The sequence below is a fragment of the Typha latifolia genome, chromosome 9 (assembly GCF_019914945.1).
Source record: "Typha latifolia isolate L0001 chromosome 9, TyphaL0001v2, whole genome shotgun sequence".
Lineage (NCBI taxonomy): Eukaryota > Viridiplantae > Streptophyta > Magnoliopsida > Poales > Typhaceae > Typha > Typha latifolia.
This window is the reverse complement of record NC_133094.1, coordinates 7,801,097-7,945,275: the sequence shown is the minus strand read 5'-3', so window position 1 is coordinate 7,945,275 and position 144,179 is coordinate 7,801,097. Positions and strand designations below refer to the sequence as shown.

The 144,179-nt window shown below is 37.3% G+C and overlaps 2 protein-coding genes and 1 long non-coding RNA gene across 4 annotated transcripts; 2 read left to right on the top strand and 1 right to left on the bottom strand.

Moving 5' to 3' along the window:
- Positions 1-1,455: 1,455 nt before the first annotated feature.
- Positions 1,456-3,001, top strand: LOC140795305 (uncharacterized). The gene is made up of 2 exons (XR_012110283.1): positions 1,456-2,314; positions 2,441-3,001. It is a non-coding gene; the product is annotated as an uncharacterized lncRNA (long non-coding RNA).
- Positions 3,002-52,891: 49,890 nt separating this feature from the next.
- On the top strand, positions 52,892-114,447 carry LOC140795623 (coilin-like). Of its 2 annotated transcripts, none has more exons than XM_073148306.1 (13): positions 52,892-53,237; positions 55,876-55,940; positions 69,320-69,583; positions 70,462-70,545; positions 78,074-78,143; positions 97,105-97,182; positions 98,450-98,585; positions 101,516-101,547; positions 112,242-112,433; positions 112,736-112,804; positions 113,285-113,437; positions 113,540-113,750; positions 113,875-114,447. In XM_073148306.1, the coding sequence occupies exons 1-13, from the start codon at positions 52,935-52,937 to the stop codon at positions 114,102-114,104; spliced, it is 1,887 nt and encodes a 628-aa protein (XP_073004407.1). In that variant the 5' UTR covers positions 52,892-52,934; the 3' UTR covers positions 114,105-114,447. The 2 variants fall into 2 exon arrangements, with proteins under 2 accessions (XP_073004407.1, XP_073004409.1); XM_073148308.1 differs by having other exon boundaries at positions 52,919-53,237; positions 98,459-98,585.
- A 3,677-nt stretch (positions 114,448-118,124) lies between these two features.
- LOC140795332 (uncharacterized) lies at positions 118,125-119,808 on the bottom strand. The gene is made up of 2 exons (XM_073147832.1): positions 119,237-119,808; positions 118,125-118,768 (listed from the first exon to the last, which is right to left on the bottom strand). Exons 1-2 carry the CDS (start codon positions 119,747-119,749, stop codon positions 118,451-118,453), a joined length of 831 nt encoding a protein of 276 aa, XP_073003933.1. The 5' UTR covers positions 119,750-119,808; the 3' UTR covers positions 118,125-118,450.
- Between the last annotated feature and the right edge of the window lie 24,371 nt (positions 119,809-144,179).

Genomic DNA, 144,179 nt, shown 5'->3' with positions numbered 1-144,179 from the left:
AAATCCAGTAAAGCTAGAACGGGCACCGTTGTCATTGCTGTTTTCAATTTTTCAAAGGCTGTAGTGGCTTAATCCGTCCATCTAAAAGAGTCCTTTAATAAAGAAGTGAGAGGAGTAGCGATCTTGCCATACCCGGCAATGAAGCGGCGATAATATCCTATCAGCCCAAAGAATCCTCGCAATCCTGTGGTAGTAGTAGGTATCGGCCAAGCGGTCATGCATGCTACCTTTTGAGGATCCGCCGCTACACCTTCCGCTGAGATGATGTCGCCTAAATACTCCACTTGTGTTACTCCCCATAGGCACTTAGACTTCTTAATCTTCAACTGATTTTGCTTCAATAAATTCAGCACATCCTCCAAATACCACCAATGCTCCAATTCAGTCTTGCTATATACCAAAATGTTGTCAAAAATACTAAAACATACATTCGTAATAGAGGCCGAAATGTATCATTCATGAGGCCTTGAAAAGTAGCTGGAGCATTGGTGATACCAAATGGCATCAACATGATAAGATATTCAAGAATTCAACATACTACAATATTCAACATGGCAAGGACATATACATGTAAAATCGCATATAAAAAGGGAAGATTCACTTTTCAATCCTGAATTATCACTCATTTTCACAATGACTCCTCAAACTTTTTTTTGGGTACACACTGATCCCATAAACTATTAGAAATACCACATCCCCTTCACGTCATTGACAGAATTGGTGAATTAACCAAATTGCCCCTCCACTTATAATGGGGGGATAGTTAAGTAGCATAGCTAATATTAAATTTTTTAATTTTTTTTGAAATTCTTTCATTGCCCTTTGTCCTAATCCCCCTTTCTCGCAACATTTCTTTCATCACCAAGCTCCTTGCCTTGTTAATGGCCATGAAGAAGAGGTACAAGTGCTCTTCTAGCTCATCTAATTGCTGGCTAAAACTGTTACAAACTAAATCTGAACCGATCCGGGCATATACAAATTATGAAAATTTAGTTAGCAGTAGCCTCATGAGTTAGAGTTCTAATCTCTAGTTTTACCTAAATCGGAGATTGAGGTGAAAAGTTAAAAATAAAAAACTATGGATAGGTCAGAACGGGGCAGAATAGTAAATATCCAACATTGCGGCGGTCGTCAAAGGGTGGCGAACGGCCAAGGGTGGTGGTGGACGGCCGTAGGTAGGGTGGCTCGTGAAAGAAGGTAGTGACTAGGGTTTGGAAGTTTTGGAGGCTCTACGACTATGATCTACTCCTAGAAAAGTAAAAACGATCTAACAACTACGATAAAATGGTAAATATAGTAATAAAAAAATAACTAAACTCAATTAATTCTCAAAGCTTGGATATACTTGGATTATTGGATGAATAACAAAGAAGCGCTGCCCGTTTATATAAAGAGGTCGGGTACAACGAGTCCTACTCGAACTTAGCTATAAAGGCTTATATGACTCGAATTAGAACTTGCCTTAGAGGCTTACATAACTTAATTGAACTTGTCTTAGTGGCTTACATAACTTAATTGAACTTATCTTAGTGCCTTACATGATAAGTTAACTAGACTTGCCTTAAGGGCTTACATAAGCATAAATTAATTAAAAGATAAATAGGCTCGATCTATCGAGCCCAATACCCTCATGATGCGATTCGATTTGACTTGGTTCTCATCAAAAACTAATATCGTTCTTTCAAACCTGCCATATCACCTCCTCCACTAGCCGACTTGGCCCGCCATCCTACCTCTCCAAGCATAGCCGCAGCAGCTCGCCCATGTGCTCCACCTCGCCACTAGCTAACTTATCGTGTCTAGATCCTAATTCAGTATGTTATGTTCCCTTAGTCATCGCGTCGAGCTGAGAGATTCCTTCCTTGCCCTCCATCTTTTTCTCTTATCTCCCAAATGTTGTTGCATCCCACCACTACAGTTGAAGTCCTTATCGACTCCATCTCCCTAATCTGGGATCCCTCCTCTTTTGTCGCCGGTGACTACCTCTCTGCCTCGATGATCTCTTTTCCTTCGCCACCTTTTTCTCTACTCTCATTGGCTGCGCCAAGACAACTCTCTAGATCTTCATGACTTGCCTTGGGGATAAGTTCCACCACCTCTTCCTCTATTGTGTTGTTCCTCTCGCTTTTGACGACCTCCATTGCTTCCTCAGCTGCCTTGCCCTCTCCTCATTTCCCTCAGACAATGACAATTCTAGCACCTCCATTAAAGTGGAGCACCATGATCACTTGTGAAGACCAGAGCTCAAAGCGATCCAATTTCGTTGGAAAGCTCCACCTTTTTCTCTTCTTCCCCAATCTAGGGTCGTAAGAAGGTAGGTCATGGGTTGAAATTGGAAGAAAATCTTGAGATTTTTCTAGGGGAAAAATTCTACCTTTCTCTCTCCTATGGTTGTTTTAATTGCATGTATCCGTTTTGGTTTTTATTGTCGGATCTACAGCAGGAATGAGGGAATTGGTAGTAATGGCAGTGGATTTATGGATTCTGACAAGAAATTGAAGAAATTGATAGCAATGGCAGGAGGAGAGGCGAGGGAAGAATGCAGAGGAAGAGTAGGGACAAGAGAAAGGGGAGCAACGAGACCATATGAGGTCGCTGCCGGTGTCGGCAACGAGGCAGAGGAGTTGAAAGGGGTGTCAAGGTTGAGGCAAACGACATAGTGACTGGCATCAGAGGAGGTGATAGGAGTGGTGAGGGAGTCAGAAATAAGTGTATTCTCTAAGAGGAGGAGGAGGAGGAAGATGAAGAAGCGATCAGTGGGAGCCATCAGTAGGACAGTGAGAGTGAGAGTTGAGGTTGTGAGGGTATTCTCTATGACCATGTTCACATTGAAAATAGAGTGGACTAAGAATAACAAAATCTAATTTGTTATTACTAAAATAAGGGTGTTATTCTAAGAATAATTATTCTTATGTTTACTTATATTTTGAAATATTTGATGTGATATAAAGTGAAGGTAAAGAAAGAAAAAGTATTAAAATACCCTTCGATTTGATTTAAAGTAGTTTGATGGAATGGATGGTAAATAAATTAATATATTTTATATAATGCTTAGAGTTTCGTATGCAATGCTAGGCTAGGATGTTACATATGTAATACTAAGCTAAGTCATTACATATGCAATCAAAAGAGATAGATATGCAATGCTTGGATGCAATGCTAGGGAGATAAATATGCAATGTAATACAATTTAAATATATTTATAATTTATAAAATATTAGTTTATTAATTTTTATATTTTTTTACATTTAATTCTACATATTTTATAGTCAAAATAATATTTTAAATATTATTATATTTTATAGTCAAAAATAATAAAATTTTATTTTACTTAGAACATATATTTTTTAATAATGTTTGCTAAATGAGATTATTAATAATATTAAAATATTTACACTTTCATATGTTGTATTTTAACTAAAACATGAGATATTAATAACATTAGCTAAAACGGAAGCGTGGTGGAGTGATACGATTCGATCCATATTGGCTCCACATGTGACATTGGGTTCATGGGAATGAGCCTATTTATCTAGTTGAGTATGTAGAAGTTGTTTAACTTAGTGAACACAAAGACCACGTTTGAACATGGTGGTTTGAACGCCTACATCTAGTTCGCATCGACAGAGAACAAAAATTCTGCATTCGAACCCAATCGGGCGCATTCGAACGCACCGCGACGAAAGTGTGGGTTTTGTTAGGAGTTGTTAGGGTTATTTGGAGTTGTTTAACTTAGTGAGGAATTCTTAGGGTGAGCATTTATATATATGTGGAGGAAACCCTAATTGAGGTCTTATCATCTTGATTGGAATTAGCTTTAGCCTCATCTCTTTCTCTCTTGACTCTAGCCATTGACGCCCTCTCCCACCTTCCTTCTTTCACTACATAAGTCTTTGGTCGGCCTCTTCCAGCCTCTAACCACCCTCTTCCACAACAATTTCTCCCCCTTTACACTGAGAACTAAATCTCGCATCCATCTAGCCATTGGGGTCCTATCAAGACAGGATCCCATTGACCTTCGACCACTATTTGGTCGATATCTTGAGATCTAACCATCCGAATCTAGTGATCTTGGATTCGTTGGAAAGTTCCTTTCAAGAGGACAACATATCCAAAATATAGGACGATCCGTTGGTTACATTTTTTGCAACGTCCCTTGGAATTTACGTACTTTATCAACTCCAGAACCGTTGCGGATCGGAATAAGCCGGATCCTAACAACTGGTATCAGAGCCAACTTTCCTCGGACCATTATGGCTACCACAAGATCAAAGGCGGCTAAGTAAGTAAGTGATCAAGGAGTGGAGACGGACCACATGGCTATGTCAAGATCTCCATCCCCTCAGAGTTCACGAGGACGGACTGAAGGCCCGCCTGATCTCGCGCAAACCCTATCACTTATGGCGCAAACATTGTTAGATATCAAGGCCACCCTTGCTGATAGGAATGAATACCCTCCAAGGCGTACCCCTGAGTGTCGTCGAAGGCATGAAGAACCCACCTTACCTAGAGTGGAACCGACGAGGACCGATCCTTGAGGCACCTTGGCAACATCGCGACGAACAGCACGGGTGCCGCATCGACTTACCTCCCTTGCACCTAAGGGAACCTATGGCTCCATATCCAGAGGAGGAGCCTTAGGATGAGTGGGAGGAGCCCCCACATTAGCCAAGGGTCCAACAACAAGAGCCGCTTCACCGAGGACGTGAGAACGGGCGCGACCAAATGCTACAACCCCGCACCGTTCGAATTGATTTTCCTAAGTTAAGTGGTGGTGACCCATTGGATTGGATTTATAGGGTGGAACAATTCTTAATATATCAAGGAACACCTAATCATCAAAAGGTGTTATTGGCCTTATTCCACCTTGAAGACGTAGCGGTGAGATGGTATCAAGCAACGCATCGCTCACGCCCTTTCGCCACTTGGGAGGAGTTCGCCGATGCGCTTTGTGTGCATTTCGGACCTTCCGACTATGAAGACTTCCAAGCCACCTTGACGAAACTAACCCAGAAGACTTCTATAAGAGCCTATCAAGAGGAGTTCGAAAGAATCAGAAATAGAGTCCACGGTTGGTCGGACTCAGCCCTCAAAAATACTTTCATCTCTGGGCTTTGTCGTGATATCCAAGCGGAAGTCAAAGCTACTCGTCCTACCATCTTGCTAGAGGCATTCTCAGTGGCACAAATAATGGAGGAAAAGATATGAGAATTAAAGGCAAAGCGAAAGTCAAAGTGGACCACATTGGAGTCAACAACCATGGAGCAAACGCCATTGAGCAACACAAGACTGCTAGCCTCGGGTGTGCCATATTTGAAGACAGACTCGGCCAAATCCAAGCGGGTCAGCCCCACCTCAAATCGGGCCAAATCCTAAGGATCAGCCGAGGTTGAGAGGTCGACACCTCCTACCAGCGGACATTGAAGATCGGCGTTCCAAGGGCCTATGTTTCTATTGCGACGAGCGCTTCGTACCGAGCCATAAATGCGCCAAACAACCTGCTGCCATTATGGTCATGGAGAAGATGATCAAAGGTTATTCAGAGGGCGACATGGAGGACCAATTGTCGGAAGAGCATGGATGAACCGAAAAAGGATGCACACTCGACAAATCAACTACATAAGGATTAGGAACCACCATGGACACCTTGAGGACAAGGTGAACGGAAGCGTAGTAGAGTGATACGATTCGATCCATATTGGCTCCACGTGTGACATTAGGTTCATGGGAATGAGCCTAATTATCTAGTTGAGTATGTAGAAGTAATAAAATAAATTTTTGCCAGGTGCGTTTGAACGCAAGGACCGCGTTCGAACGGGGTGGTTCAAACGCCTGCATCACGTTCGCATCGACAAAGAACGGAAATTTTGTGTTCGAATGCAATCGGTTCAAACGCACCGCGACAAAAGTGTGGATTTTGTTAGGAGTTGTTAGGGTTATTTGGAGTTGTTTAACTTAGTGAGGAGTTATTAGGGTGAGCCTCTATATATATGTGGAGGAAAACCTAATTTAGGTCTTATCATCTTGATTGGAATTGACTTTAGTCTCATCTCTTTCTCTCTTGAGTCTAGCCATTGGCGCTCTCTCCCACCTTCCTTCTTTCACTGCCCAAGACTTTAGTCGGCCTCTTCCAGCCTCTAACCTCCCTCTTCCACAACAACTTCCTCTCCCTTCACACCAAGAACTAAACCTAACATCTATCTAGCCATTGGAGGGCTATCAAGCGATGATCCCATTGACCTTCGACCACTATTTGGTCAATATCTTGAGATCTAATCGTCCGAATCCAATGATCTTAGATTCGTTGGAAAGCTCTCTTCAAGAGCGATAATATTCTAAAATACAGGACAATCCGTTGGTTAGATTGTTCACAAAGTCCCTTGTAAGTTACGTGCTTTATCGACTCTAGAACCATTGCGGATCGGAATAAGCCAGTTTGTAACAGATTGATATGCCATGCTTGAGTGTAGTGGTATGGAGATAAATATGCAATGCAATGTAATTTGAATAATTTTAATTTTATAAAATATTGCTTTATTAATATTTATCCTTTTTACATTTAATCCTACATATTTTATAGTCAAAAATTATATTTTATTATTATAAATATTTATAAAATTTTATAATATTTCTTATTATATTTTATGTTATTTTACATGGAACATATATTTTTAATAATCTTTCCAAAATAAGATTATTATATTTACACTTTCATATGTTTTATTTTAGCTTAAATTACGAGATTACCAATAATATTATATTATTTTTTTCCAAAATTTCTTGTTTTATGATTTTAAAAAAAGAAATATTTAATTAAGATAGTACATAGTATAAATAGTAAATGTATTATTTTATCTATGAGTTAATATTTAATTCAATACAATATTAGTTTATTAATATTATATTTTTGATGTTATTAGGACATATAAAAATTATTTGAACAATAATATAATAGATATACATTATTATATATATATATTTTTATTTTTAAGTATATTAAATTAATATAATATCTAATAACTATATTAATATGCAATGCAATACTAGAGAGATAAATGTACAATGCAACACAATGTTAAAAAATAACAATTTTAATATATTTTAATTTTGTAAAATATTGGTATATTAATTTTTTTTAAATATTTTAAATATTATTATATTTTATAATTTTTAAATATTATAATTTTTACTTATATTTTATAATATTTTAAATATTACTTATTTTGTAGTTAAAAATAATAAAATTTTATTTTACATCGAAGATATATTTTTAATAATCTTTCCAAAATGAGATTATTAATAATATTAAAATATTTATACTTTCATATGTTTTATTTTAGCTTAAAACATGATATTACTAATAATATTATCTTATTATTTTTTTAATTTCTTATTTATTATTTTAAAGAAAGAAAGATTTAATTAGGTTAATATATAGTTTAAATAGTAAATATATTATTTTATCTATGAAATTATATTTAATTGGATAAAATATTAGTTTATTAATATTATATTTTTGATGTTATTAGTACATATAAAAATTATTTTAATAGTAATAATTTATAAATAAATTATTATATCAATTAAATACTATATTATTAAGAATTTGTAATATTTATATTTAAGTATGTAAAATTAAAATAATATTTAATAATAATACCTTTTAAAATGTGCTTAGTTTTATGAAATGTTAAATTATTGACATTTATGCTGTTTAAATTAAATTTTATTTATTTAGTATAAATAAAAAAAAATATGGTAAGAGAGAAGAGAGTAGAGAGAAATGATAAATTATAATAAGATGTTTAAGAGAAAGAAGAGAGAAGTAATAAATTATGATAAGATGTTTTAGAGAGATAAGAGATGAGTAATAAATTATAATAAAATATTTAAGAGAGGTAGTCAAATTAAGGATAAATTGGTAATTGGGTTAGTGTGTGATATAAGACGTAATTTTGATAAATAGTATTTATATTCTAAAATATATATATTATGGTGCTTAGCTATTATTCTGGAATAAGAGGTTGTATTCTGGAATAAGAATTTTGGTTATTTCTGAAGTTAATGGAGGCTAAGGGTATTTTGGTCATCATAAAAGCATATTTTTTAAGTTGTCATGTGCATATAAAAGTATTCTGGACATATTATTATCATGTGACCCTCAAATAACAACTTATATAGATAGAAATAAATAACAAAACCCTAATATAAGGGATAAAATGAGATATTTCTAATAGTTTAGGGAGTCGGGGTGTACAAAAAAAAATTCAGGAGGTCATTATAAAAATAGGTGATAGTTCACGGTGATGGAAAATGAATTATCCCTCTAAGAAAAGTCAAACATACTAAAAACAACAATTCACATCCAAGAATATATATGTAAGCTAAATATCCAAAGTTAACCGTCATCATATTTATGTTTATACAATCACCAATAAAGCTCGAAAGATGTTTATATACTATAGTGCAACATTTTTTGAGAGATTAATTATACTTAGCCCTCCTAAACTATCATAGTTTTTCACATACACCTTATGATCTTTTTTATTATCTAAATAAGACCATTGAACTAAGAAAAATAGTTATATAGACCCATCAACTAAAGAAAAAAAATTAACTATATTGACTCTTTGAACTAAGAATTTTCTGAGGTAAAGAGGCTTATGTGGTAAAAAAAAAAGTTCAAGGAATATATGTAAAAAAACGGTAATTGTTCATGGGAATTTAAGTGTAGTTAACCCCCTTTTTTAGAAAGAGAATAGTACTATGTAGTTTTTAAGAAGCTTAACAACCAAACTACTCCCCCAGCAAATACAAAATAGTTTCACACTAACCTATGATCCATCCAAACTACCAGCTAAACAATTAGCCCACAAGAAAACTAAGCAACAACTAGCAACCTGCTCTATGTACATATAGTAGCAGAACCAAGTATCCACAAATAAACACCAACACATCACACAAAAACAATAATCACAATGAAGCCACCACTTCCACGACAACAAAGTCCTGTAGCAAACAAACAAACAAACAGGGAACCAGAAAGCAAAATAGTCCTCCAGCCCAAAACTTTAGTTGTTTCCTATCTCCTAGGTACCAACTTGAATAGTTTGAAAAATAGCACTACTAAAGAGAACCCCCCTCCAAAAAGGGGAATTTTGTTTGATGTTTGGAGTCTGAAATCCTCTTGTCTCAATCTTCTAAAATATCTCCTACAAATGATCTGAATCATAATTAGTTCTCAAAGGAAAGTAACTTGGACTATCACTTCGCCACCAAATTCAAGTTTATTGCAAACAAATTTAAAACACCTCAAACTAGTGGTGAAAATGGGTCAGATTAACTCTGACCCGACCTGCTATCTGATCCGATTCGGACCGAATTTAGATAAAAAATTCCTATCAAATCTAGATATGGATAGGATTTTTTTTAAAAACTTGGATACGGATTCGGATACGGGTTAGATATAATTTTCGAATTCGGATATGAGTCGGATATAATTTTCGAATTCAGATACGAATATCGGATATTTGTTTACTCGCATATATTTTGAATGATTACAATTCTTGGTTTACTTATTAAATAGTGAATATTGATATTGTTACTAATGATGTGTTACATATTATTTGTAGAGATTAATTTCGCTAATTTTATATGTATTTGACATGTAACAATTTTTTTAAACAGGTAGTATTTTTGTGTTAATTGTCTTTAAATAAAATATCATAATTTATTTAAAATTCGATCAGTGTCCGTTTAAGATCCGATCCTCTATTCGAAATTTATTCATATCCATTTAGTTAGGATATGATTTTAATTTTGCTATCCGTCCAATATCTGTATCTGACTGTATTCATCCCTACCCCAAACCCATGATCTTTCTATTTTACAAACCCTACCTAATTGGCTAGATTGTACAAAACCTTTCTTCTCACTAGTTCCTTTCCAAAGAAGTATGTGTCTGAGCTGATCCAATATCTTGCACACCCGCTTTAACATCACAAAAACAGGTAGTATAAAGGAATAGAGCTCAAAACAGAATTAATGAGTGTGATCTTGCCACCCAGGGGTACTAGCATACATTTCCACCCATCTAGTCTTTTCTAAACCTTCTTAATATCAAGAAGCCAATCCTATCCATACATCTTTATTATGCAAGGGAAGCCCAAGATATTTTACTGGCAATACCTCAAGCTTACAATTCATTAACTCTACAAAATTTTGCCTCTATCCATCACCACTTCCTAATACACCAATGAGCATTTATGAAAATTAATTTTGAGCCCAGAAATGCTCTCAAAATAATAGAGCACCAACTTCAACACCGCAACCTCCCAAACATCAGCCTTGAAGAAAATTAGTGTATCATCAACATATTGTAAATTAATTACTCCTCCACTAATCAAATTACCACGTAGACTAGAGAGTAGGCCCTACTACTTAGCCATGTCCAGTAGTTTTTATTTAAGCCATTAGCTAGGAACCCAAATATGAAAGATGCCAAAGGGACCCTCTACCAGAGTCTTTTCTTACACCTGAAATTACTACTCAATTCCCCGTTATAGTTGGCAGTAATGAAATTGGAAGAAACCAACTTCACAATCCAATTAACTCACTTAGCTTTAAGTCTTCTTAAAATCAAACTTGAGCATAAAACTCATCTCCTTTTTCTATCTCACATTACAAACCTTCATGTGCAGTGGCCACGCTGTCCAGGATGAATAGACTTTTAATAAAAAGTACTCTGAGCACCTCCCATCAACTTATTGATCGTAGTACTCAACCTATTAGTTAGCACTTCCATGAAGATTTTTTTGAAACTATAATTAATTAGACTAATCAATCTGTAATCACTCATTCTCAGCCCCCTACTTTTTAGGAATTAGACAAATCATAGTGTAGTTGAGACTACGTCCCTCTTCTCATCAAAAACCTTTCCTCCTCAAGTCTAACCTTCTCCACATCCTTTTTTTCATCTTCTCTCAAATCTTTATGCTAAACTAGGATAGATTTTCTCTTTCAAATCCTCTAAACAACCACAAACTACTCTAAACACTCTTCCTTGGTTGCATCCTCTGTCGCTCCATGGTTTCCACCAAAGTCCACATTTTTCCCTTTCTCCCTAGAAGGTGTATTGCCTTTATCATAAGTTGGGTGAGAACAAGGCTTCAAATGGTCCTCTTTTAAGAATGTCTCCTTTGCCTTAGAATAAACATAAGGAGGCCTTCTCGACTTCATAGTGAACCTCATACACATGGCATATAATTGTCAATCAAGAAATCTTCATATTTAACTACGATGATCTACTACTTCAATGGTACCATAGAATGAAACAAATTAAAAAAACTCCACACACCAGCTTTGAAGAGAAAAGCTAGAAACCCTAAATCTAGACTATCTCCTTCTGCCCCACAGCACTCAATTCCTTAGACCACATATAAAACTTCATAGTCATTACCAAAATTTAATTCTCCTAATCTTGACACCTCCTCCATCCTTTGAGGACTGGGAAACTGAACTAGAAAAGCCTTGAGACTAATACTTCACACCACCGGTCTCCCACTTCCACATGGCTTTCAAAGCCATCTCTAGGCTTTTGACTGTAATCCATACCCTTGTCATTGTTGCAACCATACAGTGACCTAGATTAGCTTCGTTGATCTTTGCTTCATCCGAGGTTTTGAGTGAAATACAAGAAGAAACATTCATTTTCAGATTCATACCTCCACTCCAAAGGGTGCAAAAGAAAGAATGGTGCCCTAACTTGCAACACCTAAAACACACTACTGAGTTGCAACACGATGATGCCCAATGCCCTTTTCACTGCATACGCCACTTCTAGATCTCCAATCAGTTAAAGAAAGGTTAGGAGAAGGAGGTTTAGGGTTAACAGACTCACTAAAGAAAGCATCACGATAAGATATCTCATAAGAACCCATTTTATTCACTCCAACAGCATTCGTCACATCTCCACAAAGTTGAGACACTTTGAATCTCATACCCAAACCTAATTGATCATCATCTCTCTCAACAAATGTACAAGATTGGTGAGATGGTTTCCTAGAACCAAATAAACTTTTACCTGATGCTAGCTTAGATGCCACCAAAGAATCATTGACTCCCATGCCTTGCAAGATCTGCCCTACAAGATCTGCTCCCTAGGAGATTTGCTAGGTCACTCGATCTCCATCATGATTTGCCACAAATGATGTACTAGAGAAGGAAACTAATCTTGAATCTAATCTTGATATCAGAGAAGAAGAGATTGAAGAATTAGATTGGAACGAACCCTAGGAGAACATTAATTATCTTAATGTATTACAAGATATGATATCATTCTAGATATGAGATAGTTGACTGATGATTAAGTGTTGCATAAAGACAGAGCCTATATTATAGTCGATAAGACTTGCAACAAATATGAAATTAAGTGGAGATATAAATCAAGAGTACAAAGCTTTAAAGAATGTTATCTAAATAAAACATTCTTTTACTAAACTGCTAATGCAGAGCATGGTTTGAAATTTTATCTAAAATTGACATATTTTCTCGAAATGTTTTGCTTTTCAATCCTATCCAATACAAAATTGCCCTCTGATCACAGATCTCCATCATGGTTTGAAGTTTCCCCTAAGTAAAGTAAGATAAAACTTCAAACCATGATGGAGATCGAGTGAACCGGCAATTTTGTATTGGATTGTATGACTAGTGCTTTCGTCTATAAAGTTTACAAGTTTATCACTATGAAATTTACCCAAGATAACTATTACCTTGGAAGGCACAAATCACATCTTATACGATCAAACAACTAGCATGCAGCTTAACATGCAACCATAACAAAATCCAAAATAGAGTTTTTCTCTTCATGATTTATACGATCATGTTCCTCACTGTTTTTCACCATCATCACTACCACCACAACCATCACCATCAAAAGTTCCCATCTTTTATACTCTCAAAAAAAATCCTAAAAGTTAAATACATGAAATTATTGTAACAACTAGAAAAAAAAATTTGGCGCGCACATGCGCTAACTTAAGGGCGCACACGTGCGGGGCACGTGCAACCCTTTCCCCTCTCTATTTTCTTCTTCTCCTTCTTTCTGTCTATTCTTTTTCTTTTTTGTTCCTTCTTCTCCCCGCTAGCTCACTCCCCCATCTCCTTCCTACCGCGCCGGAGCGCCGTCGGCACCGCTGACCCCGTGGATCGAAGCGCCGGAGTTGCCTCCCCCTCCTTGTAAGTTAGATCTGTAATTAAATAACTATTTTGAGTTTTCGCTCTGAAAGTTTCCCCTCTCAGCCTCGCCATGATCCAGCCGGTCGGCGGCTTTGTGCCCTGCCGCGCCTATCCAGTTAGCTCCTATTCGCGAGGATGCCCTCGATGGCTCCCTATGGCGCCATCGTGGCTTGTGCCGTCGGGTAGTCCCTCGCATTGGTTGACGGCCAACGCGAGGTGGGTGCTCGTCGCCGACCGCTTCCGGCGGCTCTGCTTCCCCTCGGCTGAACTTCGCTAGCTGAGGGGAGCATGTCGATGCGTCCCACTAGGTTGCCGGCGGCCGAGTTAGTCAGCAACCTGCCTTCCTCCCTTCTTACGATCAAGGTGAGGAAAGAGGGGGCGGTCGGGCTGGGTGCAGCCAGCCCAAGCGCTGAGTCGGGCTGGGTGCGGCCAAGCCCGAGCGCTAGGTTAGGCTAGGCTGGGCTAGGTGCGGCCTAGCCTTGGTGCTTGCATTCTGGGCCAAGCCGAGTGCAGCCCAGCTAAGAGTCTACGTGTCGGGCCGGACCAGGCATGGCCAAGGCCGAGCTAGGTGCGGCCCAGCCCGAGGCCCATGTGCCCCAACCCGTGTGTCGGGCCGGGTTGGGCGCAACCCAGCCCATGTGCCGGGCTGGGCTAGGCGCGCCCCAGCCTGTGTGTTGGTTTGGGCGCTGCCCTTGGGGTGGGTTGGGCTGCTTGTAGCCTAGCCCAAGTGTGTGGTGGGTTTGGGGCTGCAAGCAGCCCAGCCCAAGCACATGTTGCAGGCCGCCTAGCCCTAAATTATGGGTGTAGCTTGGCCCATATGGCTTGGTGGATAGTGTGTGCTTCGGATCCATATCTTAGTGGATCAAGTTGGTGGTCTTTGGGTTGATTACAGGCCCAACCCCTTTTCTTTAGGCCTGATCTAAATATGTCAATTGCTTTTCATCTATTTTAATATAATCTCAAATCCTTGGTCCAATTATCGATGTCAACAGAAAATGTATTTAATTATTTTATAGGGTCGCTTGCTAGACATATCATGGATATAAGTCAATATTATTGAATTAGACCATGAGCCTTAATTAATCAATATTTTTAGCTAATAGTAGTGTTAGCTACATTAATTATTCTATAAAATAATCTTAATGAGCTAGACCATGGCCTGAGAGTGCCGTTACAAATAACACATATCAGGAACTAGCTCCAATTTGATATAAACCTTTGCTGATTATAATTTTGGGCTAATACAAATTTATCAAAATAGTTGGTGGTCCAAGTGTATCTATATTAATTGCTCCTATCGGAGAATTAATATAGGTAAATGTAGGAAAATGATATTAAGCAAGTTGCATTTTCTTTTGACAAAGATTTATTAATTAAATATTATCTATGCTATCTCCCGTAATTTTGATAATAGTTATTTGGGTGATAGTTTGAGGAGAATATTTTTATTATGCTTAATAACGCGTTAAACATTGGTACAGCTGTGTCGGCTCTACCTGATTAATAGGGGTCGGAATTCGAGATGGACCTACCTAAGCCGGTAGTAAGATTATTTAACTAATTAATCGTAGGATTATTGTGCTCATGCTTTTTATTTACTTTTCTTATCGAGATGGACTTTGTACCCTATGAGGATGATCTCGTGGCGTAGTTGCAGCTAGTGAGGAAAGCGGTTCAGGCAAGTGAAACTTCTATAATCTAGAGTAGTGTAAAGAATGAAATATCGTACTTTATGAAATCATCACATCCATATCATGCATGTGTATATGTTTTCTTATTATTAGTATTGCACGTCATGCATGGTAATTATATTTTGTGGTTCGGTAAGATTTCATATATTATGATGTCTTTGCATACTTATTGGGCATGATCGTGTTTAGCATGCAAAACATGATAATGATAGGTGTTACATTATGCTTGTTGCGTTGGATAGTATCATGCCACTTGCACATGTGCACGACCATAAAAGAGGGTGACTACTGCATCCCAACAGTACCCGACACCTCCCCAGCCAAGGTTAGGGGTGGGGGATATTCTTATACTTATATATATTAGGACCCACGCCTAAGGTCTTAGTCTATTGATCCTAGACAATCAGACAGTCGTTCGCCAGACGATGGGCAATTTACTGTCGATCGATGAGAGTCATATCCTTTTAGGGTATTTAAGATAGAGAGAGAAGAGTAGGATGACGTAGACCTAACGGTACCTGATGATGTAGGGTGAGGGCAGCCGTGAGCGACGGCTCATGATTTCCACAGGGTGGTGCGATGATGTGAAGTCGAGGGCTCAGTTGATAGTATCGATGTGCGATACTGACCTTTGTGATAGGCTTACGATTGAGATCCTTAGTCTGCAGTAGTGGACAATCGATCATGTTGTTCGCCGGGTAATGGGCTGGCGATTCTACCGCTAGGGTCTACCCTCCCTTGGGGTATGTGTGTGATTGGGTATGAGGATTAATGTTGCCTTCGGATATAGCTCTGCATGAGCCTATGTTGCAAACTTGTTAGTCTGAGATGATGTATATTATGTGGTGTGGTTTTGACATTGACCTATGGGCGGAGCTCAGTGTGAGCTCGAGTTTGAGGACTTGATAGTCTGGATTGATTGCATGGTAGGTTATTGATTGCTAATGCATTGATTTGATCATGATGCATATATTCATATTTACTTATTGTTGCATAATTCATCGCACTACTTTTAGACTGTAGAAGTAGAAACTTGCTAGGCTTTATGCTCACCACCTTCTAGTGGAAACATTTTTAGATTAGTGGATGAGCTGGAGTTTGTGACAGACCTGGCGAAGATTGGTTTGAGTCTTCTCTTTCTAATTCGTACTCTTATTCTCAGTTTATTCATGTCAATTCAGCTAAATGGTTTGTAGCTCCTACATGGGCTTTATAATTTGTGGTTATGGATATGTATTTTGGGCTTATTGTGGCCTTGGTGTTATGAGCTTCTTGTCTATATTATTTGTGGAAATGTAAGTTTTTTGCTTGTATATTATGTTGAGATATTGACCAGCAGGTCACATGGTAATTATGTGGGTTCTACCCACGTGAGCGCTACGTGTTTGTTGGCAAGTGTTACATTTATGCTCCCAAAGGCCATTTTTTGGATGAAATTTATTGTCCAATATTGATATATGCTACTCTTTTGGCAAGATTAGAAAGAAAGAAGGTTAACACCCCACCATCTCAGCTTATCTTCAAAAGAATATTCTCATCTCGTATCCATCTTAGTGGACTATCTTGGCCTCGAAGAAGAAGCGATACTCTATCCAGTGAAATCTAGGAGATTGTAAGCATTGCTAGGGGAATCAATTTGTTTCAAATTCAGGATGGTGCACTTTGGTGGTTTCCCCTAGACTTTTTTTTAAGGAATAACCCATGGGTAGATAATTTTATTTAATCTAATCATGTTTTACAAGCTTGATACAAATAGAAAATGGGATATATTTTCAAGGTTCCCTCTATAAATACTATAAAAAAAACAATCATCAAGCACAAATAGCATACAAGATATGAATGAGGAATATCCAAAACATTCAAACATAACAGGCTATCTAGTTTTAACTTCCCCTCAATCTCAAGTGGATCTTGAAGCGGTGTGGCTACTACGTGCAAAATATTAAAACAAACCGTCAAGTAAGGAACACCCAACTAACCACCACCTAAGCGATCTCGATATGTATGAGGAACACCCAACATACCACTAACTAAAATAAACTAACTAGCTTTTCCCCAAAATGTTGTTTCACAACAAAATCTATTTATTTAGCCTTATCCCAGGGTTGACTTGAATCAAAATTCAATCCTATCAGTAGGAAGCTATCAATCTCTTAGATTAAAATTTTTACTTTGGCTCGCAAGCGATAGAAGGACTCACATAAGAGATTCTTTGCTTCATATAGAAGCTATCAAATTAGAGTACAAGCATATGTCTAATCAATTATATTGTAATACCCACCACCAAACACGTGCCCCTCACACGAGTAGAACTCACGTGATCTACTGGTCAATGTTTCAACATAATATATAAGCGAAAAACTCATATTTTCATAAATAATACAAACAAAAGAAGCCCATAACATCAATGCCACAAGAAGCCCAAAATACATATCCATAAAAATATAAATCAATACCCATGTAGGAGCCACAAGCCATCTAACTTAATTTACATGAATAGAATAAGATAAGAAGTAGAAGACTAAACACCAGTCTTCGCCAAATAATCCACGGGCCCGGGGTCATCTGCTAATTTGAAAATCATTCCACCAGACAGTAGTGAGCATAAAACCTAGGAAGTATCCATTACTATAGTCTAAAAATAGTGCAATAAAAGATACAATAATAAGTAAATATAAATATGCGCATCATGATCAAGTAGAATGTATTAGTACCACATACTCGTCATGCTCATTTAATGTGCACATGCATTATTAATCGATAACCTACTATGCATCAATTTTGCAACATCCCTGCCCGGAACGGGCACATACACACCCACGCGCCCATACGGCACGCGCGGCGCACGCGACAGTCGGGCGAGGCCTATCACGCACAAATACTCCTGTGCACATATAATCATAGCATCATCAAATAAAACCAGCTAACCTATCCATGATCACATAATCCAGCACCAAATAAATCATATTATTAATCAAATAAACATGTTAACATATGAATATCCAAGTCCACAATATACACTAGACCACTACATAATCTGGCAAGACCCACACAGGCCAAAATAAACCATCAAGATACAACTAAAATAACTAATACAAGAGTACACTATGATTCGACATATATTATACAAATTATCGTCTAATATAAAAGAGTACAAATATTAAATACTAGTACAACTCAATTTTTGGTTATACTATCTTCTACACCATCTCACGTCTATAGCTCACCTCATCATCGCTCTAAAATATCTCCTCAAGATATCTCAAGTCGCTATCACGTATCACATATCTGAGTGAGGTTAGAAAAGAAATAGAGTCATGAGCAAAAGGCTCAGTAAATAGACGTTACCCCGAATCAGTGATGCCAAACAGAGAGTAAATCATGTACTGGATAATATGAAATCAGAAAGAGCATTATGTCATGAATAAATATATGAATGTATCCTCAATAATACATAACTGATAAATTATATAATCCTCGACAATGAATAAATAAATCTCCATGTCATACTATCATTATAATTTCCTCTCAGATATGACACATGATGCATGCCAACCATGACGATGCTGTGATATCAAATGCAACTATATATGATGTATATTAACCTCTCGATAATCAGGTAATCAGGTGATAATGAAATCATATGTGTTAAGTTTTTATTGTTGGCAATTGTATACAAAATATTCTAAGTATATTTATACATATATATGAGCTTTTATACAAGTCTAGAAAGTATCTATTTTAAAAAATTGTAAGATTATTGGAGAAGAGTTTATGAGTTCACAGCGCGTTCACAGAGCATTCACATAGACAAAGAGCAGTGTTCACAAGCGCGTTCGAATGCGGGTACATGCATTCACACAAATAGTGAGCAGCGTTCACAAGCGCGTTCGAACGCGGGCTCACGCGTTCAAACAAATCGAGAGCTGCATTCACAAGCACGTTCGAACGCGGGTACATGCATTCACACAGACCAAGACCTGCGTTCACAAGCGCGCTCAAATGCGGGTACATGCGTTCACACAAACAGAGAGCAGCATTCACAAATGCGTTCAAATGCAACCTGTCAAAATCGAACTGTTGCGTTCGAACGCACTTGGGCCCGTTCGAACGCACCTGAGATCAAGTTAGGTCGTTCGAATGCACTCAGGCCGCGTTCGAACGCACCTACGAAGTTAATAATTTTAGAACTTTCGTGAGTTCGGATAAGACTTGAATTTGGCTCTATCTTTGAGATCTTATATAAGTATAGTGATGCCCTAATTCTAGGGGGGTTGAAGAAGCAATTTTGAAGGAGACTTCTTAAGGCTACATCGGTTCTTCAACTAACAAGGTCCTACTCATCTACAAAGCTTAATCTTTCATCTTAAGGGCTATCTAGACGAAAAAACTATCTCGAGGGCTACTGAGGTTGGACATCAATCACGAGAAGTAGTGAATCGTGGGTTCTAGCGAGCAAGACTGAGAGGAACAAAGTAGTTAAGATCGACGAGTTGTTTTGTGAGTCAGTTTTGTAACTGCTACTATTCTAGTGATTGGTTTTGATCAGAGTTTGGATCCGTGGTTTTTTCCTGTTTGAGTTTTTCCACGTTAAAATCTTGGCATTCATCTCTGCTTTCATTTTTAATATTTTTTCAGACTTTTACTTAAGCGAACGAGTGATATCATTGCCTAGGATTTAGATACATACATGTGTCTAGGGGTTTTTTCAATTGGTATTAGAGTAGGTTCTCTCACCCTTAGAGAGAGATTAGATAGGCATGGATTTTTATAGAGATGGACCATCATCTATTAGACATCCTATTCTAGATGGATCAAATTATGGATATTGGAAAGCTAGGATGAGAGCTTACTTGAAGTCTATAAATGAGCGAGTATGGTTTGCCGTTGTGAACAGTATGAGTCCACCAATGTACATGGTGAATGATAAGCTTATTGAGAAACTGATTGAGTCATGGGATAGGACAGACTATGAAAAAGTTGGATGGAATAGCAAGGCAATAAATGCAATTTTTAGTTATGTTTCCTAAGATGAATTAGAAGAATTTTAACTTGTGAGATAGCAAGCCTGGACGATCTAACTACTCACGAAGGAACTATGGCTATAAAACTTTTGAAACTTTAGAGGTTGACTACTAGTTTTGAAACTCTACGTATGGAGGAGAATAAGGCATTTGATGAATTCTATGCAAAGCTGAGTGATAAAGTTAACTCCAGTTTCAACCTAAGAGAGAAAATTCCTGAAAATAGAATTGTTTGTAAGATCCTTAGGTCTCTCCTAGAAAGGTTTCAGGCAAAAGTTACAGCTATTGAAGAAAGTAAGGACATCGATTCTATGAAAGTTGAACAAGTGATAGGAAATCTATAAATATTTGAGTCCAGCCTTTTAAAACTGAGGGATGACTCAGATGAATCTGATGATCATTCTGAAAAAGATGAAGAAAACTTTGTAGCTTTTGCCTCCTCTCTACTTAATACTGACTCTGTTGTTGATACTGATAGTACAGATGATCAAGATATGTTACCAGCTGAGGAAGATGAATCTGAAATACAAAAAGCATATAATGACTTGTACTTAGAGTCGGTTAAACTCAATAAAAAGCAATCTTAGACTACTTCAATGACTCAAGGCAATCGAACTAGAAAGAAAAATCAATTTGATGAGAAGTACAAATTGGAACTTGAACGTGTCAAAGACCTTTTTGAACAACTTGACAATGCAAAAAATAAGATGAAGGCTGATGAAATTGAACTAGAGTAATTACAGAAGGAAGTGACATTTCTTAAAGGGAAGAACAAACTAGACGAGATTTTAAAAGCTCAGATTTCTAAAAAAGACAAGTATGGTATTGGATACACTGGTAATTCAAATAATAATAAAACTGTCTTTGTTTCTGCAGGTATACAAAAAAAAGAAAACCTGAGGTCATCAACTGCATTTTTAAAGCAATCCTAGATAAATGTCTCTAAACTAAAGTGCAATCAACAAACTGGTAACTCTTCAGTTGTGTCAAAGGTAAATTTTAGTCACACTACTCAACAAAAGGTGAGTACAAAAGGGTTTGTTCCAACATGCTATCATTGCGGTATTCTAGGGCATATTTGACCTCATTGCAAATTTTTACAAAAACCTAGAAGTGCTTTCATTTATGGGATGAAAACAAAGGTCATCTGGGTCAAGAAAAGTGATTTGAAATGTTATGTTGTGCATACAGCCTTGGAGGCTTTAAATTCTGATTTGTGGTATTTAGACAGTGGCTGTTCAAGACATATGTCGGGTGACAAGTCCTTATTTTCTAATCTCGAAGAACATGAAGGGTGAGTTGTGACATTCGGAGATGGTAATTCATTCAAGGTAATAGGTAAAGGAAAGGTAAGTACTTCAGGGGTTCCTATTCTTAAAAATGTTCTTTTTGTTAAGGGCTTGAAAGCAAATCTACTAAGCATTAGTCAATTTTGTGATGAAGATTATGAGGTAAATTCTCCAAAAATGATTGTACTATTCTAAATCATGATGGTAATGTTATATGTTATGGATCTAGAACATTTGATAATTGCTATGTTGTTGGAACTTCACATAAACTGAAATGTAACAGTGCCCTCTTTTGATATTACGATCGTTGGCATCAACATCTTGGACATGTGAATCACAACGAATTGTTTAATTTGTCCAAACAAGAAGTGGTAAAAGGAATACCTAAGATGAAGGAAATGTCAAAAAGAGTGTGCGGTTCGTGTCAAATTGGAAAACAAATTAGAATCTCACATAATAAGGTAAATGCAACTACCATTGACCGTGTGCTACAATTAGTCCACATGGACTTAATGGGTCCAACAAAAATGGAAAGTCTTGGAGGTAAACGCTATATATTCTTAATGATTGATGATTACTCCAGATATACTTGGGTTGCCTTTTTACGTGAGAAGTCTGAAACCTTTGATGTCTTTAAATCACTATGCTTAAAATTGCAGAATGAAAAATTTATTGCCCTAGTTAGGATTCGTTCTGATCATGGTAGAGAATTTGAAAATGAAATTTTGTCCATATTTTGTGATTCTCTTGATATTCAGTATGAATTTTCAGCTCCTATAACTCCACAACAGTACGGGATTGTGGAAAGAAAGAACCGAGTTATGCAGGAAATAGCTAGGGTTATGCTTCACACTAAAACGGTTACTCAAAGATTTTGGGCAGAGGCGGTCAATACAGCGGTACATGTGATAAATCATGTTTATCTAAGACAAGGTACAAAAATGATTGCTTATGAAATCTGAAAAGGTAAGAAACCTAGTGTTAAATATTTTCGAGTATTTGGTAACAAATGTTATATCTTGCATGATCGAGAACATTTGATTAAATTTGACACTAGGAGTAGTGAGGGTACACATGACGAAGAAATTGTAAAGGAGCTTGATTTGGAAATTAAGAAATAGGACGAGGACAAGGTTGAAATGAACAAAGATGACTGCAACGTACTAGAACCATCTGCTATAGTGAAATTAAATCATCCACTGTTACAAGTGATCGGAGACGTGAATGAACCAATGAAGACAAAATAACAAATCCAAAGTGAGGTATCATTTACTTGTTATACATCTTCTTTTGAACCTAAAAATGTGAAGGAAGCATTGTTAGATGATTCTTAGGTTAATACTATGCATGAGGAATTAGAGTAATTTTCTAGGAATGACGTTTGGTATTTAGATCCTAGACCTAAGAATGTGAACGTAATTAGAACAAAATGGATATATAAGAATAAAAGTGATGAACATGGCAATATAGTTCGAAACAAAGCCAGACTAGCAGCGCAGGGATACACTCAGGTTGAGGGTATATATTTTGATGAGACATTTGCTCTTATTGCTATGTTAGAGTCTATTCGTATACTGCTTGCTATTGCTTCTCATTTAAAATTTAAATTGTTCATGTTTTTAAATTGAAAAAGGCTCTTTACAGGCTAAAATAAGCTCCAAGAGCTTGGTATGAGAAATTGAACACTTTTTTAGTGGATCTCACTCGAGGGGGAGTGGACAAGACATTGTTCATTAGACGTGAGAACAAGAGTTTAGTTATGACACAAATATATGTAGATGACATTGTATTCGGGGCAACGAGTCAATTTTTAGCTAAGGAGTTTGTAGATCTCATGCACAATCATTTTGAGATGAGCATGATGGGTGAGTTGAAGTTTTTTTTGGGACTTCAAATTACTCAATTAGAAAGAGGGATATTTATCGCTCAAACCAAGTATGCTAAGGATCTTGTGACTAAATTCGATTTAGAAAATGCAAAACATGCTAGAACTTCTATGAGTACAACTACCAAACTAGGTAAGGACATTTCAGGAAAAAGTGTTTATCAGACACTATATAGGAGCATGATTGGTAGTATTTTGTAATTAACTGCTAGTAAACCAGACATTGCATTTAGCGTCGGTGTGTGCTAAGTTTCAGTCTGAACCTAAGGAGACACATTTATTTACTGTGTAACGTATCATAAAATATGTCAGTGGCACAATTGATTTAGGTATCTTGTTTACTTATGACTCAGGTGCTATCATATCGGGATACACGGATTCGATTGGGCAGGGTTCATGTGATAATAGAAAAAGTACCTCATATGGATGTTTTTATATTGAAAACAATCTGGTTGCTTGGCACAGTAGGAAACAAAATTCGATATATTTATCTACTACGGAGGCCGAGTACATTGCAGCGGGGAGTTGTTGTTCTTAGTTATTATGGATGAAACAGATGATCAAAGATTACGGCATTGAACAAGATATGGTGTTTTATTGTGACAACATGAGTGCTATTAATATATCGAAATATCTTGTTCAACACTCGCGTACAAAACATATTGATATCCGACATCATTTTATACGCGAGTTAGTTGAAGACAAAATAATGGCACTAGAACATGTTGAGACGGAGAAACAGTTGAGAGATTTGTTTACAAAACCTTTGGATATACAGAGATTTGAGTATCTTCGTACTTCTTTAGGGATTTGTGCTTTAGACTGATTTTTTTCTGTGTTTTTGGTTTTGCGAGTTTTTTCCTTTTTTTGTTCATTTTGTTTTTTGTTTTCTTTTACTATGAAATTTTCTCTTTGGTTTTAGTTTCATATTTGTCGAGAGTTTTATTTTTTTTATAAAAAAACTTGATGCACTCCTAGATTCAATAATATATTCTTGACATATAAATATGATTTTTTTCTTGATTATGAGTTATTATAGTCAATTTTGTCATCTTTTAGTATATTATATCATTTCTGATTTATTCACTCTCTCGACTTCTATTATAATTAAACTAAATTTAATGCTCTCATAACGTGTGTATATTCTTGATGAGCATGACATCATGGAATATTTTTTAAATAGCTCACTATTAACTTTGATTTGCACAATTTGACATCATGCTTAGTCATCAAAAATGTGTTTATAAAAGATCAATGAAAAGGGCTACAATGAGTTAGTGTAAAAACCATCTTGTTTAGAGTCCAGTTTGACTCAGTACATTGCTTGCAAATTCAACCAAAATTTTTTTTGATATATGTGAATATCTTCTTGCACATTGTTTAATATGTACTATAAGAAAATGGCTATCTACTCATGTGTGAAAGCTATTCATGTTATGGTATGGAGAATAAGTCAAAAAGTGCAAATTTAAATACTAAGTCGGTTTGACTACTTGTTGCATCATTGTTTAAATAGGAAAGTTTGTTTAAGAATATTGTTTCATATTATCTATGCTCAACTTGCATATGCATATTGTTATGATCAATCAAGATTAATTTAAATTTGAGTGATGTATTAGAATTGATTATAATATGCTCTTGATGATTTGATTAATCTGTGTATGACTTATTTCATTTGATTGTCATATTCTATGTCTTGAATATATTTTCATTTTTTTAGAAGTGCATCTCCAAAAAGATATTTTATTTTTTTAGATTTTTTTTACTGATCTAAAAAAAAAATTGGCATTCGAACGCAGGCTTCTTGAGTTCGAATGCGGTGACTGGCGCATTCGAACGCGCAAACTGGTGCATTCGAACGCACTCGGGGGTTCTTTAAATATTGCATCCGAACTCAAGGGTTTTCATCTTCCATCTTCCAAACCATAGAAACCCTTTATTTCCTCTCTCCCAAATCTTCAAGATCTACATCTTTTTCATCAAATTTTTCACTTCAAACTCTTTAAAAGGGTAGTTCTCCTCCGGATCTAGAGTCTTTCGGTTGAAACTTCAATTTAGTCTCTTGATCTTGATTGATTTCGTGCGTTTTCGAGTTTTGATCACGTTAGAGTTAATATCTTGATGTTTCTTGAGTGATTGAACTTGTTAACTAAGCTTTTTCAAGTGGAAGATGAATTTCACTTAGGGTCTTCATGGTTTCTAGAATTTTTTGGATTTCTTATTACTTTTTGTATGCTTTGGGCATGTGTTGAATCTTGCGACTTGTTTCTTTCTCTAGAATGCCTAAAAACGATGCAGTTTCCAAGAAGCCAAGGTAGCCTTCCTCACCATCTTCGGCTCCCAAGTTTTCTTCATCTACTGCTACATGGAGATACATATATTTACTGAGCAAGGATGGTTGTCCGTGTGTCGGATGAACGGGACAGCATATGTGGAGGTTGTTAGGGAATTTTTTAGCAATGCCACTATTTTGGAACGTTGTATACGGTCTATCGTCTGTGGGGTTTCAGTATACTTGGACTCTGAGGTCATTCGTGCTGAACTCCAACTTCTTGATGGCGAGTTCCAATATCCCTCTTCTGATCCTCTTCCTGATGTTCAAGAATATGCAAGTAATGTGTTAATACAAGGGAAACGTTGGAAAGGTAACATGATGCCACATGCGAAATTGACTTTTGTGGCTCGCATGCTACACCTCTTTTGTCTTTACAACGTCACCCCCAAGACTCGACATTCAAGTATTAGTTCGGATCGGGCCTTCCTCCTTCATGCGATGCTGTTAGGGATTTCTATTGATTTGGCTGATGTAATATACAATTTTATTTTGATAGCTGCACAGAAAGAAGCGCCTCGTGAAGGGTTGCCGTTTGGTATTTTTATTACCAAATTGTGCACTCATAGTGGGGTGCGAATGGATGCCTCAGAAGCATCGCTTACTACACAAAAACCATTGGATCGGATAACACTTAAGCGGAGTCAAGCTCATGATCAGCCGTCTCCCTTCAAGCCGTCCTCCTCTTCCGCCTGTGGACGTCCATCACACCTCGACAGTTCTACTGACAGTTCTGACGATGATTCATATCATCTTGAGGGGAAGTTACCACAGTTCTCTGACCAGTTTGATCAGCTTAGCACTCAAGTGTAGGACTTACATTCGACCGTGAATGATTTACGGGCTGAGCAAGTTCGTCAGGGGACCGTGCTCAACTCCGTGTTGTCTATTCTTCATCGTTAGTTTCCTCCTAGTTCTTAGTCTTTGGAATTTGTGTCAAAAAGGGGGAGAGTTAGATGTTCGGAGTGAGTTTAGGAGTTTACTAGTGTAGGGGGAGTTTACTAGTTTAGGAGTTTACTAGCTAATAACTTTTGTTTGCTTGAAGAACTTCTGAACTTGTGTTTACTTGTGAACTTGTGTTTGTTTGAGAACTTGTGAACTTTTGTTTGAATTGTTTGTCACTTCTAGTTATTTTCACTTGATCTTGGATTGGTATATTTTTTATTTGTACGGATTGAAATGCTAAATCTTCTAGACTTGTTGAATGCTCATTTAGGATTCTTTGTAATATCTTGTAATCTAGATGTTTTGTCACAAATTGCCAAAGGTGGAGATTGTTAGGTTTTTATTATTGGCAATTGTGTACAAAATATTCTAAGTGTATTTATACATGTATATGTGCTTTTATACAAGTCTAGAAAAAATCTATTTTGAAGAATTGCAAAATTATTGGAGAAGAGTTTATGAGTTCACATCGCATTCACACCGCGTTCACAATGCGTTCACAAGGCGTTCACACAAACAGAGAGCAGCGTTCACAAGCGCATTCGAACACGAGTACATGTGTTCACACTGACAAAGAGCAGCGTTCACAAGCAAGCCCGCGTTACACAGACCGAGAGCTGCGTTGATAAGCGTGTTCAAATGCGGGTACATGCATTCACACAGACCGAGAGCTACGTTCACAAGAGCATTCAAATGCGAGTACATGCATTCACATAGACAGAGAGCAGCGTTCACAAACGCATTCGAACGCAACCTATGAAAATTAGGTTGTTGCGTTCGAATGCACTTGGGCCTGTTCGAACACACCTGAGATCAAGTTAGGTCGTTCGAACGCACCCGGGCCGCGTTCGAATGCATCTACGAAGTTTGTAATTTTTGGACTTTCGTGAGTTCAGATAAGACTTGAATTTGGCTCTATCTTTGAGATCTTATATAAGTATAGTGATGCCCTAACTCTAGGGGGGTTGAAGAAGCAATTTTGAAGGAGACTTCTTGAGGCTACATCGGTTCTTCAATTAACAAGGGTATCTAGATGGAAGAACAATCTCGAGGGCTACTGAGGTTGGACATCAATCACGAGAAGTAGTGAATCGTGGGTTCTAGCGAGTAAGATTGAGAGGAACAGAGTCGTTGAATTGATAGGTTATTTTGTGATTCAGTCTTGTGACTGCTACTATTCTAGAGATTGGTTTTGATCCGAGTTTAGATCCATAGTTTTTTCTCGTTTGAATTTTTCCACGTTAAAATCTTGGCGTTCATCTCTGCTTTCATTTTTAATATTTCTTCAGACTTTTACTTAAGCGAACGAGTGATATCATTGCCTAGGATTTAGATACATACATGTGTCTGGGGTTTTTGCAATATGCATTTTTCAATATCTCAGTCATCAATGTCATCTCTGTATGCCATCATCATACTAGACCACTATGCATAGTCAACACTTGGTACCCAGTCTCAACATCATGCTCGGAGGCTCAGAGCATACTGTGTCATCCGCAAGGAGTATCTAAAATATAATCATTTCCTACCATCCGTTAAGGGTATCAATAACCATCTAGACTAGGCACCCTTCTAGCTGATAAAAACCTCATGAGGATAACTCGCCACATATGCTCTAGCGAACGGCATGTCTCCGAGTGTCTGTTGCGCACACAAACTAACGACCTCGGATGTAAGACCAATAGGATCGCGACTATGTCAAGCGATCAATCATCCACCAAGAGCATCCTAACCCTCGCGCCCACTCGGGTATCCTCACGCTTTCTATCAACTATCCTATCAATCACATTTAATGCTTTTCTTCTAAATGATAGATCATATGCATATATCCAATACAATAACAAGTCAATGCATAACAGAAATTTAGGTGGAATAGGAATCAAAAGAAAAACAATGCAATATAGTCTCCGATCATTTAGTCAACGCATGCATACCCATGCTAATCTATCACAACATGCATACTCATGCTACAGATCAATTGGACATAAAATTATAACAGTATAGTCATCTTTAATCATCTCTATATATCATCATCATACTCATATCTAAGATCAGCCTAATTACATGCATGATAAAATATGCTCGACTATAATTATCTCTAGATAAAGTCATATAATCATGTTGGAGGCCAAAACATGCACGTAAATAATATATTATATAACGTTATTTGAGAAAGGCATCTAGGGGATAAGATTACTCACCGTCTGATTAGAAGACCCAATACACATATCCCTCACGTCCATCGATCAATCATCACAAATCACTAGCAAAGTCCACAGGGTCTCAAATAATGAGGGTTAGGATCTGAAAATGTTAGTAATATAATGTTAGTTATTTATCCAATTGGGATCCGTTTGTGTAACATATGATGATTTATTAGGTTTAAAATTTCTTCTTTTGTTTTTATTAAATAATTTGATCTATATCATATATTTAATTATAATAATATCAGTATGTTATTATTCTAATTATAGATTTATTTATAAAACCATAATTCACTAATTATATATTAAGTATATAATAGTAAGCCTACTATTATATTACATGCATAATAATGTAATATAAACATATAAAATAATCTTTACTTAATCATGTAATATAAACATTAAGTAAGCCTACTATTATATTACATGCATAATAATGTATAATAAGTTGTACATATATATATATACCTAATTATAAAGACATGTATTAATCTAATAAAATATTTGAAGTTAAAAATATATTTATGTACAAATATTTATAATTATAATTAACTGAAATTATACTATTACACTTACCATTTTACTAAATATATCTATTCTTGACAAATTAAACTAAAAATCTAATTTAGATTAACTAAATAACATAAGTACTTTACACGTGTTTTATTACTAGAGAAGGTAAAACGAACAGGAGGAAAAGAAGTAGAGGAAAGGAAGAACAAGAAGAAGAAGAAGAAGAAGAAGAATAAGAAGAAGAGAAGGGAAGGGAGGGAGGCTCACCTCGGCCGTAGCGGCGGCGGCGGCAATGGCAACGATGGCGACAGCGGCAGGCCGGCGTCGATAAGAGAAGGAGAGAAAGATAGAGCTCGAGAGAGAGAGAGGTGATTGGGAGAGAGAGGAGGGTAAGAGAGAGAGAAGAAGTCTTTAGAGAGAGAGCTATAGAGAGAGACGGTGAGGGTGGTGTTGCGGCAGCGACGGCGGCGGTAGGCCAGCGTAGGCAAGAGAATATGTGAGAGAGAGAGAGAATATTTGAAAAAAAGAAAGAGAGAGATATAAAGTGAAAAACCCCTAGACACAAGCATGTATCTAAACACTAGGCAATGATATCACTCGTTCGCTTAAGTAAAAGTCCGTAGAAATATTAAGAACGAAAGCAGAGATGAACGCCAAGATTTTAACGTGGAAAAACCCAAACGGGAAAAAACCACGGATCCAAACTCGGATCAAAACCAATCACTAGAATAGTAGCAGTTACAAGACTAACTCACAAAACAACCCGTCGATCCAAATGACTTTGTTCCTCTAAGTCTTGCTCTCATCTCGATAGCCCTTAAGACAAAAGATTAAGTTTTTTAGATGAGTAGAACCTTGATAGTTGAAGAACCAATGTAGCCTCAAGAAGTCTCCTTCAATAATGCTTCTTCAACCTCCCTAGAGATAGGGCATCACAATCCTTATATATGATCTCGAAGATAGAGCCAAATCCAAGTCTTATCCGAAGTCATGAAAGTCCAATTTTTTCAAACATCGTTGGTGCGTTCGAACGCGACACGGGTGCGTTCGAACGGCATGACTTGATCTCAGGTGCGTTCGAACGCGACAACTTGAATTCTTCAGGTTGCGTCGCGTTCGAACGCGTTTGTGAACACAGCTCTCGGTCTGTGTGAATGCAGTACCCGCATACGAACGCATTTGTGAACGCAGCTCTCGGTCTGTGTGAATGCAAGTACCCGCATTCGAACGCGTTTGTGAACGCAGCGCTCGGTCTGTGTGAACGCAAGTACCCGCGTTCGAACGTGTTTGTGAACGCGGTGTGAACTCAACAGCTTTTCTCCAATAATTTTGCAATTCTTCAAACCAGAGATATTCTAAACTTGTATAAAACTCATATACATGTAAAAATACACTTAGAATATTTTGTACATCATTGCCAATAATTAAAAACCTAACAATCTCCCCCTTTGGCAATTTGTGACAAAACATCTAGTTTACAAGATATTAAAAAAAATTTAAAATGAGCATTCAACAAGTCTAGTACTTTTAGCACATCAATCCCTGCAAATAAAAATATACCAAACCAAGATCAAGTGAAAATAACTTGAAATGAATAACAATCCAAACACAAATTATCAAGTAAGCAGTTCACAAGTACTCAAGTAAGCAAAGTTCACAGGTATTCACGCAAAGGTATTTAAGTAGTAAACAGAACTAGTAAACTCCCCCTATGCCATTACTCCCCCTACACCAGTAAACTCCTAAACTCCAAACACACGTCTAAACTCACACTCACTCTCCACTTTTTTGACACAAATGCCAAAGACTAGGAATTCGAAGGGAACTGACAATGAAGAATCGACAAGACAGAGTCGAGAACGGTTCCCTGACATGCTTGCTCAGCTCGTAAATCATTCACTACTGAATGGAGGTCCTGCACCTGAGTGCTAAGCTGATCGAAACGGTTAGAGAACGGTGGTAACTCCCCCTTAGTATGAGATGAGTCATCATCCGAACTGTCATCAGAAATATCGAGGTGTGAGGAATGTCCAGCGGCGGAAGATGATGGCATGAGAGGAGACGACTGATCATGAGCTTGACTCCGCTTAAGAGTAATCCGATCCAACGGTTTTTGCGAAGTAAGAGAAGGTTCTGAGGCATCCACGCGCACCCCACTCTAAGTGCACAAATTGGTAATAAATATGCCAAACGGCAACCCTTCACGGGGCGCTTCTTTCTGTGCAGCTGTTAGAACGGAATCGTAGATCATCGTAGCCAAATCAACAGAAACTCCCGGCAACATCACATGAAGGAGGAAGGCACGATCAGGACTAATACTGGAATGGCGAGTCTTAGGGGTGACGTTGTACAGACAAAACAGGTGAAGCATGCGAGCCACTGATGTTAGTTTCGCATGAGGCATCATATTGCCCTTCCAACGTTCCCCTTTGATTAACACAATACCAGCAAATTCATTGACATCAGAGAGTGGAGCAGACGATGGATACTAGAACTCACCATTAGGAAGTTGGAGTTCTGCATGAATAACATCGGAGTCCAAGTAGATTAAAACCCCATGGACAATAGAACGTATACAATGTTCGAAAACCGTGGCATTACTGAAAAATTCCCTAACCACTTCCACATATGCAGTCCCGCTCATTCGACACACGGATAACCATCCTCGCTCAGTAAAGATCTGTTCGATCCCCAAGGCAGAAAAATCAGAAATGATCACGGGCTGTTCATAAATAACAGGTCTAGTGCCAAAATTGTGTTTGTAACGCCCCGCAGTCGTAGATGTAGAAAACTTGGGAGCCGAAGTAGGTGAGGAAGGTGACCTAGGTTTCTTGGAAACTACAGCTTTTCTAGGCATTCTTGAGAAAGAAACAAGATGCAAGATTCAATACATGCCCAAAGCAAACAAAAAGATAGCAAGAAAACAAAAAAAAATTCAAGAAACTATGAAGACCCTAAATGAAATCCATCATCCACGTGAAAACGCTAAGATATCATGTTCAATCACATAAGAAACATCAAGATAGTAACTTTAACGTGATCAAAACTCGAAAACGCACGAAATCAATCAAGATCAAAAGACTTAATTGAATAAAAAATAGGAAAATTGATGGATGATCATACCTCGCAAAAGTGAAGAAAAACTAGGAAATTCAGCCGAAAGATGCTAGATCCAGAGGAGAACTACCCTTTAAAAGGGTTTGTAGTGAGAAATTTGATGAAAAAGACCAAGATCTTGAAGATTTGAGAGGGAGAAAATGAAGGGTTTCTAGGGTTTGGAAGATGGAAAATAAAAATCCTTGGGTTCGGACACAATATATAAATGAAAAGAGAGTGCATTAAATTTCATGATGTCATGCTCACTCAAGAATATACACACGTTATGAGTGCATTAAATTTAGTTTAGTTATCATAGAAGTTGAGAGAGTGAATAAATTAGAAATGATACAATATACTGCAAGATGACAAAATTGACTATAATAACTCATAATCAAGATAAAAATCATATTTATATGTCAAAAGTATATTATTGAATCTAGGAGTGCATCAATTATTTTTTTATGACAAAAGCTCTTGGCAAATCTGAAACTAAAACCAAAGAAAAGTTCAAAGTAAAGAAAACAAAAAAAAATGAAAAGAGATAATAAAGAAAACACGCAAACCAAAACACGCAAACAAAAAAATCAATCCAAAGCACAAATCCCTAAAGAAGTACGAAGATACTCAAATCTCTGTAAATCCAAAGGTTTTGTAAATAGATCACCCAACTGCTTCTCCGTCTCAACATGTTCTAGTTCTAATGTTTTGTCTTCAACTAACTCGCTTATAAAATGATGTCGGATATCAATATGTTTTGTACGCGAGTGTTGAATAGGATTTTTCGATATATTAATTGCACTCATGTTGTCATAATAAAGCACCATAGTATCTTGTTCAATGCCGTAATCTTTGACCATCTGTTTCATCCATAGTAACTGAGAACAACAACTTTCCGCTGCAATGTACTCAGCCTCCGTAGTAGATAATGATATCAAGTTTTGTTTCTTACTGTGCCAAGGAACCAGATTGTTTCCAATATAAAAACATCCACTTGAGGTACTTTTTCTATCATCAAATGAACATGCCCAATCAGAATCCGTGTATCCAGATATGATAGCTCCCGAGTCATACGTAAACCAGATACCTAAGCTAACTGTGCCACCGACATATTTTATGATACGTTTCACAACAAATAAATGTGTCTCCTTAGGTTCAGACTGAAACCTAGCACATACACCGACACTAAATACAATGTCTGGTCTACTAGCAGTTAAGTACGAAAGACTACCAATCATGCTCCTATATAGTGTCTGATTAACACTTTTTCCTGAAATATCCTTACCTAGTTTGGTAGTTGTACTTATAAGAGTTCTAGCATGTTTTGTATTTTCTAAACCGAATTTAGTCACAAGATCCTTAGCATACTTGGTCTGAGCGATAAATATCCCTCTTTCCAACTGAGTAATTTGAAGTCCCAAAAAGAACTTCAACTCACCCATCATGCTCATCTCAAAATGACTATGCATAAGATCTACAAACTCCTTAGCTAATGATTGACTCGTTGCCCCGAAGACAATGTCATCCACATATATTTGTGCCACAACTAAACTCTTGTTCGACCGTCTAATGAACAATGTCTTGTCCACTCCCCCTCGAGTGAACCCCGCATGCACTAAAAAAGTGGTCAACTTCTCATACCAAGCTCTTGGAGCTTGTTTTAGCCCATAGAGGTCCTTTTTCAGTTTAAACACATGAGAAGGAAATTTTTAATCTTCGAACCCTTTCGGTTGTTCCACATAAACATCTTCATTCAGAGTACCATTCAAGAAAGCACTTTTAACATCTATTTGAAACAATTTAAATTTTAAATGATAAGCAATAGCAAGCAGTATACGAATAGACTCTAATCTAGCAACAGGAGCAAATGTCTCATTAAAATCTATACCCTCAACCTGAGTATATCCCTGTGCTACTAGTCTAGCTTTATTTCGAACTATATTGCCATGTTCATCACTTTTATTCTTGTAATTCATTTTGTTCCAATGACGTTCACATTCTTAGATCTAGGAACTAAATACCAAACACCATTTCTAGAAAATTGCTCTAATTCCTCATTCATAGCATTAACCCAACAATCGTCTAACAATGCTTCCTTCACATATTTATGTTCAAAAGAAGATTTATAACAAGTAATGATACCTCACTTTGGATTTGTCGTATTGTCTTAATTGGTTCATTCACGTCTCCGATCACTTATGACAGTGGATGATTTGATTTCACTCTGGCAGATGGTTTCGGTACGTTGCAATCATCTTTGTTCATTTCAACTTTGTCCTCGTCCTAATTCTCATTTTCCAGATCAAGCTCATTTCCTGTTTCTTCGTCATATGTATCTGCAGAAACAGAAATAGGAGTAGCTTCAGCTAAATCAGTCGTGGATTCATCTATCATAACACTAGCAGATTCCATAACAGTAGAAGTGTCAAGATTAAATACTCTGTAAGCTCTGCTATTATTTGAATACCCTAAGAAGATGCCTTCGCTACTTTTAGTGTCAAATTTAGTCAAATATTCTCGATCACGCAAGATATAACATTTACTACCAAAAACTTAAAAATATTTAACACTAGGTTTCTTACCTTTCTAGATTTCATAAGCAGTCATTTTTGTACCTGGTCTTAGATAAACACGATTTATCACATGTACCGTTGTATTGACCGCCTCTGCCCAAAACCTTTGAGTAACATTTTTAGCGTGAAGCATAACCCTAGCCATTTCCTGCATAACTCGCTTCTTTCTTTCAACAATCCCGTTCTATTGTGGAGTTATAGGAGCTGAAAACTCATGTTGAATACTAAGAGAATCGCAAAATATAGAAAAATTTTCATTTTCAAATTCTCTACCATGATCAGAACGAATCCTAATTAGGGTTGTAGATTATTCATTCTTCAATTTTAAACATAGTGATTTAAAAACTTCAAAGGTTTCAGACTTCTCACGTAGAAAGGCAACCCAGGTATATCTCGAGTAATCATCGACTATTAAGAATATATAGCGTTTACCTCCAAGACTTTCCATTTTTGTTGGACCCATCAAGTCCATGTGAACTAATTGAAGCACACGGTCGGTGGTAGGTGCATTTACGGTCGGAAAGAGAGAGACGGTGGGGATGTCGGCGCTGCTGCTGCGGCATCGGTGGGCCTACTAGAGCTAGCTCGCCCGGCCTGGTTGGCCAGGCCAGTGGCTGGGAGTGCGTGGCACCCCTAGCCTGCGCCAGCAACATGGCACGAGGCCGGCCACATTGTGGCCAGCCATGTCGTGCCATGCATAATTTTTTTTTAAGGTTGGGCTGTTATAATTTTGGACTATCCAATCCTCAAACTCAAGCTCACACTGAGCTTCGTCTAGAGACCATATCAATGCTACACCACATAATATGCATCCTCTAAGACTACCAAGTTAGTAACTTAGGATCTTGTAGAGCTACACCCGTAAGCCATATCATCACTCACACCCGACCACACACATACCCCCAAGAGAGGGTAGATCCTAGCAATAAAATCGCCAGCCCATCACCCAATGAATAGCATGACCAATTGTGCGCCACTGCAGGCTAAAGATCTTAGTCATAAGCTCATCACATAGACTAGTATTGCCCATCGATACTACCATCCGAGCCTTTAGCTCCACATCATCGCACCACTATATGAAAACCATGAGCTGCCGCTCATAATCACCCTCACCTTGTGTCATCGGATACATCTAGGTCTACGTCATCCTACCGTTCTCTCTCTCTCTACTTTAAACACCCTAAAGAGTATGACTCTTGTTGAACGATAGTAAATTGTCTATCACCCGATGAAGCGACTACTTAATTGTCTATGATCAATAGACTAAGACCTCAGGTGTAGGCCCTAACATATATATAAGTATAATAGTATCCCTCGCCCCTAACCCTAGCTAGGGAGGTGTCGGGTATTGTCGAGACACAGCAGTAACCCCCTTTATGGTCGTGCACGTGTGTAAATGGCATAATATTATACAGCATAACAAACATAATGTAACACATTATTATCATATTTTGCGTGCTAACCCACATATTCATGCCTAATAAATATGCATAGCAACCATGATATATGAAATCCTACCGAACAGCAAAATAAAATTATTATGTACGACGTGCAATAATAACAGTAAGCAAAACGTATGCATATGCATGCTATGAATATAGTGATGTCATAAGGTAAGTTATTTCATTCTCTACACTACTTCTAGATTATAGAAGATTCACTTGCCTGAACTGCTTTCCTGATACTAGCTACAATTACGCCACATGATCATCCTCATAGGGTACGGAGTCCACCATGATAAGGAAAGTAAAAAAAGTAAATAAAAAGCATGTGCACAATATTCTTGTCACTAATTAGTTAAATAAACTTACTGACATTCACTAGGCTTAGGTAAATCCATCTCATAATTCCTACCTTTATTAATCAGGTAGAGCTAACACATCTGTACTAAGGCCTGACATGTTATTAAACATAATAAAAAATATTCTCTTCAAATTATTGCCCAAATCAATATTATCAAAATTACAAAAGATCGCACAGACAATATTTAATTAATAAGCTTCGTTAAATAATGCAACTTGCTTAATATCATTTTTCTACATTGATCTGTATTAATTCTCCGATATGAGCAATTAATACAGATACACTTATACCACCGACTCATTTGATAAAATTATTTTAACCCGATATTATAATCAACAAATGCTAAACTCTAATTGGAGCTAGTTCCTCTTATATGTTATTTATAACGACACTCTCAGGCCACGGTTTAATTCATTAAAATTAATTTATAAAACAAATTAATATAGTGAATACTACTATCAGCTAAAAAATGATTAAATAAGACTCACGGTTGCCATTACTAAAAATAATTAAAATGACTTAAATAGTTTAAACAAAAAAGTAGAGGGTGATTACCCTATTTGGCCAGCACAAAGCCAAAAATAAACCCACAAAAAAATTGGGCCCAAAAGCCACCTTATCCAGAAAAATACTTGGGGTAGGCTATAGCCCAACCCACCACCACAACATGGGCTAGGTTACATGCAGCCCAACCACACCCACAAACTCGGGTTGGGCTGCACCTAGCCCATCCCACCTCGGAACACGCGCTGGGCCACACCTAGCCCAGCCCGGCACAATGACCACCCATCGATGACAAGAACCAAATTGATAGGCGGGAGGGGGAGGAGAGCTGTCGACGAACCCGCCGCCGGCAAACCCCTACTAATCCCACCGACACGCTCCCTTTGGCAAGTAGAAGCTAGCCGAGGGGAAGCCCAGTAGATACTACAAGTCAACCTTCTAATTTTATGCTTGAGTATTTGTTTGATAGCTTGACACTATATAAATCCCAAGAAAGCAAGTATTTAGGAGGAAACTTGGCGTTACTTTAAATACTCGTTTTACTCTGTTAGTTTTCATATATAGAAAATTTTACACTTAACACCCTCATTTCTATGTAAACAACAAATAATTGAAAAAGTAGAGTGGTAAATATAAATTTTTCTAATTTATATTATACTTAATTAGCATAAAATCTTCAGACTAAATTTGAATTCTTAAATACAGCATTGATATGTAGAACATATAAGAACTATTGGAGATGAGTTTGAATACAATAATCATATGTATCCACTAATGGCACATTGGCATGACAATGAAATTCTAAAGAGGGATCGATATGATAGGATATATGGGCGAGGCAAAGAAGAGGTATTCAAATTTTTTTTAAAAATTCTTATGGTGTATCTTATACTTGAGGATTTATGTGTCTATCCATGGATCCATACATCTCGATCAGAAAAGAATCAATAGAAAAAATAATCAGACATTATCTTTATTGAAACTTCTCACTCTTGAGGAAATAGTGATGTATTTAACATATCCATCTTTTAAAAAAGATATATAGCTCAAAAAGATAATTAAATATGAGGAACACAAAACTAATAAAGCATAAAATGCTCTACTTATTAGCAAATATATTGATACAATTCGGACTTCACCGATGACGTTTTGAGCATGGATACACTTTAGGGGTGTCTTTTATTCTTATTTTAGTGTTTATTTCATAGAAAAATAAGTTTTATTTATGTCGCGTTTGAACGCGGATAGAATGCGTTCGAACGCGATTGTGAACGCCTGCATCAGCTTCGCAAAAACAGAGAATGCAAACTTTGCGTTCGAACGCAATCTCGTGCATTCAAATGCCGCATTCGAACGCGGATGGAGTGCATTCGAACGTGCCTGCGAATGCCTGCATTGCGTTCGCACATACAAAGAATGCAAAATGTGCGTTCGAACGCGATTGGGCGTGTTCGAACATGGTCGGCGAAAATCTACTATTTTAAGGTTAATGATTGCCATTTTTGAATTGTTTGGTTAACCTCTAAAGGTGTGGATGGCAACCATAGAATTATTATTGATGAATTGAGTTTTTGCCCTGCCTCCTTCGTCTTCTTCTCTCTCGTACTCTTGTTCCCTGGCAATGCCGCTTCTAACCTCCCTCGACCGGCCAATCACCCTAGTCCCTTAGGGGCGGCCCTCTTCTCCCTCTTCTTCCAATCTATTCAACACTTGCCCTAACACTTCCATCACCCATAACTCTTCCACCACCACTTATTCACGGGTGCCACCCCATTAACGCCAGTCCACCACCATTATCTAAGATCTCGTGCCTCTATCCACGGATCCTAAGATACACCCCCCGACGTTCGTCCACTAATCGGACGATATCTCAAAATCCATACATCTGATTCACCTAAAACTTAATTTGTTGGAAAGTTATCTTCTGGGGCTACAACATATCAAAATCTCACATCTATTCGACGGCGGCATCTTTAGGGATCTATTTGCAAAATTCTATGTCAGATCCTGTCCAGATCTAAAAATCGGATTAGATCGACCCTTTGCCAAAATGGGAGATCGTATCAAGCTGGTATCAGAGTCACCGGTACTCGGACACGCGCTTTCTATGACAACAACCAGAGCCATGGTTGCACGGCGAGATGAGGAAGAAGAGATTCTCCTAATAGAAGAGGGGGAAATGATTGACTCTGGACTTGGGGACTCAGTTAAGTCAAATAAGGGACATGATCAGAAACCCTCTACTTGACTTAAGTCGAGTTTGCTAATACTAGGAAACATTTGACTTGGATCCTAATCTATGGAGTTGGCAGATAGATTATGAGCACAACCAGCAATCAGTTCGGCTAGTTGAACCTAACTTGAGTCACTAGGAGGACCTAATCTAGATCCACCAACTACATCTAACTCGACCTCCCGAGTGCAATCTGATGCACTAGATTTCTATTATTGAACTGACATTGAGTCAATTGGTTCGACCACCCGAGACCAAGTGGACTCAATGTAGACGGTCCCGAATTCCACCTTGGGCCAATAGGAGTACAAGTATCTATGCTCGACTGAGGATGACCCACCGAACACAACAAGTTTGACTCGAGTCACCTTGAGGACAAGGTGTATGGAAAAGCATGGTGGATTGATACAATTTGGACTTCACCGATGACGTTTCGAGCATGGATACCCTTTAGGGGTGTCTTTTATTCTTGTTTCAGTGTTTATTTCATAGAAAAATAAGTTTTCTGTATGTCGCGTTCGAACACGGATGGAGTGCGTTCAAAAGCACTTGTGAACGCCAGCATTTGGTTCGCAAAAACAGAGAACGCAAAATGTGCATTCAAACATGATCTGGTGTGTTCGAACGTGGATGGAGTGTGTTTGAACACGCCTATGAATGCATGCATCGCGTTCGCACATACAGAGAATGCAAAATGTGCATTCGAACACGATCGGGCGCATTCGAACGCGGTCGGCAAAAATCTACTGTTTTAGGATTAATAATTACTATTTTTGAATTATTTGGTTAACCTCTAAAGGTGTGGATGGCAATTATGGAATTATTATTGATGAATTAAATTTTTGCCCTACCTCCTTCGTCTTCTTCTCTCCCGTTCTCTCGTTCCCCGGCGACGCCGTTTCTAACCTCTCTCAACCGGCCAATCACCCGAGTCCCTTAGGGGTGGCCCTCTTCTCCCTCTTCTTCCAATCTATCCAACACTTGCCATAACCCTTTCATGACCCATAACCCTTCCACCACTACTTATTCACCGGTGCCACCCCATTAACGCCGGTCCACCACCATCATCTAGGATCTCGTGCCTCTATCCACGGTCCTAAGATAGACCCCCCGATGTTCGTCCACTAATCGGACAATATCTCAAAATCTATATATCCGATTTGCCTAAAACTTAATTTGTTGGAAAGCTATCTTCTGGGGCTACAACATATCAAAATCTCACATCAATTCGATGGTAGCATCTTTAGGGATCTATTTTCAAATTTCCATGTCAGATCCTGTCCAGATCTAAAAATCGGATTAGATCGAGCCTTCGTCAAAAGGGGAGATCGTATCAAGCTGGTATCAGAGCCACAGGCCCTTGGACACGCGCTTTCTATGACAACAACCAGAGTCATGGTTGCACGGCGAGATGAGGAAGAAGAGATTCTCCCAATAGAAGAGGGGAAAACGGTTGCGGGGACTTCCACCCATGGAACCGCCCGATCAAATCGAAATACGGAAGAACCTAGTATTCAAGCCATGTTGGGGTCTCTTTCCAAACAAATGGCCATCAACAACTAGATGATGATGGAGATGATGCGGGAAAACGGGCGTGGCCAAAACCTTCTTCAACAAGCATGGCAATCGCAAGGCAGCATGGGGAGCCCTCCGCAGCATACCCAACATCCTCCACGGCCTCCCCGTTCCCCACAAAAATAGGGGAGAGTTCGGCTATACAGAAAGATCGAGCTTCTACATCCCGACCAAAAGTCAACCGCAATGAATTGCCACCGGCTACAATGGGATCCTCAACCATTGTAGAAGACCTCGGAACCTCCACATCTTCCTATGCACTGGAGAACTAGCCGACAAACTACAAAAGGCTGGCTGCACCTTTCCCGATCCCTGCATAAACGGCGAATAGTCCAGCTTTAAGGCAGTAGTTTCCTCCAATGAGCTCAATAGTTGGAAATATTCTTTTGACGTCAGAACAAAGTTCTTCGATGAATCGACAACCGTGCGAGCCACTATTGAATTGAGGAAGACCACCCTTGGTCGCTAGATATCTGAAACCTTCTTCAACAAGCATGGCAATCGTAAGGCAGCATGGGGAACCCTCCGTAGCATACCCAACATCCTCCACGGCCTCCCCATTCCCCACAAAAATAGGGGAGAGTTCGGCTATACAGCAAGATCGAGCTTCTACGCCCCAACTCATGGTCAACCGCAACGAACCGCCACTGGCTACAATGGGATCCTCAACCATTGTAGCAAACCTCGTAACCTCCAGATCTTCCCACGCACCGGAGTCCTCACCGACAAGCCGCGAAAGGCTGGCTGCACCCTTCCTAATCACTACAAAAATGGCGAAGAGTCCAGATTTAAGGCAGCAGTTTCCTCTGGCGAGCTCAATGGTTGGAAATGTTCTTTTGACGTCAGAACAAAATTCTTCGATGAGTCGACAACCGTGCAAATCACTATTGAACTGAGGAAGACCATGCTTGGTCGCTAGTATCCCTCATCAGGAATCCTCATCAGTTGTGAGGGAGATGATTCAGAACTGCGAGTTCCAACACTTGGGCCGCCTTTCACCACCTCCCTTTGCAACCACGGTGAGTCGGCAACTAGGACGAAATCGCATATGGCCTCCAACGACCTTCCACCATTCTCCTCGGTTAATCGATGGTCAACCGCGACAGCTATTTTTATATTCCAGACGGCGGAAGGCTCCTTGTCGTGCTTGTGATAGGACAGAGAAGAAGGAGATGAAGATTTTATTTTTTGGGCCAACTTCAGCCTTCCATCGCCGCTGATTACCGCCACACTGTCGGGAACTCTACCTAAGCAACTACTGGAGGTGGTCACTACTCAGCCAAGACTACCACGTGCCAAGGCAATTCTTATTGCAACGACTGATGGAAATGAAATTATAGGAGAAATTTTAGGGGTTTCAATTTTTTTTGAAAACCCTAAGTGGTTAGAATTTCAAGATTGCTACATGGTTGGGGTTGACCAGGTGGAATTGCTAGATATGAGCTGGGTTGGACCTAAGAGCCAAAGGGGTCAAGTTGAGTGTGAGTCGTATCTGGACTTGGGGACTCAGTTAAGTCAAATAAGGGACATGATCATAAACCCTCTATTTGACTTAAGTCAAGTTTACTTATACCAGGATACATTTGACTTGGATCCTAATCTATGGAGTTGGCAGAAAGATTATGAGCACAACCAATAATCAGTTCGGCTAGTTGAACCTAACTTGAGTCACTAGAAGGACCTAATCTGGATCCACCAACTACATCTAACTCGACCTCCCGAGCGCAATCCGATGAACTAGATTTCTATTGCTGAACTGACATTGAGTCAATTGGTTCGACCACCCGAGACCAAGTGGACTCAATGTAGATGGTCCCAAATTCCACCTTGGGCTAGTAGGAGTACAAGTATCTAAGCTCAACTAAGGATGACCCACCGAACACAGCAAGTTTGACTCGAGTCATCTTGAGGACAAGGTGTATGGAAGCATGATGGATTGATACAATTCAGACTTCACCAATGACGTTTTGAGCATGGATACCCTTTAGGGGTGTCTTTTATTCTTATTTTAGTGTTTATTTCATAGAAAAATAAGTTTTTTGTATGTCGTGTTCGAACACGGATGAAGTGCGTTCGAACGCACTTGTGAACTCCTCTATCATGTTTGCAATAACAAAGAACATGAAATGTGCGTTCGAATACATCGAACGTAATTTGGTGTATTCGAACGCGGATGGAGTGCGTTCGAACACACCTGTGAATGCCTACATCACGTTCGCACATACAGAGAATGCAAAATGTGCGTTCGAACACGATCGGGCGCGTTCGAACGCGGTCGGCAAAAATCTATTGTTTTAGGGTTAATAATTGCTATGGAGACCTCGTCGACAAACCGCAAAAGGCTGGTTGCACCCTTCCTGATCCCTGCAGAAACGGCGAAGAGTCCAGCTTTAAGGCAACAGTTTCCTTTGGCATGCTCAACGGTTGGAAATGCTCTTTTGACGTTAGAATAAAGTTCTTCAATGAGTCGACAACCGTGCTAACCACTATTGAATTGAGGAAGACCATGCATGGTTGCTGGATATCCCTCATCAAGAATCCTCATCAGTGGTGAGGGAGATGATCCAAAACCGCGAGTTCCAACACTTGGGCCGCCTTTCACCACCTCCCTTTGCAACCACGGTGAGTCGGCAACTACGAAGAAATTGCATATGGCCTCCAGCGACCTTCCACCATTCTCCTCAGTCAATCGACGGTCCACCACGACAGCATCGTCATCGGAGATGACGTTGGAAGATATTAAATTGAAGGGTATACTGATGGATTATTTGGTTACACATGTTAAAAGAAGACAATATGAATAAATGGATATCAAATGAGATATTTAGCTGTAATTCTTTTGCTTATATTTGATTTTCTAGCATAATAGACTAATTGGTTGCTTAATTGTTGTTAGATTATTAATTTATCTATAAAATTTTTGAACTATGAGAAATGCATGGCTGGGTCACATGTTTTGTATGAAAGAACATACCAATATCAATGATTGTGTGGATTGGACAATAATTGTAAAAATAATCAGATTTGCAGCAAAGAACAGAATCACGAATCAAGAAGATTAGTGATAGTTATCTTAGTAGTAACATGGTAAATTCAATTCTTCTTTTTCTTTTTTGATATTAATGTCTTAAATTATTAATTCAATTTGCAAGTTTTTACCCTAAATAATTAGATAATAACAACTGATTTGTTCATCCTACATCTCTTACGTAAGGGGTTTCATATATTGAATTCGTTAGCTTTTGGTATAAATTATTAAGAAGAAGCTATGAAGGACTTGTTATGTATATTTCATATACTACATTTTATAAATTATTCATGGATGTTATTACGGAAAACTAATAATTATTATGTAGAGAATCGGCATACAACATTGCTTGTAGGGTGGCAATCAGGTCGGGTTAGCTGGATTCGAGTTCAGGTCGAGTCAAGTTAATACAAATACGAATACGACCTCATTTATTAAATGAGTTAAAAATTTTAAACACTAACATGACCCGTTTATTAAATATTTTTCACAGGTTATAAACGAGTTATCGGGTGGCATAAATTATTCAAATTTATTTAAGTTATTCAGATCATAAATGGATACTCTCATATTATAAACAAATTTTTTTGGGTTATAAACGGGTTTTTCAGGTTAGAAACAAGTTTTTTGGATTATAAACAAGTTAGATGGGTCATAAATAGGTTAGTCAGGTCATAAACGGGTTAGTCAAGTCATAAATGAGTTATCGTGTCATAAACGGGTTATTATGTCATAAATGGCTTGGCAGGTCGAGTCATAAAATAGTTAAATGAGTTATCGTGTCATAAACGGGTTACTGTGTCATAAATAGCTTGGCAGGTCGAGTCATAAAATAGTTAAATGAGTTGAGATAATAAACACAAACATGACTACCCGTTTATGACACAAATACGATTAAATTAAACTCAAACCCGTTTAAAAGTTGGGTTACCATGTCGAGTTATCGGGTTAGATCAACTTTTGCCACTCCTAATTGTGTGGAGGCAACGGTTAATAGATCTTCTAAATTGAAAAGGAAATATAGTTATCTTAATATTATAGAATGACTAATTAATGTCGCCGCGAACATTCCACAACAAACTGATAGGATTTTTTAGAAATTTTTTATTTTATTTAGTTATATTAAGATTCAAGTTACGGATATGTTGTTTTCTCTACTACAACTGCTCTCATATGACATATTTACAATAAAATATATCCAACTGCTCTCCTTAAGCTCTCATGTGACCCATAATTTTGCACATGTATTATTATATCAACTTTTACATATTTATATATTATATAATAGTTGTTTCAACTTATTACTATGTAAAAATTTATTTACTTTTATTTGATGTTTCAGATAGATACGGAGTATTTCAGAAAACAAATAGTTGTAGAATAAATATTTTCAACAACACTAAATGAAAGAAACTATGTGAAACATGAAGTACAGATTATGATAAAGTAAAAAAAGTTTATATTCAGCTTAAGGAGAGTATCATGTTTGTATACTAGCACCATAGGATTCGTGATGTATGTTTTTAGTGTTACATCTTTCAATGGTAAGTTAGTGGACTTGTAACTTGATTGATAACTTGATTGATAACTAAAAGATTTTGTTTAGAAAACTATTTCATGTTTTTAATTTGGATGAAAAACTTGTCTATTACTAACATGCTCAATTCGTTGCGGTTAGGACCAAGTTGCAATCATGTACCAGATTTCGTAGAGAATAAAAAAAAATGGAGAAGAACAATACTAAATAGAAGCTGGTCATGAGAATACATGGGGAAATATTCTCTAAAAGACCAACCAATGTTTGAATTGTCAAGCAAAATAAATTACTCTCTGCAGAATATGTGAGGTACATCTTGGTAAACATATTGACTTGTAGCTTTTCCAGAAGTATGCATGAGAACCTCACGATGACAGAGTATTCTGCAACAAATGCAAGAACTTTTTCTTATAAGAATAGGCCAAAGAAATAAAAGCAGATGTGATTTCAGAGGAACGAAGTTTTCTTCCTGTGGTATTCATTCATGCTAGTTTCTTCAAATGAGCATCACTTTCCCATTCTCCATGTAGAAACAGAATTCACCATAACACCCTTAATAGGATTAAGATAACCATTATATGTTGCTTTGCCTCCTTTAGAGAATAGGAAGATTCAGAGTTAACATAAAACCACAGCATTCCAGCAATATATATAGCCTTTGTGTTATTATCTTGGAGGAGTTCAATCTGAGTGGAAATACAGTCATGAATGTCCAATCTGCACCTTGCCCATGAATTTTGAGGATCAAAACAAAACAACAATTATAATAGTAAAAATCAACAATTAGAACTTGTGCGTCATCATAAACAAAATAGAAGCATAAGCAGGACAGATAACAAGTATCTGCATTTCGAAGGAAAATTAGTTAACTAGAGTTCCATTTGTGCATTTTGAAACATAAGCCAGCGAAAAAAAATTCTATAAATTATTAGGATGGGAAAAAAGAAGATAATTACATTAAAAAAAAGTAAAATAATGTCCTGTATGTTACTTTCCTCCTCTACTAAACAAAAAGCAGCTACTCCTTTCTGAAAAATACAATGATTTAGTTGTTATAAATGCCAAAATATAACAAAAATTATGAAAAAAATCTTACTGGTTTGTCGTGGCCTATGTGGGCCCTGTCAGATTATGTAGCTATCTAGTATGGTTGTTGTGGATATAGATATAGATTTATTAACAGGTTTAACTTGATGATGTCATAATTTATTTTGTGGTCTAGTGTATATTATTGTGAATTTAGATATTTATATGTTAACAAGATTATTTTGATTAATAGTATAATTTATTTGGTGTTGGATTATTTGAGCACAAGGGTGCATCTATGCTTGACGGGCCCCACTCGATCTGTCGCGTATACCGCGCGTGCCGCGTGGGCGCGTGGGTGTGCACGTGCCGTGCCGAGCAGGGGGCGTTACACTTCGAGTGCTGATCTTTGATCTCCGCTAGTGTGAGGCGTCATCCCATCATCCGTGGTTGTCCCCTAGGGTCAAGACCTGTCTATGGTGGAGGTAGCCGATTAAAGTTTGGCTGAACCCATCTCGAACGTGCCGCACTCGAGATCGATGGTCTAAGGTTAACGTGCGGGTCACTAGTGCTCTATGTTGGATGGTGAGTCGCCCTCAACTCTTTTATCTTCTCTTCCATCATTTGAGCTACTAAGAAGGTTTCCAACAAGGTAGTAGGACGAGACGCTTTGACTTCCGCTTGAATATCTCGATGAATCCCAGAGATGAAAGTGCTTTTGACAACTGAGTCTGACCACCCGTGGACTCGATTGCTAATTCTTTCGAACTCCTCTTGATATGCTCTTACAGAAGTCTTTTTGGTTAGCTTCGTTAAAGTGGCTTGGAAGTCCTCATAGTCGGAGGGTCTAAAATGCACACAAAGCGTGTCGGCGAACTCCTCCTAAGTGTTGAAAGCGCGCACTCAATGTGCTGCTTGAAACCATCTCACCGTTGTCTTCAAGGTGAAATGAGGCCAGAAGCACCTTTTGGTGATTAGGTGTACCTTAATAAGTGAATAATCACTTCACCCTATAAATCCAATCCAATGGGTCACCACCGCTGAATTTAGGAAAATTGACTCTAACGGTGCAGGGTTGTAGCATTTGATCGCGTTCGTTATCACATCCTTGGTGAAATGCCTCTTGTTGCAAGACCCTTGGTTGATGTGGGGGCTCCTCCCACTCATCCCAAGGCTCCTCCTCTGGATGTGGGGCCATAAGTTCGCTCTGGTGCAAGGGTGGTAAGTCGGTGCGACGCCCATGCGATTCGTCATGCTATTGCCATGGCGCCTCTAGGATTGGTCCTCGTCGGTTCCCCTCTCTAGGTAAGGGGCGATCTTCATGTCTTTGATGACGCTTAGGGGTATGCCTTAGAAGATGATGGTTCCTATCAGCAAGGGTGGCCTTGATCTCCAACAACGTTTGCGCGAGATCGGGAGAGCCCTCTATTCGTCCTCATGAGCTCGTAACTTTCAAAGGAATCTGCGAATAATCCAACTGACGGATCCTCCAAAATTTTGGATATGTTGTCACTCTTGGAGAGAGCTTTCTAATGAATCCAAGATCACATGACAGAAGATTAATTAAATCATAGCTTGATAGCCCTCCAATGGCTAGATAGATACTAGGGTAACTCCTTGGAGTGAAGGGGGAGAAGTTGCTGTAGAAGATGGGGGTTAGAAGCTGGAGGATGCCGACCAAAGACACATGCGGTGGACGAAAGGAGGTGGGAGAGGACACCAATGGCTAGAGGCAAGTTAAGAAGGAGATAAAGGCCAAAGCCAATTTTAATTATCCAAGATAAACTCTAATTATTATTTCTTCCATATATTTATAGAGGCTCATCCTAGGGACTCATCAATTAAGTTAAACAACTCTAACAAACCTTAACAAACCCACAACTTTCGCTGCGGTGTATTCGAATGCGCCCGATCGCGTTCGAAAGCGGAATTTCAGTTCTCTATCGATGTGAATGTATGTAGGCATTTGAACGACCTGATTCCGTTCGAACGCACAATTTACATTATCTATTTTTTCGAACGTGTGCAAGCATTCGCATCCCCGTTTGAATGCGCTCCGGCAAAAATCTTTTTATTGCTTCTAACAAAACTTAACTAGATAAATAGGTTTATCCCAATGAACCTAATGTCGTGAGTGGAGCCAATATAGACCGAGTTGTATCACTTTGTGTCAAGAGAAATTGGAAAAAAATTATTTGTGGGAAAGAAGTTGTTCTAGAAAATAGATAAATACTAAAATTATATTTTAAAAATAAATAATTACCTATCGAATCGGTAATACCTTTTCTTTTTTAGCATTCCTATTATACCTTTTAAGGATTTTAGCTATTAGATTTTTTTGCAAGCCTATCATATCGATTGTTAAATGTTTATTGCTAAGGCACGAAAGACATTTTTGCAATCATGGCAAAAGTTTTTGTGGCAGTCCATCTTGTGAGGCGCTGAGCCTCCTTTATCACTTATTTTTTTGTTGTAGCGGTGTAAAAAATATGTTTTGCCCTTGTTGTAACTTAAATTTAGCATGTACTTTTATATTCGGGAATTCTACCTGCTTTTGTACTATTGATGAATTTGTTATGCCATACAACATTTGTAACAACCTATCTTAAAAAAAATTATTATTGCATGGCACGACGTGATCGGTCTCGTGCCATGTAGTGGCAGGAGGGGAGGGCGCCACGCGCCCCAGTCGCCGGCCCGGCCAACCTGGCCGGGCTAGCTGGCGCGGTGGGCCCCGTTGCCGCCGCCTTGGCCTCCCTCCCCACCGCCTCTCTCTCTTTTATTTCTATCCTCTCTCTCTTTCTCTCTCACTCTACTACCGTCGCCGTTGCCACTAACGTCGATGAGCTCTCTCTCCTTCTCTCTCTTTTTCTCTATTCTTCTCTCTCTCTCTTCCTCCTTAGCTCGTGTTTGCCGGAGCCGAACCACCGGCGAGATGCCGCGCCCTCCCTATCAGCCTGGGTTCGCGCCCTCCTTTCTTCTCCTTCTCCTCTTCTCCTTCTCTTCTTCTTCTTCTTCTTCTTCTTCTTCTTTCTTCTTTCTTCTTTCTTCTTCTTTCTCAGCTTCTTCTCCTTCTCTTTCTGTAAGCCCAGCATTGTAGGAAGCAGTGCTGGGTTGAGCCCAGCACCGGTGGCACCACCAATATTTTATTTATTTATTTATTTATTCTATTCTATTTTATTTATGTTATTTAGGTATTTCTTTCTTAATTAATGCAAATAGATTATTTAGGCATTAATTATTTTAATAGTAATATACATTCTTCAATATAATTATTATTAATTATAATTTGTATAATTAATGATTAATTAGGTATAAATATAGGTAATACTTAAATATTATTATTTATTTATATCTCTATTAGATTAATAGATAGATTTGTAAATTGTAATTATTAGATTTATGAGATACATTTTACGTAATTCTAATAATTTATTATATATTATTATTTTTCTGTAACAAATAAAATACTAGGCTTATTTATTTATTATTTTATAAAGTAATGACTACATAGTCCCTAATAAATCAAGATAGAGTGAGAACCACAATTTAATTATAATTAGATTTTTATCTGTATTTATATTTTTATTTATAATTAAAAATCTAGCTAGTTATAAAGATAAGTAGAAATTCTAAAATCTAATAAATTATTATATTTTACATTAACGAATTTTAATTAGATGAATGGCTAACTTCTTGCTACTTAAATTTTTTCAGATCCCAAACCCCGTTATATGAGACCCCGTGGATTATGTCGATAAGTTGATGTTTGATTAACCGATGTGAGAGATACGTGGTTTATGTCTTCTAATCATACTATGAGCAATCTTATCCTCTAGATGCCTTTCTCAAATTAGGTTATATTATATATTATATATATGCATATTTTGGCCTCCAGCATGATTATATGACTTTATTTAGAGATGATTACAGTCAAGCATATTTTATCATGCATATAATTAGGCTGATCTTAGATATGAGTATGATGATGGTATATAGAGATAATTAGATATGACTATATTGTTATAATTTTATGCCTAGTTGATCTGTAGCATGAGTATGCATGTTGTGATAGATTAGCATAGGTATGCATGTATCGATTACATAGTTGGAGACTACATTGCATCATTTTTCTCTTGATTCCTGTTCTACCTAAATTCCTATTATGCATTGACTTGTTATCGTATTGGATATATATATATGATCTATCATTTAGAAGAAAAATAGGAATATGATTGATAAGATAGTTGATAGAAGGTGATGATACTCGAGTGGGCGCGAAGGTTAGGACGCGCTTGGTGGATGATTGATCACTCGACATAGTCGCGATTCTATGACCTTACATCTGAGGTCGTTAGTCTGTATGCGCAGTAGACATTTAGACATGTCATTCATCAGGGCATATGCGGCGAGTTATCCTCACGAGATTTCTATCAGCTAGAAGGGTACTCGATTTGGATGGATGTTGATACCCTTAGCAGATGATACAATATGGTTATATTTGATATAATCTTTGCGGATGACAAAGTATGCTCTGAGCCTTCGAGCATAATCTTGAGACCAGGTATCGGGAGTTGACTATGCATAGTGGTCTAGTATGATGATGATATATAGAGATGACATTGATAATTGAGATGTTGAGAAATGCATATGATTTTATTATTATCTGATTACCTAATTATCGAGTGGTCAATATACATCATATATGATTGCATTTGATATTATAGCATGGTCATGGTCAGCATGCATCATAGTATGACATGGAGATTTATTTGAGAGAAAGTTATGATGATAGTATGACATGGAGATTTATTTATTTATTGTCGAGAGTTATATATTTTTGTCAGTTATGATATGTTATCTACCTTTCATTTATATATTATTATTGAGGACACATTTATAAACTCATTCATGACATGATGTTCTTTCTGATTTATATTATCTAGTACTTGATTTACTCTCCGTTTGACTTTACTAATTCGGGTAAGATCTATTCACTGAGCATTTTGCTCATGACTATTTATTTCTTTTCTAACCCCGTTAGATATGTGGTACGTGATAACGACTTGAGATATCTTGAGGAGATATTTTAGAGCGATGATGATGTGAGCTATAGATGCGAAACAGTATAAATGATAGATTATATAGAATTTGAGTTGTACCAGTATTTGATATTTATACTTCTTTGTATTAGACGATGATTTATATAATACATGTCGAATCATAGTGTTTTCTTATATTAGTTGTTTTAGTTGTACATTGATGGTTTGTCGTGGCCTATGCGAGTCCTGTTAGATTATGTAGTGGTATAGCATATATTATTGTGGACTTGAATATTCATATGTTAACATGTTTATTTGGTTGATAGTATGATTGATCTTTGAAATGGATTATGTTGAGTATGGATTTATTTGGTGATGGATTATGTGAGCATGAATATGTTAGCAAGTTTTATTTGATGATGTCATGATTATATATGCATAGGAGTGTATCTGTGCGTGACGGGCTCCGCCTAATCTGTCGCATGCGACGCACGTGTCGTGTGAATGCGTGGGTGTGCACATGCCTATGCTGGGTGGGGACGTTACAATTTTACTATCATTTTGGCTGGTTTTTTATCTTATCCGGTGATGATGCAAATGTTGGTAGCTTCCAATCTATACGCGGTCTCACGTGATGTACACATGGCAATATATTTGAATTCAAGCCTACTCTTATTACGCATGCAATTGAGGAGCTTTCTATATCTGCATGTGTAAATGATATAGGTATGATATGCCTAAGATGTTTACTTCCCAATTTTACATAGTAGTCTTTTATTTTTCATGTGATGGCGATAAAGATATTGTATAGGAGGAAGAAGAAGATACCAATAAATTTATATGAGGAGTGGGGTAATTTTCAATACATGGTGACAACGTTTTGTTGTAAATATATATCATTCTAATGGTTTGGTAAACAATAAAAATATTTAGTTAGAGTTACATTGATCGGTAAAATTTTGTTTGTTTGATTGGTTTAGTAATGAAATTTGTTTGATATTGTTGGTTTAGTGACATTTTGATTAGCTACGACATTTTTAAAATGTTTGGTTGGTTTAAAATTTTACGTTGTAGAAGATTTGCGTGTTATTTTGTCAGGATAGTGTCAAAATATTACCGTACCGAAAAACCGTAAAACATTAAAGAGTTCAATATTTTACATTAAAATTGTTCCATTTTCTTTACATGATTGAGAGGTTCTTTTCCGTATTAAGTTTAGTATACCAGCGTATCGATAGATAATTTTTGAAGGCCACTAAAAACAATTCTCCGTGTTCCAACTTTCTTTAGATTAAATGTTAAGTAAAATACTTTTCCGCTTGTAATGATATGACTCGACCGATAATATGTTCTTTGTTATGCCATACCTAGCCGATACAACATGGACTTCGAAACGACATGACTTTGGAGTTCTCTGCCCGAGGTCACTCCCTCTGCACTAAACCCCGGAAAAGCATTTTAATGTTCTTCGTATTTCGCTCTCGATCGCCTTCTTTCTCTCGATCTCGCATGGAAAGGCCGGTGAGGGTTCGCGTCGTTTTCGAGGATCGCTGCCTCCTCACCAAGTCGCAGAGGTCGGAAGGCCTGAGGCAATGCTGGCTTCTCCTGCGGCCGGAGTGCGCCACCATTGCTGACCTCGCCGATCACGTCGCGTCCCGTTTCAGTCTTCGCGTCACTTCTTCTGATGACCTCCTGTTCTTGGTGAGTAGCAATGCAGCACATTGGACCTTCTCTTTTGATGATCTGATGTTGATGGCAATTTTGAGTCTCTTAATTGATGGTCAAGTCTTTGAACTTTGGACATGCTCTTTTGAGTTGTCTTGGATTTTTTTTAGCAATGTATCACACCTTTGAATTGCTCGACGATCTCATGCTGATCGGGGTTTTGGGTTTTCTTAATTTTACGCCAAATCCTTGAATTTTTGGACTTATTCTTGGTTTGTAGCAATGTGGTGTCTTTGTACTTACTGTTTTGAGCATTTGATGTCTGTCGAAGTTTTGACCATTTTGTTCTTCTTAATCTTAGGCCTGTTGTGCCTTTGGGCTTATTCTTTTGAGGCTTTGATGTTGAGCGAAGATTTGGTTCTTCTTAATCTTAGGCCAACACTATATGTTTAGAGGAGTTTGGTTATTTGGGAGTTGCGCAAGTGATTTCATGGTGTAAATGAGCGGAAAATTGGCCTCGAAGCCTTCTTTAGACTCTTTTCACCATATAGGGAAACGTGAGTGTTTCCATTATATTCTTTTCTTCTCTGAAATGGGTATTATTGGTGTCCCAAGGACTCATTCTGCTGATTTTTATTCACAGTACATTAGGCAATTATATATCGTTGATAGATAGCTTATTTGTCTTAAAAGCTCTTTTTTCCCATCTTTCCGTACTAGTCCTTTGTGATCCTAGTAAAGCTTCTGAAAATTTAAAAAAACCTAGGAGCAATCTCCCACACTTGCTTAATTTAATAAAATGCGGAATATTAAAGCATAAATAAACAATGGCAGCTGCACAGATTTTTAAGTGGAAAAACTAAACCGTGGTAAAAAAAAATCACGGAGCTAAACTCGGATCAAATTAATTACTAAAATAATTATAGCGGTTACAAGACAGCTTATAGATCATTCATTGATACCACGACTATATGTACATTAGTTGCTCACCAACCTCGATAATCTTTGAGAATGACACTCCTACCTCAGGAACCCTCGAGATCCTGTCCTTTTAAGATTTGAAGAAGATGAGTTTAGAAGAAAGCTGTGCTGTGTTCTCCGGAAGTTTCTCCAATATGTTCAAAGAGGTGCCCTAGGGTTAGGCTAAAACCCTCATAAATACCTCAACCAAATAAAGTCTAAAAACACCTCCAAGCCTGACCAAGAAGTTAGTAGAAATTCAAAAGTCCATAGTATGTTCTAGTGCCATTAAGTGTGTTCAAATGCCTGATGCCAAAAGTAGCTTTTCCTGATTTTCTTTCCTAGAGTGGTTAGAGCTACTCTTCTAATGCTTGTACATCAAAAGGTCTTGGATTTTATGCTTTGGATTACTTTCAAAGTGGTTAGAACCACTTCTAGAAAGTGTCTTCCTCTTGAATTTCTTCATAAATCTTCATAAGTTTTGTGCATATCCTCATACAAAAATTCTAGATATTTTTACACATTTAGAATATTTTGAAACATATTTCCTATTGCCTATTACATAAAACTATGAAAGCAACCTTATAGTTTCAATGCAAAGAAATCAACATTATAACTAAAAGAGCAGGACAAGGTGGAAGCTGGTGGTTTGATCTGCAATTGAGATTTACATTATATCTTTCTGAAGAACAAATTGGAAAGGCTTTTTTAGAATAATATTTTATAATTCTGCTTATTAGTTGCACGATTGAAAAAGTTTAGGAAGGGAAAGTGTGAAATCTCTCAAATCAAAGATGGTATTTAGGAGATTCAAGCTATAAGTTTAGCTGAAAGATTTCCCTAATTCTTTGCTTTTTTTTTTTGATCAGATGGTGAGAATGAATTGTTAGTATGGTTGTGGTGAGGAGAAAATGATAGACTTTTGACCATTGTTGGACTAAATGCTTAGTTGTGGTGGCTGTACTCTTGAACATGTGACTTTTATGGCAGAGTAATATAGGTGTTTCATTGAGGTGACATCTAATTCTATTATGTTGTTTTGTGCTGAATGTATCTACGAAAATTTCTGACTATTATCTTGTATAGGAGGAATTTCAGGCAGTGATCATTAAAGAGAGCCTCCTAGACTTAAGCAAGTCTGATTTATGTAAAGTGCAACCTAGAGATACTGGAAGAATCTTATAAACCACAAAATACATCCGAATATCAGATTATACCTGCATCCAGTTTCATTAGAAACTAAACCACAACCTCTCTTATAGAGTATAGTTTTACACCAATCACATTTACCGATACATACCATAAGAGGTACAACTAACAAAATACATCTGACTGCATCCACACACCTATACTAATCCAGACAACTTAGAAGTTAGAACAAATCAAAAAGTTTCTTTCCCCAGCTTCCTCAATTGCTTCTCATTCCATCTTCCATTCTATCTTTTCCTGCAACTGTTCCACATAGCCTGTTCCTTCATCTCCAGCTCCAAAGAACCTGCCCAAAATGTGAATAAGGAATTAATATTGCTACGAATTCCCTTATTATCCTTCCCAGCACAGTCATTGAGAATTCTTCTATTCCTTTTCAACCACAGTCCAAATTAGCACTACACAGAATATGAATAGCCTATTTCTTTTGTAGTGTTAAATTCTTTATAAACATATTGCAAAACAACTTTAAATTTGTATATCTTTTGTTTTTGCTTGTGGACAGATGGATGAATTTGTTTTACCATCATTTGAGTTGACTTGCATTTTCAAAGATAAGGATATCATCAGGTGAAGTTTGCTAAACTTTCTCTTACATAGTTTTATTGTGTATGACTTTTGAATTCTCCCTTTAGTTAGACATGCCTGAATGTATTTGTGAAAAATCCTATTACTCTACACAATCTTGGAGTCTGTCTGTTAGGCCCTTGTTTGGCTTGAGGCTAAGCTTTGAACTTAATTAGTTAGTCTTACTTTTTAGTCATAATTTTTTGGAGAGTAAATTTTATTAGATTTGAAAAAGATAAAAAAGATGTTTGGTTACTAAACCAGTTCAGGGGTCCTTGAACCAGTTCAGGGAATCCTTGAACCGGTTTAGGGGGTCCTTAAACGGTTGAATATTGAAGCTTGGTTCCCATTTTATGCCATAGGGGTTTCCAAAAATAACTAGTGAATTTCACATCTCTATCTAACAATAGTTTTTGGGAGCCCGTACAGTTTAACTCATCAAAATAGAGTTTTGTAACTTGAGAGACGTCAAAAGTTTAAGAACTAGGTATAAACTGGGTCATCTTTAAAAATCGATCCCCTACTACAAGAATGGAATCGTGCTTTTGAGTAGTCTTTGGAAGTCCAAATATAAAGTCCATACTCATGTCCTGCCAATCATAATTGGGAACAGGTAAATGTATGTACAATCTCGTATTTTGCTTTCGTTGCTAAGCGAGTTGACATGTGTGAAATTTACTGATAAGTCTCATAAGATCTCTATTATGGCTTGGGCAGAAAAATCAATGTTCTATAGCTTCAATAATTTTCGCATGCCTAAAATGTCCTGCAAGACCTCTAGCATGCAATTCCCAAATTAAAAATTCCCTTAACAATGTGTTGAGAATGCATAACTTTTGAGATTTAAATAGATAATCGTCCTGCAAAATGAAACCATTTATTTCTTGAGTCATTCCTTTGCTTAGCAAATTGTAAACTTCATAAAATTTCGGACGCAATTCGTATTCAATTTTAATTTTATCAAAATCTATTACTTTCGCATTCATTTTTGAAAGAAGAATCATGCAACGACTCAATGCATCGGCAACATTGTTCTCTGCTCCAGTTTTGTGTCGCTAAGTGTACGTATAATCATGGAGAAATTCAACCTACTTGGCGTGTCTATCATTAAGCTTTTTCTAGTAGTTGATGTAACGAATAGCCTCATGGTCAGAGAAGATTACAAATTCTTGTGGGAGCAAATAATGCCTCCAGAAGTGGAGAGATTGAACCACAGCATAGAATTTCTTATTGTAAATGGTATACTGCTTCTTGGTTTCATACAGTTTCTCACTAAAGTAGGCAATTGAATGACCTTTTTGGCTTAGGATTCCACTTATACCAATTCTAGAAGCATCACATGCGACTTAGAAAACTTTAGTAAAATTGGGGAGTTACATAATGCGAGCTTTCACTATTTTCCTTTTGATTTTGACAAAAGCTTTGGTGGCACTCGTTGATCACTCAAATTCACCCTTCTTAAAACATTTAGTTATCGGAGCCATAATGATACTAAACCCTCTAATGAACCGACAATAGAAGATAGCAAGTCTATGAAAACTTCTTACATCTCTTATGGTATGAGGCTCAGGCCGTTCATTAATAACTTTGACCTTACAAGGGTCGGCAAAGACTCCTTTGGACAAAACAATAAAACCTAAGAAAATAACTTTGTTTGTAAAAAATGTACATTCCTTAGGGTTTGCATATAATTGCTCTTTCTTCAAGACAACGCAGATTTGATGAAGATGATCTATGTGTTGCTCCCGAGATCGACTATTGATAAGGATGTTATCAAAGTATATGACTAAAAATTGTTCCATAAAGAGTCGTAATACTTAGTCTATCACTTTCATAAAAGTACTTGGAGCATTAGTCAAGCGAAAGGGCATGACCATCCATTCATATAATCTATCTTTGGTGATAGCCACTTTTTAAATCTATCTTTGAAAAGATCGTGACTCCTGCCATTATATCTGGTATGTCATCCAAGCGAGGAATGAAAAAACAGTATTTTACCGTTATTCGATTAATGACAGAACTGTAGACACACATGCGCCAAGTTCCATCTTTCTTTGATGTTAACAATGTAAGAACCGCGCAAGAAGTTAGGCTTCCCCTCAAAAAGTCTTTTCTTAATTGCTCGTCAACTTGTCATTTAAGTTCAACGTGTTTAATTGGATTAAGTCGGTAATGAGGCAATTTAGGAATAGATGCATTCAGAATGAGATTGACAACATGCTGAATGTCTCAAATTGGTGTGATATGATCCAGGTGAGCTAGGTCAGTCTAGAAGATGGGCTTTAGGCTAATTGGTCTACTCAAAGGGTATTGCGTTGGGCTCAATACATTTATCTACTCTATTTGCTTATTTACTTATTGCATTTGCTTTAGTTTAGTCCCATATTGGGTAATGGGCTAAGCTCACTTGTATCTTCCTTTTATAAATAGGAGGGCTGATCTTCACTTGAGGATCATGGATGAAATATTATGAAACTTTTGACTTCAGCTCACTTCTCCCTCATTTATTAGTCTAGGACTTGACTCATCATGGTTATGTCCCTCTCCCCCGTATTCGACTAGTCATTCCCTCTCGACCTTGAGAGCCGAATCCCTTCTCCCTCATCTTCTCTGCCTTGCGCAGCACCTCGATCTAGCCCACACCATCTCATTCATCTCCTCCACGTCCTAAGGTCTTCCCACACCCATAGGCCTTCCACCATCCATCGACGACCTCCATCCCGTCGATTCGCAAGTTTCACCTTTCACGTCCATCTCGCAACCATCTGATCTTCGGTCAATATTTTCACCACAACTCTTAATCTACTCATTCGATCGACCTAATTTTGATTTCGTTGGATCTCTGACTTCTAGGGAAACAACTTACCAAAATATTAGATCTTTTAGACGATTAGATCGATCAGAATTTATCTCAAAATATCCACCTCTAGATCTATTCTGATCCAGCAGAGTATTTTGGTAAAACCTTGATATCTAGAAATCCACATATCGCCTCAGATCCCACGACCCCATTCCAGAAAGTGACTCAGAGATTTATCTTCCATCCAAAATTGATAAGTATCCAACGGTCGATCATTGGTAAATTAGCCTTGGAAGATACGGCTATATTTAGATCCAAATTAGACTTCAATCATCATCTATTTTGAATTCTTTCCTATATTTTCTTAAATATCCTTTCATATCTTCCCTATTCTCTTCCATCATATTTAATCTACCATTCATAGCCATTCTATCTCCACCGTTCATCCTTAATCCTCCATAATCTACCTAGGATCTCGTGCCTCCATCCACGGATCTATTGACGTACTCCCCTGGCGTTCATCTTCTTATTTGACGATATCTACAGATCCTGCCGTCCGATTTCCCTGAAATTAGATTTATTGGAAAGATCTTTTCCAGAGCTATAATGTATTTCACATTGATCCGACGGCTAGAATTTTCGGACAACTTTTCCAAAGTTCTGTGCCAGATCCTGTCCAGATATGAAAAACGGGATAGATCTAACCTTACCTCAAGGGGAGATCTAGATCCTTGGGCGGGGCAATACGAACCGGAACCGCGTCGAGTTAATCAAAACCAAAGGAGGGATCATCACCCATTCATGGTGCATCCTCCTCCGGTTAGACAAGGACTTGGATATGATCTGGATCGAGATAACGGTATCCGTGGGCAAGTTGTGCGTCTCGAATTTCCCAAGTTTAAAGGTGGTGACCCGATCGATTGATTGTATAAGGCGGAACAATTCTTCGCGTACTAGGGTACAGCGGAAGAATATAAAGTGACACTTGCGAGCTTCCACCTTGAAGATGTGACGCTTTATTGGTTTCGAGCAGCCAATGCCCATGAGATGATTGAAACTTGGGCTGATTTCTGCACCGATATCACGCGGCGATTTGGAGCGTAGGGGTATGAAGACTTCGATGCTCTCCTCTCAAAGATGGTGCAAAGGATCACGGTTGGGGTATACCAAGAAGAATTTAAGAGGATAAGTAGCCGATGCCAACCTCCATGGACGGATCAATAACTTCTCATATCCGGGCTACGGGGAGACATACAAGTTGACATGATGGCTTTAAGGCCTAGAATCTTAAAAGAGGCCTTCAAAGTTGCATCACTTATGGAAGACAAACATCGAGCCATAAAGATACACCTCAAACAGAATTGGACGAACTAAGAAAGCCGCAATCCAGTTCGGCCTACCATAACAGCAGGAAATGGTTCTGGTGTACCAAGAGCCGCCGCTGCAATGGTGCCTCCCCCTAAAGCCCTCCCAAGATGTGAAGTACGTACCTAGAGGTTCGAATCGAACACTCACACCAGCTCAAGTGGAGGAACGAAGAGCCTAATGACTATGCTTTCGCTGTGATGAGAAGTTTGTACCCGGACATCGCTGTGCTAAATCGATGGGATCAGTGATGCTAATAGACAGATTGGAGGCTGAGGATGAGATTGCAGATGAAGATAAGGGTGTGGCTGGACAGCAAGGAGGAGTAGCTGAGGAGCAACCTGTGGAGGACATGATGGCTGAGATCTCCCTCCACGCCTATTTCGGGACAACCGCACTAAAGACTTTGCCAGTGAATGGTGTAGTCAAGAAAACCATAGTGAGAATTTTGATTGACACCGGGTCCACCCACAACTTTATTGATAAGAGGCTTGTTAGGAAGATTGGACTCGAGTTGGAACCTACAGACGGGTTCGATGTGACGATTGGAGATGACACCACATTGTAGGCAAATTTTATTTGTGGATGTGTAGAGTCGAAGGTGTAAGGCCAAATTTTCACATTGGATTTTTATCCGTTGGCCTTGCGAGGTGCCCATATTGTCTTAAGGACTCAATGGCTTTAAAGTTTTGGGCCCTTGACTCTAATTTCCTAATAGGACTCTAATTGATCTTCTTACCTAAATTGATTGATTCAATTTAGGTAATAAATCAATGTGGACATCCCCCACATATAAGCTTACCATAACTATCAATTGAGATTCTAATAGGAATTCATTTCCTAATAGGATCCTAATTGATTAAACCTTTCCTAAATTGACTAACCCAATTTAGGTAATAACTCAATACGGACATCCCCCGCATATAGGCTACCATATCTGTCAATTGACTAATTCAATTGATTATTTGAATTAAAAATCAACAATTAGACCAAAATTGGACTTGAGTAATTCTATTTTGGTCAAATTGAGGATGATGCCCACATCAATTCCCTGTGGGTGGGAAAAATCTCGACTCCGACGAGATAGCCTCCATATATTTCTGGTATAGATCTTCTCGTAGTCTTCATAATTCATCTTCTTCGATCCAGCTAGCGTCAGAAATGGAGCGATTTCTCCATCGAACCAGATATCGTCGATGTGTACCCCGTCGTGTTTTGGTCTCACGCACATCAAGTATATCATCAATCTGGTCAGTATCTGTCGACTGCTCAAAATGTAGTGAGCTAACATCTGTTGGTTGCATTGGGTCTCCATAATATGTGAACAAATCAGCAACATTGAAGATCGACGAAGTAGACATCTCGGGTGGAAGTTCTAACAAATAAGCATTACTTCCCAACTTCTGCAAAATACGAAAAGGGCCAAACTTTCTCCTGCTTAGCTTGTTGTGCATCCGAAAATCTTTCTTTTCTAAGGTACACCATCACAAAGTCACCTATGGCAAAATCTTTCTCCCTGCGGTGTTGGTTTGCTGCTTCCTTATATTTGTTTGTAGATACCTGCAGCTTTTCAAGAATCTCTTGGTGCACTTGGTGAATTCTTTGAACATAGGTTTCAGCATCAGCACTATTTCTTCCATTATATGGTATTGGGGTTCTATCAAGGTAGTGGGAAATAGGATGGCCATATATACTCTCAAATGGTGATTTTCCAGTGGATCTATTAATGGAACTATTGTAAGCAAATTCAGCTTGAGAAAAAACTAGATCCCACTGAGAGGGTTTCTCTCCAGCTAAACACCTCAATAGGTTACCCAATGATCGATTAACTACTTCAGTTTGACCATCTGTCTGAGGATGATATGCACTACTATAATGTAATTTAGTGCCCAGTTTAGACCATAAAGTTCTCCAAAAATGACTCGAAAATTTTGTATCCCTATCTGAAGTAAATGATTTTGGAAAACCATGTAGACGAACTACTTCTTTGAAAAACAAATTTGCTATATGAGATGCATCAGATGATTTTTGACATGCAATGAAATGTGCCATTTTAGTGAATCTGTCAACAACTACAAGGACTGAATCAACTTTACGTGTAGTGCGAGGTAACCCTAGTATGAAATCCATGGTAATATCTTCCCAAGGCATAGTAGGAATAGGTAAAGGGGGTGTATAATCCAGTGTTCTGTGTATGACCCTTGAAAGATTGACATATACGGCAGTTTTTCACATACCTCTCAACATCACTATGCATCTTAGGCCAGAAATATCGCTCTTGTGCTAAAGAAAGGGTTTTATGCTGACCAAAATGTCCACCTAGCCCACCACTATGCAAATCATGAATTAAACTTTCTCTTAGAGAACCAACAAGAATACATAGTTGTGTCCCACGAAATAAATATCCCTCATGCAGTAGAAAATCTGATGTTGAATCAATACCATTTTCTTGGCATGACTGTAGGATAGGTCCAAAGTATGGATCATCACTATACTGACCTTTAATTGATTCAATGCCTACAACTTGTATTGACATAGTAACCAGTAAATTTGATTTCCTACTCAAGGCATCAGCTACTCGATTGCTCACTCCGGCTTTATGTCTCAGATGAAAAGTATATTCTTGTAAAAATGATGACCACTTAGCATGTCGCTTACTAAGATTTTTTTGTGAATTTAAGTAGCGTAATGCTTCATGGTCTGAATTTAGAATAAATTCTCTTTGAATCAGATAATGTCTCCAATGATTCAATGCCTGAACAATTGCATAAAACTCTAGGTCATATGTAGAGTAACGAGAACGTGTATCATTTAGTTTTTCACTGAAGTATGCGACAGGACGTCCCTCTTGACTAAGGACTGCACCAATACCTATGTGAGAAGCATCACAATCAACCTCAAATACTCTATCAAAATTAGGATGAGCTAGCACTGGAGCACTAATCATCTTATTCTTCACAAGTTCAAAACTTTCCTTAGCTACTGGATTCCATTGAAACTTTCCTGCCTTAAAACAATTAGTAATTGGAGCTATTATAGAACTGAAATTGCGAATGAATCGTCGATAGAATGAAGCTAGCCCATGAAAACTTCGTATGTCACTAATCGTCCTAGGCGTTGGCCAACTCTTTATGGCTTCTACTTTATCAGGATCAACTTTTATTCCTTCAGTTGACACAATATAGCCAAGGAAGATCAAACTATCAGTTAGGAAGGTACATTTCTTAAGGTTGATATATAATTGATGTTCACGCAATGTTTCAAGCACTTTCCTAAGATGGTTTAAATGTGTTTCAGGACAAATGCTATATATAAGAATGTCATCAAAATACACCACAACGAATTTACCAATGAATGGACGAAGAACATGATTCATGGTATGCATAAATGTGCTTGGAGCATTTGACAATCCAAAGGGCATGACAAGCCATTCATATAATCCTTCTTTAGTCTTAAAAGCAGTTTTCCATTCGTCTCTAGAACGTACTCGCATTTGATGATACCCACTCCTAAGGTCTATTTTAGAGAAGACTTTTGCACCACTCTACATGTCCAACATATCATCAAGTCTAGGGATCGAAAACCTATATTTAATCGTAATGCATCAATTGGTATCAATTGGTAGTTTTTGGAAAAGTGTCTCCAATCGTTTTTGGAAAAGCTCTGATACCAATTGATGCAAATCTAGTATGAATGCAATGTTTTGGAGAACAATCGACCCAACAAGTAACTAAAGTAAAATATAGTAAGCAATAACTGATAAGAAATTAATTGATTAAAAGGATCACTACTAGATGGAAGGAGAGAAAACCACTCAGATAAGGCAGTAGCTTTCTCAACTCTCAAATAGGTACATTGATAGTAGAAAGGCCTAAAATATGGTGTAAGGAAAGACTTTAGAGTTTAGGTTTACCAATAAATGGAATAGTAGTGCTTTTACTTTGAAACCAAGTCCTCCTTTTCACATCCGGGCACCTAAAGATTCTCTTTCACTACTGGAATCTTTTGGACAACAGCAATAACCAATGAAAAAGTAGAGGTTGAAGAAGAAGAGAGGTTTAGAGAGAAAGTGGAAGAGATTAGAGAAGAATCTTAAGATAGAGTAGGAGAAAGGGAGAGAAAGAAAGAGAGAGAGAAGAAGAAGACCATAGGGGAGAAAAGTGAGAGATCTCAAATAAATCTTATTCAAACTTGTCCTTGTTTCTCATGCAATAACCCTTAAATAGGTTAACAACCTTAATTCTAGCTGATTCTAATAGAAACTTATTTCTAATAGGACTCTAATTGATCTTCTTACCTAAATTGATTGATCCAATTTAGGTAATAAATCAATCTGACATCCCCCACATATAAGCTTACCATAACTATCAATTGAGATTCTAATAGGAATTCATTTCCTAATAGGATCCTAATTGATAAAACCTTGCCTAAATTGACTAACCCAATTTAGGTAATAACTCAATACGGGCATCCCCCGCATATAGGCTACTATATCTGTCAATTGACTAATTCAATTGATTATTTGAATTAAAAATCAATAATTAGACCAAAATTGGACTCGAGTAATTCTATTTTGGTCAAATTGAAGATGATGCCCACATCAGTAGCTGAGGAGCAACCTGTGGAGGACATGATGGCCGAGATCTCCCTCCATGCTTATTTCGAGACAACCGCACCAAAGACTTTGCCAGTGAACGGTGTAGTCAAGAATATCATATTGAGAATTTTGATTAACACCGAGTCCACCCACAACTTTATTGATAAGAGGCTTCTTAGGAAGATTGGACTTGAGTTGGAACCCACAGATGGGTTCGATGTGACGATTGGAGATGGCACCACATTGTAGGCAAATTTTATTTGTGGAGGTGTAGAGTTGAAGGTGTAAGGCCAAATTTTCACATTGGATCTTTATCCGTTGGCCTTGCGAGGTGCCGACATTGTCTTGGAGACTCAATGGCTTTAAAGTTTTAGGCTTTTGACATTTGATTTTACAAACTTCACACTGACATTTTGGAGGAATGACCGGAGAGTGCTGCTGGATGAAAATCAACCGCGACAAGAACTAGCGTTGCAACCGCTGTTTGAACTTCCAAGCATAGGGGAGCAAGTGAGCTCGCTTCTTACTTAGCACCCACTTTTCCTCTTTTCTTAGAATTGTGGAGAGCTAGCGCTGAGGATAGTGATATGGTCCGACTCATGGAGGAGCTGAGAGAGAATTCATCGAGCCATCCCGAGCACGAGGAGCGCGACAAGTTGGTACTCAAGCGCGGGCGGATCAAGGTACCCGCGGACAAAGAGCTACGGAGACTATTAATGGCACACTTCCATGATACTCCTATAGTAGACCATGAAGGGGTCTTATGTACCTACAAGCGGCTGGCCCAAAGCTGTACATGGACAGCGATCAAGTCAGACGTGAAGAAATATGTGCGTGAATACCAAATCTGCCAACAAGTCAAATCGGAGACGCTCAAACCCAGCGGGCTGTTGCAACCACTGCCTATACCAGAGCATATTTGGGAGGACATCTCCATGGACTTCATCGAGGGGCTGCCAAAGGTTCGAGGACAATCGGTGGTGTTCGTTGTGGTGGATAGACTGAGCAAATATGCTTATTTCATAGTATTGACGCACTTGTTTTCAACGAAAAAGGTTGCTAAAATTTTTGTTCAGGAAGTGACACTTGTATGGGATGTCTAGGACGATTGTGTCAGGTTGGGATCGCATCTTCATCAGCGAATTTTGGTCTGAGTTCTTCAGATTGCAAAGGACTCGAGTTAACCTTAGTTCAACTTATCACCTTGAGACGGATGGCCAAACCGAGGTGGTGAATCGTGGACTAGAGCAATACTTGCGTTGCTTTGTGGCGGACCAACCAAAGGATTAGGTCAAATTCCTTCCATGGGCCAAGTGGTCTTATAATACAGCTCATCACTCTAGCATCGGCATGACCCCTTTTGAGGTGGTTTATGGATGCACTCCTATTTTGCGTGCCTACGATAGACTCACAGCGTGGATCCAGACCGAGCTTGACTTTGAACTTGCGGACCGAGATGAAACCTTGAGACGGCTTAAGATTCACCTAGAATCAGCCCAAAACCGCATGAAGCAGATTCATGACAAAGGCAGGCACGAGATCGAGGCACGGGCGTTGGCGTCGTTAGCATTGGTCGCCGGCATAAAGAGTGATGGCGTCGTTAGGGACGTGGCCGCATTGAGGTGTCGTTGTCTAGGAAGCGCTAGCGTCGAGGCGGCAGCAGTGGGGAGGTAGGCTAGGACTCGGTCTCCGTGTGAGGTGAGGGAAGGTTAGGGATGATGATGAAGTGGCTAATGGGTTTTGGGTTTTAGTCTAATGGGTTTCAGGTTGAAGTCTGATGGGTTTTGGTTTTAGGACTAATGGGTTTTGGGTTTAAGCCTAATGGATTTAATAGGGTTGGGCTGGATTTGAAGTATTTGGTTAATGGGTTTTGAAAATTTGAAAATTCAAAATTCTTTTTTTTTTCCTTTTTATTTTCAGCAAAAGAGACGTGCTGTTTTTTTTTTAAATCTATCATGAAAATAAAGATGGATCTAAGTAGTAGATCATTGAATGATGTAAGAGCAAATAACTTTTGGAATCTTATTTGGTGATTCTGCTTTGACAACGGATTCTTTTTGTTCCTCGTCGACGGTAATCTTCTTGCTCGTCGTGCATCGGATTTCTTGATGCTTCGGTGTTCGTGGAGTGATTGGTCATGTGAATAATTAATTTGCGGTGCGTAGAATTCGGGAGGAGTGTCCATAAACTCGGATCCTTTGCTTTGATACCAAAATGATGCAAAATGTAGTGAAGAGAGAGATGGAGGAAACAAAGGGAGGAAAAGAGTGGGGTTTCACACCTCTACTCTTAAAATGATTTGGCACCATTTTTCTCAAAGGAGCAAAGTCAAATAATCTTTATTAACCTTAAAAGAAAATACAACGGGTCTATATATGACTTACAATGAAAATAAGCAAAAGACACCTTAAATAGGAAATAAATAAAAGACACCTTAAATAAATAAAGATACAAAATCGATTATAACCAAATATCTATAAAGTGGATCATCAACGGTCGGCGCCTCCTGCGTTGTTACACATGCCATCATGTCCTATCAATGATGCTCGTATCGCTTTATCCCAATTCTGAAACTAATACTTAGAACCTTAGTTTTTGGTGATGTTTATCATGTTGTACGCTTGATGGAAAATAAATATCGCTGCAAAATAATATCAAATGCAATAAGAAATTATAAGAGAAGTAGAATCTCTTTGTCCGCCAAATCTCATTTTGTTGGTAAAAAAATGTGCATCTATTTTTCCCTTGACTTCCTTGAATGGTCTCAACATGTTTCTATATGGAGTAGAACCTCTTGTTTTTCAGTTTGGACAGCCTTAACAGCAACTTGGAACCTGTGAATGAAGTAGGAGGATAATTTTTCTTTGGTGAAGAACAAGTGAGAAATAAAGGACTGATAAGGGAAAACACAAAAAAATGAAGGAGAAAAGGAGGGAAGAGGATGGGCTGTTGGAGGACAAAGAGAGAAAGAAATGTTTTTAGCCAACAGAAGAGAGGGGGGAGAAAGGCACTGACTCTTTCGTGCTACATCGACAGTGAAATGGCTTAATGTAAGGTGGTGAACGAAGACTGCAACAGACTAGTGTTGGGTGGTCGTAGATCAGAAAAGATGGCTAAAGGTACTACGCATCAACGAATTGGGGGAAGGCATGACGAGGCCTAAAAGAAGGCATAAAAGACTTTCTTTCTTCATCTTCCTAAAGTAGCAGAAAACATGAAAGTCGCTAGTTGCCTAGAGGAGGAAGAAATGGGTAGGTTATTTACTTATTTCTCCTGCCAATTGTGTGCCCTTAGGGTTGCCATAGGTTTCCTTTTGTGTGCTATGAGACTGACATCTGAATCAACCAACTCTTTCAAATAAGGCTAGACTAGTAACTGAATCAACTAGATGAAGCTTTAAACCTTAGTCTTTGAATAGTGGGTGTTTAGATAAAAGAGGGTATATCTTTGAGACGTTAGTTTTCATGACCCGATTTTGGAATCATACCGACCTTGTGTTGAGAGAATAACTTGAGATAGGTGAAGCCCTATCATTTGTGTTTTGAAACTTTAATAACTTAATTCAAACTAGATGAAGTTTTAAACTTGACTCTTTGAATAGTGGGTAGTTTAGATAAAAGAGGATATATCGTTGAGACGTTAGTTGTCATGTTACAAATCAGATCTGAATGTAAGAAAATTATGATACTTTTATAGGAGGAAGCCTTGGAAGTCACAGATCTAACGACTTTGGTTGTCAAAATGGCAAAAAATAGAAAGAGAAAGAGAGGTCTCACTATTCCGAGACCGGAGTGAAAAGATAAAATTAAAATAATGGATATTTGATGGTGCAGGGGTCGATGGAGGGTGGCGGACGACCAAAAGTAGTGATGGACAGCTGTATAGTAGGGTGGCTTGTGAAGGTGATGGTGGATAGGGTTTGGAAGTAGAATTATAGTTTTAAGTTAAATTTTACTCTTACGTCTATGACTAACTTCTACTCCTAAAATAAACGACTACGCTAGTCACATCCAGGATCTTCAGTGCTGCAGTGGATATAAGAACGATGTTTGCATGAAATTATGTCTCGAATTCTTATGTTCTGCATGAAAATAACTTGAATTGGTGCTGTGAGAAGATTGCAAGAAGTTCTTGTGGTTTGTGTCTCTCAACTGGTTGCATGACGTTTCTTTTGCACATTTTATGGTGACTATGTTTTATTTGATGTTGTAGTACGTTATTTCTTAGTTACTTTTAGTTTTGTCTTTTTTATTAAAATATATGAGATAGATAGCTTAGGAAAAATTATATACTAATATATTTTTGAGAGACATGCCTTGAACTCATGTTACCCGGCATGGCACTTGCCATCCGGCATCAGCTATTGCAAATGAAACCCCATGACCACTACTTAACTGTGGCACAATTTTTAGAACATTAACGCTAGTATTATTCGACTATATGAAAATTATTTGTATTCTTATGAGCTTCATTTGGAGCTCATTCTGCATTCACTAAAAAATATTTGTATCATAAAAAAGTTATCTGTATTCTTAGGAACTTCATGTAGAGCTCAATCTGCATTCACTATCTTTAATAATGTCGTAATGTGGTAAGTTAACATCATACTCTTTTTTGCAGGGTAAGAAAGAAGGTTGATCAAAAGAAGTTCATAAAGCTATATGATGTTCATGATTCTGTGATTGTAGAGAAGCAGCCTATACTCCACAATGTTGAACTTCTAGCCATTAAGGAGTTCCAAAAAGATGTTAGGGAACATAAAAGCAAAAATGAAGATGATCAGTATGAGAATCAAGATAATCCAATCTGTCAACAACGCCTGTTAAGTGAGGGCACAGACACAAAAGGAAAGAGAAAAAGTTCTGATAAATTGCAGGGTTCAAAGTACTTTTTTCATGTCCCTTTTCAGTATAGTGATGGAATGATCTGAATCCATTAATGTCTTATCATAAATTATTTTAACTTCTTGATAATCATAGTTTAATGTAAAACTTCATGAATTTTTAATCTTTTACATTCTTAGAAAAATAGCTTTGAAAGTTTCCTCTTGTTGGTAAAAACCTCTGTTTCATTTTAGGAAATAATTTGTTTACGTTGGAGGATCTAAGTTTATTTAGAATGAAGTCTGATATATGTCTTCTGTGGTTTTCTGTGATGAATTTAGATTAACTAAGAAGCTAGAATGAGGATAACCAAGTTGAGATATGAGGAAGAACCTTTGAGTATCATTTATTGTGCACATGGTACAGATTAGAGACAATGACATTACATGAAATCTCTGAATAAATGACTGAAAGTGCTTCTTTCCAAAGATTGATATATATTCTTATGTGACAAATTTCCATAAGTAGAGATTTCGATTACAGATTTGCTTATCAAGGCTCAAGAATTTCATTGATTGCACACGTTCCTTGCTGTTTCATAGAGTTTTGGCAGATTATCATTACTAACGAAGAATGAGCACATGGACAGATGTATGATGTAAATTATTATTATCTTACAGTATTGCTGTATGTGTTGATACTTCAGGGATGTTGAAGGCAAAAGTTTTCCTTTATGACTTATATTCTACAAATTTATGCTGGTTTTATGTTGTATCCTGATGCACTTTAAGTTTCTATAGGATTGTAGAATGTGCTTATATCATTTATCTAACTAATAAATGCTGTCTCTTCCCTATGATCTTTCTGACATTTCATAGATAGTAGATAGTAGCCATCTTTTCTATAATCAATTTAACTAGCTTGCATTCTTTTATGCAGGAGTAAGAAATTAAATGCACTAATTCTCCATCGAACTGATGTTGGTTCTAAGGAAACAAGTAATCCTGCAACAACAGTTGTGAGGTATGTTCAACTGTGATTAAATGTTAAATCTATTTGTTAGTCTGATTGTAACTTTTCAGAAAGTCATATCTCAAATGCTTATTTTTTTGTGGTCTTGCCAACCGAGTGACCTAATGTTATTTAGTGGTAATAGGAAATGAATTGTGCACCAAGAGCTTGAGCCTTCTATTTTAATCATCATCTAGTGAACCTTCTAGTTTTTAGGGACACAACATAATTTTTCAGAGAAGTCTTAACAAGATTTCTTGATAAAATAATATTGAAAGAACTATATACTAGCACAACAACATTAATAGAGCACAAGAAGTAAGAGAACAGAAATGTTAGAAATATCAACAGTATGCGTTCAGCTGTAACTAAGGTTGCTAGTTTCGGACGATCCTGATCCCACCTCGATTCCACCCAACTGGCTTGTTTCGGGCTAGATCAGCTGATTCCTTCTTGTATAAGAACATTTTCGGCTGTTTCGGCCAATTGGCTCATTTCGGGCTAGATTAGTTTTGAATTTTAAATTATTTTTGTCCTTAGTTTTGTTAATTACATTTTGAATTTAATCTTTGTTTAGTTGTTTACCTTGAAAATTCAAATGACTCAAAAACAGCTGCTATAAAATACTGAGGTGTTCTTCCTCCCTCTCATCCTTTTTCTCCCATGTTGGGAACTATTTTTTTATATTTTTTTCTCACCTTTCACTCACTCTCTCATTGATTGCCATGTGTCACCCACTAATTCACTCCGTCCTTCACATCCACTCATTGCTGTCGTGCATCAGCTGATAGTAATATTTATCTAATAGCTTATATATATTGTCATTGGTTGTAAATTAAATTAAAATTTTTATATACATATAATATACTATATTAGTAATGTTTTATATGTCATATATAATTATTTTTATTTTTTATATCTTAAAATTACCTTGCCTTGGTGCCCGTCTTGGTGCTAGGTGTGTAGGTTGATCGCTCACCAGCTGTGGCCACCTTTCAATACACTGCTTTTAGGCAAATAGAATGATAAACAATTTATAAAATGAAGAGTCAATAATCTGTCAAGAGTTGATGCATGAGCCTGAAATAGAAGAAATTGATGATGATGGTAGTTGCCATAGTTTGGAAGATGATACTCAGGAGGCAAATCTGGAGGCAATAAAAGATAGCAAAATTATGTATAGAATGGAGGAGGAGATGAGAAGTAGTGGCGGTAGCTTTAATAGATTTTGATTAGTTTACATATAGAGAAAAAAAATATGGAGGCAACAATTATAGGGTTCCTGGTGTTACAAGCGAGTTTAGAAATGTTGGATTAATGGATGCATATCGCCACAAAAAAGGTTGCACGTACCACTATCAACACCAAAAGAAAAAAAAAATTGCAAAAAAGCATGTTGGTGGAGGTATCTCTAATTTTTTCGTCAATAAACATATTTTCTTCAATGCAGCAGATGAACTTTATATTTATATTGAGGCCCAAACCATAAACACGGGAAAATGGGTGCCATGGCCATGTCCGACCTGCCAACACATGTCAGATGCATCACCGAGTATCCGATAATGAGAAAAAGAAGCGGACACACCGTAGACACGTTGGGGACATGCGAGGGACAATAGCTTGTTAAACTAAAATCCAATCTCTAAAACCTACAAAACTCTAAAACCCCAAATCACAACCTACGTGCTCCTCCCTCGATGACGCCCTCGATTGTTCGAAGCTCTCCTGACGATGACACTCCCGTCGACGATGCTCTAGCAGTGTGAAGCTCTCTTGCCGACGACACTCTTGTCAGGTCTCTTTCTCTCTTTGGCTGAGTTGAGGAGAAGTGGGTGGGTTTTTATTTCGAGTAAAGATAATTTTTTTAATATATCTGTTTTTTTAATTATTTATACAGCAGTGAGTAATGACTATTAGTTACTGTTAATTTTTACCTTATTTTTGTTTAAACAATAATTATAAATTTTTATAGTAACTATGACTTAGTGATTTATTTAAATTTTATTTTAGTTTTATTTAAACAGTAATTACAACTTTATATTTTTTTTGCCCATGATGACAAGAACAATGAGTGGCACCACTTTCAGTAAATTTTGTCCATATTTTTTTTTATTAATTCTTTTGCTATGTCTATAGCTTTATATAATAAATCTATCTTAGACTTGTCGTCATTGTCTATAAATCATAATCCCTAAATAACAGGCTCGAATACTATAGTGGCAATTGGATTTGTCCCAAAATGTATTTTAAAAAATCATTATGTCCACAGTTTTACTTAATCTTTGATCTTTATGTTTCATGTTCTTAATTATTATAGACCATTTCTTTAATATAAATACTGTATAATATTTTCCTTATATCACATGATGCTCTCTAATTCTAGAAAATGTGTCAAATCTAGTGAGGTCAGGTTTGGTGATTTTTCTATCATCAATCATCTCCCTAAATAAATTAATAACCCAATTATTGTTATATATAAAGTGCTAAACTTTATCAATTTCAGGATCTTTAGTAATATGCTCCAACATGAGATCAAGATAATGTGTAGCCTGTGAAGCATAGATACTAATACGAGATACGGGGATACAGATACGAGGATACGGATACGAGGATATGATAAATTTGAAAAACTACTATACGGATACGGCAATAAAAAATTAATAAAAATATATTTATAATATATTGCAAACCATTATAACATATGGTTTAATGCATATGATTCTAACTAATCTTGTGAATGTTTTGTAGTTACCTTCATAAAGGACAAGGGTTGAAAAGTATAACCGTGACTACACTACTACAGTGACCAACTGATCATTAATACAACATGCTTTAGTTAGTGAGGCAGTAATTAATTTATAAAACATGGCAGTGAGGTAGTAATTAATTTCTAAAACATAAGCAGTGAGACAGTAATTAATTTCTAAAACATGGCAATGAGGCAGTAAATAGTTTCTAAAATATGGCAGTGTGGTAGTAACTAACAGTGATGCAGTGAGGGAGTAATTATCAGTGAGGCAGTGAGAGCATGAGCACAAACATCAATCATCTCATCTGTGATCATTTAGCATCCTAAATTTCTCTAATAGCATTAATTAGGTCACTCCATCACTGTGATCAAAACCCCTAAAAGCGAAATCAAACCCTAAATTCTAAAATCATAGACAAAGGTGCAAGAGGGAGGGAGGAAGGTGCGTGAGGGAGGGAGATAAAGCAGGGTACCTCAATCACCGGAGGGAGTCGCCACACGGGGGAGGGGAGGGGAGGAAGCTTTCATCAACGGTGTGTGAGGGAGGAGGGAGGAGGCCTTCATCGTTGGCGCATGAGGGAGGCAGGAAGGTTTTTATCGCCGTCGACACGTGAGAGAGAAGGATTTTTAGGTCGCGCGTGAGAGAGAGGAACGAGAGAGCTGAGCGATATCGGGTTAGTTAAAATTAACGGGTCAGTTATTAACAAGTTCTAAATGAGTTTTATTTGTAGATCGAACCCGTTTAACTTAAATAATTCAAAAACGTATCTTGCTATATCCCTGCCGTATCCCAGCCGTATGGGATATTTAAAATTAATTATTTTAATTCGAATACTTCTTCAGGCGTATTGGATACGTATCGGTATCCGATACGTATTTGATACCGGTATGGAGGCCTAAATGAAGTATCCGTGCTTCATACGGTGTTAGCATATAATATTCAATACAAATGCTGTCTCTTTAACATAAGTAATTGTTCAACAACCTTAGAATTTGTCCTGTTATAAGTAACTACTTGGACCATCTTGTTTGACTTATTTTTTCTGATACATTTATTCTATTACAGCATTTTTTAATTAAAAAGTATAACTTACATTTTTTTAAATGAGCACTAGCATCCACAGACTTCAATAATGCTTTCCAAATGCCCAAATAAATTAATAAATTAATTATATCTATTTTGTTCTTTGTTGGCCATCCATCGTACATCAACATATAACTAAATTCATCCTAATAGCTTTTAAATATCTCAATCTCAATGTAAGTGTGAAGCACATCTACCTTTGTTTTAAGATATTTACTAGCAATATCATTTGAATTTAGATATAGAACACTAGTCCCTAGGGCCTTGTTTGGTTTAAGGCTAAGCTCTTCCAAACTAGATTAGCTGGCCCTATTTCTTAGTTTTGATTTAGGTACCTTGAACTGGGCTAAGATAATTTGATGTTTGGTTCTGAATTAGGGCACCAGTGTATTTATTATTTGTGATGAGAGTTGAAAATATGGAAAAATATTGGTTTTGGAGGGAAATAGATAATATGTAATTTTATTGGACGAAAATACTCTTTTCCTATCATGATTGTTGTCATTATTATAATATGCGAATATTATATGGTAATATACGAATATTATATGGTGTCTTATAGTATCTGAATATAATATATTATGATCCACTTTTTTGTAGATTGAGGCAACTACATAATAGCCATATACGTGTTTAAGTGTATATTTGCTGGCTTTTATGATATCTATAATAGTAATTTGCAGGTTTAAGTGCATATTTGCTAGCTTATATAGAGCCTATAATAGGCATTTGCGGGTTTAAATGCATATTTGCTGGCTCATATGGTGTTTATAATAGGTATTTGCTGACATAAGTACATATTTGCTAGCTTACATAATGTCTATAATAGCCTTTTGTGGGTTCAAATGTATATTTGCTGGCTTATATAGTGTCTAATAGTCATTTGTGGGCTTAAGTGTATCTGCTGGCTTATATGGTGTCTATAATAGCCGTTTGTTAGCTTATATAGTGTCTATGATAGCTATTTGTGGGCTTAAGTACATATTTGCTGACTTATAGTCTCCATAATAGGTACTTGCGAACTTTGGAATGATTTGTTGGCTTATATTGTGCATATATATATAATAGCCATTTGCTGGTATATTTGATAACTTATATGGTGTTTATAATAGCCATTTGTGGGCTTTAGTGCATATTTGTTGGCTTATCTAGTAAACTTGGTGAGAGAAGAGAGAGGAGAGCACACGAGAGAGGCTTGATTGGATATAATTTGACACATCTATATATGAGACATTTTATAATATAAAATATGAATATTTTGGAAGAGAGGAGAGAGAGAAGTAAGAGGAGAGATAAAATTGATAGATTTTAGTCATGTCGAAGGTAAAACTGGGATCAATTCGAAAGAATATGAGAATTTATATATTATTCTTTATTTATTTATTGAGGACTGAACTTGACTAGGGAAAAAAGTTAATTTGGTGTTTGGTTATTAAACAATGTCAAGAAGCCATAACCAAGTTCAGGACCCTGGTCCCCCCTTGAGCTCAAAACAAACAAGACCTAACAATTTTATAGCATCCACTATTGTATGATAATAAAAGTTCAGCTACATGAAAAAAATATGGTTATGGAAGAAAAATTTAGAGATAGGCTTAGCAATGTGATATTTTGCATTTTTATCCATTTGATAGCTGTCTTGATTATGGTCTGTGTGCGCCTTTTTTTTCTATGATGATTTATGAATGTCTACGAGGTGGATTGATTTTACCAAAGATGATGAAAACGTGAACTCACAACTATTCATTTGTAGGATCTTGTGCACCACTAAATAGAAAAGAGATTCATTGCCTTTCTTTTCTTGTTATCATGCATAAATATAACTTGTCTTCATCCATTCAATCGTGGTATCCCACATTTTATATTTTTAAATGTAAGCATGATTTATCTGTGTTTGCAACCCATAATATATTATATATAGGTTTATATGTTTGATGAAAGCAAGTATATATTCAATTTTATCCACCAAAGGTCATCGAGAACTTTATCTTTGACAAATTGTTATTTTGCCAGTATCATCTTCCTTATAAGAGCTCCATTTATCGCTGATTACTATTGATTGAAGATCTTTTCTAATCACTCATTGAAAGTTGAATGATGAAATTTTTTATGCACATTACATCCCTTACAATGTCTAAGATTCAGCTACACTTATCAAACACAATCTCATTTACCTTGGTGAGTTTTGCTGCACATACATTCTTCAAAACTAGGTTAGGAGTATGAATTATACATGGAGTATAAAAAATGTAAGAAAACCTTGCTTCAAGAAGCATCCTTGCTGTCTTACAAACAGGTGCATTATTCGTAACCACTTGAATTACAATATAGGGCCCAACCTCTTTAATGATTTTAATGATCAAATCGGAGATAAAACATTTGCCTTTATATTCTCCGTCACAATTCACAGCCCTCAAGAACATGGGGCTACTCTCAGTTACTGCTTAAAAATTTATAAGAGATCTCCTCTGTGCATCAATCCAGCCATCACATTCAATACTCACCCTTTTCTTCCCCCATGTTCTTCTAATAGGGTTTAGCAATATTTCAATATTTGCTCTCTCTTGTTGAAGTAGTGTAGTTTTTAACATATTGTAGGTGGGGTTCGGAGATAATTAGTTTTGAGTTTGGATCCGGGTTAACAAAAATTAACCCGACCCATTAAGAATAAAATTTTCACTCAACTGCGTCCCCCCTATCCGAGTAGTGTCCCGCCTGTGTCCCTTTTTAATTTTATTTTCTTTAATTGCAAATACTCCGGACCTGTGTCGAACACGTTCCCACACAGACACCTCTCCTAGTAGGTGTCCGAGCTTCCTAGGTTGTTATTCTCTGTACAGTGTCCTCATTGAATTATACATCCAAGGTAACATATGTACTCTTTAGGTGATTCTTCTTGACATGAGAGAAAACAATGTTTTGAAAAATAGTTCAGGATGTTGCCTTGGGAGGGACACTCATATGAATGCCCGTGCAATACCAAATGGTAGTATTTGATGGGCTGAGGTGATGCGCCTGCCTAGGTGGCAACTTGTGAGCCTAAGCATGTTAAGAATTGCAATCGTATTACTAGTTTGACCCAGCATAGTTTAGTTCCTTTACAAGAACCCTCCAATCATGAAAGGATGTTGGATGATCTCTATCGTTTTGCCTTAGAGTGTGATGCTTTTGACTCTTGTTCCCATTAATATGCTTGGATGAGTAGGGATTTAAGCAATTGTAGGAGGAAGAAATTGTTGGATCCTTTAGTCTATCTTTCTTGGTCCTTTTGTATCTCCCTCTCCTCTTTTTGTCCTTCGCAATCTGTCTATTCCTATTCTTTCATTTTAGCTAGTACCAATAAAGGCGTTATGACCTCTGCCACAATTGCTAGGAAGAGCAGTAAGGTAGGCCACTGCTACAATCAAAGGCAGGAGCAGCAAGGTTGGCCACTTCTTTCTCCTTTTTGCGTTTTCATTTTATCGATTTGATGATATGCTTTTTGGCTTTTTCTAGACATCATTGGTGGTACTCTTGGTGTTTTCTGATACTATGTGAAAGTCATGATCAATCTTTTTTTTTGGGACACGGACAATCATTTGCTACTAATTAAGTTTTTATACACTTTTTAATTTATGTAAAGTAGGTGTTGTGGTTCATTTTTCATGTCGACTTTGTTTCTCTCAAAACATGCATAATTTCTCTTTAACTGGCTTTTCTTTTTTCAGGAATGAACAAGTTGAGCAGAATTGCCATATAAATACTTGCAAAGCTCATGTTTGTGGTGTTGCGAAAAAGGTTTGCTTTTAAATTCAATAATATTTTTTCTTCCTTAAGTTGATTTGACTGAGAATATCTAGAGAGTTATTATACCTTGGGATTTTTGTTTGCTAATAGTAGTTGGACTTCATGTCTACTATTACATTTATCCTGTAACAGGATCGATTGTTCAGTGGAACAATTGATATCTACTAACATTTGAAGGAAATGCATGTTGTGTAAGAACTTGTATAGTGAATTGCACAAGATAAAAAAGGCATCAAAATGCACGAGGCTGCCATCTAGAGATGATCATTGAGTGGGTCAGGCCGATTAGGGCCAAGCTTTTCGAGTTGACCGGGCTTAAGTATTTGTTGATAGCTCGGCCTACTAATAACTTGGGCCGTGTCGGGTTCGAGTCTTGCTAGAATATTATAGCTCATTACCACTCACTTGCCCGATAGGCGTAATGGGGTTGAGCATAATAGGCGAAGCTTAAATGGACGAATTTAAGAAACATTATATCTTATTGAATTGGTGTTATGGGCCTCCATGAAAATAGCTTAGTTTGCTTTCATAGGAACTTAGGTATATAGTGGTATTCAATTTATTAAATATCTAATGTGGAATTAAAAAACCATAGGAATAGGAGGTGTAACAGGCTACGCCCCGGGCGGGCAAAGGCCTATGATACAACCGGAACTTGATCAAGTTGTATCGGAAGAAATAAATTTGTTTTGAAAGAAAATAAAATTTTTGTCGGGGGCATTCGAATGCAAGGGATTGCGTTTGAACGCATTATGCGAACTCCTGCATGCGTTTACAAATACAAAGAACGAGATTTGTGCGTTCGAACGGCCTCGAGCCCATTCGAACGGCCTCGAGCCCGTTCGAACGCCTGCATGCGTTTGCAATCGCGGCGAGAACACTTTGTTTTTAGTGTTTTATTTCTATTGTTTGAGTCCAGGGGGTAGCCTCTAAGTATTGCGGAGTGCATCTTAGTTGAGTTATGTTATGAAATCATATTTTCTTCTCCTATCTCTCTATCTATTTCTCTCTTTCTCTCCTTCTTCTTCTTGCCCTAACTTCTCGTCATCCCCTAACCTTCATTGGTTAGATCTTCCTTCTCGTCTGTCGCGGCCCTACTTCTTTCCCTTCATCTATTATCATCTCTCATCGCGATTAGCCCCATCCACATGCCATCTTCTCCTCCTCTTCCATCATCATCAAGATCTCCCTTTAATCCAAATAACCAACCCATCCTCATATCGGTCCAGTTCGTAACAGCCTAGCCCATGCCTTTCATCATCTCGGGCTTGGGTTGGGCCAGGCTTAGCCCGGTTAAGATCAGGCAAGTTTGGGCCAGGCCTAGGTGGGTTGGGCTTGCGCAGGGAAGATATATACAACTGTATCCTTATTTTTGAAGACAAATGTTTCCAAGACTTGAACCTATGATCTCTCACATGAAAGAAACGAAAGAAATAAAATTATCTTGTAAAATGTGGAGAAGGAGATAATCTGACATTTAGTAATAAGTTGAGGATTGAGACAGGTAGTGATATTATGAAGTAGAAAATTTAAAGTTTAAATGTTATCAAAGATGATCTCAGTCTCTTCATTTTGTTATGATCTTTCCCCACTTTCTAGTGCACATTTATGAAATAGTTCCAGAATTTTAGACAACATATAATTTGCTCGTTTGATTTTAGTTAATTCTTGATGTCTGTTAGATTTAATTGGGACAACTTGGTCCATAAATTTTAGTCCAAATAATTGTTGTATCTGTATTATTGTATTAAAAATATTTTTACCTCGAAGATGGGAGAGAAAGGAGGGAATACTATATTTCAATGTAACTATTGTATACAAATATACAATGGTTCTTATTTTAGGGTGAAGGCACATTTGTTGAGAACACCAGGGTGTGGAATCAAATCTTGCCCTAAGGTTAATAGTCAACATCTTAATGAGATGAAACGAGTTGTGGAAGAGGTTGAGCTGAAAATTAAAAATTATATGGCTAGACCGGTACCCTTACCATTATCAACTCGACCACCCTCATCATCTTTGGGAGAGATTTTTGAACCTAGAAAAAGGATGGCTACTAGAGATTCATCTTTGGAGAAATCTTTCAACTTAGTTATTCGCAATCAATTAACTGGCGAAATTCCTAGAATATTTTATTCAGGCGGATTACCTTTTCATCTTGCTAGAAATCCATATTATATAAGGTCATTTCAGTTTGCAGCTAACAATCATATATCTGGTTTTTCGCCTCTTGGATATAATTTATTGAGAACCACATTACTCTTACAAGAGAGGGCAAACATTGAAAGATTGTTAGACCCTATCAAAAGCACTTGGATGGAAAAAGGTGTTACCATTGTGTGTGATGGTTGGACAGATGCACAGAGGAGGCCTTTTATTAATTTTTTGGCTGTCACTGAAAGTGGTCCTATGTTTTTGAGAGCTGGTAACTGTGAAGGGGAAATTAAAGATAAATTCTTTATATCTAATTTGATCATCAATGTAATTGAAGAAATTGGGCCACAACATGTTCAAGTGTTCACTGATAATGCCCCTGTTTGTAAGTCTACAGGGATGATTGTTCAGAGTAAATACAGTCATATTTTTTGGACGCTATGCATTGTGCATACTCTCAATCTTGCTCTAAAAAATATATGTACAGCAAAAAACTCTGATGCAAATGAGATGGTCTTTGATGAGTGCAGTTGGATATCTATTATGGCAGGCATGGTTTCCAGTTTTGGCCGATCCCGAGTAGGATCGGCCCAAAACCCGACCAAAACGGGGGGCAGCAATAATTGATGTCCCCACCCCCTACTTGCCTCTCTCCCTTTTCTCTCTCTTTTCTTTCTTTCTTTTCTTTCTTTCTCTATTTCCTTTCTTTCTCTCTTTCCCACGGGTCTTTTTCTCACCGGCGACTGAGTAGATCTCCGGCGACGTTCTCTGACGAAGATTCGATGATCTCGATCTCCGGCGACCTTGGGTAAGTTTTTTTTTCAGTTTTTAATTATTGTTTTGATTGTGTAGCAGTTGCACCTGTAGTAGGTGCTGCTGCAGCAGCACCAACACTAGTAGTGATAGCAGCACTTGGTGCTGCTGCAGCTGATGCTGCTTATGCAGTTATGCCTCGTAAATTTTAAATTATTTTATATTTTATTTTGATTTTTGTTTATGTTTTTTAGTTGCAGAGTTAAAATATCAATAGCTCCAAAAGAGAAGTCATATGATACCGATATTGGGTGGCAACATTGCAGTACTATTGGACAAGATAAAAGACGTGTTAAATGTAACTGGTGCGGAAAGGAAATGAGTGGTGGTGTTAACCGTTTGAAAAAACATTTAGCTGGAAGACAAGGAAATATAGCACCTTGCACTCAAGTGTCTTTGGAAGTTAGAAAGTAGATGTTAGTAAAATGAAGGATAAACAATCTGCACAACAAAGAGAGCCAATGGTTCGTGACGAATTGATGCATAATCTTGTATACATTGATGATAATAGTAGTGAGCAAACTAAGGCGGATGAGGAGAGATAGAGGAGAGCAATGAAAGAAAGCAGAAATATGCATAGAAAAGAGGAAGAGATGAGAAGAAGCACTGGTGGTAATTTTCAGAGAGAGAATATGGGGGCAGCAGTTCTACCCAAAGGACTCCTGGTGGTACAGCAGAGTCTGAAAATATTAGATCAATGGATACATATCTTTAGAAAAAAAGGGGTAGTACACAGACTTCTAGCAAAACAGCTCTCAAAGGATTAAAAATGCAAAAAAACACATTGGTAGGGCTATCTCTAAATTTTTCTTGTACAACCATATTCCTTTCAATATAACTAATAGTCGTTACTATCACACTATGATGGATGCTTTACAATTAGTAGGGCCTGGGGTTCCGCTTCCTAGTTCAAATGATATTGCTACTAAATATTTTGACTCAGAGATAGATAAACTTCATACTTACATTGAAACATTTAAATGATATTGGGATAAATTTGGTTGTATACTGATATGTGATGGGTGGAGTATACAAAATAGAAGAAATATAATTAATTTATTAGTGTACTCTGGCATGGGGACAATATTATTGAAATCTGTGGATGCTACTGCTCATTTCAAAAATGCAGATTAAATTTGTCAATTGATGGATGAAGTGGTACAAGAAATCGGTGAAAAAAAAGTAGTCCAAGTGGTTACTGATAATGGAGCAAATTATAAAACTGCTGGAAATTTACTGATGATAAAAAGACCTCATTTATATTGGACGCCATGTGCTGCACATTGTATTAATCTAATGTTGGAGGATATTGCAAAATAGCCTGAAATTGACATAGTCATACGTGAAGGTCAGAGGTTAATAAATTTTATATATAACCATGGTTGAGTTTTTAATTTACTCAAGCAGATGACTGGTGGTAGGGGAGATCATCAGACCCGGGGTCACTAGATTTGTCACTCACTTTTTAGCCTTCGAGAGCATCATGCGCTACAAGGATGATATTATGCGGATATTTACATCACATTAGTGGTTTATAAAAATTAAAAATATGAAACCTAAAGATAAATCTTTAAGTGAAACTTTAAAAAATATGGCTCTTGGAAATGCATTTTGGGATAATATTATAATTGCCACCGCAATATTTGAGCCTCTTGTTAAAGTATTAAGATTTGTAAATAGTGATGACAAGTCTGAGATAGATTTCTTATATGAGGCAATGGATATAGCAAAAGAATCAATAAAAAAATTGTGGGTCAAAGTTATAGGAAGTAGTGGAAGATGATTGATTCTAGATGAAACAAACAACTACATAGAGATATATATGCTGCTGGTAGGCATACTTTTAAGTTTTAAGTTTTAATTTATTAATTTACTTTTATTTATGAATATTTAAAAATTTGAATGCTTACAAATTTTAAATTTCTACAGGGTCTTTTCTTAATCTTAGATTTCAATTATCTAAAAATGTCAATAATGATAGTGAAGTCTTGTTAGGGGTTAGGAAGGTAATCAGCAAGCTTGAGCCCGATATTCATAAACAAATCCTTTGCAATAAAAAAGTGAGTTATTATTCAATTAAATAATTTTATTATTATTTGTTTCAAGTTTTAACTTTCAATATAATAAGTATGCAATAAGCTAATAATATATTTCTGATTTTAGATGGAGAGATATAGATTGAGAGCTGGACAATTCAATCAATGTTTTGAAAGGCGGCCGCGGATGGCGGGCAGTCACCCCACCGCCTAGCGCCTAGGCGGAAGGCGGGCAACAAGGCGGGTGACAAGGCGGTCTAGCATTTTTAATATAAAAAATTATAAATAAATAAATAAACATATATAATATACATAATCACAAATTCACAACCATAATAACATAAATACATAAATAGCAACAAGTTCTAAAATAAAATACTAAATAATATAATCATAATTCACAACCATAATAACATAATCACAATTCACAACCACAATAACATTACCACAATTCACAACTATAATAACATAAATACATAATCAAAGATTCAAAATTATCACAACCATAAGTTCCTAGCAACAAGTTCACAAATCACAATCATAACAAAATAATATGATAAAACATATCAAAATTATAAGGTCCATAACAAATAACATATAATCAAAAATTCAAAATTATCAAGTTCATAACAAGTTCACAATTATAACATAAAGGCCATCTTCTAATCTTCTTCACAATTTATGGGAGGAACTTCATCGACCAAAAGATTATCATCGGAATCATTATTAAATTCTAGCTCAACATCATCCTCATCATCTGTTTCTTTATTCGACTCAATTAATTGTTCATCTAAAGAAGTGGAAGGAGTGCTACTAGTAGTAGCTTGAGTAGATCTAGTGCTCCTCCTTGATCTTAAATATTCTTTGGCTCCTGATGTTTCTATCACCATCTCCCAAGTTAACCCTTCACCTGGAAAGACCTCTTGCTCTACATGATCATTATCCAACCATTCCCTTGCATTATTTCTTTCTTTTGAAATGACTGGATCCTTCTCTTTCGCTATCTTTCGATCCTTCATTCTTGCATTAAATTGTACATAAATAAGATCATTTAGCCCTTCACTTCTAATCTATTTCTCTTTTTTGAATGAATCTGAAATCATCAAATCAAAGACTAAATCAATTTGATAATAAAATTCATCAATTTAGCTTAGTCAATACAATGATTAATGATATATTACCCATTCAAAGGAGCTCCAATTTCTTTCACATCCTGAGGATCTACATGTTAAATTAAGAATCTTAACCGCCATACATTTCAAGTAGGGGGCAGCGGCTCCATATACATTCTACCAATGAGCTATAATCATAAAAATTAAAAAGTAACTTAGTAACATATAAAGAATAAAACTGTAAAAGACATGTTTTACACTTTTACAACATATGCTAATTAATAATTATTACCTGGGTTGAATTCATCATTGTTAACTTCTCTTATTAATCTTGCTAGCGGTCTCCCAAATATCCCAGTGGCATCCTTATATGCTTTCATCTCCATATTTGAAATGTGAACTTGAATGGCTTGATCTCGATAAAAGTTCTCAATACAACTAAGAACACCATCCATTACATTAGAGTCAGTCTCCATCTCATCTAAATCTCTATAAAAATAGTATGTATTTAAGTAATATGCAGCAGCGTGGAGATGTGTATCAAGCTTTCCATTTGTATAGTGATCAATTGCATCTAGAAAAGGCTTAGAAGATGTCTCATTATTATTGAAAATATTTTTTATTTCTTTCTTGACATCTTTCAATCCACCATATATGAATCCCATTGGTGGCTTTATTTCACCATCAACAACTCGTAGCAACTTCACCAAAGGAGTGAATACTTTAACTGCTAATGACACTTGCCTCCAAAATTGGTTATTGAGGATAGTAGAATAAACTCTCTTTCCTTTCGCAGTTTTTGATCATTTGCAACTTAAAAATTCATCGGAAGTAAACATAAGCCTTAATTTTTCTTTCTTCTCCAAAAGACTCTGTAATGTGAGAAATAAAGTGGCAAATCTTGTAACCCCGGATCTCACGATCTCCCTTTTTAGTGTAAACTGACGCATCAAACTCAATGTTTTGTGATGTCCATAAATGAACACAGTGATTTCCCTTCCACGTTCAATTGAACCCCTAATCCTTCCTTCCTTTGATATCATCTCTAACATCAAATCTATACAGTGGGCAGCACAAGATGTCCAATATATACGAGGATAATTTTGCTTTAGCAACCGTGCAAATAAGCTAAATTAGCAAAGAAGATTATCGATCACAACTTGAAGTACATTTTCCTCTCCCACTTCCTTGATACCCTCAACAACAATATTGTGAATGTATTCACCTGTATGTGAATCTTTAGAGCAATCAATTGAACGTAGAAAACTAACCCCCAGCTCGCAATTGACACATAAATTCATAATGCTTCTTCCTTTTCGATCTGTCCAAGCGTAGTTAAAATGGAGCAACCATTTTTCTTCCATGTAGCTCTATGGTTCTCCAAATCATCATTTGTTTTAGCCACTTGCTTCTTCAAAAGTGGCTCACGTAACTCATGCATAGTTGCCAGCTTGAACCCCGGACCATACTGACCAACTGCTTCCATCAAAATATGAAATGATTTATCAGTTACAGCATTAAAGGGAATGCCACACTTATAAACCCAATGAGTACATTAGCATTCTATCTCTTTGTTCTTTTGCAAAAGAATCTTTTATACTTGTCTGTACCATCTTCCCCCGCTCTCTAATTGAAACTTCTGGATCAATAGATGTGTATTTGTCTAAAGGACCTCTACTTTTTGGCCTTTTACTTCCAACTTCTAAAATTTCTGGATCTTCCTTTTCTCCAAATATATTTACTTCTGCTCTCAATTCTGCTTCCTCTTTTGATTTATCCTCCTTTCTCCTTTTGTTGCACTCTATATGCTCTTTAATAACTTTTTTTGCCTCATCTGTAGCTTTTGGACAAGGCGCAACATCACCTCTAACATGAGCAATATGCTTCTTGAATCTACTAATTTCTCCCTTAGTAACCTTCCCACAAAATCTACATTTCATCGTATTGGCATCAATTTTATTTGAAAGATATCCATATTGCCACCCTGGATTATTGGAGCCAATAGGCACAAAAAATTTCAGATGAAGTTGACCCAACCACAGACGGTTTTTGAGAGGAATTAGTAGTCATATTTGACTATTTGTATTCTGTAATGAAATTGGGCAAAAAACAAATATGATTGATAATTCATAATTCACATTTCATATTTAAAAATAGTAATTAATTACTGTTTTACCTTCTCCAGTAAAACAGATAGTAAGATATTTAGTTATTTACTAATTATTGATTACTAATTTACTCTCTAGTTAATATTTAATAACTTAGTCCAGTAATTCACTAATTCAAAAGAAATGTTAGAGACAAATTAACACTAAAAATTAACTCACTGTTAAATCTTAATCTATAATCTTAATTTCTGAATTAATTAGAGGAATTAAGAAATAAGAAATAGAGAAAAAAATATTATTAGACAATTACTGAATTCTGAATCAAATAATTAACAATCTTAATTAACAGAATTAAAGAAAAAATAGAAGAAATGAGGAACTAAGTAATAAGAAATAGAGAAAAACTGAAAAACATATTATCACTTATCAGATAGTTACTAAATTAATTTATGAATTAAGTAATTAACAATCATTAACAAATTAGTAGATTACTAATTAACATTCAAGTATTCAATAGATTAGCAGAAACAGAGAAAAACTAATTAACTAGAGGAATTAAGTAATAAGAAACATTGAAACAGAGAAAAACTAAAATATATTATCAGATAATTACTAAATTAATTTCTGAATTATGTAATTAACCATCATTAACAGATGAAGTGATTAACTAATTAACGAACATATTATCATTATTATCAGATAATCACTAAGTAACTAATAGATTAAGATTTAGTGATTTACCTACTTTAGACAGAACTGAAAATTTAAAAAAAAATTAACTACTTCGGTGTGAGATAGTGAAACTGTGAGAGAGGAGTGAGAGAGAGTGAGATTGTGTGTGTGAGAGAGAGAGAGGGGCCTATACCTCTGCAGCGAGAGCGGGCGTAGTGAGAGAGAGGGCGCACCGAGAGAGAGAGAGGGCGTAGCGAGAGAGAGATGGCGCAGCGAGAGAGAGATTAGGGATTTTAGTGAGAGAGAGAGGGCGCAGCGAGAGAGAAGAAATATTAATGGTTAATAGTATTGGTTAAGTTTTTTTAGTGGATATTGGATAATCCGATCCACTATAGAAAAACCCGATAAGGCGGGTTTGGCGGGCCGAAGCGCCAAGTTAGACCCCTTGACTCTACGGATCAGAGAAATAGAAAACAAGTTATTAGATGACAGAAATAACCCATGGCTAGATGAGATATTGGGAGAGATCACGACGATGGCGGAGGCTAGTACGAGTTGTTCAGCAGCGAGAGGTAGTATATCTACTAGTACTAATCATAGTCCTGATGATAGATATGGTGGTGAGATCGTTTTATGATTTTTATCTACATTTGTTGAGGAAAGTTAAAGTGGCATAAGTATTAAAGACAGAGAAACTGAGGATATATATACATATCAGCGGCGTCGTCATGAGATGCATTTTGGTTCCTATGATTATGGTACATCGAGTATTTATTATTTGGAGGCATTACAAGATCCATATGCTAGTTATTATTCTCAGTATTCTCGGTATTCTCAAGCACAAGATCAAAATGCTAGTTATTATAACAAATAATGTCAGTCTTTGTATTCATTAAAATCTTGGACAGGTGGGTCCGGATCTAAAATTATTTATAACAAATAATGTCAGTCTTTGTATTCATTAAAATTAACCCAGCAAAAAGATAGTTTCTTGTTGTGATTATGTACTCTTCATTTCTATATTTGTTTTGTTATTTATTAACCAATATATTATTTTATTTAAAAATATAATTTATATGTCTATTATTCTTCTTGATAATTAAGAAAATAAGAATTAAGTTACTGCAAATAATTACGTACGAATATACGTACATAACCGTAATAATTACTATTACCTACTTAGGATTAAAATAATAATTTATATTGCAGGCATTTTGCTAAACATGATATAATTAGAATTATATACTAACTATGATATAATTATATTTAATTTGTATAAATTAAATATATTAAATTAACTAAACTAAATGAATAATTAATAACATAATCAAATATAATTAGAAATAAATAATGTGCATATATATATATATATATATATATATATAAAAATAAACAATACATAGTGCTGGGCTCAGCCCAGCACCATTCACAGCAGGGCCCAGCGCCTTGCCCTGCAAGGGCGCTGGGTCAAGCCTAGCACCACTTGCGGGGTGCAGTCCGAGAGGAAAGAAGGGAAGGAGGAGGAGGAGGAGGAGAAGAAGAAGAAAAGAAGAAGAAGAAGAAGAAAGAAGAAGGAAGAAGAGGGTTGGGCCGTGGGGGAGGGGTGCGGCTGCTGGTGGCCACTCAGCGGCCGGCCTCTCGCCAATGACTCAATCCTCCGGCGGCCTCGAGAGGAAGCCGACAAAGAGAGAAAGAGAGATAGAGAGAGGGGGGAGAGAGAGAGAGAGAGAGAGAGAGAGAGAGAGAGAGAGAGAGAGAGAGAGAGAGAGAAGGAGGGAGGCTCATTGGCATTAGTGGAGGTGGCAGTGGCAGCGGTAGGCCGACGGAGTGACGGCGGTAGCAGGTAGAGAAAGAGAGAAAGAGTGTTTGAGAGAGAGAGAAAGAGTCCAAAAGAGAAAAAGAGAGAGAGAGAGAGAGGAAGAAAAGAGGCGGTGGGTAGGGAGGCTGTGGCGGCGGCGGCAGGGGCCCATCGCGCCAGCTGGCTCGGCCAGGTTGGCCGGGCCAGCGCTTGGCCCTTCCCCGCTGCCACTGCATGGCACGAGGTGTTGTGCCATGCAGTGAAGAAAACTTTTTTTTTGTTTGTTACATAGATGCTTCCATCATTCTATGTATTATTGTAATTTGTTTTTGGATGGTTCATCGATATCAATACTAAATTGCTAATTCTATATCATTGGAATTGTTTGCTACTATTTTTGATATGCATTAATGTTACAATCCTAATCTCGAAACGAACACTTGGAACCTTGATTTCAAACAATATCCTTTATATTCTGAATTTATCTCTATTTTATTATGACATTTGAGATTAAACATCAATAATTTTGGATTTATTAATCTTGTCGGATCATTTAATATTCTATTCTCCTAATTTTACCATCTCTTCCTTTTTCCTTCTATTGCCTTAGCAAATTTCCATCTTTTCAATAATTTCTAGATCTCATATAATAAATGATAACACATTTTGATTGCTTTAAATTAATATTAAATATAAAATTCTAAACTATTTATAGATCTAGGTTTTCTCTCCTTGTCATCTTCCACCCATCCATCTTCACTATATCATCATCTTTCCCACCTCTATCTCTCCACATTCTTTCATCCTTGCTAAAATGATCTCTTCTCTCTCTCTCACCTCACGACACTCAGCTAGCTCTTCCTTTCTCTGCCCCTTCCTGTCTAATTATCATCATCGTAAGGAGAGTAGAAACGCGAGGTAGCAAGGAAGGAATGATGACATTAATCGGGTCAAGTACGATGATGGCAAATGAGGAGAGGGTTGGTGGTGGTGGAATGGGAAATGGGAGGAGAAAGGGAGAGGTAGATGTGGATTAGGAAAGAATAAGAGGAGAGGAAGAAAGTTAGGTGGGATTTTGCAACGATGGCTGTGCCAGTGGAACGTGCCGACTAGGCGCAACACGCCCCAACGTGCTAGTGTATGACTTTACGTGCCATTGCAACACATTTATAGTAGTTGTAATAAACTTTTTAAGATATTTGAAGATGTTTTTGGGTCTTCAATATCAATTTTTAGTTTTTGGTTTAAATACATGTATTAAAACCTACATTATAGTGCTTTAGATTATTTTTGTAAATGACTTATTTTAGTAAAGATAAAGCAACAGTTAAATATAAATATTATTCAATATATAATATGATTGAATACATTCATTAAAACTAATATTAATAATTGAATACTCCAGAATAAAATTGAATACAATATTAATCAATAATAGTTTAATAATTAAAACTAATATCTAGTTGTAAAATAACGATGAGGATCATAGATTTCATTTGCCAGCACAAGAATAGTATAAGAATATTGTATTAAATACAAAATTAGCCGATTCTGAGTTGGATCGGCGGATCCGGATTGGGATCGACCCTAATTGATATCGATCAGACTGATTTTGCTCCAATTTCAGCTAGTATCGGCCAGTTTCGGCCGTATCGGTTGAAAACAACAATATTGGCAAAATTTAATTTTTTTTAAGATTCAGGTCGAATGTAAAATATATCTAATTTAGGAGACATTAATAATTGATGTCATCAACTGTTTTTTTTTTTAATTTTCAATTTTTACTCTCTATTTCTCACACACTCTTCGCTTACTCACATTTCACCGAGTTTATTTGGCAGCCATTCCGATGAGCCCCTTTGGCTAGTCCACACTTTTGTGAACTCGGATGAGTTTTCTTTTTCATATATTTTTTTATTTTTCACCCATTTTTTAACTCTTCTTTTCTTATTGCTATAGAACAATAGTGAAGAGATATCTCTCTCTTCATGTTGTTTTGCAGTAATAATTTATAAGTATAAAGATTTGTTTAATTCATGTCAAAATTTATTATAGTTTTAAATGAATTTTTTCTTTAGTTTTTAAAGTTCATATGACTAATTTTTATTTCTTATTTTTCAGTTATTTTTTATAAATTTTTAGAAATGTTTCTACATTTTAAATGATATTTAAAATTTCATGTAATTAAAAATAGTATGACCGGATACAAGTGGCCGATATGACCGATACAGCCGATATGTATTATTTTTTCTAACGGCTGATCCCAATCCTGATCTCGATATTGAGTTTTGGAACCTTATTAAATATTGACGATTTAAAACTTATTCACTGATAGTATTGTTTGTTGTTAACATAGTTTTCATACAAATAAATTTTTTGTAATTCTCCTATAATATGATATCAATATTGAACATGTACGGGAACAACTAGCACATACACAGACACACCATAAACATATGCAGGTTGTGTATATAGAGTATAATAAGGGTGTTGCGACCTTAGTGGGTGTGATTGATACAATTTACTATCACTACATATTTCACTTAAAAATTTGTCTCGATAGATTGATGTTTACATTCTTCACTTAAAAATTACTTTAAATCTTTATCAACATCAAAATCAACCTACCACTTTGAAAAACTTTCCTAGTATTTATATTCACATCAAGATCAGAAGGCGAAGAAAATTTAGATGCATATTTAATATATAACTTTCTTATGATTTCACAAACTTGCTCGAATTTCTTAACACCATAAAGAGAATAAATTTTAGGAAAGTAATACATCATAAACTTTATTTTGTACCGAGGATCCAAAAATGAAGCCACCACTAATATTAGATTGCATTGCTTCCAATATTTGTCAAATTTCTCTTTCATTGATATTACCATATAAAGAATAAGTTCATCAAAACTCTTGCACCATTTTTTAATTTACAATAAAATATTATAGAATTATTTGAAAAATAAGTTAGCTGTTGGATATAAAGTTTCTAAAAGCAATTTAGTTATCATATAAAAGGTTTGCAAGCATTTGTATAACACTACAGCTTTCTCCCATTACTGATTTGTTGGATATGCAACAAATTTAATTGGATTAGCACAGTAAAGTTTTTTAAATGCATTTCTATAATATATAATATTTTTAAGTATTAAATAGGTAGAGTTTTAAGTTTTATCTTATAGATACATCAAGTGAAAGAGCAATATTTGTATCTAAATTACATTCCCTTGCTCTTTGGAGAAAATCTTCCAATTGCAAAAGTGATTTTTTTTTTAATTATAATGACATGATGAATATTCTCTACTGCATCTTTTATCTTTTTCAAACCATCATGCACAATTAAATTTATAATATGTGGCACATCTAACATGAAAAAATATGCCTTCACAAATAGGAGCTTGCTGTTCATTATGTCGAGTAGCTACATCTTTAACACAAACATTATTAGCATGATCGTTATCTAAAGTTAATAAAAATAGCTTCACGTCAATATTCCAATAGATTCAACCCCATCTGATTTTCTTCTAAATGCTTGAAATTTATGATTGATCATCAATGAAATGTATCGTAATGCACAAATAACTTTTATTCTATCTAGAAATTCAGAGATTCATTGTAGCACTCATACGATATAAAAGTGAAGCAGATATATCATATAGAATTTTCTTTTGCTCAACATATAGTTCCAAGATCTCTTTCTAATAGTTATCTATGATTTTGTTAAAAAAGCACGTTGTAGAGATTTTATAAAGTTAGTAAAATACTCATGCTTTAGAATATAGAAAGGATATTCATGCATCACTATTGCCGTGATAAGTTTTCTTCGACTTTTTTCCTTATTATATTTGTATGACTGAAATATTTTTTTTCCAACTTTGTGAGATTGAGTAACGTTTGCCCTATATCTTTAGTATATTTATTTTTATAATGCTTCCCCAAGTGTGTCAATCCCATAGAACTTTTCCTACTAAATTGCTTTTGACAAGATTTACATATTGCTTTGCAGTGTTTTTCCATTGGTTACATTTGTCTCTTCAACTTCTAAAAATTATTCAAGATATTTTATAACTTATTTTTCTTTGTCCTATCATTACTAAAAACACTATTGGAGGTGTCTATTTGAACTGATGTAGTTGTAGACGTCATTGACTCCTAAACATGGATATTGAAACTAATTATAGGTAAAGTGTAAAGGTAAAAGCATGAAAGAGATAATGCATTAAAGATAAAAACATTCTTATCAGTCTAGCAATGTTTGGAAATTAATTACTCTTCCAAAGTTGCAAAAATATCAGACAAAAGAGGAGGATAGAGAAAAGTAGCTGCAAAATGTGCAAATAGATAATTTCAACTATACAGCTCTATATAAAAGCAAAACCTACATAAACATAAGAATCAAGCACGAGATATAACAAAAGTATACATAACCAGATGCTATATGAGATAGACTAGTAGAAACATTTTAAGAGGGTGTATTGATAAATTGATGTGTACAAAGTGATCTAACTAGATGGAATAATGCTGCTTAGATTGGTTGTTTGAAATTTACCTTTATGTTAAATCAAATCTTTTGAAACAAATATAGTGATGACATGCTTTTATTTTTGTAAATGCTAATATCACATAGCAAATGCAATTGGCTTGAGAATTGGAAGAAAATGGTAGTACTAGCTTAATAGTATACATACCTGGGAAGCACTTTTCAAATATAAAAAATGGTGAACCTCCTATCCAAGGTGAATGAGTGGTATGGATGATGAATTAAGATAAAACTTCCTTTGATAAAATAAAAAAAATTTGAAAAATATCATGACCAAGATCTATGAGTAGAAAACTATTTCGATTGAGTAAACTTTGACATACATTAGGACAAACAATAGGAGAAAAAAAACTAGCTTTTAGGCTACAGTAGAGATCATGAACAAGTAAGATAATATAGACCAACCAACAATGGTCATGCCATGCCACCATTAGTACGGCACATACATGCTATTGGCATACATTTAATAAATTTTTTAGGATATTTATAAATGTTTTTGAGTTTTCAGTATGTCAAGTTTTGATTTTTGGTTTAGATATATGTATTAAAACTTACATTATAGTGTTTTATCTTTAGATTATTTTTGTAAATAACTTATTTTATTAAAAATAAAATAATAATTAAATATAAATATTATTCAACACATAATATGAATGAATACATTCATTAAAACTAATATAATGATTGAATACTCGATAACATATATTAACATTCTAACATATAATATTAATTGATAATAGTTTAATAATTAAAAGTAATCTCTAGTTGAGCGTAGAATGACGATGTATGTAGAAGGAAATAAAGTTCCAGTAGTTGAAAGACTCAATTTCGGGATTGGGCGTTCGAACGGCCCTTCTAGCACATCCGAACGCAAATTTTTTGGAGAGCAGCAAAATAAATTGGTTTTCAAATGCAATCTTCTGAGAGCGGAAGATTAAATAGGTGTTCAAATGCTTCCAAAGCTGTTCTAATGCCAATTTCTCGAGAGCCAAGAAAATAAATTGGGCGTTTGAACGCCCTTAAGACTGTTCAGACGCCCGATAGCAAGGAACTCTAGTTTATGTGTTTTGATTAAGTGCTTTTGCTTATGTTAGGCAATAAGAGTTGAGCTTGTTTGATCCTATTGCTAAGTCTAGTTGAGTCAAGGAGCCATCTATAAATAGATGTGGTGTGCACCAAAGATTTTCATCTTTGAATATTGAAGTTAATTTGCAAGATCGTCTCCTTGTTCGATTACCTCTAAGCTTTGGAACCCTAGCCACCATCTGAGATCTTCATTATTGTCTTTCTCTTCGTCTGGCTCACCCTCTTGATCCTAAGGAACGGGCCCTACTTCTTCTCTATCCTTTTCCTACCGACTACCTCGACTTCCGACTACCTCGACTTCCACCATTGACATCTCCATCACCATACCGTAACCTTAGGCTGATCACCCCCACGTCTCATTGCCCTCCCCTTTCTACTATCCATCCCGATAGATTCATTCTTCATCTCGAATCTATCTCAATTTCAAAAGCACTTGACCATCTAATTGTTAGATCTTAATTTTGGAGATTCGCGGTAATTCTAACTTTCTCTACGTGAATCAAAATCTAGTTCCGTCTTTAGATTTGGACTCGCAGACATTGTGGGGTTAGTAAGATGATCGTTACAAACAATGAGGATCAAAAATTTTATTTGTCGGTACAAGAATAACACTAGAATGTTGCATTAAATATTGTTGATATTGTTCAAAACTCTTTCGCTAATAGTATTGTTCGTTGTAATGTCTCACATAGTCTTTATACAAATAAGAATTTTATAATTCTTCTATAATATAATATGAATATTGAACATGCATGGAAACAGTCGACATATGCACAGGCACACCATAAGTATATACAGATTATAGATATAGAGTAAAATAATGGTGTTGTGGCTCTGGTAAGTTTGATTGATACGATAGTAATGATGATGAACTCATATCTTTTCATCATCGTCAATTTTATCTTAGCCTTATTGACCAGTTGATTTAATAATGATCTATGAAAATAGAAATTTTTAAAAAAAAATGGGTTCCACATGGCACAATAACCGGCATGGCCCGACTAGTGCCAGTCGGCACGAGGTGTGTCGACCTACACGACCATCAATTAGACCAACATCATTTTGAAACAAATTCAATGCAATGGTTGTACAATCCCAATGGAGAAAAATGAAAGTATTAGATCAATATGACTTTAGGTAGAACATATAATTTCCAGATTATCAGATTGATATGACTTTACGGAGAATAAAAATTTCCAAATTTAAATAATGATAAGCCTATGCAATCATTTTCATGTAATTGTGTAAGTCCGGCAGATTTATTTGCGAGCTCAAACCATTATGCAAAAAAAACAAATAATGAATTTGTTAATGTCCTACAATCGAAGTTCTGATTTTGAAAACAAAAAAATTTAATACCTTTTGAAGGATTCACTATCATGATGAAAGCTAGGCTAGTTTCAAAAGAATCAAACTACTAACTTAACAATCAAGCTACAGAACAGAAGCTATATTAAGTTGGAAGCAATCATATACATGTGGAGAGGCCAGAGAGGTGATGGCGATGGAAGGGGAGTTGGAAGACAGTGATGGCGACGGAGGAGTAGTTGAAGGTGGTGATCGGGTGATGGCGAGGAGATATTTTGGTGGAGGCGGCTATTGATTGGGAAAGAGATGGAGAGGGTTAGGGTTAGGGTTAGGATTGCTAGGTTGCAGGATTGGGTTATTGGTAGGGGTATTTAGCGGTTAAATTGATATTCGTTATCCGATCTAAATTGGATAACATTAGCTATACCTGTATCGGTATCTGGATCTAGATCATATGTAACTAAAAGTCTATCCATATCCGAAGCTGGATCCGGATTGGATATGGATTAAAACCGATCCTGGTTTGGTAGCGCATCGGGTCGGACTTAATCCAATCTGTTTTCACCCTAGTTGTGCATCTATTGTATATGCAGTATAATATTTTGTGGAGATTGACATTGTTGGCAAGTATGTTTCAATTAATTCTTGTTACATAACATTCTCTTTCTGGAGAAAGATATCATGTAAAAGTTAATTTTGGCAGGCCTTCACATTTCTTTCCAGAAATAAATCTCTCTGTAAACCCATTGCACATTTGCACCACCACTCATTTGATTATTGGTATAAGTTAAATATTTCCTCTGCTAGCATCTTGGACGTTCCACCCTCCACTCAAAGGAGCCTCATGTACCGTCATACCCTATTTAGTATCTTACTAGATGTTCCTTGCTTCTACAATCCCTTACCGTTCCACTTGGATTATTGCCATTCCTGATAACAAGAATTATCATTCCCTAGTCCATCTAAATTTTCTCCAACCTATGTCCATTTGAATTATCTCCTTATGACACAGGTAATAATGTTTGAATTTCTGGATATTAATGTTTTCAAGAAGAACAGGCATTTCTCTATTGATGCTAAATTTGGAATGTTATGCTTTACTTCTGAGATAATTAATGGATGTTAATGTTAGGCAGCTTTTTCATTCCTTTTGGTGATTTATTATTCTTTGGTTATTCATTTAAATGATAGAGCAATAACATTGAAACTTATGATAACTTGTTTCTTTTGAACCCTGTATTACTATTGACAATGATTTCAATTTTCTTATTTAGGTTGTTTTAATTCAATATTATGCATAATCATAGATATTTTTTTCATCAGCTTCCTAGCAGAAGTGCTCGTCGTAAGAAGGTTAAAAGACAATTGAGGCGAGAAAAGGCTAGTCATCAACTAAGGAAGGTATTGCATTTTGGAGAAGTCCTCAACTGAAAAACAGTCAGTTTTCATCTTTACTTTGTGGCAGGCAGAGGTAAGAGGGTTCAGTCACCTCCCAAAGTCCTCTCCCTGACAAGTGTGCAGAAGAATCCCTCTAGACTAATTTATCCACACTCGCTATTCTCCATCCCAAATAACAGGGAAACATAGCCTAAAGTTCAGCCTTTCTTATCCCAATCGAACTGGCATATTAGTAAGTTCTGCATGTACTTTGTATGAAGGAATAAAATGGTCTGAAGATCTACTATTAATAACTGTTATCATGAAAAGGAAAACACAGTAAGGAAGTTCACCTGACTTGAAAAGGGAAACTATGTGTAAAATCTCTGAACCTATGATCTTAGTTCCATGTTAGTAGGAAAAGAAATTTACTATAATTTTCATCTTATTTCATATTCAATTGAGATTTTGCAACTTAGCTAGACTAACCAATATATACTGGGAACTTTATTAATGAAATCTTCACAAGTAATTTGGGCTTAGAGAGAAGAAAGAAAAGGTGGAGCAAAGCATGTTTTCCTATGAACAACAAAAAGTCAAAGACATTAGCTAGAAAGATAGAGGATCTTTTCCAATGCTTCTAGAATCTAGAACATCATAAATGTTCTTGCAACCAAAAAGCCACTTCAAAGCTTCCCATTTCTTACGCATTCGTACTTTTAATAATCAATTTTCTATGAAGCTTATCACATGAGCAGTTACTGTTCAAGGACTTGAGTCCCTCTTGACATTTTACATGCTAAGCAGCATGTCGGTCACCCATGGGATTAGAAAGATACAAAATTATGGTCATGCTGCTGCATTGCAAAACCATCCATGGGCAATTTTATGTCAGAGACAGAAGGGAAGAAGAATAGAAGGACTTGGGCCTTACCTGACATAATCCTACCTGAAAATGGATTGTCTCACCTGGCATCTATAATGCCAGAAGCTGGGGGATGCACCATGTTCCTTCTGCACTTAATTTTTAGTTATAGTATTGATTGAAGTTTGAACCCACGTAGATCTTCATGATTATTTATTAAAGAAAAATATAGTTACTGTTTTCTAATTTTATGTTTAGCCTTCTAAATGATTAATATAAATATGTCGAAAGTTTTGCCTTCCCTAGTGCCCAGTGTCAGGAAGACTCAAAGTGACACAGAAGTTACTTTTGATTACCTTTATTTGCTATTACTGATAATCAATTTTCATGACTAGTATTCATTAGTAATACTTCTGAAATCCACAGAATCTGCAGGGCCATGTGTTAGCAAATGAGTTACTATGCACTTCTTCAAAATATCATTCAGAGAATCACGACACTGAAAGAGAGGAAATTGTTCCTATCATTGTTCAATCTGGTCATATTCACTTTGAGCCTCCAGGTAGAGTTCAACTGTTACCTACTCTACAGCTTTCTTTCAGTATTATCGAATATCAAATATGAATTCAAAAAAGTTTTTGCATGAATAACAATACCTTGTTTCTTTCACAAGATGAGCTTCTAATTAATATTATGTTGCTAGTGTATCTTAAATCAATGGAAATTTGGAACACATGGCCTTTTTATTTGTCTAGCCTTTGCAAAAGTGCGGTTTTACGATGGAAATGGTCTAAAGCTCTTGCCAACTTTTTGACAACACAAAACCTTTCACTCTAAAAGTTCTTTTGGTCTCAACATGATAAGCTTTTGTCCCATGTATTTGGTCACCTAGTTAAATTGTCCTTTAGTCTAAAAGTTCTAAATATCAACGATGGTCGTGCTGTGCCAATAGTGGCACAGCACGCCCTCAGCACGTCCTTGAGTGCCACTGGTACACATTTAACTTAATTTTAATTAAAAATTTAGGATATTTAGATATATTTTTGCATCTTCGGCATGTCAATTTTTGGTTTTTGGTTTAAAAATATATAGTAAAATTTACATTATAGTGTTTTATTTTTAGATTATTTTTATAAATACTATATTTTATTAAAGATAAAACAATAGTGAAATACATATAATATGATTGAATATATTTATTGAAACTAATATTAATGATTGAATACTTTATAATATAATTGAACACATAATAACATTCAATACGTAATATTAAAGTTGATTGATGATGATTGATGGAATTAAGAAAACGTAAAAAAAATGGGCTCCACATGTCATATCATGTTTGTTATGAAAATGACTAAAGTTGATTCGATGATAATTAATGAAAATAGAGAAAATTAAAAAAAATGACTCCACATCGCACAGAGATCGGTACATAGCGTGCTGAGCGGCACGACTATCCTTACTAAATATTGCTAAGATCAATACCAAATATTTCATTCCTGAATGTTAGTTCTAATGGCTTCCTATTTAGAAGATTGAAGGTAAAGTAAAAATAATCATTCTGGTTTACTAGTTTTGTGTCTTGACTAATCCTCAGCCAGTCCTTTTGAACCTATAAACTAGAGTTGAATGTAGGAATAAGTAATTGTCAATGAAATCTTAGTATCTTATCTTTTATAACAAAAAGTGATCATGCTGGGTGATAATATTTTAATAAATAATTTAAAATAAATTAAGTATTCTTGGTGAAATAATTTAGGGCCTCTCTCAGCGCTAAATACTCGTCTCTTGGAACTTGAGAGATGCTTGGTTGCCATTTTGCGGGAATACATTTTTGTTACTTCCATCTTCCTTTTACCCACCCATCGATAGCCATGCCACTATCGGCACGCCCTTCGCACCACTCAGCAAGCCTCGGTGTGCCACTAGCATGCATTTACCATATTTTTAATAAAAATTTAGGATATTTAAAAATAGTTTTTGGTCTTTGGCATGCCAATCTTTTTAGTTTAAATATATGTATTAAGACCTAAATTATAGTATTTTATTTTTAAATTATTTTTGTAAATGACCTATATTATTAAAGATAAAGCAGTAGTCAAATATAAATATTATTTACCACATAATATAATTGAATATATTCATTAAAACTAATATTAATGATTGAATACTTCGTAATATAATTGAATACATAATAACATTCAACACATCATATTAATTGATAATAATTTAATAATTAAAATTAATATCTAGTTAAACATAGAATGACGGGGAGTATCAAAGACTTCATTTAATGATGATTGATAGAAATAAAAAAAAATTAAAAAAAAGGACTTCACATTAGCTTAGCACGGCTCAACACGGGGATGTGCCACTAGCACACCCCGTGTTAGGTGTTGTTTGTGCCACTACTGGAATGACTATCCTTGCTTTTACCTTTGTTTATGTCCTAAAGAGTAAGGGATGAGGTTTATTTTGAACACTTTGCCTAAGGAGTCATGGATGTATTAAGTGTTTGCTGCACCATTTTGTCAAACTTGTGTAAAGATTGGAAAGAAACCTTGAAGAGTTATTGATGGCTTGTAGAGTGATTCTTTATATGGTTTTGTGTGATTCATGTAACATCCTCCTTTTACAAACTGATATTGTCCAGTTTTATGATGTCCATGTCTATTTCCTGGCCTTTGGACCACATTCATGCTCACGATGGTTCTGATCATGTCTACTATGAATTTTGCTCCCTTATAGGCTGATATCATTACTTATGTTGTAAGTAATCCTGTTGCATTAGGTTTTGAGACTAATGTCATTCATTTAATTTATGTTTTATCTAATGTTCTAAGTATAATTTTCGGGATTGGGATTAGTCCGCTAGCAAAATGAAACATATCGATCGTATTGATCATTTCGAGATCAGACTAAATTTTATTTCATAAAATTATAAAAAATATTATATAATGCAAACAAATTAAAAAAATGATTGAAACATAGTTAAATATAAATCACACATGAGCCTTGAGTGTAAAAAATATTATAAAATGCAAACAAATTAATATTATTGAAACATAGTTAAATATAAATCACACACGTATATCATAGCATACACTAAACCTTTTTTATATCCATAGACTCCCCGAAGTAAAAATAATATCCATATCAACCCTTTAATTCAGGGGTCTGTGGTGAAAAATTTCTTAGTTCAAGGGATCTATATAGTAGAAAGAAAGTTTGTGAGTGCATGTGGAAAATAGTGATACGGGGCTAAATGTAATTAACCTCTATTTAAATTGATACCTTAAGGTGGACTTTATTGAGCTTTATAGTACCTTTTTTATGATTTTATCTATTCATTTCCATGGTGAATGTATCTGGTAAAAGTTCTGACATATTGAAGTTTTAGTGCCTTCCTATGTTTTCATACTATTACTTGTACTTCTACTTTAGACTATCATTTCATAGACTGAAAATATTGCTCCTCTACAAATGCAGAACAGAGCAACTTGCAGCCAAATGGACCAGTGGTATATCTCTATTCATGTGTAGATAGATGTCATCATGGATTTAAATTATTTATGCAGTGGACTTTCTATATGTCTGTCAGCTTAGTTGGAAAGTTGTTATATATGATACAAACATAGATGCAGAAAAGGGGCTTTATTCTGCTGTTCTGGGTGTTTATTTTTAAGTGATATGCACAGAAGGTTTAGAATAGATTGACTAGTTACACTAGGATTGTTAATGTCTTCTATCTTATGACGGATCAAGGCTAGCTGGAGCTATTTGTAACCTAGTGCCACTGTTAAAAATATTTCTCCAATATTTCTATTCAGAACTAATTCTTATTAATCTTTTTGAGATGAATAGGATTGACAAAAAGAAAAGAATTTAAATAACAAAAGATCAGACTGTGGAGACCTACATTCAAAAATCTTGGGGAATGACCACAGGAGAGCTAGAAAGCCACCAACATGAAAACAAGGGTGACCAGGTGACTCTATAGTAGATCAATGCTTAGCAGTGAAATTTCAAAGCCATGAGAAAGTTCAAGAAGAAATAGAGAAGCAAGTGGAAAACATTTAAAGAAATTAAACTGACTACAATACTATTTGTTATAGTTATTGGGTGTGAGTTCTACTATTAACTGTGACTTGGACTTTAGCTGATATGGTGATGCGGACATCATCGATAAGACCCGATGGCGTGTGTACTAGCGCAAGAGGTGCTGATAGTTGATGATCCCTCCTATAGGGATTTTGTTATGATTTTGATTTATTTAGGGTGTATTTTGTTTATTTTCTATGTAGGATATTTTTTGCTTAATTTCATTGTAGGTCTATATATAGACCTATTATATTTTCTTTGGAGGTTAATAAAAGTTTATGTGATTTTGCTCTCTAAAGAATTCTGGTGTGAAACTATTTCTTAGGGTGGAGGTGTGAAACCTCATTCCTTCCCTTTTTATTTTCCTCTCCCATTTTTCTCTACCATGTTTTGCATCATTTTTGGTATCAGAGCGAAGGATCCTAGTTTATGGACGTTCCTCCTCCCGGGTTCTACGCCGCTCCACATTTGTTCTTCGTACAACCAACTGCTCCACGAACACTGGAATGTCAAGAAATCCGACGCACGACGAGCAAGAAAATTAATTATTGTCATAGCAAAATCACCACCACGTAAGATTCCAAGTCCTTTAAAAAATTAATTATTGTTGTATTATTCAGTGATCTACTACTTGGGTCCATCCTTATTTTCATTATAGATTGAAAAAAAACAGCACATCTCTTATGCTGTAAAAAGATAAAATAAAAAAATCAAATCGAATTTCCAGTGTTTCAAAATTTTGAAATTTCCATTATTGGCTCTTAACTTTTGTTAGAATCCGAACCAATTCCTTCTTTCCCTAAACTTCCTATCAAATTTTCTTTTTCTTCTTAACATCCCAACAAATCTAATCTTTCCTAAACCTCTACCAAACTGTCTTTTTTTTTCTCCCTTCAATATTTTCAATTTTCGAAATTTCCCCTCCTTAACTTGAAACCAACCCCTTCAAATCAGCTCCAAGTCCAAACCCATTAGCCACCCAACCCAAATACTTCCAACCCAACCCAACCCAACCCTATTAAACCTATCAAACTTTAATCCAAAACCTATTAATCCAAAACCTTCCTATTAAACTAATTCCTCAACTCGTTAGTCATCATCATCTCAACCCGTTAGCCATCTTAATCCCTAAGCTCCCCTCACCTCACACCAAGCCCTAATTCCCCATCGCTATTGCCTTGGCGCCGTCAGGTCCCTGACGACGTCACCTTGATTTTGCCCCGCCTCGACGACGCCGCCCCAACACTGTCGCTCCACCCAACGACGTCGCCTCGACGCCATTGCTCCACGACAGCACTGCCTTGACTCGTCTGCTCCACCTGACGACAGTGATGTTGCATCGACGCCTTCCACCAACGACGCTGCTACCATGGCTTCTCGACAGCGACGCCCTCTTTCTCCGCCGCCGACGACTACATTCTTCACTGGCGATGCCATCCCTCTTGACGCCTGCAACCATCGCTGACGACGCTGACGTTCGTGCCTTGATCTCCCGTCACCTTCACTAAGATTGATCGCTACTGTCAGAGGGAGTGATCCCTATGCCTTGTTCCCCACCGTAGCTGATTGTGACCATCACTACTGGACTATCTGATCTCTCCACTGTCTTAGGTATTGTTACCAACATTGTTGTTGGCCATTTGTTGGTGCTGACGGAAGGGACCTGCACCGCAAGTAATTGTGGACGAATAGAGGAGAAAGAAGGGTGAAAAGAAAAATAATTAAATTTCAATTTTTTTCAGATAGTCAGATAGTTAGGTACACGCTCTTTTCATCGTATTAAATACTTTTGGGCCATTCTTTTCTAGTATCATCTCTAAACTTTTGTTAGTTCCTGCTGTCCACATATAGTGAGGGAGAGATTACATAGAAATCTTATATGCTTTACTCCTTATATTAAGAGCTGAACTATGCCGAATAGAATATTAGTATTATGTTAATTTTTGGAAAAAAATTTAAAGGGCTTGACATTTATTAAATGTGACTTTTGTTTAAAAACAATTAAATCTTGACATTAGTCTTTGAATCTCCTGATTAGAAATCTAAATTCAATTAAATATTCACTTTTAAGATTTTTTTGAGTGCATAGCATATCATCTCATATCATTTAGATCAAGACATTTGCATTTGGATTAAATTTAGGAGACGTCTGCATTCCATTAGGTTAGAACACTATTTAATTTTGTTTAAATTAGCAAGCATAAAATAAAATAAAAGCAATACCTAACGCATTCATTGCATATTAGTATGCCAACACGTAGAGGTAAGGCTTATCTCTTCAGTGATTCTAGTGAGTCCAACAGTAGCAGTTTGAATCCCGAGCTTATTAAGAAGCTCGACGATATTATGGGTCAATTAGGTACCTTAACTCAATAAGTCAGAGATACTCAGGATACTTTGCTTGGATATCAACGGGTGACCGATGAACAACTACATAGGGCAGAAAGACTCCGTGAGCACACCGTTCCTCAAAATAATTACCGCCTTGACCTTGAACATGGTGAATCTCCTACTCCTTTACGTCGTCAACACTTTCAAGGAAATGAGCGAGATCCTAATGAACGGTACCTTCGAAGTATTAAAGTTGATGCTCCGATGTTTGATGGTTGTTTAGATCCACAGTACTTCTTGGACTGGATCAAAGACATGAACCGTTACTTTAAATGGTATGATATGTTGAAAATCCGAAAGGTCAGGTTTGCTGCCATGAAATTGACTGGGCAAGCAAATCAATACTGGACCAACATTGAGACTTTGGACCGACTTACCCAAGGGAGTAAGTCAGCTAAGGATTACATTGCGGCTTTTGATGAACTGCAAGTTCGGTGTAGCATGATCGAATTGGAAACCCCTATACAAATCTTGTCCAGATTTAGGGCTGGCTTGCGCAAAGATTTGAGAAGTAAACTTTTTGCCCGTAACGTTGATACTTTGGAAAAGGCCTACAACTTAGTTCAAGACTTGGAGGAGTCTAGACCTAACCACATCTCAAGAAATTACGAAACAAGACCTCAAATTCATAAATCCTTCACAGATTCTCATCAAGCCAATCTACCAATCAATCTTTTAATCGATCTACCCTTAGCCCTTCAAAATCTAAGGTAGAATACAAGGGTAAAAACGTCGAGAAAGACTTCTAATATTAATCCTCGGGTCAAATGCTATAAGTGTTAAGGCTATGGACATGTTGTTGCAAATTGTGCAAGCCCGTATAAAATAAGCTTAATTGAGGAATCCTTCGAAGAAGACTCTAAACAAGACTTTGATGGATATGTTTAGCATGTAGACGGTTAAGAAGGAGATTTTGAAGACGAAGAGGAAGAAACTACTCTAGGATGTCTGAGGCACATAGACTCCACAAAGTTACATGTTGTTAGATGTCCTTTCTCTCAACCTAAAGTCAATGATGATTGGAGGCGTAGCTCCATTTTCCACACGTTCACAAAAATTGGAGGCAAAAATTGCAAAGTAATTGTGGATAGTGGAGAGCTATATAAATGTCGTGTCCACCATTATTTCAAAACTAAACCTGAGAGCGGTTTTCCATTCTAATCCATACAAGGTTTCGTGGATCAATTCAACCACGTTTGAGATAAAGTGTTGTTTGGTTCCAATTGAATTCACGACTTATAAAGATAAAATCTGGTGCGATGTATTGACCATGGATGTGGGTCAAATTATTCTTGGAAGGCCTTGGCTATTTGATAATAATGTGCATATTTATGGTCGTTTAAATATCTGCATGTTTGAACACGAGGGTAAGAAGATCAAAATTCTTCCATCACAGCCTAGAAGTGGTAAGGTGGAAAAGAAGTCTGATCCTATCCACTCAGACAGTAAAGTCAGCTTGATTAGTGCGTGAAGCATTGAACGTGAGATAAGTAAAGGAACTCCTATTCTGATTCTTGTTGCTCGAGAAATTCTGAACAAGCCTATGGCAGGGGCCACGATTTTTTCAAAGATAGATTTAAAAAGTGGCTATAACCAAATTCGTATACTCCCTGACGATGAATGGAAGACTGTGTTTAAAACAAAAAATGGGTTATATGAATGGATGGTTATGCCTTTTGGCTTAATTAATGCTCCGAGTATTTTTATGAGAGTGATGACTCAAATATTACAATATTTTATGGGACAATTTTTAGTCGTATATTTTGATGACATCCTCATCTATAGTCGATCTCGGGAGCAACATATAGATCATCTTCGTCAAGTCTGTCCTGTCTTGAGGAAAGAGCAACTCTATGCAAACCCTAAGAAATGTACCTTTCTGACAAACAAAGTTTTCTTAGGTTTCATGTTTCATCTGAAGGAGTGTCTGCTGACCCTGATAAGGTCAAAACTATTAATGAATGGCCTGAACCCCATACCATAAGAGACGTGAGAAGCTTTCATGGGCTCGCTACCTTCTATCGTTGGTTCATCAGGGGGTTTAGTACCATTATGGCTCCGATAACAGAATGCCTCAAGAAAGGTGAACTTGAGTGGTCAACGAGTGCCACTAAAGCTTTCACTGAAATTAAAAAGAAAATGGTGGAAGCTCCTGTTGTATGACTCCCCGATTTTACTAAGGTTTTTAAGGTCACTTGTGATGCTTCTGGAGTTGGTATAAAAGGAATCCTGAGCCAAGAAGGTTATCCGATTGCCTACTTTAGTGAAAAGCTGAATGAAACTAAACAATGATATACCACTTATAATAAGGAATTTTATGCTATGGTTTAATCTCTTCGCCATTGGAGACATAATTTGCTCCCTCAAGAATTCGTAATCTTCTCTGACCATGAAGTTTTTCATTACCTTAGCTCCCAGAAGAAGCTTAACACTAGACACGGCATGTGGGTTGAATTTCTCCAGGACAATACGTACACCTTGCGACACAAGTCTGAAGCAGACAACAAAGCGACTGATGCACTGATCGTCGCATGATTCTTCTTTCAATGATGAATGCAGAAGTAATAGGGTTTGATAAAATCAAAACTGATATTGAATCACGTCCGGATTTTCATGAAGTTTACAATTTATTAATCGATGGAGGGACTCAAGAAATAGATGGTTTCATCTTGCAGGATGGCTATCTATTTAAGTCTCGAAAGTTAGTGCATTCCCAGCACCTCGTTAAGGGAATTTTTAATTTGGGAATTGTATGCCGGGGGGTTTAGCTGGACATTTTGGGCATGTGAAAACTATTGAAGCTACAGAACATTGATTTTTCTGGCCAAGCTTAAAAAGAGACGTTATGAGACTTGTTAGTCGATGTCATGCATATCAACTCGCTAAGCAGTGAAAGCAAAATACGGGATTGTACATGCCTCTACCTGTTCCTAATTGTCATTGGCAAGATGTTAGTATGGACTTCGTACTTGGACTTCCAAAGACCATCCAAAAGCATGATTCTATTCTTGTGGTGATGGATCGATTTTCAAAGATGGCCCACTTTATACCTAGTTCTTGAACTTTTGACACCTCTCGAGTTGCTAAAATCTATTTTGATAAAATTGTTAAGCTGCACGGGCTACCAAAAACTATTGTATTAGATAGGGATGTGAAATTCACTAGTTATTTTTAGAAAACCCTATAACATAAGATGGGAACCAAGCTTTAGTATTCAACCGCTTTCCACGCACAAACTGACGGGCAAACTGAAGTAGCCAATAGGAGTTTAGGTTACCTACTGAGAACTCATGTCGGCGACAATCTAAAAAACGGGATAAAAAACTGCCCAACTGCTGAATTTGCATATAATAATTATGTTAATAAATTAAAAGGTCTAAGTCCAACTGAGGTAGTATACGGTTACAAACCGAGACAACCTATAAATCTCATTCCTATGTCCTATTGTCATAGGTTATCTGAGTCTGCATCTACATTCGCATCACATATTCATGACTTGCATAAAGAAATCAGTAACAGAATTGCTCAAAATAATACTAGTTATAAAATTTGAGCTGATCTAAGGAGATTCAAAGAATTTAATGTTGGAGACTTTGTGATGGTCTAGATACGTCTAGAACGGTTCCGACCTGGAACTGTCAAAAAGTTGCATGCTCGAAGTGCCGGACCTTTTAAAATTCTCAAGAAAATTAATTATAATGCTTATGTTCTAGATCTCCCCAATGATTTCGGCATTAGTTCTACTTTTAATATTGAGGATCTAGTAGCTTATAAAAGTTCAGATTTTACCCCAGATAACCTACTAAATATTGAGCTTACCAATGAGCCTGTTTATGAGAGACCCTCTTTACCTCCACTTTCCAATATTCTACTTAACACAACAAACAAAATTGATAAAATTTTAGATGATGAGATTATTTTAACAAGGGAAGGTGGAACCCAACGGTATCTAGTACGTTGGAAAGGATGACCTACATTTGATAACACGTGGCTTGATCGCCACGATATAGAGGTGCATCACTCTGATACTTTAGAGCAGTATGAGAGCAGCACACTCGACGGAGTCGCATTCTCTGCCCACTCGGGAGAATGATGCGGACATCACTGATAGGACTCGATGGCGTGTGTACCAGGATAGGAGATGTCGATAGTTGATGATCCCTCTTATAGAGATTTGGTTATAATCTTAATTTATTTAGGGTGTCTTTTGTTTATTTTCTATGTAGGATGTTTTTTGCTTAATTTCATTGTAGGTCTATATATAGACCCGTTATATTTTCTTTCGAGGTTAATGAAAGTTTATGTGATTTTGCTTTCTAGAGAATTTTGGTGTAAAACTGTTTCTTAGGGTGGAGGTGTAAAACCCCATTCCTTCCCTTCTTATTTTCCTCTCCCATTTTTCTCCACCATGTTTTGCATGGCAAGTAGAAATCATATTTAGAAAACAAGAAAACTTAGTTAAAATGGTTTTGTTGTCATTTGTACTTTAGGAGACAGGAAATAAATGATTGGTACGACATTTATGTCCCTCTGTTGCATAATGAGTAGAAAGACTGTCTTCCTTGTGATTGCTTTTGACTCTACATAACCTTGAATGCATAGAATAATTTTTCTTTTTTCTTTATCATTTTGTATTGCGTAAATCAATGGAGCCTCAACAGAAATAGATGTACACAGTCTTACCCTAGGAGCTTTTAAATTAATCTGCTAACTTACAGGAGTTATGTAAGTCAAAGTCAAAGTCAAAGTCAAAGCTAATGTTTACATTTACTCTCTGTATACTCTGCATAATATTTGAAATGCATTTTATTATACCTCCTGTGCATATAGCAAGAATAGAGCTAAAATGCTCAAAGAGTGCAAATAATGCATGTCTGCCAACATCTGGTAAAAGCATTAGTTGGATCACCTTTCTAGGTTCTCATTTTTTTTTGTAAAACTTTGGACTGTTATAGTGAATTTAAAGTCGTGCAGTTATACTCCTACCCAAACCAGACAGGCATTTTATTTACCCAATTATATCTTGTCACTAGATTAAAGCTACATTTATTTATACCAAGGTTACGTATCGGTGGTATTAGCCTGTATTTTAAAATAACTATTAAAATACAGAAAACTTCTAAAATTTTTATAAAAAATAATAATAAGATATAAATATAAATTATTCATATATAAAGACTAAAAATTATAAAATGAATACTTTTTTTTAATCTCTATCTCTCTCCTTTCTACCACTCAAATAATAAAAATTTCTTACCTTCTCTCCTACTAACTCTCTTGTTAAACTCTTTCTTCCACTACCTTTTCTCTCTCACCCACTAATTCTCTTATTAAACTCTTTTTCCCACTACCACTTCTCTCACCCACTCTCTCTTATTGGTCGGTCGGGATCGATCGAAACTAGCTTCCATGATTTATACAATTCTCAAAAGTCAAGTGTTGTTATTTTCTAACAAGATCTTGTTGTCACTTGTCATTGCATGCTCATGTGGTGAGCCCATTCTCATTCTTGGTTTTCTCATGAAAAAACAGAAACAATGGCCAAGTAATTGCTGTATATTAGTGTATTAAGGTCCTCATGTGTCCAGAAGGCATCTGCCAGAATTCTAGGCATGGGGTCACTAACTTATTTTATACATACATCATCAATGCATGTATGTGTACTGTGCAAAATTCTTTTTCACTATCTATGTAGTAGAATTTCAGAGGGTAAACTGATCCTGGAAGTGCCTATATACTTTCCTTGTTACTGCTACACTACGTGTCTAGAAACCACAAAGAGGTGTCAAAATGCACACTCGTTTTTGTACTTGTAATGAGTTGTAGCTTTTGATAGTATGATACTATGGGATCTATCAATTTGGTTTGGTAGCTGCAATCTGATGTGCAACCCTCATATGGAAGGAAATTCTTCAACAACATTGATTTACTGATGGGCTCAATCAACAAGTACCTTTCCGTAACTGCAAATTAACTGGTGTCAACAATTACACACTACAGAACTAAGTTTGCTAGAGGACCTTTCAAGAAAGTTCTAAATCCTGGCCAGATAGCTCAACTGCAGAAGTTCGATGTGAATAGAAACTTGGATGGCTTTGCTCTACATGATGATAATCATAATCATCAAGAGCAGTGCAGAGATTCACAATTTGGTGTAGGAGAGTTTGCATTAATTGGGAGATTGGATAACTAAAGTTCCTGAAAATCTTGACTATCTCTTCTACCTTCGAAGAGTTGATCAAAAACTCGATTATCTTGAAATGCTTATTCATGTCACGTGTCTGCATCACTGAAAGGATTGCTATTGACTTCAAAATTAAGATGAACTATGTTCAGATATAAATTCATTTTCATCAACATAAGCAGGACATGTAGTTGGCTAAATAGTCGAACTCAGAAACAAATCATGAATCATAAGAGAAAAGCATTATGCATAATTAATCTGAGAAAAACAAAAGTTGCATAAAAATTGGGAGAAAATCATTTTGTCATAGTGATCCAGTCTTGGAAAAGTTGAGGGCAAGGTTCGCAGTATCGGGATCGGGATCGGTATCGGCCGTCCAGAAAAATGATACGTATCGGCCGTATCGGCCGTATCGGCCGTTCGTATCGGATCGGACTATTTTTTAATTATATAAAATTCTAAATATTATTTAAAAATGCAGAAAAATTTAGAAAAATGACAAAAAATAAGAAAACAAAAATTACTCACATATGAAGTCTAAAAACTTAAAAAAATGTATTAACTTACTCAAAATTTAAAACTTTGTTGAATACCGAGCTGGTTCTCGTAAATTTCTATAGTCTTCATCATCATAATCACCATAAGTTTGTAAATATTGATGTCTGGGACCTGATGCTCCAAAAAGTGATTCCATCATATGAAGTCTCTGCTGCAGCTCACAGCAGCAGCAATGCTTGCTGCTGCAGCAGCACCTGCTGCAGGTGCAGCACAATGGAAAACTGAAAAAAAAACTTATCGAAGGTCGCCGGAGATCGAGGTCGTCGGATAACGTCGCCGAAGGTTGAGATCACCGGAGAGATGGAGATCTACTCACTATTCAGTCACCGGTGAGAAAGAGAGTAAGAGATCCGTGAGAAAGAGAGAAAGAAAGAAAAGAGAGAAAGAAAGAAAAGAGAGAAAGAGAGGAAAGAGAGGAAAAGAGAGAAAGAGAGAGAGAAAAGGGAGAGAGGCAGGTGGGGGGGTGGGGACATCAATTATTGATGTCCCCCGGGTCGGATCCGGGTCGGATCCGACCCATTCCCACCCGTTTCGGTCGGGATCGGCTAGGGCCGAAACTGGGAACCTTGGTTGAGGGTGTGCAAAGAATTGCGCCTCGGTTTCGGGTGGAGCTTTTATTTGAGTTTCTAAGTGGATTTATTGTACAGATATTTTTCTCCTCATAGTGAAAAGAAAACAGTTGCATACCCCGTGGATATCTCATTTGCGTTGATTTATCTTATTTCTCCACCATTAATGCATTTCTTGTTGATCTATTCCACAGGCACAAGAATGATTATTGAATGATCATCTATAGCTACCATATATTTTTCTTGTACTACATGCATCCTGATATAAATAGCTACACATATCTTAAAACTCTATCTCTGCAATATCTGAAAAAGTTTCTATCTGTCTTAAGCAGTCTTAAGTTGGTATAGAACCATGTTTTTACGCTGTCTTATTTATATTGTGATTCTGTACTGAACTACTGTGCTACAGAAAACTTATCAGTGGAATGGTACAACAAGCATGAAGCGACAGAAGTGGGGTCAGGAGAAGACCATGTGCAGGCGGAATGATGGTAATGGTTTTCATGTGTCAACAAATGAAAAGTTGGTCGTTGGAGAAGGAAAAATAATATATAAGCTTTTAGATTTTGAAAGCCTTTTCCCTCTAACGCGCCTTCCCAAGGTTTGTTTCCTGGTCTGACCAATAAAGCCTCCCTGTATGCTCTATTTGGTTTCTTATGTGTCTAATTGTAATGACTGTTGCTTCTAAACTTACATAACCTGTTTCTGCTCTCTCTGTACTCACAATTTCTGATGCCAGGATGTCAGCTTCACGACTAGTATGTGGGCTTTGTAACGGAGTCCATTTATAAGAATGGTCTATGGCTTTAATATATAGTTTCCAACAGCTTTCTCTACAATCTATGGCAAAATATAGTTTTCAATTGCTTGGAATGATGATGATGGGGCATTTTTCTTTTGCAGGAAGGCGATGTTATTGTGTATCGTATGGTGGAGCTATCATCACGGTGTCCTGAGCTTTCTCCGATACGTGTAAGATTTATGTCTACATTCTAGAAAAGAACTATGATGTCTTGCAATATTTTTAAATTATTAACTGTCAAAAGGGAACCTATTTGAGTGATGTAAGAAATTACTGATGTGATTGGGAATCAGTCAAGTCGAGTCTAGAGCATAGATCCCAGTTTCTGCGGATCAAAGATCGGCTATGAGCCGAAACCATAGAGGGAGGTTTATATATAAGTAATTATTATTTTATTATTTCCTTGTAATTTTTTTAAATTTTTAGAAATTTCTCAATACTTTTTAAATAATATTTAGAATTTTATTTAATTAAAATAGTCTGATCCGATACAGACGGCTGAAAGGTATTGTTTTTTCGAATAGCTGATCTCGATCCCGATATCGATTTTTTGAACCTTGGTCTAGAGAATAAAGAACAGTTGCAAGTTGATCTTTTGCTAGAATTACGGTAATCTAATATGGTTATGTGCTCTTTTTGTTTGGTTTTAGGTTGGAAAAGTTTCATCATATAACTGCATATCCATGAAGATCATCCTGATACCTGTTCCGGAGTACCCGATCTTTCCCCCCGGAAAAAGAGATGCAGAGGGACTGGAAATGCAACCAGGCGTCTCATTTTATAAGCAGGATGGATCTTTAGAGGTACATTACTAGTGTTTGTGTTATCTATTTGGATCCATTGGCTGGTGCATTTGGAGTTTTAATTCTAAAGAGGCTGATAACCGCGGTTGTGGAATGCACCAGATTGACTATCCATCACTTGTTGATGTTCGTCTTCTGAAGGAAAGTGAATCAGAGTCCACAATAGTAACTTCTCATTCTAGACAATTAACCAAGGATGCAGCACCAGTAAACAATAGGAAAGCAGCCTTGGGTAAGCATATTGCAAAAATTGACGACTGGGAAGTAGCCGTGGCTAAGAGTAGTGCTAAAGATTCAGCAATTTCCCCTGCAGGTATTCATCAAATGGTAAACAAATGACAATTAGATGTTCTATTTTCTTGCTTCTATTCTATGATATGTAGGATTTAATTACTAGCATTATCCCTATTCTGAAGCATAAACTTCTATTTATTTAGGAAGCAGACCAAGTACAGGTTGGGATCAAATTGGTCAGACCGTAAATGAGGAAACACAGCTTCAGTCAAATGGCTGGGGTAGTTGGATCCCGAATAAGAGCAGTACCACTACTACTTCCACTTTGTGCTCCTACAGAGTACCAAGAGGCACTGTCCTAGGGCCCAATATACGAAGAAAAAATGGTAAAAGCTTCGCCGCCAAGTGCTACAACCCGAAGTTCTCTAAGTGAAGACTGGAGTCGGCTTTTCTAGGGAAAGGAGCTCTTTTAATTCTTCCTTAAAGCTCTCAGTTATCAGTGTGATTATCTAAGTTTTGTCATGGTGGCTTTATCCAAGCAGACAATGATGCTGACAGTTATCATGTAATTATGTTAGTTCTCCCATAAGACCAACAGTTCTGTACTATGAACCTTACATTTTAGATTTTGTAAAGTTTTTTTCTTTTTTCTTATCTTTTCTCTTGGATAGTTGTGGACTTTATGGATTTACTTTTGTCAGACAACATACGCAGGTCATGGTAGTAGTAGTTTTGGTGCTGATATGTTATTTTGGCCATGGATAGACTTCAGATCAGATCTGTCTCTTGACTTTCCTGTGGAGAATTGCTGTACACGAACCTGCATGAGAATGCCCTTGACCTTCTAAATCTGTATTAGATATTTGATTTTGGAAGTGAATCAAGAAATAGGTAAATGTAATTAATTTAGCTTTATTTAAAGTAAGCTTGTAGTGTAGTAATTAAATAATATCTTAGGATATTCTGAGACTTCAATTATATCACTTTAGATTTTTCTCTTTTTTTTGGAAAAAAATATCACAATTGCCATGCATTGTGTAGTTAATGTATTGTCACACGCAACGCACTACAGCGCGTTACAATGCATTGTGTAGTTACTATATTGCGATGTATTGTGGAGTCTGCATTTGTTCTTAATGTAGATATATAAAGCATATTAAGCTTGTATTTATAACAAAAAAAAATTATTTTAGAAAAATTCTATTAACTATAACTATTTTAATATATAGTCAGTATTTTTGTCATTTAGTTTAAAATATTACTTATTTATAATGCAATTTTATTATTCTTTAATATTTTAATATATGTCTGCATTTGTGTTGCATTAAGTATAATTATTACTCTTTATACTAGTATTAAATTAAATATTAGAATAGTTATACTTGGTATTAGTTTTCTTCTTAGGATATAAAAAATTAGAATAGTTATAGCTATTCCATCATTATTTTATAAAGAGGGCTTAATATTAGAAGTTTGGCTTATTCATTAAAATAAAGATATTTTCTTTGATGAGGCTTTGTTTACTTGTGGAATAAGCTCAATTTTAGAAGCATTCTAAGTTTTAATACAAGAAGCGAGTTAATATTAGTATAACCTATGAGTACTATTATACCGAGTAATAATAATTTTTAATGTGATACAAAGTCAATAATAAAGTAATAAAGAATAATGAATTTGTATTGAGAGTGATATTTCAAACTAAATGATAAAAGTATTATTTTAAGTGTTGTTTAATTTAGGAGTAAAATAGTAATTTTAGATTATTATTAAATTAATTTTAAAAAAAAGTGTACAGAATAAAACGAGAGAGAATGACGATGAACTCATGTACTAGAAGAATCTAAATTGTTATCTTACCGGAATAAGGAGGTTTATTTAAAAAAAAGAAAAAGCTATTTCTATTAGACAAGTGAAAAGACTTATCGGTTTGGCTCGTGGGATAAAATTCACAGTTTTGATCACATGGACTAAATCGATTATTCTCTAATCAAGTTCAGCTTCAGTAAATAATATTCGAGTTCAGTTTCGGTAAATAACATTAAATTAAAAAAATCATCAACAGATAATTTCAAATAAAATATTCAAAGTCTACGAACAATCCAATCATTCTGATCCCTTGTAAAATCTTTCCTTCTCTTTTTCTGGGTAATTAGTATAGATAATGATGAGAATTTCCGGCTAAGAACAGATTGGAGTGCGTAATGTTTTGAAACAAGATGATTATAGAATTAATGCTTCCTGGAAGGACCAATTTGGGTGGTAAAAGTTGAATCTTTGGTCTAGTAATGTTTGCTTTGGTAGAGCAAATTTAGCGTGCTTTGATGTGTTTGGAGTTGTTTTTCCTTCTTTAAAGCCGCGATTTTTGGTATCAAAGGCGGCAATTGCTCGTCTTGTTGAGGCCTTAGAGAATGACAATGCCGGTGCAGAAGTAGTAGATACGAATGTAGATGATGATGCGTATGATGACAAAGTTTTCTTGGTTGACGTCTTTATTATGTTTCTTTTGCTCCACAAATATCCTATGAAGATGCTGCGGAAAGAGCAAATGAGACTAGAACCTCAATTCGAAGGGTGATGAGTGGAACAAGTGGGATCTTCTTCCAAAGTGACAAGTGACAAGCTGACTTATATTATAATATTTGACAAGTGACAAATAACATTTAGAAATTTTATCTCTTTATGATTAGACTTTAATTCATTTTTATCGCTTCACTCCCTTGCGATTAGATTTAAATTGAAACCATTATTTTTTTTATTATTTTAACTAATCTATAGGTCAAATTCAAAGATACACAAAGTTGTAGATAATTAGACAACTTTTGTAATATAATTTAAATAATACTGATTGAATTTAATATGATAAAGGTATGATAAAAATATACATGTTCTTATTATATAATCATATGAGTCAATGACATAAATAAAATTATATGGGAGTGTAGTGAAATTTGCTATAACTTTAAGGGGCTAAAATATAGCTTCCCACAATATTTATTATAATATTTGACAAATAATTGCAACTTACAAAGTTACAATTTGGACTTGCTTTAAACCAAATTTGTACGAATTTTTATGCTAAAATTTGAATTTCTGGGTGATGTCTACTTTTATTTTGGTAATTTGATGATTGTTTCGGGTGTGTTGCATCATAAACTAATATAATTTTAAATTTTAAATTTTAAATTTTTACCAATTTTAGTTTTTCACTATAATGTGCTTACATCTATTAAGATGACAAAGTTATGGGAGTATTTTATCCATTTCACTCTTTCTAATTTTATATTCATGAGAGAAGACAATATGTATTTTGGAAAGAGATTTTTTGGCAAGAATGAAGAGATAATATATAGATTACTTCTTTATTCTTCTTATAGCAACATAACAATATTTTACTCATTTTTTCTTCTAAGTATTAGCACAGTCAAGACAATCAAAATACAACGGATTGAAACACAATTCTCCAATTAAATGAGTAAAAACAAAAGCTTATACCATCCATTTGCATCCCTCTATATAAGAAAGATCTTTGGAGACTTGAACAGAGAGAACACATCATATATGAGATTATTCCTACACAGCAGTGTTATTGAGAGATCTAAAAGAGATTCATCTACATATTCTACATTACAGATTTCATCATCTCGACATAGTGAGATGTGGTGATCTAATTTGCAAGACATCAATTGGAGGTGATATATTGGCACGAGTAGTATTATATCATGGGTCTAGCAAGCAAAAGAATGACTTCAATCAATAATTACAAATGTTAAGCAGTGAGGATTGTAATTGAATCTTGTATCTATGTTATTAGTGTAATAGATTGATTCGTATGTGATCAAATCTTATATTGATCTATGTGTGTTTGGATCTGCAGTTTTTTTCCTCTCTTATGAGAGAGAGAGAGAGAGAGAGAGAGAGAGAGAGAGATTTCTACATAAAAATCCTTCTTGTTTGCGTTGTATTCTTGTGTTGATTTAGTTGCCTTATTTTGACTATTATGCTTGAGATCATACACATGATAATTGCCATGATCAACCGGTATGCCTAGGCTACTTGATCATAGTTACTACTTGTGGTTCATGCAATTGATAGATCTTTAGATTTGAATATTTGCTGTGATTGTGATTATTCCGCATTGTGTTCCATATTTAGTGGGCTTGGATAATCATTCAATTATATCAAAACTTTTAGATTCTCATTTTTATTTCAAATTGGTGTTAGAGTCCTAGAAAATTCCATGACATTCAAACGCTATAATGGTTTCTATACAGAATTGCATTCGGTCGTTCTGACAGTCCTGGAATTTTCTTCAAAAAGTCAACCTACTTTCTAGAAAACTATTAGAACACCTTTTGATCACTTATAAATAGCAACATTACAAGTGTTTGAACGCACATTGGTGTCATTCGATTCTATCAAACAAGTTTGAAGAATAGCTATTGAAATATAGATCTGTCATGAAATGATCCTAAATTATGTGCTGTTTGATCAAGTACATAAAGTTTATCGTACAACTCGATATAAGTAAGTTTGTCAACGAATTTACAACTGATATAAATTAATTCGTATGAACAAACACTGACTTTAGAGAAGCAATATGTCTAAGAAGGTAAAGTATGATATCCCATGTTTGTTGAACTTTTTATTTGACATGAGAAAAAGAATACCAAATAGGCGAGTTAATATCCCTGTCAGGCAGGTTCATAAATTATAAAGTTGTGATTGACTTGATGTTTTTGACAACCGGAAGACGAGAAAGCAACGAAGCAAGTTTCATATTCAACTTGTCCTTTCGTATATGGGTTTGAAGTTCTTGTAAGCAACAACTGCATAAAATGGATCAGAACTTGATATCCCCAGTAATCTCATTATCCCATCTAGAGGTGATCTATTGGCCTTCATGGGTAATTTATTCTTGATTACCTCTGGGTGTGTAAATCCTTCAATACAAGAGAAGTATTGTATAACCAACTGTATCCGGCTATAGTCAGTTCCATCCCTCCATGCACTGATAGCCTTTTCGTAGAATAGCCTATTGCTGAAGCTTACAATGAATATGCCCCCAGGTTTCAGCACTCTAAAGACCTCAGCAAAAACCTACAATAAGAAATTTTGATAACAATTTTAGAACAATTCTTAGGGTATTAATGACATCCTATTTACTAGAACGATGCTTTCAGCAAATATCTGTCAGCGATTTTTTATGAATTAATTATGCTTCGGCATAGATCTAACATTAGTTGATGATTATTGCTAAAATAGATCTTTTTTTTTCAACTTCTCCTCCTCTTTATATGTATATCTATCTATACATTTATCAAATATATGCTTTTGAGACATTTTTTTAGCACACTATACAAAAATTCTTCTCAAATTTATTAGGCAAATAGGTGAGTAGACCTATTTTGCAGAAAAAAGGTAAACTATGATTCAACTTTGCCATCGGATACTCTGCAGCCATGGTTGCAGGAAATTCTTTGACTAAGCATGTTTACTATCTGCATTAAATTCCTGCGGTGGAGACTGCAGAGGATCCGCTGGTTTGCTAGTCAGGAGATGCGTTACCTTCTCCGGCCACCGCAGATACTGCACGCTCACAGTGCAGAGAACCGCATCAAAGCTGCCACTTTCCATCTGCAGCTCCTGCTCAAGATTTAAATCCTTAACGAAGAAGTAATCCAGCCTAGAATTCTTGGCAAGCTCCTGCGCGTTGAGCCCATGCCCCACGACCCTCCCGTACTCCATCTCCGGCGGCAGGTGGCTCACCCACGAGCTCATGAGGTCCAACACGTCGTGACCGGGTCGTAGCCGATCCCGATAAAGATCTGTCAGGGCCACGATGAAGCCGTCGTCTACGTGTGTCACGAAGCGGGGGGAGAAGTAGAATTCGCGGTCCGGGAGAGTGTTCAGCTTAGTCCGGCCTTTCGGGGAGAGGACCAGGCGCTTTATCTTGCCGGAGGAGGAGGGAGTGTTGGGGGTGGAGAAGGATGCTGAGATGTTTGGGGGGGTTTTGGAGTGTAGAGAGGAGTGGGATGAGGATTTCGGCCATGGCCTACAAGATGGGCAAGAAGAAAGCATGGGAGTGGAAGACTTGCGAGGTTTGGTGTTATCCTTGGTTTGGTCAAGTGTTTGTGGCGTTAAATTGTGGGAGGGATGACTTTTAATTTAGGTCCATGTTATTTTCTATGGAGGAAATGGCTTAGGATCCACTATGGTTTGACTCGAAATAGATTATCAAGTTCATCAACATCAAAATTCAAGCCCGCTTTATTTATTTATGTTTTTGATAATCATCCATCCGTAGGCTAGACAAAGAGACTAGTTTATATATATATATATATATATATATATATATATATAACAACTACGCTAACACTCTCAACGGATCAATATAGGCTTAAATCATGCTTATATATATCCCCCTTTAGTGGAAATTTATCAAATATAAATTTCAATTTAGATGGTAGTAGCCTCACGAGATAAGGTTCTAATGGCTTTAGTTTCACGTCAATTGGATGTATGGAAAGATATAATTACAATAGTGGAGCGAGGTCAGAACGGGGCAGAATAATAAATATTCGACCTTGCGGCGGTCCACGGAGGGTGGCGGACGGCCAAGGGTGGTGGTGGACAGCCGTAGGATAGGGTGGCTACTGGAGGTGATGCTGGCTATGAGTTGGAGGTAGAATTAGGGTTTCTAACTTAGATTTACTCCTAGAAAGATAACGACGATCTAACGGCTACGATAAAAAATAAGAACGATAAGTAAATGCAAGGTAAATAAACTTAACTCAATATTCCTTCTATTCAATTCCATGCCTAAAGAAATAAGCCAACCCCTTTATATATAGGGTCAGGTATAATGAATCCTACTCGGACTAACCCTAAATGCTTATACGACTTAAACTATGACATGCTTTAGAGACTTACATGACTTAATTGAACTTGTCTTAGTGGCTTATATGACTTAACTAGACTTGTCTTAAGTACTTACATAAGAGATAAATATGACCTAGAGATAAACATAACAGTTAAATCAGCATTCCTTATCCTTCTCGGAATGATTCTTAATTCTATTATAGATAGAGTTCGAATGTGGAGAAATCTTGAATACGGAAATTGTAGATCAAGACATCTTCGATCTTCTCCAAGTGGTTCCATAATATTTGGTTGTCTGTGGAATATCCTTCAAATATTTTCCTGAAAATATGTAGAGCTGAATGATATGATCTCCCCCTTTTGACCAAGGTTCGATCTATCCCGATTTTCAGATCTGGACAGGATCTGACATGGAACTTTGGAAATAGATCCTGAAAGATGCCGCCATCGGATCGACGTGAGGTTTTGATATGTTGTAGCCCCGGAAAAGAGCTTTCCAACAAATCAAGTTTAAGGCGAATCAGATTCAAGATCTTGAGATATCGTCTGATTAGTAGATGAACATCAGATAGTCTGTCTTAGGATCCGTGGATAGAGGTACGAGATCCTAGATGATGGTGGATGGTGGAGGATCGATGTTAATGGGGTGGCACCGGTAAGTAAGCTGTGGTGGAAAGGTTATGGGTGATAGATAGATCGGAAGAAGGGGGAGGAGAGGGCCACCCTTAAGGGACTAGGGTGATTGGCCGATCGAGGGAGGTTAGAAGCGGCGTCGCCGAGGAATGAGAGAACGGGAGAGAAGAAGATGAAGGAGGTAGGGCAAAAACTCAATTCATCAATAATGACTCCATGGTTGCCATCCACACCTTTAGAGGCTAACCAAACAATTCAAAAATAACCCTAAATAGTACATTTTCGCTGACCGCATTCGAATGCGCCCGATCACATTCGAACGCACCCGATCGCGTTTGAATGCACATTTTTCGCACTTCTCTGGATTTGCGAACGCGATGCAGGCGTTCGCAAGCGCGTTGGAATGCGGTGTTCGAATGCACAATTCGCACTCTTTGGATGTGCGAACCTGATGCGAAGTTCACAAACTGCGTTTGAACGCACTCCATCCGCGTTCGAATACAATATATAGAAAACTTATTTATTTTAAGAATTAAACACTAAAATAAGAAACAAAGACACCCTTAAAGTGTACCCACACTCGAGATGACATCGGTGAAGTCCGAATCATATCAATCCACCATGCTTCTGCAACCTTGTCCTCAAGGTTTGAAATTGGGGAAGCCGATCCATGATATCTTACTCTAGCTCTTAGGTAGACTCGTTAGTGGGCTTTCCTAGCCACTCGATCAACACTTCGGTCTTCAATCTGGATCCATGGCATCTTCTCCTACGGCCTAAGACTCGGATCGGTTCAGTTGGGCCATCTTCCTCCATTGGTTTGGGCAAGGCCGAACCCACCACATGGTTAGGCCCGATCTGGGCCTTCAATGCCGATACATGGAAGACCGGATGGATCCTGGTCCCCTTAAGGAGGTCCAACCGGTAAGCTACTAGACCGATTCGTTGTAGCACTTAGTACGGACCATAGTACTTGTGACCCAACTTCTGGTTCAAAATTGGCCTCAATGTGGATTGTCGGTACGGTTGAGCTTGAACGAACACCCATTGCTCCACCTCAAACTCTCGCTCACGTCAGCCTTTGTCATGAGTTTGCTTCATGCGGTTTTGGGCTATTGCTAGGTGAATCTTGAGCCGTCTCAAGGTTTCATCTCGATCAGCAAGTTTCAAGTTGAGCTCGGTTCTATCCGCCGCCGCGAGTCTATCATAGGTATGCAAGACAGGGGAGTGTGCCCATGAACCGCCTCAAATGGGGTCATACCGATGCTAGAGTGATGAGCGGTATTATATGACCACTCGGCCCATGGAAGGAATTTGGCCCAATCCTTTAGTCGGTCCGCCACAAAGCATCGCAAGTATTGCTCCAGTCTGCGATTCACCACCTCGGTTTGGCCATCCTTCTTGGGGTGATAAGCTGAACTAAGGTTGGTTTGAGTCCCTTGCAATCTGAAGAACTCGAACCAAAACTCGCTGATAAAGATGAGATCCTGGTCTGACACGATCGTCCTAGGCATCCCATGCAAGTGCGCCACTTCCCAAACAAAAATTTCAGTAACCTTTTTCGTTGAAAATGGGTGCGACAATGCTATGAAATGAGTATATTTGCTCAGCCTATCCACCACAATGAACACCACCGATTGTCCTCGGACCTCCAGCAGCCCTCGATGAAGTCCATGGAGATTTCCTCCCAAATATGCTCCGGTGGGTTTGAGCATCTCCGATTTGACTCGTTGGCAGATTTGGCATTCACACACATATTTCTTCACGTCCAACTTCATCATTGTCCATGTACAGTTTTGGGCCAGCCGCTTGTAGGTACGTAAGACCCCTTCATGACCTGCTATAGGAGTATCATGAAAGTGTGCCATCAATAGTCTCTGTAGCTCTTCGTCTGCGGGTATCTTGATCCGCCCGTGCTCGAGTACCAACCCATCGTGTTCCTGGTGCTTGGGGTGGCTTGATGGGTTCTCTCTCAGCTCCTCCATGAGTCGAACCAGATCACTATCCCCTGCGCTTCACAGATTTGAGAAAAAAGGAAAAGTGGGTGCTGAGAAAGAAACAAGCTCACTTGCATCCCCTATGCTTGGAAGTTCAATCAGTGGTTGATTTCTATCCAGCAACACTCTTTGGTCATTCCTCCAAAATGTCAATGAGAGGTTTTTAAAGTCAAATGTCACGAGCCCCAAGTTTCGAAGCCATTGAGTCCCCAAAACAATGTCGGCACCTCGCAAGGCCAACGGATAAAGATCCAATGTGAAACATTGACCTTGTACCTTCAACTCCACACCTTCACAAATGAAATTTGCCCGCAATGTGGTGCTATCTCCAATCGTCACATCGAACCCTTTCATGGGTTCTGACTCAAGCCCAATCTTCCTAAGAAGCCTCTTGTCAATGAAGTTGTGGGTGGACCCGGTGTCGATCAAGATTCTCACTATGGTTGTCTCGATTACACCGTTCACCCGCAAAGTCTTTGGTGCGGTTGTCCCGAAATAGGCGTGGAGGGAGATCTCGGCCATCATGTCCTCCACAGGTCACTCCTTAGCTACTCCTCCTTTGTAACACCCCCGCCCGGCATGGGCACGTGCACGCCCACGCGCCCACACGGCGCACGCGACAGGACGGGCGAGGCCCGTCACGCACAGATACACTCCTATGCACATACAATCATGACATCATTAAATAAAACTTGCTAACCTACCCATATATGATAATCCATCACCAAATAAATCATACTCTTACCCAAATAAATCTGTTAACATATGAATATCCAAGTCCACAATAATAAACACTAGACCGCTACAAAATCTGGCAGGACCCACACAGGCCACAACAAACCATCAAGATATAACTAAACAGCTAATACACGAGTGCTATAAAATCTGACATATACTATACAAATCATCATCTAATACAATAAGGTACAAATATAATAAACAACGATACAACTCAATGTCTGGTTAAACTATCTTCTATACCGTTTCACATCAATAGCTCACCTCATCATCACTCTAAAATATCTTCTCAAGATATATCAGGTCACTATCACGTACCACAAATCTGAGGGGTTAGAAAAGAAATAAAGAGAGTCATGAGCAAAAGGCTCAATGAATAGACCTTACCCCGAATCAGTGATACCAAACAGAGAGTAAATCAAGTACTGGATAATATGAATCAGAAAGAGTATCATGTCATGAATGAGTATATGAATGTATCATCAATAATACATAAATGAAAAGTAGATAATATGTCATACTGATAAAAGTATACAATCCTCGACAATGAATAAACAGATCTCCATGTCATATGATCATCATAACTCTCTATCAAATATGACACATGATGCATGCCGACCATGACCATGCTATGATATCAAATGCAACCATATATGATATATATTGACCACTCGATAATCAGGTAATCAGATGATAATGAAATTATATGCATTTCTCAACATCTCAATCATCAATGCCATCTCTATATGTCATCATCATACTAGACTACTGTGCATAGTCAACACCCGGTACCCGGTCTCAACATCATGCCCGAAGGCTCCGAGCATACTCTGCCATCGGCAATGAGTATCTCAAATATAAACCATACCCTGCCATCCGCTAAGGGTATCAACCTCCATCTAGACCGGACACCCCACATAGTTGATAGAAACCTCGTGAGGATAACTCGCCACATATGCCCTGGCGAACGGCATGTGTCCGATTGTCTATGCGCATAGACTCAACTGACCTCGGACATAGGCCACGAGATATCGCATATCAGCGACCATAATCATCACTCTAGGCACCCCTAACCCTTGCGCCTACCCGGGTATCCTCATGCTTTCTATCAACTAGCCTATCAATCACATTTCATGTTTTCCTCCTAAATGTCAGATCACATGCATATATCCAGTGTGATAACGAGTCAATGTATAACAGAAATTTAGGTGGAACAGGAATCAAGAGAAAATGATGCAATGTAGTCTCCAACTGCATCGTCAACACATGCATACTCATGCTAATCTATTACATGCATACTCATGCTACAGATCAACTCGGTAAACAATCATAACAGTAGAATCATCTCTAATCATCTCTATATATATCACTAATGTACTCATATTCCAAATCAGCATAATTGAATGCATGATAAAATATGCTCGACTATAATCATCTCTAGATAAAATTATATAATCATGCTGGAGGCTAAAACATGCATGTACATAAATATATAATATAACCTAATTTGAGAAAGACGTCTAAAGGATAAGACTACTCACAGTCTAATCAGAAGACACAAACCACGCATCTCTCACGCCCGTTAGTTAACCGAGTGACACTCATCGCTAGCAAAGTCCACGAGGTCTCAAATAAGGGGTTCGGGATCTGAAAATATTTAAGTAACGTAAAGTTAGTTGTTTATCCCAATATAATCCGTTCAAGTAAAATATGATGATTTATTAGATTTTAGAATTTCTACTTATTTTTATAATTGGCTAGATTTTTAATTATAAATAAAATATAAATATAGATAAAAACCTAATTATAATTAAATTATATCTTGATTAATTAGGGACTATGTAATCATTATCTTATTTGTTACAAAATAATAATGTATAATAAATTATTAGAATTATTTAAAATGTATCTCATAAAAATATTGGTATATAAATTTGATAATTATAATTTACAAATCTATATATTAATCTAATAGAGATATAAATAAATAAATATGAGTATTACTTATATTTATACCTAATTAATCATTGATTATACAAATTACAATTAATACCAAACATATTGAAGAATATATTATTATTAAAATAATTAATGTCTAAATAATCTATTTGCATTAATTAAGAAGGAAAAACCTAAATAAATAACATCAAATAAATAAATAAATAAATAATTAAAACACTGCTACAGTGCTGGGCCGAGCCCAGCATTGTGTAGAAAAAGAAGAAGTGGAAGCTGAGGAGGGAAGAGAAAAAGAAAGAAAGAAAGGAAGAAGAAGAAGAAGAAGGGAGGAGGGGAGGGAGGTGCGGACCCGGCCTGTGGGGAGGGCATCGGCAGTTGGTGGCCAGCCAGCTGTCGGCCTCTCGCCGGCGGCTCGGCTCCGACGAGCCCGAGCCCAAAGAAGGAAAGAGAGAGAGAGAGAGAGAGAGAGAGAGAGAGAGAGAGATAGTGATAGAGAGAGAGGAGGAAGAGGAGGAAGGAGGAGGAGGCTCACCTGCGGCAGCACGATGATAGCGGCGGCGGTTCGGCGGTGGGGGGAGAGAGAGTCCGAGGGAAGAAGAAAAGAGAGAGAGACCGAACGAGAGAGAGAGATTTAAAGAGAGAGAAGGCGGTGGGTGGGGGGTTGGCGGTGGCTGCGGCGGTGCTAGGGCCCGCCGCAGCCAGCTGGCCGGAGCCGGTTGACTGCGACGACGCGAGGGGGGTGCGTGGCTCCTCCCCCACGCTGCCCCAATGCATGGGCACGAGGCCGGCCACACTATGGCCGGCCACGTCGTGCCCATGTAAATAAATTTTTTTTTTTTTTAGGGATTGGATTGTTACATCCTTGCTGTCGAACCACACTATTATCTTCATTTGTAATCTCATCCTCAGCCTCCTCTAATCCATCGATTAGCATCACCGATCCCATCAATTTAACGCAGCAATGCTTGGGTACAAATTTCTCATCACAACGAAAGCATAGGCCTTTGGCTCTTCGCTCCTCCACTTGAGTAGGTGTGAGTGCTCGTCCCAGACCTCTAGGCGCATACTTCACATCTTAGGATGGCTTCAGGGGCACTCAAGGAGGCACCATTGCAGCAACGATTCTTGGTATGCCGATAACATTTCTTGTCACTATGATTGGTTGAGCTGGATTGTGGCTTCCTTGGCTCGTCCAGCTTTGTTTCAGATGTAACTTCATGGCTCAATGTTTGTCTTCCATGAGCACCGCATCTTCAAAGGCCTCCTTTAAAGTTCTAGGTCTTAAAGTTCTCATGTCGGCTTGTATGTCTCCCCGTAGCCTGGAGATGAAGGTGCGGCAAAGTTGCTGATCCGTTCATGGGGGTTTGGCATCGGCTACTTATCCTCTCAAATTCTTCTTGATATGCCTCAACCATGGTCTTTTGCACCGTCTTTGAGAGGAGAGCATCAAAGTCTTCAGACCTCGACGCTCCAAATCGCCGCGTGATATCGGCGCAAAAGTCAGCCCAAGTTTTGATAGCCTTGTTGGCATTGGCTGCTCGAAACCAATGAAGCGCCGCATCTTCAAGGTGGAAGCTCGCAAGCGTCACCTTGTATTCTTCCGCCGTACCCTAGTATGCAAAGAATTGCTTTGCCCTATACGACCAATCGATTGGATCGCCACCTTTGAACTTAGGGAATTCGAGACGCACGATTTGCCCACGGATGCTGTTGTCTCGATTCGGATCATGTCCAAGTCCTTGTCTAACTAGAGGAGGATGCACCATGAATGGTTGATGATCCCTCCTTAAATTGATTAATTCACCGTGGTTCCGTTTCGTATTGCCTCGCGCACGAATCTTGATCTCGAAGATGATCTCCATAGTGGTTCGCTCGTCGGATCGGCTCACCTGCAATTGGGCCTGGTGGAACCATCCTTGCTTGTCTCTCTACCCATAGGGTGGTGGCAGCAGCAGCTCTTGTGGTTGCAAATTCTGAACCGGTGGCGGTGGGTTCATGCGGGTGGACTCGTGTCGTGGGTCGATGGTGCATTCCCATTCGCCATGGCTTCCCTTGTCGCCCGTAATTTCTGTATCATCTGGTTGTTGATGGCCATTTATTCAGAAAGAGACCCCAACACGGCTTGAACACTAGGTTCTTTCGTATTCCTATTTAATCAGGGCGTTTCCGCGGTGGAAGTCCCCGCAACCGTTTCCCCCTCCTCTATTGGGAGAATCTCTTTTTCATCATCTCGCCGTGCAGCCATTGCTCTGGTTGTCGTCATAGGAAGCGCGTGTCCGAGGAATGGTGGCTCTCATACAAGCTTGATACGATCGCCCATTTTTGACCAAGGTTCGATCTATCCCAATTTTCAGATCTGGACAGGATTTGACACAAAACTTTGGAAATAGATCCCTAAAGATGCTGCTTCTGAATCGATGTGAGATTTTGATATATTGTAGCCCCGGAAAAGATCTTTCCAACAAATTAACTTTCAAGTGAATCGGATGTCGGGATCTCGAGATATTGTTTGATTAGTGGACGAACGCCAGGTAGTCTATCTTAGGATCCGTGGATGGAGGCACGAGATCCTAGATGATGGTGGATGGTGGAGGACTGGCGTTAATGGGGTGGCACCGGAGAGTAAGTGGTGGTGGAAAAGTTATGGGTGATGGAAGGATTAGGGCAAGTGATGGATAGATTGGAAGAAGGGGGAGGAGAGTGCCACCCCTAAGGGACTAGGGTGATTGACCGGTTGAGGGAGGTTAGAAGCGGCATCGCCCGGGAACGAGAGAATGGTAGAGAATAAGACGAAGGAGGCAGGGCAAAAATTCAATTCATCAATAATGACTCCATGGTTGCCATCCACACCTTTAGAGGCTAACCAAATAATTCAAAAATAACCCTAAATAGTACATTTTCGCCGACCGCGTTCGAACGTGCCTGATCGCGTTTGAACGCACATTTTTTGCACTTCTCTGGATTCACAGGCGTATTTGAATGCGGCGTTCGAACACACAATTCACACTCTTTGGATGTGCAAATCTGATGTAGGCGTTCACAATCGCATTCGAATGCACTCTACTCGCGTTCGAATGCGACATATAGAAAACTTTTTTTTTTAAGAATTAAACACTAAAACAAGAAACAAAGATACCCCTAAAGTGTACCCATGCTCGAGACGACATCGGTGAAGTCTGAATCGTATCATTGAATAGTTAAGTGGCAAATTCTAACCTAATAAGACTTTAATTAAAACAAATAAGTAGATAAGATAACTGGACTCAATCCATTGAGCTAACCTCCTCTTGATGTGATTCGATCTGACCCGGTTCGCATTAGAGGCCGTCACGCACAGATACACCTGTGCTCACAAAATTCATCACAAAATAAATCATGTCGTCATCAAATTAAGCATATTAACATATCAATATCTAAATCCACCATAATCATATTAAACCTCTACATAATCTAGCAGGGTCTACACGGGCCATGAGAAACTATCAAGATACAACTAAAACCATTGATATATGAGTACAATATAATCTAACATATATTATACAATTCATCGTCTGATATAATAGTGTACAAATATTCAATAATGTTACAACTCATTATCTAGATTGTTACAGACTGACTAAAGATGATCCACAACAAGGGAGTGTATGCTTTGATTAGGGTGAATGATGTTAGATAGAGAGGGTGGAAGGAGGGATGATGGTGGTGGTGATGGTGAGGAAGATGATGGGTAGCGGTGGCGATGATGAAGGGAGATTAATTTACTTCTACTCTTAGGTTATCTTACTCTTACTCCTAAGATAAACTCAAGGCTAGAATACTTTCTCAATGCTTAGATGCTTAATAAGGAGTCCAACCCCTCTATATATAGAGGTAAGTTAAAATGCCTCCTACTAAGACTAGCCCTAAAGGCTGACACGACTCGAATTAGAATTTACTTTAAAGGTTTACATGACTTAATTGGACTTGTAGGCTTACTTGACTTAACTAGACTTACTTTAAGAGCTGTCATGACTTATTTCGATTTGCCTTAATAGCTCACGTGACTAAACTAGACATGCCTAAAAGGCTTACATCATGAAACAATTAAAAGATAAATAGACTCGATCAAACGAGCCCAATGTCCCTGTGAATTAATTCGATTAAACCCGGATCACATCACTTCACCATGTTTCTGACTACCTTGTCCTCAAGATGAGAATTCTGGGAAGCACTTTATCAACTCAAACTCAGACTCCTAAGTTGGATCTCCCGTTGGTCCATTAGAACACTCGACTTGTACTTGCACGGTCAATCTTCCATCTACCCGAATCCTTCTCTTGGCTAGAACCCGAAGTGGCATGGGTTCTTGGTCATGTGTGACTGGATCAGGTATTTTGGCCGCACCAGCTGTCTCACTGCAACTTGGGCTTGCAAAACTAAAACATGGAATACTAGGTGCACCCGCGAGTCATTTGGAAGATCAAGTCGGTAGGCCACCTCGCCTACCCGTTCAATCACTTGGTACGGCCCAAAGTACCTATGTGCTAGATTTTGGTTCATGATGAGTCGACCCGAGGTCTGGCAATAGGGCTGGAGTTTGATGTAGACCCAATCTCTTACTGCGAATGTCCGATCCTGGTGTCGCCGATTGTAGATCTGCTTCATCCAGTTTTGTGCAACCGCCAAGTTGGCCTTCAACTATCGAATCTGAGCATCTCTATCCACAAGAGTTTCCTTGATGTTCATGCATTTTGTTCATCGAGTCAGTGCGTATGAGACCAAGGTAGGAGGCGGCCTACCATAAACTGCCTCAAACAACGTGATGTCTATGGCTGAGTGGTGGGCAGTATTGTAGGCTCACTCTGCCCATGGTAAGAAGTAGAGCCACCGCCTTGGCTGTTCTCCGGTGTAAGCACCATATGTATTGCTCCAAACAACGATTCAAGACCTCTGTCTGCTCGCCCGTGTGTGGATGGTATGCCGAGCTCATCTTGATTAAGGACTAAATTGTAAAATCAAACACTTATAATTAAGCTAAGGGGTTTTGGCCCCTATCTTCCTAACTTGAGATGACTGGGTTGTCACAACTCGTATCATTGCACCATGCATCCATCACCTTAACCTCACAGTGTGAAATTCGAGAAGCGGTCGGTGGCTTTGAACTCCAATTAACAAGTTGACTCATCCACTGGTTTGCCTAGCCACTTGACTAGTAATTCTATCTCCAACCTAGTACCATATCATCTTCGGCGTTTAGCCAATGCCCAAACTCATTTAGGTCATCCTTCGTCCATGGTGGGCTCAGGTATAGTTGCACCGATGGTTGATTCTATTCCTATTCGATCCTTAAAGAGTGAGACATGGAAAACTGGGTGGAGCCGGGTTCCCTTTGGCAACTGCAACCAGTAAGCTAATTTACTCTATAATCCGTCACGGCCCAAAAAACCTAAAATTCAACTTTTGGTTCTAGATCGATTGTAATGTGACCTAACACAAACCATATGATCCACTTCAAATTCCTTCTCACGCTGGCTCTTGTCGTATGTTTGCTTCATTCAGTTCTGGGTTACCGCTATATGGGTCTTCAACCTCCATAGCACTTCATCAAGGTCCATTAGTTCTGGATCAACTTCCGTCTGATCCAAAGCCACGAGTTGACTGTACGCATGTAACACCTATGGAATGCTCATGTATATTGCCTCAAATGGAGTCATCCTTGTATTTGAATGGTGCAGCGTGTTGTATAACTATTCAGCCCAGGGTAGGAATTTGATCCAATCTTTGGGCCGATCCGGCACAAAGTAGTGGATGTACTAGTGCAGCCAACGATTTACTACCTCGATAGGATGCACTAAATGTGAACTTGGCTCCTTATAAAGCTCCCTATAACATGAAGACTTCATTCTAGAATTAGCTAATGAATATTCAGTCACGACTATAAACGATGTACTTAGGCATGCCATGTAGCCGAGCCACTTCTCGCATAGAAATTTCAGCATTTTGTTTTGCTGAAAACAGATGTGCTAATATCGCAAAGTAATCGCTGCTCACAACCGAGGGCACGATTTTTCTTCTCGATGGTCTAGAGTTTGTAGATGATGACCCTTCTACTATGGAGGGTCTGAAGGACGAGCACAAAGTGCTATTAGTGGTATTGAAGGAGAATCAAGAGGAGATGGCGGCAGAAATCTCGTTACATCCATACACGGGCATGGTGGCACCTTGTACACTATGGATGGAAGGAGAGATCAAATAATGAACCATTGTCTAGATCTTGGTGGATACGAGAGTACTCATAACTTCCTAGACAAGAGGTTGCTGAGGAATAGGCTTGTAGGTGGAGCCGACGGTGGAGTTTGACGCGACGATAGGTGATGGCACGGCTCTTTGAGTCAAGGGTGTTTGCTGTCAGGTGCTCGGGCGAGTGCAAGGCTTCGTTTGGACTTATGAAGGTTGATGGGAAGAAATATGTAACAACCTAGAATTTTAAAACATAAATAAATAAATAGAAATATACATTTAGATAATGAGAAATTTTATTTTATCTTTTATATTTTAGGATTTTTATTAAATCAAATTAAATTTTTAGGTATATCTTTAAGATATTAGAATCCTTATTCTAATAGGACTCTTATTATATTTTTTAACTATAAAAAAAAGGGGGCCTAGAAGAAAACCCTAGAGGAAATTTTAAGAGAGTAGTTAGGGCAGCACTGTAGGAGTGCTACAGCGAGAATAGGAAAAAAAAGAGAGAATTTTCTTGAGAGAGATTAGAGAGAAAAGAGAAAAAATAGAAGAAGATGAAAACGTGTATAGAGAAGAGAACAGAGAGAAGACAATAGATGGAAAAAAAGAGCTTATTGAAATAAGATGGGTTCTCATACCAAAGATAAGCTACACAATGATTCCTTCAAGATCTGGATGTATTACAGGAATCAGTCTGCATAACTATAGGAAAATATGCGTCAAATATTCTTCGATAGTCAAAAAATTACGAACCTATTATATTCGTAACTTCCTGATCTACAACTATGGTATTTATGCCCTTCACATATTCGAACTGCAACGGGGATGAAAATACGAAATAACGTGGTTGATGGTGGTGGTGACGGGTGGAGTGGATGTTAGGGTTATGGATTGGATTCGTATGGAGATGAAGGTGGATGGTGGATGGTGAATGCAATTAAGAGATATAGACGAAGGGAACGAAGTGGTCGAGATCCCAAAGTAGAGTGGTGACTCGATAGACGAGGGAGATTAGAAGCTACGAGAAACCTTGCCAACGGTAGAGGTGGAAGGATGGTGAAGAGGGAGGAGGGAGAGAGTCTAGAGAGAAGATAGGAGGCAAGAAATCAAGAATCCAAGAGCAATCTAAAGTTGGGTGCCATCCACATATTTATAGAGGCTAGCCAACAAGTCTCCAACTCCCATATCGCCTCATCAAATGGCTTGCCAAGCCACTTAATTAGAATCTCCATCTCCAATCTGGTACCATGTTGTTGTTGGCGTCTAGCAAGTACACGAACTGGCTCAACAATCTCTGTCTCCTCCACTAGCTCTAGTAGAGCCGGTCCAACGATCTCATGATCTCCGATCCGCTCTCTCAGCAATGAAACATGGAAGATATGATGCACTCTCGACCCCTCCGGCAGCTCCAAACGATATGCAACCGGACCAATACGCTCCAACACCCGATACGGACCAAAATAGCGATGTGCTAATTTTTAGTTTCGCATCGGACGTAAGGTCACCCGTCGATACGGTTGCACCCTCACAAACACCCAACCGCAGATGTCAAACTCTTGCTCCCTACGGCTATGATCATAAACTTGCTTCATGTGGTTTCGAGCAAGTTTAAGATGGGCACGCAACCTCCTCAATGTGGCATTTCTATCCATTTAAGCTAAGTCCACCTCCGTCCGATCTGCAGATGCCAGTGATCATAAGCACGTAATGTCGGAGCGAGCACCCATAAACCACCTCAAATGGGATCATGCCAATGCTACTATGGTAGGCGGTGTTATAAGACTACTCCGCCCACAATAAGAACTCCAACCATCATCTCGACATCTCTCCAACAAAGCACCTCAAATACTGTTTAATGCCTCAATTAACCACCTTGGTTTAGCCGTCCATGAGTGGATGGAAGGCCGAACTGAAGTTCAATCGAGTCCCTCGCAATCTGAAAAACTCAGTCCAAAAGTTGCTCATAAATTTCAGCCACCAACTTAGCTGAAAATGGATGTGACAATGCCGAAAAGTGTGCATACTTACTCAATTTGTCAACCACCACAAAGATAACGGAATAACCACGTACTAGCGGAAGACCCACTATGAAATCCATAGAAATGTCCTCCCAAACACGGTCCAGTATAGGTAAAGGCTATAGTAATCCAGCCGGTTTCAATATGGTTGCTTTAGTCGTTTGACAGACTTCGCAAGCACGAACAAAACTCCTCACATCTTGCCTCAATCCTGGCTAGGTGCAACTTTGAGATATCCTCCTATAAGTCCGCAAGACACCCTCATGACCAGCCTTTGGAGTTTGGGAGAAAGTGCTCCAATAATTTCTGCTACAATCTATCATTTGCGGACACTCAAATGCATCTGCGGTCTAGCAGCAAACTATATCAATTCTCCAACTCTGGATGGCGCTCCAGATCATCCAACACCTCCTGCAACAATCTCAAAATATCTGGGTCAGATGTACATGCATACCTCAGCTCGTCAAGGAAGGGAAAGGCAGGAGAAGAATGGATTGCAAGCTCAGCGGTATCGGGTTGGCGCGATAGTGCATCCGCCGCCCTATTTTTTGTTCCCTTCTTGTATTGTATTTCATAATCATACCGCAGCAATTTTGGGACCCATCTCTGCTGTGCTGGAGTGTGTATATGCTGTCCCATAAAGTATGGAAGCCTCCTTTAATTGGTTCGGATAATGAATCGTCTACGATCAAATAAGGCCTCTACTTTATCACCCACTGCATGCAGAATTGCCAACATCCTCCTTGCATTAGTATAGCTCCTATGCCAATACTCGGCGCATCACATTCCATAATGAACTCTTTGGTAATGTCTGCTAGCACTAAAACGGGTGCCGTCATCATTGCTGTTTTCAGTTTTTCAAAGGTAGAAGTAGCTTCATTCGTCCATCTAAAAGAGTCCTTCAACAAAGAAGTGAGAGGAGCAGCGATCTTGCCATATCCGGCGATAAATCGACGATAATATCAAGTCAGTACCAAAAATCCTCTCAATCCAGTGGTAGTAGTAAGAATAGGCCAAGCGGTCATGCATGCAACCTTTGGAGGATCTGCCGCTACACCATCCGTTGAAATGATGTGGCCTAAATACCCCACTTGTGGTACTCCCCATAGGCACATGGACTTCTTGATCTTGAATTGGTTTTGCTTCAACAAATTCAGCACGTCCTACAAATGCCGCCAATGCTCCAATTCAGTCCTGCTATACTGATGTCGTCAAAAAAATACTAAGACATACCTTTGCAAGAGAGGCCGAAATATATCATTCATGAGGCCATGAAAGATAGCTGGAGCATTGGTGAGACCAAAAGGCATTCCTTGGAACCCGTAATGCCCGTCTGGAGTCCGAAATGTAGGTTTGTGCACATCTGCTGGGTGAACTCTTATTTGATGATATCCGACCCTCAAGTCAAGCTTACTAAATATGGTCGCCCTTGCAAGCTCATCCAGCAACTCCTCTATAACTGAAATGGGATAACGATTCTTGACGGTAATAGCGTTTAGTGCCTGATAGTCGACATAAAATTGCCATGTCCCGTCCTTTTGTCGCACCAATAGCTCGGGGGATGAGTATGAGCTATGATTGGTTGTACAAGGCCTTGCTCCAACATCTTGGTTACCATCTCTGAGATAATTTTTTTTGGATATGTGGATACTGATATTGCCAAATGTTCGCACGTGCAACCCTAGGTACAATCTCTATGCGATGGTCCGCCGCTCTCCTCAGTAGCAAGTCCTATGGCTCCTCAAACAGTCCAGAAATGTTATCTAATAACTTAGACAATTCAATTGTGGTACCTGAACTCATTTGAGGCTCATCTCCTGCAGGTCCTAACTGAATAAGATAGGCCAATTCAAGTGCACGAGACAGCCCCACCATAGGCTGCATCGCAGGAATCGGCGAAGACCGAACACCATTAAGCCCCACCATACCACTTGATAAGATCTAGAAACAAAGATAGGCTACCCAATGATTCTTTTAAGATCTGGATGTATTCTGGGAATCAGTCCGCATAATCATGGGAAAATATTTGTCAAATATTTTCCGGTAGTCAGAAAATTACACAACTAATTATGTTAGATCCATAACTTCCTGATCCTAGAACTTTCGTATTTACGTCCTTCGCATATTCGAAATAAAGCAGGAATGAAAACATGGAATAACATGGGTGATGGTGGTGGTGATGGGATGTTAGGGTTATGGATGGGTATGGAGATGAAGGTGGATTGTGAATATGGTTAAAGGATGTAGACGAAGGGAACGAAATAGTCCAGATACCAAAGAAGAGGGGTGGCTCGATATCTGAGGGAGATTAGAAGTTAGAAGAAACTTTGCCAACGGTAGAGGTGGAAGAATGGTGAAGAGGGTGGAGGGAAATTAGGGTAGATAGATGATAGAGAGGCAAAAAATCAATAATCCAAAAGCATTATGACGTTGGCTTCCATCACATATTTATAGAGGCTAGCCAACAAGTCCTAAAACAATATGAAACCCTAATTCTAGAGGATTCCCGTCGATCGCGTTTGAACGCACCCGATTGCATTCGAGCACAAGCGTTCGAACGTGGGCGTTCGAACTCGCCTACCCGTGTTCGAACGCACAATATGCGTTCTCTATATTTGAGAACCTGATGCAGGCGTTCGCAAGGGCGTTAGAATGCGACCCCTCCTGCATTCGAACGCGACCTATCTGAATTTTATTTTAATAAAAATAAACATGTAATGCAATAAGAAAAGATCCTAACTAAGTGTGTCAGCCCACCACGCTTCCCCCATCTTGCCCTCAAGGTGAAAAGTCGAGGAAATGCTCCAAGATATCAATCTCCAACTCTCATGTCACCTCATCAGATGGCTTGCCAAGCCACTCAACTAGAATCTCCATCTCCAATCCGATACCATGTCATCATCTGCGTCTAGCAAGTACATGAATTGGCTCAATGATCTGTATCTCCTCCACTGGCTCTATTAGAACTGGTCCAATAATCTCATGATCTCCAATCCGCCCCCTTAGCAATGAAACATGGAAGATAGGATAAACTCATAAATACACGATCATGATCCTAGACAATCGTGCATGGCATGCCATGTAACTGAGAAACATCTCTAACAAAAATTTTAGCCACTGATTGGCTAAAAATAGATGTGACAATAATGCCGAAATGTGCGCATACTTGCTCAATCTATCAACCACCACAAAGATAATGGAATAACCACATACCAGTGGAAGACCTTCTATGAAATCCATAGAAATGTCCTCCCAAACACGGTCCGGTATAGGTAAAGAATGAAGTAATCTGACCGATTTCAATGTGGTTGCTTTACCTCTTCGACAGACTTCGCAAGCACGGACAAAACTCACATTCTGCCTAAATCTTGGTCACGTGCAACTCTAAGATATCCTCCTATAAGTCCTAAAGACACCCTCATGACCAGCCTCTGGAGTTTAGTGAAAGTGCTCCAACAATTTATGCTGCAATCCATCATTTGCGGGCAACCGATAGTGCATCCGCTGTTCTTTTTACCGTTCCCTCTTGTATTGGATTTCGTAATCATATCCCAATAATTTTGTGATCCATCTCTACTATGCCGGAGTGTGTATATGCTGTCCTATAAAGTACGAAAATACGGAATAATGTTCGTGATGGTGGTGGTGACAGGTGGAGTGGATATTAGGGTTATAAATGGATATGGAGATGAAGGTGGATTGTGGATGTGATTTAGGGATATAGACGAAGGAAACGAAGTGGTCGAGATCCCAAAGAAGAGTGGTGGCTTGACAATTGAGGGAGATTATAAGTTAGGAGAAACCTTGCCAATGGTAGAGGTGGAAGGATGGTAAAGAGGGAGGATGGAAATTACGGTAGATAGATGATAGAGAGGCAAGAAACTAATATTCAAATAATATCATCATCATACTCAATTAGGGTTTCCTCCATATATTTATAGAGGCTCACCCTAAGAACTCTTCAACTAGGTTAAACAATTCCAAACAAATCCTAACAAATCAACAACTAAGTTAAAACCCTAACAAACCAACTAAACCAGTCTTCCTTTATTTGTCAGTTCATTTCGTCACAGATAGATTCCGAATATGGATAAGTCATGAATACCAAAGCTAGATCTAGAGGTTGGAGACGTTATCCAACTAGTTTTGTATTATTTGGATATCTGTAGAATATTATACAAATATTTTTCGAAAACTGCGCAGAGCTGGATTTAGCTAATTAAAGAAAATCCTAACCTACTAAGACTCTAACTAAACCAAATAACCAAATAAGATAATTGGACTCAATCCATTGAGCCCAATCTCCCTTTGATGTGATCTGATCTGACCCGATTCGTATCAGTATTGGAGCCAGGTTTCGATCCTGGGACCTGTGGGTTATGGGCCCACCACGCTTCCGCTGCACCACTCTAATACCAAATTGATGGTGGTGACACCTAATGTAATAAGAAAACATCCTAACTAAGTATATCAGCCCACCACGCTTCCCCCACCTTGCCGTCAAGGTGAAAAGTTGGGGAAACGCTCTAAGATATCAGTCTCCAACTCCCATGTCGCCTCATCAAATGGCTTGCCAAGCAACTCAATTAGAGTCTCCATCTCCAATCTGGTACCATGTCGTCGTCGGCGTCTAGCAAGTACACGAACTGGCTCAACAATCTCTGTCTCCTCCACTAGCTTTAGTAGAGCCAGTCCAACGATCTCATGATCTCCAATCCGCCCTCTCAGCAATGAAACATGGAAGATATGATGCACTCTCGACCCCTCCGGCAGCTCCAAACGATATGCAATTGGACCAATATGCTCCAACACCCGATACGGACCAAAATAGCGATGTGCTAATTTTTGGTTTCGCATCGGACATAAGGTCACCTGTCGATATGGTTGCACCCTCTCAAACACCCAACCGCCGATGTCAAACTCCTGCTACCTATAGCTACGATCCGAGACAATCGTGCATGGCATGCCATGTAATCGAGCAACATCTTTAACAAAAATTTCAACCACCGACTTGGCTGAAAACGGATGTGATAATGCCGAAAAATGCGCATACTTACTTAATCTTTCAACCACCACAAAGATAACGGAATAACCATATACCAGCAGAAGACCCTCTATGAAATCCATAGAAATGTCTTCCCAAACACGGTCCGGTATAGGTAGAAGCTGTAGTAATCCGGCCGGTTTCAATGTGGTTGACTTAGCCCTTTGACAGACTTCGCAAACACGGACAAAATTCCTCACATCCCGCTTATAAGTCCTCAAGATACCCTCATGACCAGCCTCTGGAGTTTGGTGGAAGTGCTCCAACAATTTCTATTACAATCCTTCATTTGCGGGCACTCGAATGCACCTGCGATCTAGCAGCAAACCGTCTTGATTCTCCAACTCTGGATGGTGCTCTGGATCATCCATCACCTCCTGCAACAATTTCAAAATATCTGGGACAGATGTACATGCATACCTCATCTCGTCAAGGAAGGGAAATGTAGGAGAAGAATAGGCTGCAAGCTCGGTAGTATCGGGTTGGCGCGATAGTGCATCCGCCGCTCTATTTTTCGTTCCCTTCTTGTATTGGATTTCATAATCATATCGCAGCAATTTTGTGACCCATCTTTGCTCTGCCGGAGTGTGTATGTGCTGTCCCATAAAGTATGGACGCTCCTTTGATCGATTCATATAATGAATTGTCTACCGATCAAATAAGGCCTTCACTTTGTCACTGCATACAGAATTGCCAACATTTCTCTCTCATAAGTCGATAATTGCTGAGATTTTTTGAGAAAGCTTTACTAAGAAAGGTTATGGGACATCCTCCTTGCATTAGTACAGTTCCTATGCCAACACCCGACGCATCATATTTCTCAATGAACTCTTTGGTCCGTAGCGCTAAAATGGGTGCTGTCGTCATTGTTGTTTTAAGTTTTTCAAAGGCTATAGTGGCTTCATCCGTCCATCTAAAAGAGTCATTCTTCACAAAGAAGTGAGAGGAGTAGCGATGTTGGCATATCCGGCGATGAATCGGCAATAATATCTGGTCAGCCCTAAAAATCCTCTCAATCCGGTGGTCGTAGTAGAAATCAACATATCTAGTTTCACTATCTTCTAATCAAATCGCAAATCGACAATTGTCTAATCTCACTTTTTCAGATCAATAACTCATACTTCGTTTACTAGCTTACTCACTAACTCCTAACATTACACAACCCCAAGTAACTCCCATATATAAAAAAAAAATTTCTTAAATATAGGCGCACTATATCCATAGACATCGATAATACTACTGATATGCAAGAAAGAACGTACACTGATTCAATAATACAACAAGTGTCATATTCTACTCCAAAATACCTCAACTTATCCAAAACTATCACTTATTCTACTAACTGCAACCATATAACAACACAATGCCATAATCACCTATGGTAATACGATACAACCTATTTAGTAAATTATCTCCAATCTACTTAATGTATACCCCGATCCCAAACATGCTCAATGGATTATCACTCAATACTATCACCAATACTAGGTAGAACGATAAATACAAGTTATTTTAAGAACATCCGAAATACTTAATTAATGCTTCTCTTTCTAGACAAATAATGTCACTAATCTAAACATACTCAGCATTTACCGATATCCTCATAAAATTTAGGCAATAGCACAAACTCTCTTATTTAAAGTGTACTGCTCATATGCTTAAACCATCATAGAAATTACGAAATAAATCAATATAAGAGGTCACACCTATTCATATAAGACTACAATATCAACATGTATTCATAATATATTCTTCAAAATAATATACAGTTCATCAAATCCAACCTATCAATGTTAATCCTAATGCAATCTCAAACGAATTTATACCCCATTCTAATTCTCCACATTATCTTCCTTCTTAATCTGCAATATCTGAAAGATTAAATTCAAACTATTTGAAGAAACATACATAATAAACTTTATAATGATCTTTCTATCAATCATTTCGTTATCCGAACTATTCATTCCTCGATTCACATAATTCCAGTTTGATCATTATCTATTTAATTACTATCACTACTAGTATATCCACCAAAATATCACTTAATGATATCTATTTAATTACTATCACTACTATCTACTGAGTTCTACTAAGTAATCTAATAATCTCTTCAATATCTCGACAGATACAATATTCAATTCATAATATTAATTCATTGCCACACAAATATTTACTAATCCATCATACATGATCTTTAAGAATACATAAACATATCTTAGACAAAACTAGAAAATCATTGTACTTGAACTAAAGCTACTAAGATTAATCTCCCGAATTGGTAATGCTATTATGATATGCTAATAAAATAACTGACACTGACTGATTCATATAGATTAGAAGACATCAAAAAAATACAAGTTACAATCTTACTAGTATATCTTCCGATTTACTTTAGATCAACTCACAACCTTAACTTTACAATTCATTAAAAGATCAAATTTTTAAAACTATAATGGAACCAATCATAAAATCATTATCTCCCAATCAAGTATCTTTATTTTAAGACTCAAATGTAAGCATGTAAATTTTTAAAAATATTTAAGATCAATCTCATCATTCTAAAAGGCTCACTTAATAACCTCTAGTAATAATCGAACATGAAAGCCAACGGTTAAACAACTGCTAAAATAATCACTTTCCTATACATCATTATCTATTTATCTTCTAGCAGTATAATAAATATCTATTGATACACTGAATACGATCCGTCCTATGAAGCAATTAGTTCAACTTCCAAACCATCTATCAGTCATAATAAATGATTAAGTCTATAGGCTATATGAATAACTCTATCAAGTTATCTCTCCAATTAGTATCATCGAAACAACTAACATGTCAAAGCACATAATATCTCAATTTAATATCTATGATTAAAAACCAACATATCTAATTTCTAATTAAATCACTTAAATCTCATATTTCATCAAGAGTCTCAACTTAATATTTAATCGCATCCTCTATGTAAAGTCCACTACATATACTGAACGATTTAATCTTATAGCATCATAAAAAATCTTTCCATAACATCATTAATATCATAAAAAAGTAAGTTTGTATATTTGTTATTAAAATTCATCACCTAAAATACATGATCTTTATGCTATAATATTCATATCCTCTCAATCAATGCCCAAAACTAAACTAATAATTAAAATATATTTTCACTGTAATACAAGATATATCATGAGACTATCAACTTCAGCAACTATCATCACCCTTAAAATTCATTTCATTATTATTTTTTCCATCTAATCAAATTCACACAATCAGCAACTTCTAAACTAAACATACTATCATGTTATCCAGAAAGATATACATTAATTCTCCACTACTGAAATAATTCATAATCCAAGAGCTATATCCATGTCATATTTTCTATGCTCATTATCCTATTTGGTAATCATCAACTTAAAGATTTAAACAAGACGTTAATCCTCTAGTAGTACTATTGGACAAACATATTAAATCATCTATCTTGTCGGTACAATCAAAATTTTATACCTATTAACACAAGTATCTTACAAACATAATTTATCATACTAGTCGTCCCAAAAATTCTTTTCCGTATACAATCTACATTCATCTATATTACATCACCTAATATCTTTTCCACTATACCAAATCATCACATATCTTACTCATCCATCCATAATCAATAATTATAATCCTCATAAGAATCAAAATAATCTCTCTGCACATATATCTCTTTACATCAATCTCCTAATCTCAAATATATCCATAAAAGAACAAAATTCCCAAAAATATGTTATATCTGTTCAGAATAACCTCCAATCTAGTAATAATAATCTTCTGCATAAATAAATATCTCTACATGTTTAGGAATTTCTACACTTTATCACATCATATGAACATGTCGACATCTCCAGTATTATGACCCACAGACTATAACACCTCGACATCGATAATATCAATGCATGATTTAGTAATATCTCTTCTTATTCATTAGTTACTCAAATAAATTCTCAATATACCAATATCACAAATTATTTCAATCAATATCGTCAAAGTATCAAAACTTAATAATCTCAACATCACAATCTAGATCTCTATCTCAACCAATTAATATTAAACTCATCGAGATCGACTACTAACGTAATCCTAAAATAAACCGACAACTACTATACTTGATAACTTGCCAGATCATCCTTAAACCTAAGCTCTGATACCACCTGAATTGTAACGCCCCTGCCCATCACGGGTACGTGCATGCCCACGCGCCCACATAGCACGCTCAGCGCACGCGACAGGATGGGCGGGGCCCGTCACGCACACATATTCTCCTGTGCACATATAATCATGACCTCATCAAAAAAACCTGCTAACTTATCCATGATCACATAATCTATCACCAAATAAATCATACTATTAACCAAAGAACCTGTTAACATATGAATATCCAAGTCCACAATAATATATGCTAAACCACTACATAATCTGGGTAGGACTCACATAGGCCACAACAAACCATCAAGATACAACTAAAACATGTAATACAAGAGTACACTATGATTCGACCTGTATTATACAAGTCATCGTCTAATACAAAAGAATACAAATATCAAATACTAGTACAACTCAATTCCTATATAAACTATCATCTATACCATCTCGCATCTATAGCGCACCTCATCATCGCTCTAAAATATCTTGTCAAGATATCTCAAGTAGATATCACGTATCACGTATCTGAGAGGGTTAGAAAAGAAATAAAGAGAGTCATGAGCAAAAGGCTTAGTGAATAGACCTTACCCCGAATCAGTGATGCCAAATAGAGAGTAAACCATGTACTGGATAATATGAATCCTCAATGACATATATAAATGGAAACAATTCTCATGAATGAGCATATTATATCATCAACCAAAAATATATCTCATGATGAAGTTACAATATAACATCACCGAATATAACACCATATGATGTACAACAATCATAATCCAATGATACTAGTCACATCAATGATGATGCATGATGCATGCCAACCACTAGATAAT

What these genes read in the sequence shown, in the direction of transcription:
- LOC140795623 (XM_073148306.1), top strand. Translation starts at nt 52,935, where the DNA reads ATGACTTTGGAGTTCTCTGCCCGAGGTCACTCCCTCTGCACTAAACCC. An exon ending in TATTCACTTTGAGCCTCCAG is followed by an intron (nt 98,586 to 101,515) that starts GTAGAGTTCAAC and finishes CTACAAATGCAG; the next exon opens with AACAGAGCAACTTGCAGCCA. An exon ending in TTCAGCAATTTCCCCTGCAG is followed by an intron (nt 113,751 to 113,874) that starts GTATTCATCAAA and finishes CTATTTATTTAG; the next exon opens with GAAGCAGACCAAGTACAGGT.
- LOC140795332 (XM_073147832.1), bottom strand. Translation starts at nt 119,749, where the DNA reads ATGCTTTCTTCTTGCCCATCTTGTAGGCCATGGCCGAAATCCTCATCC. An exon ending in ATCTGCGGTGGCCGGAGAAG is followed by an intron (nt 118,769 to 119,236) that starts GTAACGCATCTC and finishes TTCTTATTGTAG; the next exon opens with GTTTTTGCTGAGGTCTTTAG.